Source organism: Sorex araneus, chromosome 7, assembly GCF_027595985.1.
Source record: "Sorex araneus isolate mSorAra2 chromosome 7, mSorAra2.pri, whole genome shotgun sequence".
Lineage (NCBI taxonomy): Eukaryota > Metazoa > Chordata > Mammalia > Eulipotyphla > Soricidae > Sorex > Sorex araneus.
In genome coordinates, this window is record NC_073308.1 from 47,463,190 (window position 1) to 47,607,368 (window position 144,179).

At 38.6% G+C, this 144,179-nt stretch overlaps 1 protein-coding gene across 2 annotated transcripts; it reads right to left on the reverse strand.

The window, feature by feature from the left end:
- Positions 1–3,766: 3,766 nt before the first annotated feature.
- Positions 3,767–112,475, reverse strand: ADRA1A (adrenoceptor alpha 1A). 2 transcript variants are annotated; one of them, XM_055144418.1, is made up of 3 exons: positions 111,577–112,475; positions 18,555–18,940; positions 3,767–14,271 (listed from the first exon to the last, which is right to left on the reverse strand). In XM_055144418.1, the coding sequence occupies exons 1-3, from the start codon at positions 112,457–112,459 to the stop codon at positions 14,263–14,265; spliced, it is 1,278 nt and encodes a 425-aa protein (XP_055000393.1). In that variant the 5' UTR covers positions 112,460–112,475; the 3' UTR covers positions 3,767–14,262. The 2 variants fall into 2 exon arrangements, with proteins under 2 accessions (XP_055000393.1, XP_004619192.1); XM_004619135.2 differs by having other exon boundaries at positions 3,767–18,940.
- Between the last annotated feature and the right edge of the window lie 31,704 nt (positions 112,476–144,179).

Sequence of the window (144,179 nt, forward strand, 5' to 3'; positions counted from 1 at the left end):
GGAGCTCAATTTCTAATTTTTTGAGAATCGTCCATATTGTTTTTTAAAAAAGCTGAACAAGTCGGCATTCCCACCAGCAGTGAAGGAGAGTCCCTTTCTCTCCACATCTGCACCAACACCGGTTGCTTTTGTTTTTTTGGATGTGGGCCAGTCTCTGTGGTGTGAGATGGTATGGTATCTCATTGTTGTTTTGATCTGAATCTCCCTGATGATTAGTGATGTCGAGCATTTTCTCATGTGCCTCTCAGCCATTCGGATTTCTTCTTTGGGGACATTTCTGTTCATTTCCTCACCCCATTTTTTGGTTGGGTTGGCATAAAACTTTTTTTTTCTGGTTCTGTGATCATCAATAATTTCAAAGTCACCAATGTAACTATGCTTCATCATGACAGAAACCATATGATAACTTTGGAGCACAGGCTAATGAGGAGCTGACTTTTTGTTTCTCTTCTTTGCATTGTTAATAGTCTTGAAGGCATTGTCCAGGGTATGCCTGCATGCTATTTTGGCAGCACAGAAGTATGGCAGAAAACTATTCTGGGTATTTTGGATTCAAACACGTCTATGTAGGAAAATTTGAGGACATCAAAGGATAAGAAAAGTTGTATTTTGCTTACATTTGGCTCTTTCACTCTATAAATGTTTCTTTCAGGAGACAGGTACAAGTTGGCAGCTGCAGGAGACACTTTTAGGGGTGATCACAGTCAGCAACCCGTAGATCATCCCAATCTTCTGATGTTGTAGTGCTTTAATGTGAAAAAGAGGGTTTGACTCCAGTTTGAAAAGAGGGTTTGACTTCAAATACATTAAGAAAATGAGGAGATAGTAGTTTTTCTTTCCACCTACACACAGTGTATGTTTTGAAAAACTCTGTTGGAGGAAATTTCTATTATAAAAAAGTAAAGATAATAATGATTGGCCTAATGCTTTGACACTAGAGCTCTCTGAGATAAGTGGTTTATAAAATCATCAATAGTTTGGTTAAACTAAAAATATACAGGAAAAGAATTAACTTAAAAATCTTCAGAGTCTATATCAGAAATGAACAGATTGAATATAGGTGTGAGTGAGGAGTTAGTGATATGTAATATCTGGAAACAGACTGTAATATTACCACACATTTGATTTTTTTGTTTTTGGGTCACACCTAGTGATATTAAGGGGTTTCTTTTTGCTCTGTTCTTGGGGAGCTTGGAGGTGGTTGGGGGATCATATGGGATATAGAGGATCAAATTCAGGTTGGTCGTGTGCAATGCAAGTATCCTACCCCCTGTACTATCTTTCTGTGCCCTCCCACCTTCCTTTTTTTAAAACCACACATATTTGAGAAGAGTCAATTTGTTAGGAATTAAGTCTGAACACTTTCTGAGTTGAAAACCATATGATGGTTTTTGCTTCCTGTCTATGTGAAATTAACAGAAACCACTCACTTCTATTGAGTGCTTATCGTGAGCTAATCACAGAAACCTCTTATGTGTATTAATCCAGCAAGGAAATTACTATTATTAACCAATCTACAGACAGGTAAATAAATGCACAGAGAATCTTAAATGGCACAATTTAGGAGAAGGAATGGAATTTGGGGATACTTAAGGTCTGTACATGTATCAGAGAGACAGTTGTATAAATCTTTCCCCAACAGTATGTTCAATGATGTCATGTTAGCCACTTATGAGCCACTGTCATAAAATTTATACCATGAAAAACAAATGCTTCACATTCTGGTTTAATTTTTTAAAATTCCTCATTATCCGAAGATTTTTAGATACTAAATTCTAAAGACATATAACTGTGTGGGATTCCAAGTAGGCAGTTTGACTTTAAAGAATCTCACCATGATGGATTTTTTTTTTTTATTTTGGGTCACACCCGGACATGCACAGGGATTACTCCTGGCTCTGCACTCAGGAATTACCCCTGGCGGTGCTTGGAGGACCATATAGGATGCGGGGAATCAAACCTGAGTCAGCCATGTGCAAGGAAAATGTCTTACCCACTGTGCTATAGCTTCAGCCCCAAGATGAATTTTTTTCATGTAAATAATAATATAACAAATGTCCTAAATATGTGAGTCATTTTTATTTGGGCATTGTACTCAATGAACTTACTTGCATTCAAACATACCCTAATTGATTCCTAACATTTACTTATAGGATTGTTATGAGAATTAAATGGTACTATGCATTTGAATTAGAACAGAACCAGGGCTTCCCATAGTAAACGTTAGCATTTATTATTGCTATGAAAGAGTACACAGCAGAGATGTAGTTCTAATGTCATTATAGCCATCTGTTTCAAATTATTCCTCTACCTTCATAGAAACTAGTGAATGGTAGTATTTAACGCATTTCCATTTTCTTTTCTCCCATAGTCTATATCCTGGAGCACAAAAATGAATGAATACAAGAAAACTAATCAAAATAATTTAGTTAGTCCATCAACCAGCTATACTGCTTCTGATTCTATAAAAATGAAAAACTGAATAACTGCAAATACTTGGAATTGTTCTTTTGGGTGTCTTCTCACCCTCCACTCTTTACCCCATGTGGAACTCAAGGATATGAGGCTACAGATATATCAGCTGAGCCAAGGTCACAACCAGAAAAAAAATCTGTAGAACATGACATCTTTGGGAAAAATCCAAATCATAGGAGATGTGGCAATAATACTTGACTTAGACACTAAAGATTTTAGCGAGAAAGAACGGCTCTTAATCACTAGGAAACCAATACTTTGCTGATAGCCAAAATGATAGTCAAGATCAATGAAACCAGCAAACCCAGCAAGATCAATGAAAAAAGAACAATGTATAAATTCTGAGTGCAAATTAGATGTAATGCATTTTCCTCAACACTTTATTGCATTCTTTTGTTTTATTATCTCAGTCTTCTGCTTCTGATGCACAGTAGTGGTTACCAAGTTTTGAGAAGAAAAAAGTAAATTTAGTGAGTTAAAAAAATAAACTTGAAATCATATAAATAGATGTCAAATTGTTGAGAATTTGGAGCTGGTTGACAATATGACTCAAGAATTCTTGTGCTTATTCCTATTGAGGAGCTCTACTGAGAAAAGGACCTGAAAGGGTAACTTGGGACTTTGGTATTCAGACATCAATAACAGACAATAATATCAATTGAATCCAAGGTATATAGGGCATTGGTAGAGCTTTACAAGAAAAAAAAAGTACAACCTTCAAAAAATGGGGAGAAAAAATGAACTGAAACTTCCTCAACGAAGAAATTCAAATGGCCAAAAGACACATGAAAAATGGTCTACATCGCTAATCATGAGGGAGATACAAATCAAAACAACAATGAGATATCATCTTATACCACAGAGACTGGCACACATTAAAAAGAACAAGAACAACCTGTGCTGGTATAGATGTGGGGAGAAAGGAACTCCCTTTCATTCTTGTGGGAATATCCAGACTTTTTTTGGGAAAATAATATGGGCATTCTTCAGATAGAAATTGAGTTTCCTTGTGACCCACCTTTAACATTTTGTATGTGTGACTCTACTATCACCTTCTCCTGATTCTAAGTCTTTGAACCAGTTCCTTGATCTAACCTCTTCCAGCCCTTACCATGCCTCCACTGCTGCCAAACATCATATCTTATGTGCACTTGTCCCTATTTACCTGGTGAAAGACACCAACTCGCCTTTTATTTACACACTCAATTTCCACGTCCTTCTTTCTACTTAGGCATATTAATTACCTATGTGAACAAGGTAGTTGAAGAATGAGGGCATTAGTCAAGAGGAAGAAGCTTAAAATATTTTATTAGAGAACATACGTCAATATTGAACAACACTTAAATATCATGGCATCCATTTTTTGAGGAATAATATAAATTCTTATAGTTTGAACAGTCACTTTAAATAAAACAAATTCTGTTTTATTTTTTACAGTAGGTTGCATGATCCATAGTATATATTTTCAATAATTTATTCATCTGTTTAGTAATATGTACATTTATTTTCTTCCAAAAAATCATCAATGTAAGTTTTCACCATATCACATCATAAACAAATAAACCAGTAAAAATGTTATATAGAAATCCAGAAACACTTACACAGCACATTCCAAGTATACTGAGTCCATTTAAAAGGAATTAAACTTTAGAAGCCACTGCAATTAGCTTGGGTGCCATATATATATGTATATATATATATATATATATAAAACACATACATATATGTGTACTCACACAAAATGCTGTAGCAAATTCAAGTATAACAATTCACACACATAAACATATATATCTTGCTTAGGAGAAGATTCTCTTAGCACATAGAGTATACACCAAACTCTCAGCACAATTCATATTACATTTACATATTTGTTTATTTCTTGCAACACATAGGAAAGGTGGTAAGAGCAATTCAAATGAACAAATATCAAAACCTTCACAAACACCACATAGAAATGCAGGGATCTTGCTTGCCATAACAACACCAAAAAGGTTATAGAAAAACTACAGCAGCTGAAATCAGTTGATCAGCCAACATAAGGTTCTCTGGCAATGTGGCAATACCTTGTTTGTATTTTGAACAGTTTTAACAAGGAGACAAGAGAAAAGCTGCAACAACTTGAAACTGTCACAGGATTCATGTTTAAATGGCATCAGCTTTATTTTCTAAAATACAGTTATAATTTCACAGACAAAAATGAACTTCTAAACGAAGTCCAGTCTTTCTTATTGATTATAAAATAGCCACTCCGAGGATTTCACTTTTGTTTCAATTTCCCCCCTTTCCATCCCTCCCCACCCTCCCTGAACTTCACCTCTGCTGCATTTGATTTGTACGAAACTACTCTGCTGGCTCCTACTCATGCTAGCTCCTATGCTAACCTGTAATGTGTGCCCTGATCCTGACCCTTGAATGTTGGATGGGTGAAAGCCATTCTCTGGGGCTCTGTACTGATCCAATTATTTTCTGCAGTTTTATATGAAAAATTCTTTTAAAACTTTTTTTTTGCACAGTATTCTTGACCTAAATAAATTTATTGATTTAAAAAAGCATGCTGAATTGCAATATGTCAAATTTTCTTGATGAGACTTCCAAAGCATGTGGTGATTCTTAAGAATTAGCTGCTTTATATTTGACTGAATGTTTCCTTGCGCAATGAGAAAGGAAAGAGAGAGTCACCCTCCCCTGACCCCCAATTTTGCTTTGGAAATTCCACTTTAATGCGATAATACTTGAGAACCCAGAGAACCACATAACTGAGAAACCAAACCCAAGACAGGAACTATGTCAGTAAAGTCCCTGAATCCCTGAACTCAACATGTCAGCTCTTTCTTGATTCTTGCTCGATTTCAGAAAAGGGTGAGTGTTTTTGTCTGTAGAAAACTTGAGGATGAGGATGTGACAAACCAACATGTCACCAAGAGAAACAAGGCTGACTTTCATGCCCCCTGAGTGGAAGAGAAGGGTTCCTCCGTAGGCTGAGTCACAAGGTCCCTGGGCCGTTCACAGGTTCATTCCTTACTTGTTTGAAACAACGCACTCCATTCCCTAGTCCTTTTATTCTTCAGGATATAATTTAGAGGGGAATAGTTTGAGAGGTCTAATGGTGAAGCTGGTCTGAGTGCTTCCACAAAATGCCCATTTGTACAAGTATTGATTAGTCCTACTCTGCAGAGACCACAGCCACTAGGAGGGCAAGAACCATTGCTTGGCACTCTGGACCATGCCTGGAGGTCCTCACTAAGAGAATGGATGACCAAAAAATGGGTAAATGATCCAAGAGACCCCTAGGTGCAATGGCAGATTCCCTAGAAGGAAATATATATATATATATACATATATATTATATATAGTTGTTGTTGTTTGTTAGGTTTTTGCTTTTGGCCATGTCAGGTGGTGCTCCTGTCTGTGTGTTCAGGGTTCACTCCTGGTGGTGTTCTGGGAACCAAAGGTTGTGTTGTGTGAGTCTTTGTTTTCTTAAATTGTGGTTTCTTTCTATTTCTATGGATGGTTAGAATTTGACAGACATGAAGGGAATTTTAGTTTTTAACTTTGAAGAATGCAACAGAGGAGAGTGTATATTCAAATTGAAATATTTGTCCTCCCCAATGTTTTTTCTTTCTTTTTATACTCACAATCCCTCTTTAAATCACAGTTATCTCAATGTTTATGGTAGAAATATGGAACATACATGCTTAAGTCAGACAAATGCTTAGTAAAGAAGAAAAATCCATGCAGCAAGTAAGAATAATAGACTTCTGAAGTGGATTCAAAAGACAGCGGGTGGCAAGAAGGGAGAATGAGCTGTAGACAGATGGGAGGGGTGGGCAGATTCTTCCATGTAAAGTTAGCTTTATGTAGTAGGTATGTGTCCTCTCACAAGTCAAGGGATACTGAACTTTAACGAACTTTACTCTATTTTCGATATATTAGAAGTCATGTGTCAACATGATCAAAACATTTTTTTTGTAGATGTGCCCATTTTCCTATGTTCAGACATCAGTAGAGATGGCTCTTTGTAAATTGAGGTCCACACTCATTTCCCTGCTAGCCTGCTCAAGTCATGCTCACCTCCCCATGAGGTAATGCTCTCAGTTTTATTTCTCTCGGCATTGAATAAAAAAAAAAACCTCTTCTTAATTTGCTCCAACACCAGTTTGCTCACTCTCACCACAACTCAGCAGCTGCTTCTCAAAACCCAGAGGACTGAAATAGTCAGAGACTATGTTTACACAAAACAGAGTTGGGCCAAGAACCTCATCCCCGAAAATGATTTTTCCCCTCTACTTAAAACAAGTTTGGAGATTCAAAATCATAAGAGACCATTTGGGAGAAAGATGGTGACAGGTCCCTGGCAAACAAAGACACATAGCTTTTGAGAATGGCCGACTGCCCTAAGCAGACAGTCATGGTGACTTGAGCTTGGAGTAGGTCAGCCTGTCAAGCCACTTGCCCAGAAAGGTCCTTGAAGATCATTGAAGGGGAGCCACAGAAATGACAAGACTCTCAGTGACATCTAGAAAATAGAGCTGAGACTGTGAACTGGTGCTCACAGATGTGTGTCTCAATTCTGGCGGAAAGAAAAATTACCCAGGGCTTAGAAATTGTACTTTGCTGTTTTGTCTTGTAAATAGTTACTTCTGACTGTTTCCAGGCCAACCAATGTCCAGTACTGTTTCCTTTGATTATTTTAGTTTATTAATTAAAAAAAATTAATTAGTGCTAGGGACTGGGTACCACTCCAGAAGGTGCTTGGCCATGGTAGATCTCATGGCTCAGTACTCAAGACCCAGAATGTGGTTTGGTATCGTGCTGTTGGAGGCCACCCGACTTTCTGGTGGCACGTGGGGGTGGGTGTCATACAGTATATCAGGGTCTCATACAATAGGGCATTTTTCTACTCCTTCAAACCATTTCACCGTAACCTTAGCATTGTAGCACTGTTCTGTCCGTTGTTCATCCATTTGCTCGAGTGGGCACCAGTAACGTCTCCATTGTGAGACTTGTTACTGTTGTCGGCATATCGAATATGCCACGGGTAGTTTGCCAGGCTCTGCCTTGTGGGCAAGATATTCTTGGTAGCTTGCCGGGCTCTATGTGAGGGATGGAGGAATTGAACCTGGGTCGGTTGCGTGCAAGGCAAACACCCTACCTGCTGTGCTATCGCTCTAGTCCTTAGATGATTTTAAATCCAGGCTTAGCTCTAAATGCTTTCCTGTCTTTCACTACTTACATGAAATTTTTATAACAACTTTTATATAAACACATCTTTAGTATAATGACTATATTCTACATAATGCCTCTATAAAACATTTCTGAGAAGTTACACGTCCTATTGTCAAGGAAGTGGCCAATGAGAGATATATTTTGAATATCAGCCTTGGGCACTCTGTTGTGGGCTGTCTATATTTCCAAGAACTAACTGAAAAGCTTCAAAGCAGTACTGGGAGAGTGATTTTTCAGAATTAGAACAAAATTTCCTGGCAGGGATATTTTCAACCACAATAAAAGATTGTAGTGGATTCAGGGGGGAGGAAACAAAGAGCTGCAGCTTAGAATTTGTTACCTAGCACTCTAAATTTAGGAATCATCGCACACTGAAGCAATGGTGTGGCAACCATCATGTGAATCTAATGAGTAACTCATTATAATTGAGTGATATGATAACCAACTCCTGGAAACTATTAACCTGAACCAGGAAAGCTAGAGACTCATGCTTTCCTAGATGTGGAGTTTGAAATTCTTTGACAGATTTAAAAGTGATCAGATTTACAGCAATGTCTTACCCGTATGCTAATTGGAAGGGGAAGAGAAGATGGGAAAAGAGCAGTAGCATTTTTAGGAGAAAACTATGATTTCATACATCTTACCCACTCTGGTGGGGGCATTTTCACGTACACCATTTTATTTGTTTACCCCATTTTACAGACAAGGGAAAATGAGGCTAAGACAGGTCAAAGACTTGTGCAGCATCATTTCGGAACAGAGATGGGTATGATGGCAAACACAGCTGTGTGAGTCCCAGGCTCTCCCCAACCCCACTTCCAAGCTCCCCTTTCCTGTCCTTATCCTTCTCACACCCACATCACTGTACTGATCCTGTAGGAACTATTTCCTTTCCTTTTTTTTTTTTACCATGACTACAAACTCATGCTCTTTGCCATCCTAAAATTGGACAAAAGATAGGGAAATTGTAGATGCTCCACATATACAACATTAATTGTTTAAACTTTATCTTTGTGTGCATGTGCATTACACGGAGCAAGTATTCCTTGCTGGCAATATTGGGTTAAGTATGTGTGATGATCTGGGAGGTGGATCGCTTGTGACTTGTTATACCTAGAAATAAAAGTAGCTGCATCCGTATGCTTCATATCTGATGAAGAAAACATGCTGTGATTCACCTTTAAAGGGGATGCACAAGTCTACGGCAGAATGTCAGTGTGTATGTGCTGAAGTTTAGGTAACACAGTTGCGTATGTGCAACGTCCAGAATAGGGAGGCAGACGGTTGCGTATGTGTGATGCCTGGGAGAGGCACATGGTCTCCATACTGGAAAAGGAGCAGAAGAAGCAAACAGGGCACCCATTCAAAAAGTCCAGTTCTCCCTACTAAATGTTTGACTCTCTTAAGAAGTAATGTAAAAAGCTAGCACTAACTTGTCACTGCAATATTTTCAAAGCCTTAAAAATATCCCAGTTAGGTCTAACTTTTGAATAGCCTTCCTTCTCATCAGATTGAATTGTGGAATCCTTCATCTTTATTAAAGCTGCTCATGGGCCCGTTCCTTCATTAGTACTCTCTTTCTCTGTTTCTTGAAAGGCTAACCAGTTTTAATTATGAGAAGGGTTTTGGCAAGACAAATGGAACCAAGTAGAGAAGAAAAGTTTGTTAGGAAATAAATCAGTAAGCCATTATTACACTCACTCCAACTGTATGGCTTAAACATATACTACTTTTGTGGTCCCAGATTTGTCTTCTGATCTTTTTTCTCTACCAATTTCTAGATTTTTATTTATTAATTTGAATTTAATTTAATTAACTTATTTTGGGGGCAACATCTGGCAGTGCTCAGGAATTTGTCCAGGCTCTGCACTCAGAAACCATTCCTGGAGACCATATGGGATGCCTGGGATTGAACCCGGGTCAGTTGCCTGCAAGACAAGCACCTTACCTGCTGTGCTATTGCTCTAGCACCAATTTTTAGATTTTACTGAAGCTGGACAAACCACATTCCTCTACAACAAGGACATTTCATTGTGATTGATAGTGTGGAATCAGAAATATGTCTAATCCTCAGGGACAGAATAGGAAACCAAAGCAGCGGCACCCCTCTTCCAGGAAGCAAGAAAAACAGCAGCTGCTGTACAAATATTCTGCACTCCTACTTCTTCCAAATGAGGATAAATGCTCTTCACCTCACTGCGGGAAGCAGACAAAAGAAAAGGCTTCCCTCGATGGCTATCAGGAAAATGCCATGTGGATAATAACTTTGCCTAGAGAAAGGGATTTGGGTTGCTTGATGAAAGAGAAGAGGGACAGTTTCTTTAGGGAAGAAGATCAGATGACCAGATCAGAATGGTTTGAAGCAGGGGTCAGGGACCTTTCTTTTTCCTGCCAACGGCCATTTGGGTACTTATAATGCAGTTCATGGGTCATGCAACGTAGGCAGGCGACTGTGCAGAGCTGATAGGAAGCATATGTGACTGTCCTGTCATGTACCAGGGTACACAGCTAAAGTTCTCCACTCCTGTGACATGTAGAAGGGACAGCAACACCCATGAGGTAAAGCTACAGCTCAGACTATGGTAACTCAGTCTGTGAGGGAAGAGTGGAAGGTAGTTTACAGAAATAGGACTGGGGTGCCTTTAACCAGGTCTTTACCTAGGCACATATTCAACCAAGTTAGGGCAGCCTCCTTTATTTCATATTTTGTATAGTGTGGGAGAGAGTGTAGGAAAATCTATCAGAAGTTTCTTAGGTACCCATTTTCCACTAATCCTATAGGGCCCCTATGATTAGTGTTAATTCCCATGTGGTTCTCAGTGATCATCTTCCAGGACCGTGTCCTGCAGTTGGTTCTTGATCCCCTCTTGCTCTCTCTTACCTAGCTCTGCGGGTGTAGGTCTGATCCTGATTTGTGATGGAGCTGGTGCTCTGTTTTCCCTCCTGAGATGTCTCTGGGGGATCCTCTCCCTTTACCACTCAAGATGGCGGCTAGTCTGGGATTCCCACTGCTATGCTGTATACCCCTAGTGAAATGTATTGGCGTTGTTTAGAAGCCCAATATTGTCCACCATTTTCTGAGATTTTTATGGTGAACTATAAGTCCTTGTCTAGTGGTTGGACCTTGTACTTTTCCTCTCTTTGTTCCCTCTCACTTGCCTGCTCAGGAGGGACATCAGTCTTTTAAATTGACTACCCAAGGGCTGAGAACTGGTATGGCCATTTAAAATAATAAGATAGTCTCTACCCTCCGGAAGTTTCAGTGTAGATGAGAAGATGAGACCTTTATAGATAAAGCACATTTTAAAGTTAAAAAAAAAGTAGCTTTCACAAAGCAACAGAGAAAGTACAAGAAAGAACAGCTGCTGTAAGAACTTGGAGAATTAAGGTGATCAAAAATTTGAAATTCTGGGAAAAGAATGGAGGGGAAAATATGTGTATATATTTGCCTACATATGCAAAAAAGGTAGAGCGGATTGAATTTTGTCCGTCCCACACTTCATAGGTTAAAATCCTCCTAGTATGTTAGAATATGACTGTTTTGGAGACTGAACCTTTATAGAGGTGATAAATGTTGCTAAATTCTTAGACTCATTATGATTCATAGGAAGAGGAACGTAAGAGAACAGACATAGAGAAAAGGTTATGTTCAAAAGGTTAGAGTCAAGATTTGAAGTCCTTTGCATGATAGACCAAGGAAACAAGTACAAGAAAATTCCAAATATATGGAACTGTGTAAGCAGGAGCTCTTGAGTAGGGGGCAACTTCTGCAGGAAGTTGAAACATTCCCGGTGCGAGAATACTGTGAAGCAAAAAGGGAGTCCCAGACCAAGTTGCAGTAGCCAATGGGGTAGTGAGGAGAAGTGTATGCAGCGATACCAGAAAAGAAAGCATAACTTTTATCTTGTTGGATTTTGTTTAGGGTATTTCTTCTGAGGGATTAGTCATTGCTTAATTCAAATTTAAAACCACATTTCCTTTACAGGATTTATTAAAGTCTTCATACCCAAAGGCTATCTCCGAGGCAGAGGGAGAGAATTAAAGTAAGAGAGGAAAAAGATGATAAAGAAAAGGTGGTTCTGTAGGGCTCAGTAAATAATTTGGCACTGTGAGAATCAAAAGGGAGGTGAAATCTGGTCAGAGAAGAGACGCACATCTCAGGGACGAAGAGAAGCACCTTGGAAAACCACCTCTGACTACACACTCAGTTGTAGATTGTGCCTGCAGCCTTCATTTGGAGAAAATGGTATAAGAACAGAAGACAGCTATACAAACAGGGTAAAGGTCCTGATTGGTGGCAATGCCTTGAGTGTGCCCTTACCCTACTTCTGTCCTGGGCTTGGTGGAAATTTTCAGGAACTCAGGATTGTTGAGGGTGTTGCAGAGGAACTGAAGGAAGTTCTCTCTTGTCTGTCAGTTTGGACTGTTCACAAAGCACCTGATCCTATGGGAACTGGTACCATCTGCAGCCAGGGCACCGATACTATTCATTGAACATCATTTAGCATGTTCAACCCTGAACAGTTACTTGTCACTTTACCTGATAGCTCATGCTGCCGCAGAACAATAATATAGTCAAGTGAGGATTTGTCAATGACATAAGGAAAAGTGTTTGCATGTTGAACAACAAAATCCACTGCTTAGTTATATTTGTGTTACATTCTAAGCTACTGATGGCATAGACTAAGGAGAGCAAATATAGCCATGGGTGCACACTCACCCATAACCTATCTTTGTGGTAGAGTCTGTGAGCTGAAATAGATTCCTACATGCTTAAAGGGCTGTTCAAAGAAAAAATCCAGCAAAGACTATGCTACAGACTTACGGCCCAAAAGTTTACCAGAAAAGTTTGCAAATCCTTGATGTCTGTTAGATTTTTTTAAGCCACTTGGGAACATACTTCCTGATCTCTATAATTTCTTAGAAACATATGATTTTGTCTTGTAGCAGATGAATCTACTCAGCACATAAAGTTGGGGCCATCCATGCCTCTCTGCAGTGTGTGTGTGTGTGTGTGTGTGTGTGTGTGTGTGTGTGTATGTGTGTGAAGTGCAATGCCTGGTACAGGAGAAAATGTGAATATGGTGGTGAGGGCAGGGTATCAAAAGGACCCTCAGGCTCACTGGAAAATGAGCGTTTCCCAAACTATTTCTGGGACCTTTGTGCTCCTGAGGTCTTTAAGGTGTCAATCACCACTAGCTTGACCTTACATGTCCCCACGTTGAGCAAGCCAAGAGCCCTCTGCCCTGCTTATTTCCTTAGTGTAGCTATTGCCTATCTAGGGAAAAAGAGCAGATTTACATCTGCTTGTCTTTTAGCCAACGAAAGAAGCATAGACAAATATGCACTCAGACCCTAGAACAATCTGGCACTGCTCGACTGCTGGCAGAGATACAGGTGCTACAGAGCTGAGGATACAAATCAGAGGTAAATGTTGAAATATGAAAGCTGTGGTCTCAAGGAAAGAAGTGGACCTGGGAGATCCAGAGGGTATCTGACAAGGTAAATGAAGGCTGGCTTTGGGCATATTCAAAGAAATCCTCAAACGTCTCATCCCTTCTCACGTCTCCACATGCTAAGTATAATAATGATCCCTGACTTCTCTTTCTACCTTACGGGAGTGACTTAAAATAAGAAAATTAAGTTGATACTCTGTAAGCAGAGTATTACAAAATGGAAGGAAATATTAAACTCATGTTGGGTTTTATCCATAAGTTCTGAATGTATCAACACTATTCAGGCTTTGTAATTTTGGTCAGCAACTTTGCTACTTTAAAAATTAAATTCAAGAGTGCATCAACTTGCTCTTGATTCATTTCACCCAATTGAGCCTGCATTTCTCAGAACTTAGCAACGACAATTTCCAGCTGATAATGTGCCTATGCCATAGAGGGAAATAACATGATATAACTCCTGAGTCACCTGAGAAGTGTGTGATTTTGTCTTTGAAAATGAATAAGTAGGATTTAGGGAAGTTCCCTGTTAACCGGAAAAAAAAAAGAAATACTACCCTCTTTCGAACAATATTCATTGTAAATCTACCATTTCCTTCTAACACTTCCCCGACCCCCTTGCCCCTAACCTTCCAATTAGATGAGAGACTTAGCAATGTGCATTGCAGTAGCAAAGAAGCCATATTTTCCTGCGCAAAGCAGGTAAGATTCACCCTCAGTCCCCAGGGCATTTGGGCTCGGGGGTGGGTGGCAAGAAAGAGGTAATGCTGATGAGAATATTGGCAAAGGGCTGGTGTGTGTGTGTGTGTGTGTGTGTGTGTGTGTGTGTGTGTGTGTGTGTGTGCGCGCGCATGTGTGTGGAGGGTATCCTCTGCTGATATCCTAACTTGCTTTTGCCAGCCCAGCCCACGGCATCTTCACTCACTCGCTCACTCATCTTGTGGCCACTGCTTTTGAAGAAGGCCACTGCTGCCATGCTTTATGAAGATGGTGGAGCCCCACAGCAGCTGGGCTCAGCCCTGCTCCAACAGCAGTTTGTAGACAAAGAGCAGCTGCCAACTGTGTTCCAATCGGACTTGACAGGAGCTGTGTGCAGCTGGTTTCATGGTTAAAAGTCCTAGTAGTGTAGAAAGAAATCAGAGTAACAAGTGAGCACATCTCCGAGGCCTCCGTAGTTGCACCGCTGCCTTCTGTTTAGTGCCCCTGGATTTAGCTGATTTTGCTGAGTTTACCTTCCATGCTCTTGGGCATCCTCTTTTGCTGAGGACCAGTACTCAGCCTTTAATTAGATATTCATGTGAAGAGGTGGCTTCTCTTTTGCCCAAAAGATCTAAGTAGAACTGACACAAAAACAAGTGAGAATATTTGTCCTGCTTGGATTAAAGAGTGGAAAAAATTACCTGCCAAGTAAATAGTTCCTTTATAAAATATTTCTACTCCCAGGCCATAACCATGAAACCCACTGAACCTGAAGGTTTGGGTGATGCTTAATTTGAAGAGGGATGAGGATGGGGAGGAAGTTTAGAGGCTCAGCTTTTATTCTTGAAAGGAAATTCAGGAGCAAATGAATGCCACATAATGAATAGCCACTGCCACCAACCAATTCACCCTTTTCAAATAACTTCAAGATATTAATAAAAATGGTGTAGTCAGATAGAATTGAAAGCACCAACCCTTCAATTATGACTTTTTATGGGATGTTCTGCTGGTATTGAGATTTAGTAGCATATTTTATATTTATTAAGGTTATTTGAAGGGTAAAAATCCCAGGAAACAGAACACTAAGGAATTGGGTATAATTTAATATTCTTAGTATTCTCAATTCCAATTGGAGGACTTTCACTCCACTATTTATGAAGCAGGGGTACTTTTAAAAATATGCTGACTTTAGATATAAGGAAGCCAAGATTTGACCTGTGGTTCTACCTTGACTTTGGGTGCATCTTTAATTAGTCAAGTTCAAATTTTTATTTCTAAAATAGAAATAGTTCAATTGCTATGCCATTTAAGAACAATGTACTGATGCCAGACACACAGTAGATCTAAGTAGAAAAGAACCCAAAGAGAATATCTATTTCCTCACATATCACGGTAAATCACAGAGCAATCCAAGCAGATGGTGAGAGAGTTAGAGGACTTAATATTCTAGAGCTTGGTTAGCATATACTAAATGATGGCAGGAAAACCATTCTAAGATCACATATGAGAAAGATAGAAGGAAGAAAACTGTAAGAAGTATGAAATACTTGTCACGGTTTGAGGCAAGTTACCCAAGGCGTATTTGATATGCCAAAAACAGTAACAACAAGTCTCACATTGGAGATGTTACTGGTGCCCGCCTGAGCAAATTGATGAATAATGGGATTACAGTGCTATAATGCTGTGGTTTGAGGAAATTTTTGAATAAAGATATTTCAGCTTAATAAATGCAACTTAAACTGCAGAAAAGGTCCAAATTTTACCTGTCCCATAATGTCAAGTTGATTTTTTGGTGATGGTTAGACAATCCCAAAGCAATTGCTTTTTATAGGACATCAGAAAAGACATTTGTCCACCCACGATTACTCTGAATAAATCCTTCAAAACCTCAAATAGAAGCAGTAATGATGTGAGTACAAATATGACAACGTTTTAACTGACAATTTTAGATAGGTTTGGATTTCTCAAGATTATAAAAATCTTAGTAGATGAGTAAAAATATAACTCATATATTTATTCTACTTGACCAACTCTCAACAACATTATTGATTTCTTATAAAATTAACATATTATACTTAAAATAATGCTATGGGAAAGGATAAACATGTTGAAACTCTGCCTTCCCAAAGGGAGTAAGACTGAAAAAAGAACATAATACATAGTTACTTGTGGATGATAGTTTTACATGAGCCTAGTTGTAACAGCTTTTATCTAATAATCCCAATTTTCTAGTTGTTGATTTTAAATAAAAGTAACAGAACTGCTATCTTTTTGGTAACCCTAAGCAGTCTAATATTCAAATTTAATGAACAAATGAATGGATGAATGAATGAATTTTTGGTTTGGGGGCCACACTCAGCAGTGTTCAAGACTTCTAGTTCTGCACTAGAAGAACAAAGTGTGGGGAGGAAAAATGTGTTGCTAAAGCTTAGTCATATGCAAGGCAAGCACCAAATCCACTGTAGTGTTGCTCCAGCCCCTAAGATTTAAATTCATTTATAAAGATACATAAAGCCAATCCTTGAATGCAGCCACATTTTGCTGAAGAATGACCATTGGTCTCCACTGGAGAGCTCTTTCTGTAAGGGGGAAACTGGAAGAGTGAAAGTTTTCATTAATGAAACTGATTTTTCCTATTAGGGCAGCAAAAAAAGAGGTCTGAATATTTCAGTCCTTTCAGAAATAATCGGATACCATATTCAGTAGAGCTGTAGAACAGGCAGACAGAATCGAAAACTCTGAAAATTCAGCTAACATCTAAGTGCCAGAATCCAAGAATGAGCACAGACTGTCTGGCTCACTAAAAAAAGACACTGTCCAGAAAGGACTAAGCATGCAGGAAGTTTCTAGATCCAAGCACAAACAAAAACAGAACTGAAATCCACACACAAACACACTCTCCATAGGAAAATGAAAAGATATTACTCTTTTAGTAGGACGTTGGGGAAATTATTATTTGTCCCTAAGGGAGAAGGAAAAGATGATATGCACTTACTCTCTTTGCCATGAAAGTTACATATCAATGATCATCTGCTTTGAAATTCCTAGAGGAAAAGGCTCCAATACAGAGATGAGTCCATGTGTATGGTTAGCAATTTTAGACCAACATTTCTAATCAAGAATTATCTCCCAAAACATAAGTGCTATTTTAAATCTAATCGTGGAAAGTGAATATTTTAATTTTTACATATAGTTATAGTCTACACTTTCAGTAACCTACTGAGTCACCAAGATTCACCAACATTTAATATACATAAAGCAAAAAAATCAGCATTTTCCCCAAATTTCTGCAGAGTGTAAGAGAAGAAAAGTCAAATGGGTTATAGGATCTTTTCCCAGAATAACTGAGTTTCTGTGAAAACTGTAAACTCTTGCTTTAAATGGCTCTTTGGTGATTAGTCAATATCCTCTTTAGCTACGCATGTGTTTTTAAAATTCATGAAGGTTATACCTGGTGCATAAGGCTCATTCCAACATGCTACACATGCACTGGGGAACGTCTGCCTCATTCATTAGGCAATGAAGAAGCAGATGAGGAAAAATGGAAGTCCATATATATCATTCAAAATATCATAAACTCTGGATTTTTATAATGGAGATCTGGAAAAGGTAAGTGATTTACCAAGAAAACGATTAGCCATGACCAAAAGACTTTGGGATATTTTTGGGTGCCTCTCTCTTAGAATCTAACCCCAAACCAATTTCTTGATATTTAATTACACAAGAAGTAGTTATCCACCTGACATTTATAACTGCTTAGTGGAATTTTGTCCCTAGCAGTTAAGCTGAAACAGTGACCCTAATCGCTACTGTCTTCCACTGGGAAAAGTCATACATTCCCATTCAACACTTTCTAACCCCACACTTAGAGGATTTGTCTCCACTCGTTCAGAGACAGATGAGGGTCCATCACCCTTATCCTTATGGAATAAGAAGGAAAGAGTATCTGGATGGACAAATAGCAGAAGGTGAATCTCTTTCTTGTTTTACCCATGCCGAAAAACGGGATGCATCTGGCAAGTGGAAATCTAAAACTTGCTCTAAAAATAATATGACTGGATACAGGCCACCATGTTAAAGCTTTTCTTTCCAGCCCCTCTCCCTGCTAATACCCGATGTGGCTGTCAGTAAGTTTAGCCTGAAAATAAAATACCCTTACTCCATCAAGAAATAGCTCCAAACTTAGAGTGTGTGCTCAAAATATTCATGATGAAATCATAACCTTATATTTATAGTCTTTTGGGTTGTGTATGAGATTCTGTTTCCCATGGAGTTTTTCGTTGAAAAGGCCAGACATAGAAAGTGGGCTCAGCGGATGACCAGGAGTACATAGACTTCAAATGAACGCTGTTTACAGTCATTTTTAACTGGACAGTTGTGTATCCTTTTTCCTCCCTGTGTCCTACCCACTGCTAAGAGTTGGGCTTCCTCTCCCCCTCCCATTTCCAGATGGTCCCTTTGTTTGTTCATCCTATCTTGTCATCCTGGAAGAAAAAACTGGCCTTGTATGAAGGAAGCAGAATGGGTCCATAAGACTAACCCTCAACCCCTCTTTTCTGACCCTGGTCTCTAGACTTCTTCCCCATTTTCACTGAGGGAGATGGTGTGGATCTTAATGGTTGGAACTTGATGGTTCTCTCCAAGGTTGGGGCTTGAGGGCCCCATGCAGCAGCAGACCTGCAAAAAGCTTTTACTTCTCACCCGGGCTGTGGTGCAGGTTGATTGGTCTTTGGGCACTGAAATCCGGGCTGATCCACGGGACACAGAAGAGAAAAGTTTCCATTCACAGACTCCTTCCGTCCTGGAGATCTTATAGAAAGTTTCTCCTGATCCCACTGGGATGCGCACTAGGTCCTTTTGCTGTGCCTCTATTACGTGGCTGGGGGGGTGCAGGGTATAACCCAGGGCGTATTTGGAAGACTGCTTTCTACGGAGACACTGGAATTTCAGGACATTCTGAAAGGCCTTCTTAAACTCTTGACTGGAACATGGGTATATAATGGGGTTGATGCAGCTGTTTAGGTATCCAAGCCAAAATGCTATTTTAAAAACCGTTTCTGAGGGTTTGAAATCAGGAAAGAATGACCCTGAAAGAAAACACACAGATTCATATATGTTATTTGTAAGCCAACAGCTCAATTGGTTAGAGATACATGCAAAAAAATCAATGAACATTTTTTTATATATTTAAAAAGTTTCAAATGATTTCAAATGTATTTGATTTTCTCACATTCAACTGAATAGCCTGTGTTAATATAACCCCTGGGGATATCCTCAAAGGCCATTATCACTTGGTTCACATGTGCTATGTTGTTTTTGGGAACAGACCCAGTGGGTGGGCTTGCACTGGTTCTCTGGGATAAAGCAACATACTTTACCTGTAATAAAGCTTTACATAATAAAAACAAGAAATTTAGGCTGAGTTTACATATAGAAATCGTGTAATCCCACCAATGGCCAACACCCAGAGACTATAAAACCAAGCTCCTAGAAGCTCCCGGAAAAAAGACATCTTATAGCCTAGTTCTCCCTCTGGGAGAACCTGGCAAGCTACTGAGAATTTTTTACCCACATTAGGGAGCCTCCCAAACTCCCCATGGCGTATTCATATACCAAATCCAGGACAAAATTGGTCTCATTTCCCTGACCCTGAAAGAGCCTCCAATGTGGTACCATTGGGAAGGACGAGTAAAGAGAGGCTAGCAGGAATGGAGACATTACTGAGACTGCTCGAGAAATTTGACTATCAACAAGATGATGATGATGATGATGATGACTTTGCCTTTATTTTTTCCACCAGTTTTCAATCACAGTTTTATTTATTTATTCATTCATTTTTCCCCCCACACTTTTAGATTTAATTAGCTTGTTAGGATACAATCATAGAAGGCAACAGCTTAAAACACGTTTGGGGGGCAATTTGCACAATCATCTCACTACAACTCAGACCTTGCTCGGCTTGATTTACTGACATCACATTACTTTGATAATTAGCCAACCATTTATGCAAGAGCTATGAATACAGGAAGCTCTACCAACATCCAAAAACTGGCACTTGAGATTCTAGGCTTTATATCCTTTGCTATTCTGCTCCTCATCTAACTGCTTTCCTTTGAGTGGTTTTAGAAAAGACATCTAAGGTTTCTTGATTCCCTCCTGTCACTGGACTATATTCAACTCAATAACTGAAACACAAGCTAACCTTAAAAAGAAAGAGTACTTTGATGATGATACCTTATAATATTTCTCTCATGGAAGACTGTATCAAATATAATCATTTGTAATAATTTATTTTAATCCCTTTAAATGCATTTGAGAAAGGAACTGCTCATATCTATATTTCACAGATGAAAACACAGAAATACAGAGATAGTGACCATTTTTTAGGTAACTTGTAGTGAAATCTCTCCTGCATTAAATGTAGGAGTACTGCTATCTATCCGGCCATTGATTAAACTGATTGAACTGGGCATGAACTCCATACAGTCACAATTTTAAAGATAGCCTCTCCTGAAACTTTGTTTCACTTTCTCTGGTTTCAATTATTCAAGGTAAAAATCAAACAGAAAGTATTATATGTATTAAGACTGCTGAGACTGTGAGAGACCACACTCACATATCTTTTATAATAATATATTGCTATAATTGTTGTGGTCATTATTATTAATATTGCAACATAATTTATGAATAAAACCTTATCACATGTATATATACATGTGATAAGGTTTTATTCATAAATATATATAATATATATGTATACACATATATATATTAAGTGGGTTTTAGTACTATCTATAGCTTCGGCATTTATTGATGAGTCTTTAGACAAGATGAATTTGTACTTGGCTGAGTAGCTTTAAAGCAGTAATATTATTATCCTTTTAGACTTCATATTTATTTATTTTTTTATTGAATTACGATGAGGTACAGTTTCAAGATTTCATGTTTGAGTTATAATAATACAATGATCAAACACCCATCTCTCCACCAGTGCACATTCCCCACCACCAATCTCCCCAGTATACCTCTCCATTCCCACCCTCCCCCTGCCTCCATGGCAATTTACCCCATACTCTCTACTTCTGGGTAGTATGGTTTGCAATATAGATGCTAAGAAATTATCATGTTTGGTCCTTTATCTACTTTCGGCACACATCTCCCATCCCAACCAATCCCTCCAACTATCATTTTCTTAGTGGTCCCTTCTCTATTCCAGCTGCCTTCTCCCCCAGCTCATGAGGTAGGTTTCCAACTATGGAACGATCTTCCTGGCCCTTGTGTCTACTGTTCTTGGGTTAAACTTTGTATTTCTTATATGAAAAAGAAACAAAATTTATTAATAATTTTGAACAGCTCTGCACAACACTTTTTGTTCAGTCTAAAGTTTTTGTTATGTATTATAATTATAAAGTCCTTACAATTATAAATTTTGTATATAGTTCATAATTATAAGAATAATCATATAATATACATTTTATATAATTATAAAATCTGTATTGCATTATAAAGATTTTATTATGTTTTTATTTTTCTCTGTTTTATAAACCCATAAGAATCACAACATTAAAATTTACTCTGGCAAATAATTCCCTGAAATTAGTAGGGGATATCATAAAACTAAGCAAATAAACTTAAATATTGCAGAAACAAAGATGGAAAAATGGTGTGGTGCATGAGGCTGACACTCAGGGATAGTAGATACAAGGGCCAGGGGTATTTCCCCATAGCTGGAAGACTCCTTCAGGAGCGGAGGGGAGAAGTCAGATGGAACAGAGAAGGGATCACTAAAAAAATGATGGCTGGGGGAATCAGTCGGGATGGGAGATGCATGCCAAAAGTAGATAATGGACCAAACATGTTGACCTCTCAGTGTCTGTGTTGCAAGCCATAATGCCTAAAAGTAGAGAGAAAGAGTATGGGGAATATTGTCTGCCATGGAGGCAGGGGGAGGGTGGGAAAGGGGGGTATACCCGGGATATAGGTGGTGGGGAATGTGCACTGGTGGAGGGATGGGTGTTTGATCATTGTGTGATTGTAATCCGAACATGAAAGCTTGTAACTATCTCACGGTGATTCAATAAAATTTTTAAAAAGGTGTGGTGGTTATTGATAGTACCACTATCTCTGAGGTGCACACACTGTTAATATTTCTCTAGTAGTAATAGATTCAGACTAACAATACATAGGACATAGGTAGAGGTGATGCTTATAAGTTTGAGAAATTGTTATTCTTTAGGTTTAAAGCTTTCAGTATTGTCCTATAGTTATCAAATATCTGATTATTTACCTGAAAAATACAGAAACACTCAAAGAGATCTATCCAATCACATTTGTTGCAGTATTATTTATAATAATACTGCAACAGTCAAGAGCTGGAAGCAGCTTGAGTTTATATAGAAATAAGCCTGTTTATATACGCTGATGATTTATGTGTATATGCTTGTGTTCTATCATTCTCTATATAATATTACTTTGCTATAAAAAGATGAAATTCTGTTAGTTGCAATAGTATAAATGTATCTGTAGGGAATTATGCTTAGTGAAATGTCAAATGGATAACAACAAACCATATGGTAGACAGAGAAAATAAGTAGACAAACTAAATAAAACTGAAGTAAACTAGAGTCTAAATTGTTCGTGATTATAGGACAAGGGGGGAGGGTAAATTAAGTAAAAGAAGTGAATTGTGACCTTTTTTCTGCATAAAACTGTAACCTTATATATCACTTCTTAACTTTGCCCTCATAGTTGTCTTTTTATTTTTATTTTACTTATTTATTGTTCAAACCTATGGTCTTCTCTGTGACAGTATTTCATTCCTTATTTCATTGCTATTTGTAACATTCTATTTTTCTCATAATGCTTCATTAATACTACACAGGAGCCGAGGAACTACTATACCTCTTGTTCCTATAGGTATGTTAAGCTCTTCAACAATCTCTGCCCAGATTGTTATCGGTTTATTCCATTAACTCTCTTCCCTTGGGTCAGCTCTTTCCATCTGTGTGATTTTATTGGTTTCATTCTGAGTCTTTGGAAAAACCCCCCTCACCCCAAGTATTAATTAAGTTTTCTTCAGCTATTTTAAATCTACTGCCAAATTTCTGACACCTTTGAAAGACTCTAAAAGACTGACAAATAAAAAAAAACTTGGCCAGACTTAAAAGCACACAATTGTTAATTTCTGAACACATCAACATCCTCAGCCTTGCATGTTGAGCAATGCTTCATTCAGAATTTTCAAACTCCACTATTGAACCTTTGGATTCCAAGAGGAAATTGAAAGTGGCCATTTATTTTTTCCTTTGGGAACTCTAAGTTTTTGTTTTTGATGTGGTATTCACCTGTAGGCTTATGTGGGATGAGACTAGAAGACTTCTTAGTAAAGATGTGGCCACCATGATCATGTTTTAGGGGAAAAGTTACCTCAAAGTTTTCTCTTGTGCCCCCTTTTTTTCTACTGGTTTCCTTTGAGAGTTTTCTCTGCCAGTTCATACTAAAGCTAAGAGAATAGAAATGAGTTCTCAAATTTCAACCCAGTACTGGTAATTAGAGAGTTCCTCTTCAGCTCAACTCTTTCTTTCCAAAAATTTGGGTGACTCAGAATGGAAATGGCAAGATATGAGTCAGTTTTCTTGTTTATAACCTCCGAGTTTCTATGCTTCAAATGGCCTACCTGCAAACCTGACATCTTAATGACAACTTTGAGAGACATTGAGTTGCACTGACTCTTAATTAACTGGCGTCATACATCTCTAGAATGTGAAGACTGTCATAAACTGAGACTAGCAGGGGTTATCAAAACCCCCTCTACGGAAGATAGGGAGGCTGAGGAGGGGAGGTGGTTTTCATTAAATTACTCGCTTATTTGTCACCTAGTCAAGATTAGACCCATGCTCTATTCTTTTCATCCACTTCCATGTACCACGAAGTTACACCTAATGGCATGAGAAATTTCAGTGGGATATGTCTAGTTGGAGTCATTGGGTGATAAAAGTTTTCGCAGAGATAATAAAAATGTGGCAGGACATATCATCATCTCCTGCCATATTTTGTGATGATGTGGCATCATCAAGAGCTACATCATTTAAAGAGTCATAATATAATATTTAGACATTGAAAAAAAGTGGTGTATAAGGATCTTGGAAGGATTCATCTTGAGGGTTTCTCATTTTGAAAATTGAAGTTGAAATGATTTCATTAAAAAATGCAGACTCCAAAAGAGAAGCTAATGTTCTGACAGTGAAAAAAAAGCTTTAATTGTTTTTCACTGTCCCGCTAGTGGTCTCTGTGTGGGCTGGTATGAGTCTACTGTGATTAGTCCCTGAACAATGAACAGAGTTGAGATACAAGCTAGCACAGAAATACACAGCCAGCTCCCCAGGTTAGACGGTTTTCCTGTGTCAAACAATTTCCAGGTCAGATTTGTTGATGATTTACCAGAAAGAAATCTCTGCCCCCCATTGAACTAAACTACAAGTAACACTGCAGAGGTTAGAATGTGAAAAGAGCCAAATATATTTTTTTTTTTTTTGCTTTTTGGGTCACACCTGGCAATGTACAGGGGTTACTCCTGGCTCTGCACTCAGGAATTACCCCTGGCCGTGCTCAGGAGACCATATGGGATGCTGGGATTTGAACCCGGGTCGGCCACGTGCAAGGCAAGCGCCCTACCCACTGTGCTATCTCTCCAGCCCCAAGAGCCAAATATCTTGACATCCTCAGTCTATGTGGAGGGATGGTGGTTTGGTTGTATGACAGTGACTTTTCTGAGATATCCAGATGGTCACCCTTGGTTGTCAAGTTTTCAGTCACACAGGACCCATTAGGTTCTCTATCTAAAAATGATTGTCAGGAATCTGTAAGAATGATTGTCAGATTAACAGTGAAGCAGCTGTTTAGACTCTATACCTAAGATCTATGCATAAAATTACCATAAACTTAAAGCCTATATTTGTATTTGTGTAGAAATTCACTTTCTTTGGAAGAGGTATCTGGCTTCTATTGCCTTTTCACAGGGGTCTTGCTGACATAAGAAGCGACAGTCTAGTTCCAAACTATAAAAAATAAACTATATCTCTGGCTGAAGCCTCCAATTTATCCCAGAGTTCTAAAGGTGTTAGTTTGATGTCTCTGTAAGTGGATATTACCAGCCTTTCTTCTATGAATCTTGGGTTTTAGATTTTTATTGTTCTTATCTTAGATCTCTGAAATAAGTAATATGGCTTATCCTGAGAGACAGTAAATACATTGATTCTTTTCTCACATTTCTGGAAGGAAATCTGAATAGTAGACAAGGTGAGTGGAATGAAGGAGTTGGCAAAAAGGTGTTGGTACGGGCTGGAGCATGGCACTCAGAGTACACAATGATACAATCTGTGGGTACCATAGAGATGCCCTGTGTGGGAGCACTGCTCTTCTTTAGGACCTGAAGTGAATAGGCTTGTGGTGACTATAGTCAGGACTCCCTGATTTTTCCAATGTAGGTAAAAACGGGGTCACTTAGTGAGACATTTTGTCTTGGCTCATACTTCTGCCAGAGAGAGACAGAGTCATCTTCATTCGTCTCATCATTGTTTCACAGTTTCTCATTAGAAACATCATCTATTTTTAGACCATCCCTGGAGGTGTTCGGGGCTACTCCCAGCTCAGTGCTGAGGGGGCTGTTCCTGGGAGTGCTCAGGGGAACATGTGGTGCTGGGGATCGAAGCTGAGCTCCCTGCATGCAAAGAACGCATTCCGATTTGCTGAGCCCTGCCATGGAAATGTCACGAAGTCCCTGGCCTTGGAAACATCACAAAAGCCTTCTCCAGCACAAAATTCTGAAGAAGAATTGTCCTGGAACTCACACGGGCTAGTGTGGTTGATTTCTTCCATGGCACATATCATGTTCAAGTTTTATTTACTTGTACATTGACTGTTCTGCCCCTCAGAGGGTGTGGGAAGACACGATGGCAGGGAAACGGGTTTTCTTGCTAGAGCACAAACAGGGGGCTCTACCTGGAAGCAGAATGCGGACTGACTCTTCTTTCCTTTGTTCCTTACATTCCAACCGGTCATCAAGCCCCACAGATGTTTCCCTTTGCAATAGCTTTTTGAATCACCTTTTCCCTCAATGTCCAACCTCAGCACCCCTGTACTGAGGCAGCGTGGCTTAGCACGGACCTCTTCCTCTTCAGCCTCTATTGCTGCTGAGGGGATAGTGTCTGACTCACCACTCCAAAGCCTGGTGTGGTTTTTCTTGCTCTGAGACCAGGGGAATATTTATTACCAGAAATCAGGAAGGCTTATGTTGGCTGTGTAAGGCTGGGCAAATCCTTTTCTCTTCTGGACTCAGTTTCCTCGTCTGTAAACGAAAGGCTGGGACTAGGCCATTGTTTCTGCTCCTTCCCCTATGTCAAAGCAAATGCTTCTACAAAGATAGCGCTGTGGCAGGTGGGATGATTGAAAAATACTTTTGGGAGATGGCCTGAAAATAAGAGAGCACACAGGCAGGCGGGGAAACCAAGCCGAGTGGCGGGGGGGAGGGTGTGGATGCTGACTGCCACCTTAGGTGCCTGAGTCTGAAGTAGAGGAAATAAATGGCCGGGAAGAGAAAGCCAAGGGCTGTTGTCATGAGAGGTGTTTGCACAGTCCATAGACAGTGCTCTGAGGCCCATGGCCGTGACGTAGCCAAGAAAGCCATCTACCTCTCTGAGTGGAGCACTGCATGATCGGGGCTGCTGGTATCTCCAAAGGCCCTTTCTCCTTTGTAATTGCAGCTGCGCAGACACACACACATCTGGGGCTTGAGTGATGATGGCAGTGGTTATCTGGCCATTGTCAAGGTACAGAGAGGGAAGAAAGTGATGGATGCCATGAGGGAGAAATTTCAGAAATAAGCAGAAGGAAGGGATATTTTTCAAGGAGTTCTGTAATATACATAAGGGGACTTCCAAATGGGAAATCAGCCAAAATATGTCCATTATTTCTTTTTTTTGTTCATAAAAATATCTTCAAGTTTATCACCCAGTCATTCAAGGCCCTTCATCATTTAGTTTCTTTAGTTTTCTGCTGCTACCTCTCCCATTACTCATTCACATAGAAAATAATTCCTTTAACACCTGCTATACCAGAGTTGGAGAAACACACCAGGTTTTTTCAGTGCCTTAGGAATTTATTTGTTAAGGGTATTCCAACACATTCTTGTTAAACTGTGGCTTTCCAGTGATATCACAGCACTTTTTCTTTTTGTGGTAGCCTTCACTGTAATTTGGATAATCCCGTGTGTCTATGAACTGAACTCTGCTTCTCTACTCCCCTCTTCAGTTTTTTCTAGTGATTTTGACACATTTCCTATGGTTATTCAAGCTTGTACTTATTAAAATTCTATCCTCTGAGGCCAGACATACAATACAGTGGATAAGGCACTTGCTTTGCATGTGACTGGGTTCAATCCCCAGCACTCTATATGATCACCTGTCTGCCAGGAGTGATCCTTGAGCCACAGAGCTAAGAGTAAACATTGAGAGAGAGATGTGACCCAATACCAACAAACACTTTCTATCTTCAAGACAGTGCATAATTCTGCTCACCCAAAAGCCCTTTCTCCATAGTAGTCTTATGTTTTCTCCATTTTTCTAAGCAATTCACACTAGTTACCTTGCTCTGCAGTACTCATGATCATTTTTAATGCATTGCTCACTGTTTGGTTCCCTTCTTCTTGAAAATGTCTGTAAGGACAGAACTTTTGTCTTTTCATCTTATTGTTGTTATCTTTAATACCAGTAATAGCTCATTAGTCTAAAGTAGATTTATAACAAGTACTATTGGATGAAAGACTCATTTACCCCTTTGAGTAGTCTTCTTATGGACACATTTACTTCTTACCTTTCATTTATGTCTTCCCAGTGATGAACACACTTTTTTTTTATAGAATCAGAGCATAATATTTGTTGATGTAGGAAACCACATTTTGAATAAAACTCTTGTTTCAACTAGTAACAGCAGGGCACGCACTCAAAAGGAGAAAGAGAACTGTTCTTAACTCTCATTCCAACACTCTATCTTCTTGATCTTTATGACACTTATATTTACAAAAACCAGAACAATTTTAGGTAAAATTTTATAAAGCTGTCTCAAGCACTTTATAAAATTATAACTTTCAGTACTTTTAATACATTTTATAGAGTACTGTAGGTGTGGTTGAGACTTATAACAGCCATTATATTAGTGGGATGTAAATCCAAGGCCAAACAACATAAATCTGAAGCAGTAACACTAACAAAAAATAACTTTAGCTGGTTTCTACAGGAGAGAAGCTTGGGAGCCTTTTAGAATGATGTCCCTTAACACAGATTAAAGGCTAATGCAGGTTCCACTCCAAAGTTCTGCAAGGAAGGACATGGGTGAGTTGTCTGGCATTTCTGGTGTAAGAAGTTAATAGGGAACGAGCAGATAGACTTTTGGTTCCTCACTGCCTATATTAATATCTAATCTGAATACTCTGGACAATTACTTGCTTGGAAGTGACACACCAGGTTCTTTTACTGGTTATTGAGTCTTCTAGAGGCATATGCCCCTTTTTGCAGAAACAATCCTCTGGGAGTATCCATTTTAGTCATTCTGTCTAAGGTAGAATACGTATAATGGTTTGTTCTCTACTACACGCTCCCACATTCCCACCTTCATGGCTTGTGTGAAACCAAGTATAAAGATTACACCTGAGCTTTTCCTACCTTCTCCCAACCCAGTGGAGAGCTCGACTTCCAAAAAAGTTGGTGGTATTCAAACTATGATAACCTGTGTATAGGCATTTTATGGCTTATTTTGAAAATGCATATTTCCTTTGAAGCTATAATATACTCTGCAGATTGAATAGACTGATTCTAAAATTCCTGGAGGAATTGGGGGAGTTCACTGTATAATTTTAATTATTTATAGTGTGGTAACATTCGTAAAATCACTGTATTTATTTTGAGTGTAGTTAACACCTCTTCAAGTGTACATTATAAACCACAACCACCAGTAAAGAACAAATAACCCTGCACCACTTTTACTGGACTTGCTATTACCCTTCGCTCCTGGCTATCTTCCACTGAACTTTGTTCAGTAGTCATAATCTAAGGAGTTTTGTTTAGGTTTGAGTTTATCGGTTCCCTTTATTTCTTCTTTCTTTCTTTCTTTCTTTCTTTCTTTCTTTCTTTCTTTCTTTCTTTCTTTCTTTCTTTCTTTCTTTCTTTCTTTCTTTCTTTCTTTCTTTCTTTCTTTCTTTCTTTCTTTCTTTCTTTCTTTCTTCCAAGGAAGGAAGACCAAGGCACAACATCCATTTTCTTTCTTTTGTCTTTTCTTTCTTTCTTCCTATTCTACTCATGTCTACAATTTAATTTTAAAAGGCAGAAGAGTATGGCACTGTTTTGATTATAGGCATCTTTTAAAAAACTGTCCATGTATATCTTCTTTCATGAGTGCACAATAATTTGGGTATTCTGAATTTCTTGCTTCCTCTTTAATACTTCAATAAAGAAAATGCATTTGAAGCACTGCAAGAGACACATATGAACATGATTGTATCAAACGGAAATGGCTTACTTAATATGAGCTACTTTTTTTTTTTTGAAGTAACAGATTTTATTTAGAGGTTTCTGAGGGAAGGAGGAAGGGATAAGTGGGAGAGAGAATAGTAAGAATAACACTCTCAAGAGAGAACGAGGGCTTCTCCAAGGGTGCAGGAAACTCTACACACATTCTAGCACTGGACACGAAAGTATGAGAGTACACATCTAAAGGGGGAATTGCGGGTGACACATGTGCTCGGGCACCACATGTGCTCGGCCACGAGGGCACAAGCAGCACATGGGCTCAGGCAGCATATGCGTGCCAAATATGAGCTACTTTTTTCTGAGAGATCTATAGTGTATATATGTTTAAATAATTTTATTTCTATTCTATTTATAATTCATATATAAATTTTATTCATACTGTATCACTGTCACTGTCACCCTGTTGTTCATCGATTTAATTGAGTGGGAGCCAGTAACATCTCCATTCATCCCAGCCCTGAGATATTAGCAGCCTCTCCTTACTCATTGTTCCCAATGATTGGAGGCTCTTTTCAGGGTCAGGGGAATGAGACCTGTTATTGTTACTGTATTTGGCATATCGAATACGCCACAGGGAGCTTGCCAGGCTCTTCCATGAGGGCAGGATGTTCTTGGTAGCTTGCCGGGCTCTCAGAGAGGCAGGTCATACTAGATGTTTGAAATAATTTATAATAACTCTCTATAAATCTCTGAGGCAAGAAATTTAATTTTCAATGAGAGTGGATGAGCTCAGATTCTAAACCAGGACTGACTAATGCCAAAGCTCATGCTACCGTTCTCCAGATAATGCTACCTAAGAGTTGACTCATACTCTGTCAGCTTTATGTTGAAAACAGCACACAGTGCCACAACAGTCAAAGGTCGAAATGAAAATAAAATGAAATATCATCTAAGACCAGTGAGAGTAAACTATATATATAAAAATCTGCCTTGCATGTGGCTGACCCAGGTTTGATTTCCGGTACCTCATATGGTACCCCAAGCACTGCCAGGAGTGATTCCTGAGCATAGAGCTGGGAGAGAGCCCTGAGCACTGCTGGGTGTGGCTCCTCAAATTAAAAGTATCCAGGAAAAAAATCAATCCTAGAGAAAATGATGTGAAAAAGTAACTCTAGTTCACTGTTGGTGGGATTATAGATTGGTTAAACTTCCATGGAAAACAGAAAGAAAATTTCTTTTTTTTTCTTTTTGGGTCATACCTGGCATTGCACAGGGGTTACTCCTGGCTCTGCACTCAGGAATTACTCCTGGCAGTGCTCAGGGAACCATATGGGATGCTGGGAATTGAACCTGGGTTATCCGCGTGCAAGGCAAACGCCCTACCCACTGTGCTATCGCTCCAGCCCCAAGAAAATTTCTTAAAACATTAAAAATTTAACTCCCACACGATTGAGAATTTCCTCATCAAGAACACAAAAGCATTAATTTGAAATGATAGATGCACACATATATGTTCATTGTTGCTACAAATGGGGCTATATTTTACAATAGTCAAGAGCTGTAAAAGAACTCAGGTTCCCAACAATAAGTGAGTGGATAAAGAAGTTGTGGTATTTATACACAGTGGAATACAACTCAGCTAGAAGAAAATGTGAAATGCTATGTTTTGCTAAAAGATAGATGAGAAGGAGGAAACCACTAGGAAATGTCAGAAGTTGGAAAATAGTCTGAAAAGAAATAAACAGCATATCCAGAGAATTATGGGATGAGTTCCAGAGAAACTACATAAGAATCATCAGAGTCCCTAAAGAATAGGCAGGCAAAAGTGATGAAGAAATAGTTAAAGAAATCTGGAAAAGAATTTTCAGAGTTGAGGATTACAGGCACTGAGGGTCAAAGGGTCCCAGCAAAAATAGACTTAACTAGGAAAACTTCAAGACACATTGCACTTAAAAAAGTGACAAAATCCAAGAGAGAGAAGAATATTCAAAGCAGTAAGATCAATAAAGAGAACTTACAAACAAAAGGAAAACCCACAAAATGTACAGTAGATCTATCAAATGAAACTCAGCAAGCCAGAAGTGTATGGAGGGATATAATACAAAAGCTCAACAAAATGAACACCTCTTCAAGAATACTCAATCCACTTGATTATATACCAATCAGATTAGAAAGAATGACACTTAGCTTCAAGGACAGGCAACAGCTTAGGGAATTCACAACCTTGGAAACCAGTTTTGCAAGAATTGTTAAAAAAGCTCTCTACAGGATAAGACAAACTTCCTAGCACGTGATATTGAATATGGCACTAATGATGCATATGGCTGCCCTCCACTAGAAAGGCATATTTACTCCAGCTTGCTAAAGGATTTTATGCATTTTTCAATAATGAATCAATATCTTATTTATACTGGTTAAAACCTCCTAATAATCAATCAGCATGAACTGACTTCTGATTTATATTCTGATAATTCTACTTGCCATTGCTTTAAGTTTTGTTGAAGCAAGTAAAATGAAATTAATTTGTTATATGCCTGCTAAGCAGGCGGGCTCAGGATTGGGATGGAACCAGGGGACACCGGTGAAAGGAGGTAGACACTAGTGGTGGGATTGGTGTCGGAACACTGTATGCCTGAAACAGCTATTTTGTGAATAACTTCGGAAATCACAGTATCTTAAAAATTAAGTTAAAACGTGTGAAAAGAAGAGAATATCAGTTCTCAAAGTTACCTTTCCAAGGGACTGCTTGGTGAAAAATATATTTAAAATATTACTGATACTATTTGTCTCTTTATATCATTTTGTGAGAGCACTGCAGAATGCCCTAGCAAAGGCATGGGATGTGTTGTATTGAGAAATTGAATGCAGAAGCAGAATATGAGGATCTAGCTATCTTATGGGGTCAGATATTAGGTTTAAAATATTGCAGAACAATATTTACTTTCTCACTAGTTTAATTTGGAAATTAAACTAATCTGAAAAGTCAGTTTCCTGGACAAAAATATATAGCGTGTATATGTAGGTTGTTGCTTTAAAGATAGATACATTTATTTCTGTTTTAATTCTAATGTGATAGAAATAGCCAAGTGTCTTTGAAGGTCTCAGTCATTTTTTTTTTAATTCATTAAAAGACTTTATTTAGGGAAAGGAAGAAATGCAAAGAGGATTCCAGATTATGGAAGAGCTTTTCATTTCTTTTCTTTTTTATTTTTGAATCACCATGTGGAAAGTTACAAAGTTCTCAGGCTTATGTCTCAGTTATACAATGCTCAAACACCCGTCCCTTCACCAGTGCCCATATTCCACCACCAATTAAAAAAAATAAAAATAAAAAAAAACCCAGTATACATCCCACCCCTCACCCCCAAACCGCCCCCCTGCATAACTGATAAATTTCACTTCCTTTTCTCTTTACCTTGATTACATTCCATATTTCAACACAAAATTCACTATGGTTGTTGGAGTTTCAACATAGACTCACTATTTTTGTTGGAATTTATCCCCCAAGAATACAGCCCTATTGACAAGGAAATATTTGATAATTAGTTTTCCACTGATGAGAATGAAGAGATAATAAGTCACGCGGCTGCAGTAGCGGCCGCACGGTTTACAATTTCTGTATTTTAGTAATTAAGTCCAGGGAGATTTAAGTTGGAAATTGAATCATTTCCCTTCCTGGAACAGCATGGAGCAAAAGCTTAGTTCACAGTCTGGATACATGGTTGCAAGCACTCGCTGGAACCCCAAGTCATATAGCTGGCTCTGGCTCCTGCTCGTTCCGCAGCCACGTGGCTGTGCAAAGGCATGGCCACCCAGGTCGAATTTCGGCCGGAGCCCGAGCTCCAGCCCCGTCCCGGGTCTCAGTCATTTTTAAGAATGCAAAAGAGGCCTGAGATAAAAAAGTATGAAAACTGTTCCTTTCAAATGTTTATTAAGGATATGGAAGACATAAAGGAGATTCAAGAAGAATTTCAAGAGAAAAGTGCTCAAGACATGATAACTGCTTTAATAAAATAATCATTAAACACTCAGAATTCCCAAAGTACTGAAATGAAGCAGGAGGAAAAAAAGAAATCTCATTGTCAGGCTGGCTGCCTGCTTGAGTCAGTCAGACACAAATTGTTATCTGCATTGACAAGTAAGTTCGTTTTGAATGATTTAGAATGAGGCTCCAAATTATTTGCTCCCTTAGCTGATAATAGGCAAAGTGCTTGGGCAGATTTGAACCTCTCTAGCCAGAAAAACACAGTTTTATTAGACAATGCAGAAGGAACATGTTCTAAAACGTTCCTCAATATTTAAAATATATTCAAATAAACTTATTCTTTTTCTTAGAAAAACCATAGATGCTGTCAGCTCTTTCCTATCTTCTATCTCTTGCTTATTCTCATTAATTTCTATTTCAAGACATTTTTCATTTCCAAGTTATTTCCCTAGATAGAAATAATAATCCAGTTATCTTGACATGCCATTAATGTCTGTGCAGAAAAGACAACTTATTCGACTATCTGGAATCTAATGAAAAATAGAACCAAGGACAGTATCTGCCTATACAAAATCACAAATTTTATGAAATATTTGATTGCTTACAAAGAGAGGGTATTTTGTGTATTTGAGCAGATTGCCATTCAGTACCAAATGAAAAGTTACAAAATTTTTCACAAACACCATCCAACCACCACAATCCACATGCCAAAATTAAATACCTCTGAGAGTGCATTTCTATGAACACTTAGCTTTCCTTCCTGTAGGACCTGTTAATCACTGGTATATGACACTGTCTACCACACTGCCATCCGTTGTTCATCAATTTGCTCGAGTGGCACCAATAATGTCTCCATTATGAGACTTGTTACTATTTTTGGCATATCGAATACCCCACGGGTATCTTGCCAGGGTCTGCTGTGCGAGCAGGTTACTCCCAGTAAGCTTACTGGGCTCTCAGAGATTAAACTGATTACACAAGTAAACCCTACTAAATGCAATATTATAATGTAATTATAATGTATTAAACATTTTATATAGATTTATAATATATTTCAAAAGGTTACATTTTTTCATTTATTTATTTATTTTTATTAGTGAATCACTGTGAGGTACAGTTACAAACTTATGAACTTTCATGTTTGCAAAGAAAGACTTAAAACTTAAAAACCTGAATTTTTCTTTTTCTTTTTTGCATCTTATGTCACACCTAGAGATGCACAGGGGTTACTCCTGGCTCTGCTCTCAGGAATTACTCCTGGCAGTGCTCAGGGGACCATATGGGCATGCAAGGCAAATGCCCTATCCGCTGTGCTATAGCTCCAGCCCCTAAAAACCTGAATATTAAGATGCTAACTGAAAAGTATGAGTTTATAAAACATAAAATTTTTTGATTATGTATATTTAAAAGACAATAACAAATTCAGTCAGAAATTTATTCAATTCAAGATCCCCAAATTAAACAGATTTTAAAAAATATATAAAAATTGTCATATCCCATATACCTAAGTTACTAGGTATATGACAAGTTTTCATACATTTTTTTCTGTCTTCACAACCCCTAGGACCCCACTGCTAGAGAGATTTTCTAGAAAAGGTGATAGCTTACTCTCCATATTGCCTTAGATAGTGCCAAGATTTTAAAATGGAGATTGAATTTAATTAACACTAAAATACACTCAGAATTGTCCACACTGAATTTGGTTACTTAATGTATGTAATACTCTTTTGCTCTTTTTCTGTAATACTCTCTTATTGCGCGCGCGCGAGTGCGTTCACACACACACACGCACACACACACACACACACACACACACACACACACGGCAGAATTAGACAATAGTTTTCTAGCATCTGTTTTTAGGTATTTAGGTTTTGTGAGGGCTGGAGTGATGATAGCACAGCAGTAGGGCATTCGCCTTTCATGTTGCAGACCGGTGTTCGATTCCTCCGCCCCTCTGGGAGAGCCCAGCAAGCTATCGCGCCTGCACTGCAGAGCCTGGCAAGAGCTACCCGTGGGGTATGGGATATGCCAAAACAGTAACAATAAGTCTCACAATGAGAGACGGTACTGGTGCCCGCTCGAGCAAACCAATGAGTAACAGGATGACAGTTACAGGGTTTGTGATTCATGAGAGGAGAGCATATTTATCCATGCTTTCTCTTGAAGACATTTTTAAACCATGGCACACAAAAATGAAGCTCAGAGATCACATTATTAGGTGGAAGAAATAGGTTATTGCTCAGCAATACCAAGAGGATAATGTTATAATTATACAGAAATTAAAGGTATAATAAAAGAATATGAGAAAAATATCAAACAATTTGGCGGACTACACAATCAAAAGAGTTATTATTAATTTTGAAAGTGAAATAGGCTATGAGCATTAGAGATTTTTCTCTTACTTGTATTGGTTTCACCTTCGAAAAATAAAATGATTAGAATTCATTGTAGTCACAGAATAAAGAAAAAAGTTTCAATAGAAAGAAGAAAAAACATTTAAACAGATACATAAAATTGTTGACAAAATTAAATAGTCATAATAAAAACTGTGGAGTAGCGTGGTGGGAGAAATTCATCAAGTTAATTAATGGCAACTCTAAATAATTGTTTCTCCTTAATATCTGCCTAGGACATTAGGAATATAATGGAGTAGAAGTAGAAAAGAGAAAAGAAAAGCAATCCTTAATAGAGATAAGGGTTGTAGCTATATAAAATCCTAGAGACTTGGGCAATTTGAAGAATAATTATATTCAGCAAAGTTACAGTTACAAGCTTAATTTGTAAAAACCTATTGTACTCTTACACACTAGAAGAAAACACATAAAAAGCTTACAAAATCCAACTTAAATTAGCACCTGAAAACATAAAAAACTTAGAAATACATCTAAAAATTTGTGAAGGAAAAAATGGTTAGACACATCTTGTGTCATGAATTGACTAATATTAGTATGAAAAGTTCCCCAAATTGATCTCAATGTAATCCAACTGAAAATTTCAGTAGCTTTTTAAATTAATTTTTTTTAAAAAATGATGCTTTTAAAGGTATACAACATGATTTTATTACAGTAGTTACTGTATTAGCTAGCACATTTTTGTGTGTAATTTATACTTAAAGTATACTCTTTTAAAATACTTCTAGTAATAATTTATTAAGTATAGTAATTATTTCTTCAGTAGATTTTGAAATTTATTTATTCCACATAATTGCAACTTTGAATCTGTTGGCCAATATCTCATTTTTTCACCCCCGCCAAGCCTCTAGTTCTTATCAGTTTGACTATTTTTCTTTAAGATTTCACTTGTAAGAACATACAGTATTGCCTTTCTCCTTCATGCTTACTTCACTTAGCATAATGTCTTCCATTTTCATCTAAAATTGTTTAAAATGCAGAAATTTGTTAATAGACTGAAAAATAATCCAGTTTATGTATGCATATTTATGCATATCTATAACATATGTCATATTTTCTTTATCTATTTAACATTAATGGACTTGTGTTGTTTCCATATACTATTACTAACAACAGTAAATGAATATGGGAGTGAATTTGCTTCTTCAAAATAGGATCTTATTTCCTTTGGGTAAATTCCAGAGATTTCTAGATCATGTGATAACTTAAAAAAAAGAATTTGGGGCTGGAGAGACAGAACAATAGGTAGGGGATTTGCCTTGCGTGTAGGTTTATAAATTTATATTTTCAACAATAGTATGAAGAGGCTCTTTTTACTTTCCTTGCTAAGAGTGTTACCTATTTTATTTTTGTTGAGAACCATTTAAAAATTTTTGAAGCTTTCTCATTTAATGTTTGTATTGAGGTCATTCATTATTCCTTGAAGAGCTAGTATAGATGAAACATGTCTTCAACTGTTGTTCAAGAATCATATATTATAATTTTCATATGTCGCTGAATTCACCATAAGAGTATTTTGCTGAGAATTTTCGCATTTTATATTCTCTAGGGGCATTGAGCCATTACTTTTCCCCCTGTGTTTCTGCCTGCCTTTGATTAAGGAAAATATAGCTTTGAAAATAAATGGATAAGTTTCCAGGGACATAAAACTTACCAATCCTAGAAAATCTGAACAAACTAATAATGAAAAAAGAATTCCCCCCCCCCCCCCCCAAAGACAGGAGTAACCCTTGTGCATCGCCAGGTGTGACCCAAAAAAGCAAAAAAAAAAAAAAAAAAGGAAAAGAAAGTTTGAAGATTCATTTCACTTGATGTCAGGGCTATTGATAAGAACTAGAGAACAGTTGGCATTGGTAAAATATTTGGTATGTTAATCAATTATATATAAAAATGACTCCAGAAAAAGATGTACATATATTTTTATGTAATTTTTTATAAAGATGCCAAGACAATATGTGACAATAATAGCAGCCCAAGACGCCTATATTCTGAGATTGTAATCTCAGAATTCTCTGGAATAGGTTCTTTTACACAGAAAAAAACCCCTTTATATAATAGACACTATTAAATACAAAGATTTGCCTGCATTATTTATGTAAGTCCAATAAGGATCATTATAACTAAAAGAGGACTGGGATGGCTAGAGACAGAAGGTAATATGACAATTAAAGTAAAAGCAAGAGTGATGTGAGAGCATATCTATGGATGCAAGGAAGATCATGAGAAAAAGCATGAAAATAGTTTGTAGAATTGCTTAAAAGAAAGTGAACAAATCCTGGACCCTTCAAAAGGAATAAATGACTGATGATACCTTGATTTTAGCCTTGGACGAAACATTGCAAACTTCTGACCTCTGGAACTATAGGGCTATAAATTTGTGTTGTTTCAAGATGTTATTTATGATAATTTGTTTCAGAAAAAAACTAATTCATATTAAGCGGTAAAGAAAAAAACTATTCAACAGTGTTCCTGATCATTTGATGAACAAATCTCTCTTCCCAAGTACAAAAATAAATTCAAAATGGGTTATAGGTCTTGAAATTGACCTATAAAATCTGAAATTGAACCTATAAAATTTACAGAGGGAAACATAAGAGATCTTGGGGTAGGTAAATATTAGTTACATAAAAATACTAAAGTACAAAAATAAAATAAAAAATTTACAAATAGTCCTTCAGCAAAATTAAAACCTTTTAGTTTGGGAAACTATTGAAAAGAAAAAGGAAAAACTACAGACTGGAGGAAAGAACATCAGTAATGCATATGTCAAATATAGAGAGAATAAATAGCTATCGAAATTCAATAAGAGAACATATGCAATCAAAATGCACAAAATATTTGAGGATATACTTTACCAAAATGGAAAATAAAACTATAAAAAGCAAGTAGATGTATACACATAATCATTGCAAAAATGCAAAATAAAATCAAAACCAGATATTATTTTACAGCCATTACAATGGATAATCATAAGAAAAACAACCAAATAAACTGCAGCACATATTGGTGAAGAGAGACAAGAAATTTCATACACTCTTGGTAAGAATGCAAAAAGAGTTCAGTTACTTTGAAAAACATTTTGGGACTTACAAAGTTAAAAAACACATATCACAGGAAGCAATCCTTTCTTTCTGTTTACCTATGAGAAATGAAAACAGGTCTGCACAAAAGAGTCTGTATGAATGTTCAGAGTAGCTTCATTTATAACAGCGCCAAACTGGGATTAGTATCAATTTCCATCACCATTAATATATAAACAAACAAAAAGATACAAATACTCAGCAACGAAAAGAGATAAAAATATTGTTTGTGCAATACAGATACTTCAATATCATGTGGGGAAAAAATGGAAAGAGATAAAATTGAGTATATTTTGTGGTTCTAATCATAGCAAGATTCCAGAAGTTAGTGTTACCTTGGTGACAGGAGTTTGTGAATCTAAGGGAGCCAAAATTACTCTAATACAAATAACAATGAGGTAAACAAATGATCATATCATGTGTGAAATCTTTCAGCTAAAACTTGAGGTCTTTCTTATTCCAGGATGATAAATGACAAAGCAGATAACCTCTCTGTGTCCCACTGTAATATCTGATGCCTTCAAGGTTTGGTTGTACTAGAGATTAAACAAGACGATGTGTGTAAATAATAGCAATTATGTGGTTTGATAGAAATTTAATTCATTTTTACTGTTTGTTATTAACAGCCAGAAAGAAGCCATGAAATTTGGATTTCAGAGTTCATCAGTGAGCATTTTATGCATAGATATGCATACAAATTAGTTTTGGAGTCACACATGCATCTTTGAATGTACAAACACACACACACACACACACACACACACACACACACACCATCACCACCACCACCACTTATGTTCCATATATACTAATTCCAGAGATCTAGGACAAACTCTGAAGGTTTTTTTAAATGCCATTGGTGATTTTGATATTCATTTTAGCTTAGAAATAAAATCCTAATAGATGACTTAGATAGCACTTCATTGGGACAATTGAAAATGGGGGTCACATATGCCTCTCTCTCTCTCTCTCTCTCTCTCTCTCTCTCTCTCTCTCTCTCTCTCTCTCTCTCTTTCTCTCTCTCTCTCCCTGTCTCAGGGTTTTGGGATCCCCCTGTGGAGCTCAAGACTTTCTCCGGTTCTTATCAGGAATTAAGGAGTTACTCCAGGCAGGGCAGTGCTCTGTGTCATAAGCAGTTCTGGGGATTAGACCTGGGTCATTGGCAAGCAAAGCAAGCATGTACCCCTATACTATCATTCCAATGTACCTACTCATCTCTTAAAGTCACTTTCCTAGTTTGCCCAGGTCAATCACCTTCATGCTTCTTTTCTCCGCATAATGACTCAGAGTACTTCTTTTCTCATTCTCAAAAGAGTTATGAACTGGGCAACAAATTGATTAAATCAATATTTAATGGCAAAGATGACAAGTGGGTATACATTTCACCTTAAAGATGATGCAAATTGTTTGCTTTAAATAAAGAACTTTGGTCATCCAAGACCCAACATACATAACAGAGTCCCTGAGTGTCCTGAACTTTCTTCTTTATTTAATTTGACCCATATCCTGTTAGGTAAATATTGCAGTTTAGGAAACAGGCTGAGTAACTTTCCCAAAGGCTTTGGGAAAGTTAGGAAGTAAATGGAAGAAATGAATTTGAATTTTAGCAACTTAACTCCTGTATGCTCTTTGCTTCGATACTCTTGGCCCTATCACAGGTAGGCACCTACTTTGAGTGATGAGAAATTTTGGTTTTCTTCCTTTGAGGGAAGAGACGTTTTATGATGCTTTCACTACCACACCATATCACCAATCTCTTCCCACAAACATGGCCTCGTGTAGAAAATCATTGCTTTGCTAGCTCGTCCCCAATACATTCAGTTTCTTAACTGTGAATCAAAATAATTTCTTCTATAGCTTTTCTCCAAACCTATAAAATTGGCCTTAGAAGCTGAAGATTTATGTTAAGGGTTTTATAAAATTAAAGGGTCTCTTCTGTTTTGTTCTTTAGTTGCAGTATAAAAGATAACAGGCATCACAAAATACCATTATCTGTTATGATAGTATTATGATAGTATTATAAAATAACAGCATTCTAAAACATCTCTTCAATTAATATAGTGGCTACAGGTGAGAAAAAACATAATTTGAATGCTCTAGACTTTTAGCTCAGTTTTCGTGACATTTCATGTCAATGAACTTGTTAAGAATACAAGGTCTCTGGCGTTGAGGCTCTTCTTTAAAGAGTACATGGGAATCAAGAGAGTGTCTGGGCTCTGACAAAGGTCAGTGTCAATTAGTAGAAAGATGTGACACCTCTCCTAAGGCAGTAAATGAGCATGGCATAGGATTTAGAGTAGAATTACTGATAACGGCCAGATAATCCTGGGTTGTTCCTGTCTCTTTGTTCTGGAATAAGAGTTCAGTCATTATGTAATGATGTCATGTGCATAGAGTATGAACACCAGATAGAGTTGGCCGTTCTTAGAAGCCTGTTGTACTGAAATTAAAAAGCCCAGGGGAAATTTCTGGAAAAGGAGGAATCAGTCATGTATCTACAGATGGTATAAAAGACCTCTAAACTCTAGATCAGAAAGAATTAAATAATGCAAAATTATTTTTTGGAATAAAATGCAAAGGAATAAAATGCAAAATTCCATATACTTTAGTAAAATATATGAAATATACAGTAAACAAATGAATACATAATTCAACTCCAACTTCTATGATACAATAGACAGTGGTGTACATGGACTGCAGAAATGATCTTTCTCCAAGACACAGGCCTGGTCACTGATTTAACCTCAAAAATGTAAAATAACATGATCTACTCACACAAAAATGAAAGCCTGAAATTCCTGGATGTTCTTTATCTTTTGAAATGGTTTACTTTAATATTTTTAATGTCTTTGAAGTAATCTTGTTCTCAGATTTCTAGATAGATAATAAATTTTTTTCTTAGATTACAATAGTTAGCTCTGTGTCGTCTGAGTCTATAACTTTTCCCACTGCCGGGGAATTCTGATTCTTTATAAAACACTGAAGATGTGTAAAAATATTGTAGATTTTTTTGTGGGGGAGCTTGGGCCACACTCAGCACTGATTAAGATTTGTTCATGGCTTTATACTCAGGGATTATTTTTAGCAGAGTTTGGGGACTATATGCAGTACCAAAGGTTGAATGAAAATCTCTTTATGCAAGTTAGTGTCTTAACTCCTGTACTACCTCTCTGGTATCATTAGAGATTTTATTAAATTTAAAAAAATTTAGACATTGACATTTACAACTGTCAACAGCAGAATTCCAGGCATATACTGACCTCACCACGAGCGTGTGTCTTTCACCAATGACCTAGTTTCTTTCCCAACAATCACCCGTCACCCTGTCAAACTCATTTCTCAAACTTCACTGTATCACTGTCATCCCGTTGCTCATTTGTTTCCTTGAGCGGGCACCAGTAATGTCTCCATTGTGAGACTTGTTGTTACTGTTTCTGGCACATCAAATACACCACAGGTAGCTTCCCAGGCTCTGCCGTGCGGGTGGGATATTTTCAGTAGCCTGCTGAGCGCTCTGAGAGGGATGGAGGAATTGAACCCGGGTCGGCTGTGTGCAAGGGAAACGCCCTACCAGCTCTGCTATTGCTCCAGCCCTTCCAAACTTAATTCTTAAAAATTCTCTACAGCTTTTTTTTTTTACCCATCCCCTTCTACAGTTTTGATGTAAACTGTTACCTTACTTCTATAACTCCAAAAGTGTCTAAGGCTCCTGATTAATTCCCTATGTTTTCACTAATATACTCTTTCCCACATTTTCTTCTTCCTTAATATTCTCATTTCTATAATTCAGGGTCAAAGTTTTTCTCACATTGATACCCTCTATGTCCTTGTCAGGTTACTCTATATTCCATAGACTGAGTATTGATTCTTCTCACTTTGCCTTACTTCACTAAATATGACACATCACAGTTCTATCAAAGTTAGAACAAACTGCACCGATTTCACCCTTTCTTGTGGCTATTGTTTATTCCATTGTGTATATATACTTCAACTTCCTTATCTACTAATTTATCATTGGGCACTTAGATTGATTCAATATCCTGGCTATTGTATGAAGTGTTGTGATGGAAAAAAGGTAATCATGATTTTTCAGATTAGTCATTGTGAATTTTAGGGGTAAAAGCCAAAAAAAATGTAATATCTCTGTCTAATGAGAAGAATATTTTTACTTTTTATTTACTTGTTTATGGCCATGATCTCTTTTAAAAATTACTTGTTTTCCCTCAGTCACCATGAGATTAGAAAGTTATTCATAATTGAGCTTCAGGCATACATTGCTCATCTATACTGTTTTTCATAGAAAATATTCTCACCAGAAAATATTCTCACCAGCAGTGAATGCAAGTTTCATATTTACTACAATCTTTGACAACATTGACTTTTCTAGTCTTTTAATTTACATCATTCTAACTGGTGTGAGGTAATACCTCATAGTCATCCCATTTTCGATGGGGTTTATTTATTACTTTGTTGTTTAGTGTATTAATGAATAAAATGATAGAAAATCTTTTAAGAAGAGAAATACTGTGCAAGGCAAGCACTTTGCCCTCTGTACTGTCTCTCTGAGTCCTGGAATTAGTTTTCACTAACCTACTTGACTCACCCCAAGTTGTTTGAAAGTAAAATAAAAAGAGTTATCTTGATTTAAAGTATGATTCATTCAACCCAGGTGTCCAAAAACAGATAAGTGGTATATCTATACAGTGGAATACTATGCAGCTGCAAGTAAAAATAAAATGATAAAATTCACTTAAACTTGGATGGAAATGGAGGAGATAACATTAAGTGAAGACACTGCACTGTAGCACTGTTGTCCCATTTATCGATTTGCTTGATGGGCACCAGTAACATCTCCACTGTGAGACTTGTTGTTACTGTTTTTGGCATATCAAATGTGCCACTAGTAGCTTGCCAGGCTCTGCTGTGTGGGCGGGATACTCTCGGTAGCTGGCTGGGCTCTCCGAAAGGGACGGAGGAATCAAGTCCAGGTCATCCATGTGCAAGGCAAATGCCCTACCCATTGTGCTATCGCTCTAGTCCAAGTGAAGACAAAAAAAGGACAAATATCAGATGCTCTCACATATCTATGCTATATAGAATAACATACAAAGAGAAAGTAAAGTACTGAAAAAGAAATGCCCAGATTATCCTGAACCCTATATAACAAAAATGTGAAGGACATGGAAAGGAAGAAATTGAGGGGAAGGGGGAGTAAAAAGAGGCTGATGAGGTAACAGGGTGAGGGGTCAAGAAACATGGGCATATCAGTGGGGTAGAGGTTAAGTATAAGAATATATCGAAAACACAGAGACAACAACACCGCAAATGGAGACTCAAACTATAATTACTAAAGTTAAAATGAGGCTTCCAGGCTGGGTGGTGGGACAGAACCGAGGACATTGGTGGAAGAAAATTAAAACTAGTTGTGGGATGGGTAGAGTAATGTTGCTTACCTGAAACTCTATTTATGAACTACTTTGTAAATCATGGTGCCTTAATAAAAAAAAGATTAGCTAATTATTCGAAAAGGCATCTAAAATCAATATTCATCTAAATGGTATTTTATTCTTTCATCATTTCCTCCACATGTACTTCTGAGCTAAACCATTTCAGAGTTAATTGGTGTAAAATTATAAGCTTAAAAGAAATGATTTAAATCAGGACAGGACATTCTGTACCAAATACCAAATTTAATACAAACATAGATTCACTCTATTATTTGTTCATGCTTAATTTGTGTGAGGCCCTTAGGGAGAAATACAGAGAAAAAGACTGGATCCTATCTTAATGTGCTCATTCTAGCTGTTAAAAGACAAATTGGTTCTAATACCACTCTTTAGTAATTACCATTTACTACAGCTACTCATGAGTTTTGTACTCATGTATAAAACTGTTCCCCAATCCATGAGAGCTTGGGAGTGATAGCCAACCCTCAATTTAAAAATTTTTAAATTTAGATATAACAAGCTTTTCAAAATGTCCAAATCTTCAGTAATCAGCACAGTGGTAGTATAAATATGGCATACACAGGGAATTTCTACTCAAGTTGATAGACTGAGTACTTCATATATCTCAGAATGTTCTGGATGGTTTTAACTTGCCCTCTCCTTATCTATACTCCCCATGTAGACAAAAGCTATTCCGACGCTAATATTCTAGCTTAGTTTCACCTGTTCTTAAAATTCATATAATTGGATAAATGCAGTAAATAATCTTTGTGTCTAAATTTGGCCACTCAACATTAGGTCTTTGTGATCATCTACATTGTTTAATGTGTCAGCAGTAGCACTGTAACACTGTGCTGTCATCCTGTTGTTCATCAATTTGCTTACGCGGGCACCAGTAGCGTCTCCATTGTGAGACTTGTTGTTACTGTTTTTGGCATATCAAATATTCCACGGGGAGCTTGCCAGGATCTGCCAAGCAGGCAGGATACTCTCGGTAGCTTGCCGGGCTCTCCGAAAGGGGCGGAGGAATCGAGCCTGGGTCAGCCTCGAGCAAGGCAAACACCCTCCCCGCTGTGCTATCGCTCCAGTCCAGTGCCAGCAGTATATTTTTTCCCTGCTACTGTGCAGTATTCTACCCCAAGAATATAACACAATGCATTTACTTATTTAACTGGAATTGGACATTTGGCTGTTTCCTGTTACTGAAGTAAAGGAGTTATGAATTTTTTAGTGAAATGTAACAAATATATATTAAAGGCTCAAGTCTTTTCTAAAACATAAAATAAAATGACTGAGATGGCAAATTAGACTTATGTATTTTCTTTTTTTTTCTTTTTGAAAGAAAATAGATGGTCTACTGAAGAAAGAGCCTAAGAAACTGGACTGTTTTCAGATCAACATAGAAGTAATATCTGAGAAATTGTGTAGTTCGTCTTTGAGCCTTCACCATCCCTCTTCCTTCTCTCCTGTTTCCCTCAGAGAATTGGCAATTTTTAACCACCTATTTGCTCTGGGCCAATTAAAAGACAGACTTTGTCAGATTCGCTTTTAAAAACAAAAATTAACTGGGTGCTATTTCTAAGAACAATGTTTTAAAATAGATATATTATAAGTACGGCAAATACAAACCAGGTAAATACTAATCAAAACAATGCTGGCAAAGTTATGCTAGTATTAAAAAAGTAGCTTTCAGTTAGTATTAAAGTGGAGCTATATCGTCTATTTTCCAAGAAGACACAAGGATCTTAAAGGTATATACACTTAATAACTGAGCTTCAAGATACAGAAGGGAAAACTGAGAAACAAAATATGACAAATCCATAGTTATGTGAGAGATTTCAAGTCTTTTCTCAAAGAAAAAGTGAACAAAAATTTTAAAAAAGGCCACTTTCAAACAACTTACTTAATTTATGGGACTCTCCACTCAACATGAATATAGAATATTTCCAAAGATAGGCCTTAGGGCTGGAGTGATAGCACAGCAGTAGGGCATTTGCCTTTCACACGGCCGACCCATGTTCGATTCCTCCGCCCCTCTCGGAGAGCCTGGCAAGCTACCGAGAGTATCCTGCCCATATGGCAGAGCCTAGCAAGCTACCCGTGGCGTATTGGATATGCCCAAAACAGTAACAATAAATCTCACAAGGAGAGATGTTATTGGTGCCCACTCAAACAAATCAATGAGCAACGGGATGACAGTGACAGGCTTTATTATGACCATTTTATAAACCTTAGTATTTTATAATAATAAGCATTATACTACATTTTTTTTTTGCTTTTTGGGTCACACTCAGCGATGCTCAGGGGTTACTCCTGGCTCTGCACTCAGGAATTACTCCTGGCGGTGCTTGGGGGACCATATGGGATGCCGGGGATCGAACCCGGGTCGGCCGCGTGCAAGGCGAACACCCTACCCGCTGTGCTATCGCTCCGGCCCCACATTATACTACATTTATTTTTATACCATAACATAATTAAAATATAAACCTGTTATATAAAGATCTATAGAAAAACATACAAATACTAATGACAACTTATAATAATTTATGAATCAAAGAGGAAATACAGATAATATATAAATTCTTATCTGATTGGAAATGAAGCCCCAATTTAACAAAAATGGTAGTTTTCTGCTAAAACAGTTTTAGCAGAAAACTGTTGTTTTCTTTTTTCTTTTTCTTTCTTTTTTTTTTGCTTTTTGGGTCACACCTGGCGATGCACAGGGGTTACTCCTGGCTCTGCACTCAGGAATTACTCCTGGCAGTGCTCAGGGGACCATATGGGATGCTGGGAATCGAACCCGGTCGGGCTCGTGCAAGGCAAACACCCTACCTGCTGTGCTATCGCTCCAGCCCCCGAAAACTGTTGTTTTCTATAGGTATGAAAGTGATGAAGAAACTTTACAAACTCTGTCATCATAAACTCGGCAACTTAGATGATATGACAAATCCTTAACAGGAACATTTCACAGAGTTATTCAAGAAGAAACAGTATAAATAATCTTGTATCTCGAAATAAATTCAGGTAAAATATTAAAACATAGAAAAATTGGACTCACAAGGTCTCATTGAGAAAAATCTATGATACTTTAAAGTAGTAAATAGGATTAATAGTTACCAATGCTTCAAAATATTGGAGAGGGAGTGTTTTCTAACTCATGGCAAGGGGCTATGATTATTTCCCCTACCAGATAAAGACATTGTAAATAAGATACTACAAAGCAAAAATGAAAAATCATTAACAAAATATTAAAAATTAAACCAAATAATGTATAAAATGATAATATAGAATGATCAAGTGGGATTTATTTCACAAAAATGAGATTGCCTCAATATTTGAAAACCAATCTATTTGATTAAGTGTATCACAGATTAGTGGCACTCTCAGTACATGCAAGAAAATAATTTGAAAATATATTATATTTACTGTGACAAAAATCTCTCAAGATGATAGTAGTTGATTGGGAATTTCCTCAGTTTGGTAAAGGCAGTTGCAAAACCATCTAATCAATATTGTAAAAGATTCAACACATTATAATGAAAGGAATAGGACAGGATGTATCCTTTCAGTACTCATTATTTATCATTATACTGGAGGTTATAGTTATAGAATAGAAAAAAGTACAAGCTGCACAAATTAAAAAAAAAGTATTTAAACTGCCTCTATTCATGAAAAATTTTGAAGAATAGGTATAAAAATAACTCGCACTAGTATAGGTGAATTCTGTCAGCTGCTGGGACACAACTCAATTAACAAAGTTTAACTGTATTTGTATATTCTAGTAATACACATTTTTAATTAAAAAACATTTAAAGTGCCATTTTCAATGCTGTCAAAACATAAAAGTTTAAGCCTTATAAAATGTGTGCAAGACTTTAAAAATGTGAAATTACAAAAATACCAACTTAGAAAATTAGAAGAAATCTAAATAGAGAAAAATCATGATCATAGATCAGATGACTCAACATTATTAAAATGTCAATTTCCCCAAATAAATCTATAAATTCAACACAATTTCACTGAGAGCACTGGATGTATATTTGATAGATGTTGTTTACAAAATTCAATTGGGAAGACAATAGAGTTAGAAGAGTCAAACAATCATGAAAGATACGTTAGGAAAAAGGTTGTAATAATCAAAATAATATGAAATAGCACAAAGGAAAAACATATTTTGATGCAACAGAATTGATATTTATTTCTGGTCAGTAGATTTTTTTTTTACAAAAGTGTAAGGCAATTTAATAGAGAAAGCACAGTCATTTCAACAAATGGTGTTTGAAAATAAAATGTAATTTATAAACAAAATGAACCTCAATCCCTGCATCTTTCCCTTCGGAAAAATGAAAAGCATAATGGAAAAATAATTTAGCAGAGAATATTTCTAATGTATAGTCAAAGATAGAAATTGTACCAAAGGTTTTTTTCAGACCATGTCGCACTGAAAATAAAAGCAAATCACAGACAGAAATGGAGAATCAAATCAATCACCTGGAAATGGAACTACTAATAAACAATCAGTGGGATAGAGAGGAAATCAAAGTGGAAGTCTAAAGATTTCTGGAGACAAATGAAAGTGAGAACACGAGCTACCAACACTTGTGCAACACAGCAAAAGCAGTATTAAGACGAAAGTTTATAGCTCTACAAGCATACATCAGGAAGGAAGACAAGGCTAACATAAATAATTTAGTCCCATGACTTAAGATCTTAGAAAATGATCAACAAAACTAGTTCAAACCAGGCAGGAGGAAGAAAACAATAACATTTAGAGCAGAAATCAAGGAGTTGGAATCCCAAAAAGAATCCAAAAGATCAATGAAAACAAGAACTGTTTCTTTGAAAAAATAAAGATCAATAAATCAGTAACAAGACTCACAGAGAGAGAACCCTAATATATTTGGCTTTTGGGGGATGAAAAGGCCTGTATATTTCTACTAGTCCCTTCTCTTCTATTTTTTCCCTTAAAACCAGTGTTTCTGTGAGGAGTTTTCATCTAGTTGATCTACTGAGAGATAGGGAAGCAACAGCAGTGCCCTGACAGGCTCATAAAGAAGCCAGAAGAAGCTAGGCCTAGGTTTCAGTACCAGAATTCCCAGAATTGAGCAGAGATATCTGGATTTGAGTCATGATTTCTCCAAAGTGAGAAAAGCCATGGTGAGGTCAACGAAGGGTTGCCAATCAGATGCAGATAGGGAAGCGTCGCCCCCCCCCCCCCCCCCGCTTCATATAACCCTTATGTTACTCTTATGTAAACCTTATGTAACTCCAACTTATAACCAATTAGCTAAGTACAAATCAATAGAAAGCCCCTCAGACTTCGGCCAAAAGGGTGGTCCACGGAAAGTCCCTGTTGTATAATGCTGTGGTATAAAAGTCCTTCACTTTTGAGTCATGGGGCCCCTCATTCCGAGAAGGCTGCCACCATGTCAGTGAGCTCGACTAGGGCCATCGCTGGAGCTTGATGAGCTAGTCAATAAAGACCCTTTGCTTATTGCACTGCAACTTGTCTTCTCGTGATTTCTCTGGGGAGATCTCGGCCTGGTTTAACATTTTCAGGGCTAGCCCAGGATCTCTCTCATTCTGGAGGAAATGCCCCAGCACAGTGCACAAGGGTCTTATTCTGAGGTGCACCAGTTTCTGTTTAGTGGAAAGGTCTAACATGTTTCTGGTTATCTGGGTGGTCAACAGAAGGCCTAAGCACACGCAGGAGGGCTGTCGACTGGGGGTCGAGGAAGACGTTCCCGGCTTGCACTGAATTAGTGGGGACTGTGGGCCAGGGCTTCAGGAGGCTGACGTGGAATTCGGTCTCCCTTCGATACCCACACAGAATCTGGTATCTGGGTGTTGCCAAGGTGGAATCCGGTAGCTATTTGCTTGCCAGTGGCTTTTTAGTATTCACAGAAGAGAATTCTCTGCCAGGCTTTTTTTTTTTCTCTCTTGATTACTCTATTACTCTCTTGCCTTTGCTTTCTCTTGATGAACATGGGACAGTTTCAGACAATCCCTCTCTCCATCCTGACTGACCATTTTAATGATGTTAAGATGAGAGCTCTCAATAATCTCAGTGTAGATGTTGAAAAGGCCGAGTCCCCTGCCCCCAAGCCTGGCTGTCTTCACTGGGGCCCTTCAGAGGGGGGTGGGTTGAATTTCCCTCCCCGCCCTGAGTAGAACCCCGACTGCTGAAGACCTCCAGAACCCAGCCACAGCCATGCTCAAGACCACTCTCCACATGCTCAGATGAGCCTCACGCATGAAGAAACCGGCAGAGGAACCCATGTGTGCGAGACCTGGGGCTGAGATCTCCAAACCTGTTTGGAACAGGACTAGGCCTCCTCGACCCAGATCCCCCATTTTTCAGTAGCTAGCCAGTCACACCCACAAACTGTCCCCAGCACCATGTAATCCCATCAATGGTCAAGATCCAGAGTAGCTAGCCAGTCACACCCACAAACTGTCCCCAGCACCATGTAATCCCATCAACGGTCAAGATCCAGAGACTATAAAACAAAGCTCCCAGAACAAAGTGACCTCTTATACTCTAGCTCTCCCTCTCAGAGAACCCCTCAAGCTACTGAGAGTATCCTGCCTGCATGGCAGAGCCTAGCAATCTCCCTGTGGTGTATTTGATATGCCAAAAACAGTAATAATAATGGGTCTCATTCCCCTGACCCTGAAAGAGCCTCCAATGCAGCACTGTTGGGAAGGACAAGTAAAGAGAGGCTGCTAAAATCTCAGGGCTGAGTGTAATAGAGACATTATTGGTGTCCGCTCGAGTAAATCGATGAACAACGGAATGACAGTGATACAGTGATATCTGATAAAAATCTTGAATCCAGAATACTTAACCCCCCCATAGACTTAATAGCAAATCTAATAAAATCACAGGAAAGAAATTTGAAAATGTGCTTTACCAAGAAAGATGTTTAAATGATAAATAAGCAAATTTTAAAAAAGTTTGACATCATTAGTTGTTATGGGAATATAAATTAAAATAATGTGATTTATTTGAGTGGATTAAAGCAGAGATGAAAACTCCCAAACAAAAACACTTGAAATTTGTCATAACTCAGACAACTATACAGAAGACAGGGTGAATTTTATTCTATGAGAGTTAAATCTGTATAAAGGAAAAACACCAAGTAAAAAATCAATTCCCTGGTATTTTACTATCAAAAACATTGTCATTAGTATTATTTTAAAAACTTTTCTTGGCCCTCGGCCCAGATGAGATCCGGAGCAGCCGTGCATGACATGGCCCCTCTGCACCTTAAAGACTGTAATCTGGGAGTTCTACTAACCCATTTTGGCCACCCAGAGGTTTATAGAAATGCATCTAGACTGTGAGCTGAGCTACTGACCACATGCCACCCGGGGAGGGGGAAGGATTCTCTCTCCCAATGCTTTCTTTCTACGGGGAAGGGAGCAGTGATATCAGCAGTGCCCACGTGGCATCCGCCATTTTCTAGGACTCACAACCCAGAGGCACTTGCTTGTAGTGACGTGGCGCACAAGAGATCATGGGATGGGGGTGTAACCGGCATGCCATCAGCCCAGATGAGACCTGGAGCAGCCGCACATGACACAGCCCCTCTGCTCCTTAAAGACTATGATCCGGGAAGTCTACTAACCCATTTTGGCACCCAGAGACTTATAGAAATGCATCTAGACTGTGAGCTGAGCTAAAACAACAGAAATCCAAAACCATGCGGCCTCTGCCTTGGCCGCTTGAGCGCCTGTAATCTTCATTCTCAGCAATAGAAAACAAACTATCAAATGATGCTTTTCAGCAGGTTTGATTGTTGGGGGAAAATTCCAAATAATAATAGTCAGTTCTCTGTTGAAACATTGAATGTATCCAAAATATAGAGAGAATAAAGTGAAGATCATTGGCCACTCAGGGTGCGGTGGGTGGGGTGGGAGGGGAGTATATTGGGGTTCTTGGTGGGGGAACAGGTGCATTGGTGAAGGGATGGGGGTTTGATCATTATATGACTGAGACTTAAACCTGAAAGCTTTGTAACTTTTGTCACGGTGATTCAATAAAATAAAATTAAAAATCACTGTCATCCCCGTTGCTCATTGATTTGTTCGAGCGGGTACCAGTAACGTCTCTCATCGAGAGACTTATTGTTACTGTTTTTGGCAAAATTAAAAAAAAAATAAATCACTCAAGGTCAATTAAAAAAAATCTTTTCTTAGAGGGACCAGAGTGGGTTAGGTGTTTGACTTGCAACCAGCTGATCCAGTTTGATCCCCAGAACCATATATAGCTCCTGAGCACCACCATGAGAGATTTCTGAGTCAGGAGTAAGCTCCAGTGTCACTAGGTGTGGCATGAAAACCAAAATAATCATAAAGAATAAAAGCAATACTTCCCAACTCTTGCACAAAAATAATAGGTCTAGAAATTTTACAGATGAGTTCACCAAATATTAAAAACATATATTATTTAAGTATCTTGTATAATAATATAAAGGGGAAAAAATAGAAAGGTCAAAATTTCCCTAGCTTATTTCATGCAATTATAATTTTGATATAAAGTGTAGGATAAAATAAGAAAGGGAAATTGTGGTGTGATTATCATGGTAAAGATAAAGAAAAAAGTACTAGTAAAAATATTAGCAAGTTTTAACTGAAACTTTATTTAAAAACATATATCATTAATTATATTTACTTATAGAACATAAGTAGATATTACAAAATATTATTAGATGAGAATCTATTTACTAATCTAGATACATAATTTGCACATTGAGAAGTGTTAGAAAATCTACTATTAGATGATTAATCACATTAATATGGTAAAAGGAAAAACCACATACCTATTTCAAAAGACTCAGGAAACAATAATAAAATCCAACATTTATTGGTAATGAGGCTTCTTAATAAATAAGGAGCAAGAATAGTCTTACCTTTTCAGTGAAGAATATCTACAAAAGACAGGTTACACCCAACATAATGGTGAAATGGGAAAAGCGTCCTTCGAGGTAAACTCGATAATTTCTCACCAGTAGGGAATAAGGTTTCCTTTTCACTGCATCCCCACCAGCATTGTTTTCACCCATTGTTTGGGATATATGCCATTCTCACTGCTATAAGATGCTATCTCATTGCTGTTTTAATTTACATTTTTTTTTTTTTTGGTTCACACCTGGAGATGCACAGGGGTTATTCCTGGCTTTACACTCAGGAATCATCCCTGGCAGTGCTCAGGGGACCATGTAAGATGCTGGGAATCGAACCCGGGTCGGCCGCGTGCAAGGCAAACGCCCTACCTGCTGTGCTATCGCTCCAGCCCCTTGATTTACATTTTTTTGATGATAAGTAATAATAAACTCTTTTTCATGTCTACTGCCATCTATATATCTTCTTTAGGGAAGTGTCTACTTTCTCTTCTACCCAGTTTTTGATGGTATTTTTGTTTTTTTATTATTGAACTCTGTGAATGTTTCTTATAAATATATCTTGGATATTAGGTTATTATTTGATGTATCCTGTGAAATTATTTTCTCACAATCAAACTGGCAAAGCAGAGATTGAATTTATCTCCCTTTCCCATAACTTTGTTCTATTTTGACCTTCAACAAATTGGATGATGTCCCTTGATATTTGTTACTCATTTTACAGACTCAAATGAAATCTTTTCTGCAGACTCCTAAACCTGTTGTCTGAGCACCTCTCAGTCCAGTAAAATTGCCATACAAAATTAAGCATCACTGATCTATTATGCTTTTTTGCGTGAAATGACTCATTTCAACTACTGGGCTATAAAAAAATGAAAACATGCAATATGCTGCTACGTGGATGGAACTTATGCAGGTTATTATGCTAAGTGAAGTCAGTCACAAGGAAATAGACAGAAACAAGATGACCTCTTTCATGAGTGGGATATAAAGAAGCACATTACAGAATACCAAAGGGCTAAATGCAAAAGAATCTGAGCACTGGTCTACAGAAATGAGCTTACCAAGGCAGTGAGAAGTGGAGAGGACTGTTGAAGCAGGTGGTGGTGGTGGTGGTAAGGAGCAGGGGTGGGATGAGAGGGACACTGAGACAATGGTGAAGAGAAACAAACTCTGAATGGGAGTGTAGTGTTGGAATGCTGTAGTCTTGAAAACCTACTATTCACAGTATTGTACAACTGCAAATCATGGTGACTAAAATTTAAAAATTAAAGAAAGATAAGACCCAGTGAAAGATGTCAATTATTTCCAAATAGATCAGTAATAATAAACAGACTATTTTATTACTAAGGGTTAAAAATTGACAGAAAAATTTGAAAAAGAAAGTGCAAGGATGGTTGAATATATGTAAGTAAATCAATATAAAACATATTAGCACAAGAAAAGTTAAAAATCCCATTACCATAGCAATAGATGCAGAGAAAGAATATTAGATCCAACACCCATTTGTGATGAAAACTTAATGGTGCAAATAGAAGGAACTTTGCTCAATATATTTAAAAACACTACCAAAAACCCAGAGCTAACATCATAGTCAATGGTGAAAAAATAAAAATATTCCTTCTAAGAAGATATGAAATGATCACGATTTGCAGATGACAAGATACTATACTTAAAAAACTCTGAAGATTCTACAAAATCTTCTAGAAACAATAAATTTGTACAGTATTGTGACAGCTTAAAAAACTGACATGCAGAAAGCCATGGCATACTCAACGTAGAAGAGAGAGGAATTTTTTTTAAAAAGGTCCTATTTGCAATTGTGCATCAAAAAACAAATACATAGAAATAACCTTAATAAAAAATCTTAGGACCTATGCAGAGATAACTCTCACTCTTAAAAGAAGTAATAAAAGACATAAGGAACTGAAACACATCCCTGATCATGGACTTGGAAAGATCAATATTGTCAAAATGACAATCCTGCTTAAAGAAAGTAGCACTGTAGCACTGTCATCCTGTTGTTCATTGATTTGCTTGAGTGGGCACCAGTAACATTTCTCTTGTGAGACTTGTTGTTACTGTTTTTGGCATATTGAATACACCATGGGTAGCTCCCTTAAAAAATTCTCATGACATTTTTAGAGGCATAGACCAAGTGCTGTTAAAATTTATATGGCATAATGAAACCCCTGAATAGCCAAAGCAATCCTAGGTAGAATCAAACCAATCCTAGGGAGAATGATGGAAGACATTTTAATACTTTCCCACCTTTAAATATTAGGCTGTATTATAAAGTTACAGAAAAATAGACAATGTAATACTGGAATGAAGACAGACTCTCATAGCAATGGAATAGAACTGAGAGCCCAGAAACATATCCTTAGTTATATATTTAGTTAACCTTTGACAAAAGAGCTAGGAGAAACCTAGCATAAAGAAATGGCATAAAGAAACCCTTTTTGACAAACGGTTTTGGGAAAACTGGTCAGCCACATGCAAAAGTAAATGAGTTCAGATCCCTATCTCATATTTTTATACAGAAGACAATTGAAAATGGATTAAAGTCCTTGCTATTACATCTAAATCCATAAATATAGTCAAGAAAACATGTAGGACCTTTCATAAAATTAAATCTTTGACGACTCAATGCTATTGTCTAATCAAATAATATCCAACTTAAATAAATGAGACTATATCAAATTAGGACATTTTGTACTGACTAGAGCAAAAAGTCACTCCATAGACACTGGGAGAAAATATTTTTTTACCAGTCATTTCACAGTTAATATTCAAGATGTATAAACACTTATGAAACAACAACGGCAAAACTGCATCAAAAATGGGGTGAAGAGATGAATGGACACTTCCTCAAAGAAGATATATAGATGGCCAATAGGTATATGGAAACACGCTATTCATTACTTACCATGGAAATGCAAATTAGTGAGATTGGCACACATAATACAGAAGCAAAATGAGTACTAATGCAGACGTGGGAGGAAAAGGAATCCTCATCTGTTTTGGTGGGGATGGCTACTGGTTCAGCCTCTTAGAAAAATAGTATGGACAGTTCTCAAAAAACTAAAAATTCACCCAACAATTCTCCTTCTTGGTATGTACCCCAAGGGCCCAAAACCAATATTTAAAAAAGACATTTGTGCCCCTTTATTCATTGCAGCACTATTTATAATAGCCAAGATTTGGAAGCAACCCCAGTGCCCAAGAACAGAGGACTGGATAAAAATTTTGTATTTATAAACAATAAATAGTTCCTACATGGTTGGAACTAGGGGTTATATCGAATGAAGTAATAAGGAGACAAACAAATACATGATGATCTCTCTCAGATGTGGAATATAAAGAAACTAAGGGAATAATAAACAGCCAAGGGCAAAAAATCTGAGAGTTGGTCTACAGAACTGAGGTTACCAAGGGAAGTGGTGTATGGGAAGGACTCAGGGCAGTGAACACTGATGGTGTCGTGGTGTCAGAACATGGTATGCATGAAACTCCTGTTCAATAATGTTGATGACTCAACAGTATTATACATCATTGTGCCTCAATAATACATATTAAATATTTTTTATTGGGAAAGAGCATAGCTGTAAAGTTTGAAATGCATGCCTTGAATTTTCGAGGTCCAAAGTTTAGTCACCACTGGCACCCCGTGTCCTTGCTCTCCCAGCAAGCTGGGAATGGCTCTGAGTCTTCCAACATTGCTCATCCCAGGCTTTGTACTTTCAGCCCCATATAAAAGGGTCAAGTATCACTGGGAGTAACCTATAGCCCCCTGAATACTACTGAAATTTCAGGGTAGACCCTGAAATTTAATTTCACAATATTATGGTTTCACATAAAATTGTAAGAAATAGCAGTAAAAGGTACGACTCAAGTGGTAAGAACACATGCTTTGCTCATGTCTGGGCCTGAGTTTGATCCCTCACACTCCTGGAACGCCAGCAAAAAACCCAAAAGTGACAATTTGTGAGAAGTAATAGAGATAGATTCTCTTCTTTTTAAATTTCTCTCAGTAGTAATGCCTTGAAAAACCAAAGTACAGTACTATAATGAGGATATGACATTGATATAGTTAAGATGAAAACAGAACACTTGAAGTATCCCATTCCTACTCCCTTTTTTCTTAGCCTCTGACTACTACTGATCTGTTCTACATTTCTCTAATTGTGTCATTTTAAGGTTATTATGCAAACGAACTCATACATTACATAATAACTTTTAGTTTTGTTTTTAACTCAGCATAATACTCTGAAGATTCATGCAGAGACTGTTTCTTGTATCAGTAGTTTCTTTTTATTGCTAAATGGAAATATATCAAGCTTTGTTTAACCACACACTTGCTGAAGAACATCTGGGTTGTTTCTGGATTGGAACTATTACAAATAAAGCTGCTATAAATATTCCTGTGCAGACTTTTGTGCAAGCATAAATTTTTCTTCTTTGGGATTACTGCCCAAGAATGCAATTACTGAGATGTATGGTAGTTGCATATTTAGATTCCAGAAAATGTTAAATGTTTCACTGTGTCTGTATCATTTTACATTGACACCCGCAATTTATGTGAGATTCAGGTTCTCTGTATCATTGTACACATCTACTGTTGTCACTATTTTTTTCATATTAACCAATCTTATCGCTATGAATGATATTAAATTGTTTTTTTTTTGATCATCACTATCATCCTGTTGATTGTCAAATTTCTCGAGTGGTCTCAGTAACATCTCCATTCGTCCAAGCCCTAAGATTTTAGAAGCCTCTCTCTACTCATCCTTTCCAACAATGCTGTACTGGAGGCTCTTTCAGGGTCAGAGGAATGAGACCCAGCTTGTTACTGGTTTTGGCATATTAATACACCATGGGGACCTTGCCAGGCTCTCCCATGTGGGCAGGAAACTCCCAGTAGTTTGCCAGTTTCTCCCAGAGGGAGAAGTAGGGTATAAGATACTATAAGATATCGCTTGGAGGGGATGGGCTCCAGCTTCCCTGCCCACCCCGAGCAGAGCTCCCGGCGGTCGAAGACCTCCGGAGCCTAGCTACAGACATGCTCAAGGCCCCTCTCCACACATTCGGGCAAGCCTCACGCATGAAGGAACTGGCAGAGGAACCCAGGTGTGTGGGACCCGGGGCTGAGACCTCCAAGGCTTCTCGTATCGGGACTGGGCCTCCTCTGCCCAGATTTCCCATCTCCCAGTAGCTAGGTGGTCACACCCAGGGACTGCCCCCGGTTCCGTGTAATCCTGTCAACGGCCAGCATCCAGAGACTTAAAAGCAAGCTCCCGGAAGAGAGCGATGCAGAGAGTGTTTTATTTTGTTATAACTAACAATACCCAACATATTCTCTGTTTCTTCTTTTAATTGAATCACTGTGAATTACTAGCTTACAAAGATATTTGTGATTGAGTTTGAGGCATACATTTTCCGACATCTATCCCTTTTACCAGTGCCCACTACCTTCCATCAGTTTCCCCAGTTTCCCTCCTACCCCCAGTCTGCTTCTATGGCAGGCACTTTCACCCTCCCCCATTGTCCTAATTTATACCCCCATTATCCCTGCCCCAGTGGCAAGTTTCATACTCCAAATATTTTTCAAATACTTTTTTCTATGTGTCTATCTTCAGTGAAATATCATTCATGTATTTTGCCAATCAATATTCTTGTTGGACTGATTTTTTACTCTTGTTTTCTGTGTTCCTTATCTGTCTTCAATATCAGTCATTTTGGGGGTATGTAGATTTAAAAATATTTTTCCAACTTTGCAACTTTCCTTTTAGTCATCACACCCAGCCATTTGCAAAGCAAATATTATTTAGTTATTTACTTATTAGTTTTGGAAACTTCTTTCTAAATGGTTTTTAGAGTGCTTTCCCTTTACATATCAATTGTAGAAGCTTCAAGGGCCGGAAGATAGGTCAGGGCTAATGTGCATATTTTGCATGGCAGAGGCGTGGGTTTGAATATAGGAGTAGCTTCCCCACACTGTCAGTCATGGCCTCAAATCAAAAAAATTTTAGAAGAGCTTGTAAAGAAATACAGAAACATCTTGCTAAGATTTTGATTGATAGTCACTGTGTTGCACTTCAATATTTCTTTGAGGAGAACTCAAAACATTAACACAGTGTGTTTGTGAGCACAGCGTCTCTCCATTTATTTATGTCAGTGTTTCCCAAAGGGGATGATACTCCTCCTGAAAGAGCTAAGACAATGGTGGGGGTCAGTCGTAGCCTCCAGTGAAAATGGGTGGTTTTCCCCACATCCACACCAGCACTGGTTGCTTTTGTTCTTTTGAATGTGTGCCAGTCTCAGTGTTATGAGATGGTATCCCATTATTGTTTTTATTTGCATCTTCCTGATGACTAGCCGTGTAGAGCAATTTTTCATGTGCCTTTTGGCCATTTGTATTTCTTTTTTGAGGAAATGGCGGAGAGATGGGTGTTTGATCACTGTAACCCAAACATGAAAGCTTGTAACTATCTCACCGTGTTTCCAAAAAATAAAATAAAAAAAGAAAAGAGAATGGGTAGTGTTTTCTCTTTGTTTAAGAAGCAAATTTCTAATCATGCTGAATGATTCTTCTGAAAAGAGAGCAGTTATGACAGAGAAGTTAGGGAACCTCTAATTTATATCTTCGATTTTTTTTAATCAGCATTTAGTTATTTTCAGTGAACAAATACTGTATATACATTGTTGACTAATTTTAATGAGTAATTGTAAATGGTATATTTTCATATTGCTATCCATATACTCAATACTCTACAAATAGATATCTTAATCCTGAGATTTTATTGAACTTGCTTATTCTAGATTTTCTTTCTCTCTCTGATTTCTTTCTCTTTCACTATAACCTTCCCCTTCCCTCCCTTTCTTTATTTTCCATTTCCTTCCCTTCTCTTCTCTCCTCCCTTCCTTCCCCCTTCCCCCCTTCATTCCCCTTCCTTTTTCCTTCTTTCCTTCCTTCCTTCTTCCCTCCTTCCCTTGACTCGTTTTGGTTCTGGTAATTTTTTCTGAAAGAAAGTGTGCAGGATTTGAGTTATTTTTCTTTGACAGAGTTCGCCACTGAAGCCATCTGGGTCTGGGAATTTTTTGGTCGGGTAGTTTTAAAATTATAAATTATATTTTTATAAATAACTATAAAGTGATTTAAATGATATACTTAATAATGAGTGAGATACGTTAGTCTATTTTATCTAACTGTTAAATTACATGTACAGAATTGTTCATAGAATTCTCTCAACATTTCAATGTCTCAGAGTTTGTGATAGGATTCTGCTTCATTCCTGACATGGAAATTAATAACCTCTCTTGGTCAGTTTTATTACATAGGCATGAAATATTTTAATTAATTAATTAAATAATTAATTAGTTTTTCTTTTTTTGGGTCACACCTGGCGATGCACAAGGGTTACTCCTGGCTCTGCACTCAGGAGTTACTCTTGGCGTTGCCCATGGGATCATATGGGATACTGGGAATCAAACTTGGGTCGGCCACGTGCAAGGCAAATGTGCTACCCGCTGTGCTATCACTCAAGCCCCATCAATTTTTCTTTTGTTGTGGTCTAGAATAGATTATATTGTGATATCTAACCTCTAGATACTCAATAAATGTATATTTTGCTGCTGTTTGGTGGAGTATTCTGAAAGTTAGTGCCTCTTTATAGGTTAGATTTCTAACTTCTTGCTAATTTATTCTCTTAGCTGATCATCAAGTTTTGAATGAGGGATGCTGAAATCTCCAAATGTAACCACAGATGTTTCCTTTCAGTAAAGATGAATATCTAGGACTGAAAAGTCTTCTGGTTAATTGATCCTTTGTGTTAAGAGTAATTTCTAAGCTCCAAATCTAGTTTATTTGAAATTTATATAGTCACTCTTGTTTTTTCTTCCTTCAGTCTTTCATGGTCTATGGTTACTTATCATTTTATTCTCAACTAACATCACCATACCTACCCGGAAGAGTCTGGCAAGCTCCATGTGGCATATTTGATATGCCAAATATAATAACAAATAACAGGTCTCATTCCTCTGACTCTGAAAGAGCCTTCAATCATTGGGAAAAACGAGTAAGGAGAGGCTGCTAAAATCTCAGGGCTGGGATGAGTGGAGACATTATTGCTGCCCGCTCGAGTAAATTGATGAACAACAGGATAACATTGATACAGTGACATCACCATAAAGTCATGCATTGCTTATAAATAGGCTGTGGTCTGTGAAATGCATTATGAGGTGATTTTTTTTCAATATATGAACTTCATAGAATGTAATATTGCAAGCCTAGAACATTAAGCCTACTATGTCTTTGTACTATATGCTCCAGTCTATTGGGACAACCATTGTATATGCAATGTTTTGTTGACCAAAATATCTCAAAGCAATGAATAACTATATATTTGAAGTAAGTTTCTTGTAGAAAACACCTAGTGACTCTTTTTGTAAAAATTTGCTCTAATATGCGATCACTTGTATCACTTGTAGCCCCATTGATATTCAATTTGCTCGAGCAGGCGCCAGTAACGTCTCCATTTGTCCCTGCCGCGAGCTAGTGCAGCCCAATGCTATCTGCTCACTCCAGGAACAGGAAGAGCCTCAAATCGTTCATTCAGAGATTTGACAAAGAAATCTGACCATCTAGTTGATGGGCAGCCACGAGGTCTTCTGACATCCCGTGGAATCCAGTTGCTAACAGCTCTAGTCTAGCGGTTGTCTCTGAATCGCATTACATGACCGGCCCATCTGATTTTCGATGCCTTGGCAAACGAGACAGCATCCCTGATTTTTAACCGTCGATGGAGGTCAGAACTCCGGATTCCTTCTCTCACTTGAGTGAGACATGATATTCCCAGCATAGCTCTTTCAATTCCTCTTTGGGATACCCTAATAGCTTTCTCATCCTATTTGCGTAGGGCCCAGGTCTCTGAGGCATATGTTAGTGCAGGAAGAACGGTGGAATCGAAAAGATGTGCCTGGAGTCGGAGGTTCTTCGTTCTCTTAACCACCTCTTCGATGCTCTTGAAGGCATTCCACACTACTATCTTCCTCCTGCACAGTTCTGGCACCAAGTCGTTCCTCATGTTGATTTCTCGACCCAGGTACACATAGCTGCTGCATTGGGAGATATTTGTTCCATTGAGAACAAATGGAGCTTGAGGGACCAGTTCGTTTTTCATGAACATCATCTTGTTGAGATTCAGCTGCAACCTGATCTTTCCACACTCATGGTCGAAGTCGGCCAGCATTTGTGCCGCTTGGCCAATGTTTGGTGTTATGAGAACGATGTCATCAGCGAAGCAGAGGTGGTGTAATTGCCGACCCTCTATCTTCACTCCCATTCCTTCCCATTCTAGTCATCGCATGATGTTCTCGAGGGTGGCACTGAAGAGTTTCAGTGAAATGGTATCACCCCTCTCTTTACATCAATGATCACCTCCTTGTAGAATGGTGAGATCCTGGTGGTGAATCCACAATACAGCTTGTGGAGGATTTTGATATACTGAGTTTGAACGCCCTGTTTGGTCAGGGCTTTTATGACTGCCTCAGTCTCAACAGAATCAAAGGCCTTCTTTAAGTCAATGAACATTAGACAGATTGGCATCTTGAACTCTTGCAAAACTTCAATGAGTCTGGTCACTGTGTGGATATGGTCTATCGTGCTGAATCCCCTTCGGAACCCGGCTTGCTTGCATGGTTGTCCTTCTCTAGTGTTCTGCCTATTCTATTCAGGATGACATGAGTGAACAACTTGTAGACAACAGACAGCAGGCAGATTGGGCGATAGTTGCTGATGTCGTGGATGTCTCCCTTCATGTACAACAGAACGGTCCTGCTGGTTTTCCACTGGGACGGAACCTTGCATTCAGACAGGTAGTGTGTGAAGAGTCAGGCCAGTGTATTGATAAGTACTGGCGGCAGATTCTTCAGGTGTTCGGGTCTGACCTTGTCCAGACCAGGTGCTGTTTGCGTCTTTACCAGCGAAATGGAGTGTTGGATTTCAGAAGGGAGAACGTTGGGAACGACGTTTAATATGTGATAAGTGGAGCAATATAAGAAACTCAGAAACCTGAGGGTCCAAGATATGTACTTCAATCAGGCCATCTGCCTTGCACATGACTGATTTGGGTTCAATGCCCCAAACCTCATCTGGTTCTGAGCCTTGTCAAGAATGATCCATTATCATAGTGCCAGGAGTAGGCCCGGAGCACTGAGAGGCGTGGCCCAACAATCTGTTGTTTCCTGGGTCTGAAGATTTTTAACTCACCTGTATTTTCTCCATCCTTGAGAATCTTCCTTTCTGATAGGAAGGGGTTCCCAAGCACTATTCAGTAGGCCTGGAAACTCCTCACAGCAAGGCTTAGCTGATCAGGCCTGCATTTCAATGCAAGGTCCCAAGTTTGTGGCTCTGGTTAAGTCCTGTGGTGCCAGGGATTACTCTACCAAGCCCACACTGGCCATTTTAGGACTTCCAGGGCCACACTTAGCAGTACTGCTTGGGGATTCCAACACTGCATCTAGCAATGCTCAGGGAAGCAGGTGTTGTCACGGATATATCTGGGGTAGAGGCATGAAAGGCATTTGTTTTAACCTATAACTATTTCTCCAACTCCCAGATATTTTTATGTTCAGTTACAATAGTACCCAGGACTTTCATCGAGGATTAATGGGAGAAACAGGAATTAGTCCATCTTCCTAGAAATAAAAAATACTCGCCATTTTCTAAAACTTTGTCCCTATTTATCTATCAAATGTACCATACACTGATTTATAGAGGCATTGGAGTCAGATTGGTCATGTCCACTGCTCTTCAAATATATGATCTTAATAAGTGAATTAATTAATGTTTTCAAAACTGACATCCTTCACCGTACAGCTATATGGACTTCATATATTGTTTTCAGGGATTAAAGAAATTACACATACAAGTATCTTAGACAAGAATTTTCCAAACTTATTTGATCTATGACTTACTTTTCAGAAAAAAATAAACCTCTCAGTGACTATCCCCATTGCACCTGAGACTACAGTTGCCTTCTTCCCCCTCTCCACCCCTGAATCATTCTAGAATGCCCCAGGAAGGTAGTATTGCTCACTCTAGGAAACACCTGACCAGATCATGGTTATTCACTTGAAACATAGCTAGTCTGAGCCATGGTGGAGGAACTCCAGTATTAATTGACCCACTTTAAAATCAGTTAAATTTACATAACCATATGTGGCTGGTGGCTACTGTATTAGATAACAAAGATTAACACTATGATAAGCAATGATAAGAATAATCTTCATGAGATTAATGTAGAGTATGAAAAATATGGCAAAATTTCTTTGAAGACTTTGTCGTAAACAGCCTGAGGTGCTATCTGTAGTTAATATATTCACTCAAGCAGATTTAAGATACAAGAATATTTTCCTTCTTGACTGATTTTTAAAAATAAATGTGAGCAGAATAAAGACCAGTAAGAAAGGAATAAAATTAGGGAGGACACAGCAGCAGACAAAGAGCCTGGCTGTGCTCTGCCTTGTGCACTTCTTTTGGTGCCACACTGGCACTGCCACACCGTGTTGCACTTGTCTTCACACTTGCCTACGTGCTAGATTTGTGTTGGTTGCTAACCATTTTCCTTGCTTTCCTATGGACTAACTCCTCATAGAATTCATAATGAAGATGGATTACGAAGTGTAGTGTGCCATGCAAAACTGGTCATTAGTGACCCCATTTTATTATTCTTCTAAAATACTAACTTAAGGTAAGTAGATGAGGCTCATTAATATACACTTCACTATTCCCCTAAGTCACGTATGAATTCCATGAAGAAAACGTTTCTTCCATCCTATGAAAAAGGCAAAGGGATGGAATCTTGGAGCACCAGGATAAATATAAGCTTGCTTGGGTTCTTGGCTTATTTTACTACCAAGTCTTTATGTGTTATTAGGAAATTCAGAATCAGCAGTGTATGGGTCAATACCCCTACCAGCATTGTAATTCCATTAGTTAAATCTGATGTTTGTAAGTCTTTTGGAATTTAAAAATAACAACTATCCCTGATGTATAGCATACTTAACAGTGGTAGAGATGGTAATTCAGAGGCATAATTAAATGGTAATTTGTTTAAAGCCTCACAGTGACATATTGATGGTACGGGGAATAAAATCCTCAAACTCCAAATTCTTGGATCTTTGTTCCATATCTAGGCACTGTGAGTTTATTTGGAAGAAATAGCTCAGGACTGAAAGTTAGAACACACAATGAATGTAGCTGCTTTTCTCTTCCTTACCTCTCCTCACACAATCCCCCAGACCCCAAAATGTTAATGCCAGTCCTAGTATGGACATACAGGAAATAAAGGAAAATCAGGAGAAAGGATATTTGGAACACACATACACAAAGAATGGTGACAGATGCTCGACAGTTTCCATCAGTTTAAAATGAAAGGCATCGTGAGTTTCCAGAATAGACATTTTCTCATAACGATGAAGAGTTGAAGAAAAGTAAAGACAGTGAGGTGAAGTGACTAGTTCCAGAAAACACCGATCTATTTATTTACTCAGTAGACACTAATAGTGAAAGTTGAGTGTGGGAATTAAGGCCAGTTAAAATTCCAGCTCCATTTCTGGGACTTTCTATCTGGGAAACGTCAGTCAGGGCAGCCTCTTTAAAACTTAATTCTCATCTCTGAGCTCACGATACCATCTTCACAGGGTTATTGTGAGGACCAAATGAGACAATTTACATAACACAGCTGTCCAAATATGAGAAAATAATGGAGGAGAAAATTTATTAGTTTCAATCATATGATCTTCCTGTTACAATATGCTGCTCATCCCCCCCTCTTCTCTCCCTTCTCCCCAATGCCAACTCATTCCTTTAAGCCCTCTAATTAGCTAAATAAAGAGTGCAGACAGGGCCTATGTAGAAATGTGTTCTTTGAGCCAAGTGAAATCTCCAGAGAAGTGATGAAACCCACACGGCCAATTACCATAGCATCCGTTCCTTTGCTCAGAGTGACTAATGCCCAAGACAAGCACTTAACCACTAATTGCCAGAGAACAGGTAGAAATCATGTCAAATGAGTGCTTTATTTCTGGGCGAAGGAGACAGCAAGACTCTTCTGATATATTGATGTTGCATTTTCATTTACAGAATGAGAAGGTGTCTTCCATTTTCAACTGGACACCTAATTCGGGTTGCTTCAGGAGTTGTTCTTCAGCTACTTGGTAGATTTGCAACCTGCGACCATATTACCAGTGTACCTGTGTGCTAAGTGCACTCTCTAAGTATTGGGTTGGATTTTTCCTGAATTTAAGCACTGTACAAACAATTACGCTGCATGCTGCAGAGAAACCGTCCACCTCTAGGCTTTATGCTGAGCTTGCTAGACCTTTCCAGGCCTCGGTGACGCTGCTTTGGAGTGTTTCATGCAATTGTTTTTCTTCACTCAAGCCAACTCTCCACAATCTAACTTGTTTTCTATTTTTTTTCTCCACTCGAGTCTACTATCCACAATCTAACTTATTTTCTATTTTTTTTAACTACACATTTCCCCATTTTTACTGTTTTCTTCCTGCCTTTTCAGCATCTTTCCATCCACCAACTTTCATACCTACAAAGAGGTCATGAGCGTTTTCACTAGCCATGCTGTGTTTCATCTCCCAAAGAGCAGATGTATCCCACTTGCTATCTATCAGCATTGTCAAAAATTCCCAATCCCTACTCTACTAGTGTCTTACTTATTCCTGACTTCCCAGATAAATTACCGTTTTGTCTTCCTTAAGCCTCTCTCAAATCCTGTTGCTTCTTCCAACAAATCAACCTGATGTTCATAATTTTGTATTAATCATATTGTGTATGTAAAATAGACTTCCCATCCAAATTTAACCATTCCTAGGAAAAGGGACAACATGCCCTACTTTTCTTGTATACTCCATGGGAGTCCTGGTATAAAACTAGACACAGAGTTGGTCTACACACAGAGTTGTTTTTTATTTAAGACAGAAAAATTGCTTGAGTTTCTCCAATGTTCTAGGTGACCACTGACCACATCAGAAGTAGACTTCATCCATAACAGTCTTTACCACCTCTTCTTTGAAACTGATAGCCAATACACCTACAGTTTGGTCTCATTCTTATCACAGGGGTAATGAAAACTTATTGCTAGTTATTGCTAAGCAGGTACTTCATGAATGTCAGGGTCTTCTATGAGCAAGTGCTTCATGTAGCTGAGCAAGTAGTCAGGGTCAGGTATGTCATGTATGGGATGATCTTCTGAATATATTTTCAGTTGATACCTAAGTGCTTCTGATTGAGGGCAACTTTCCTGCATGTCATATGTAAGAACCAAGGTTCCTTCCACCCATGGTTCTGTTGTCTCCCAGGAGTGGCCTATATCCAGGAGGTGGCAACAGGGTCAAGTTACGATTTTTAAGGCTCTCACAACTTTAGTCTTCATATGCACTTCCAAAGTATTAAAAATTTTATACTGAAAGTTGTTATATTTAAAGCACTGTGGGTATAAAATTAATATTCTGTATATCAATACATTTCTTTGCCTTAAACTTTTGTTTTACTTCCAATTTTAAAGAAATTAAAACATCTTCATGAGTCCTTTAAAGAATCATAGTCCCTAGGTACAATAAATATTCAGTCTTTCCTTATCTTTTCCTGGTCGGAACCAGCTCTTGGGTTCTAGCAAATTGCTATGAGATTTTTATAGAACAAGGATTCTATATGCATTAATGACATAGCTATACATTATTAGGCACATTCCTTAACTCAATGCTTTCAACTGTTTGTGTCAGTAGCCCAAATGGTGAAAGCAGCAATCGTATCTACCACCTAGGTATTATTTACTTGTGACACATTATAACTCATTTTTGTTTTGCTTTGTTTTGATTGGTCTGAATTTTGGATGGCACCTGGCAAGGCTTACTTCTGGCTCTGCACTCAGGGTTGATTCCTGGTGGCATCAAGGAACCATGAGGGGCGCAGGGGATCAAACACATGATGACCATGAGCAAGGCAAACACCCTACCCGCTGTACTGTATCACTCTGCTTCCTTTTGTGTGTGTTTGAGGATCACACCCTGTGTTGTTCAAGGCTTACTCTCAGCTCTGTGTTCAGGGATCACTCCTGGTGGTCCTTGGAGAAACCATCTGGGGTGCCAGGAATCAAACTCAGTTTGAATGCATGCAAGGCCCTGTGCCCTACCTGGTGCACTTTTGCTCAGGCTCCTGATCATATTATATCACGTGTGAAATATCCTGGGTAAAAGTGCAGATATGATCCTTATCTTTTCTTTGCTATGTATTTGAGCTATGAGTCATATCACTTAATATTGGAATTCTTCCTATAAGGTAGTCCTTATAAAACTAAATGCATCAGGCATTCTTTTTTTTGTCAACACATAATACTTTTGCAAAATTATTTCCTAGAATAGCAGAGTAATACTACACAGGTGATTACGGGGAGCTGGTAAACACACCAGAACTTTTGATGACTTTTCAAAAGTCTTCTTATCATGAGTGTGAGCCTTCACAAATCAACTTAAATATCCTAAGTCACCTTAACCTTGCAGCCATTACTAGAATCTAGAAAATATCCTACTAGACTCAAGACTATATGAAAAGGGGAAAAGAGGCTAAAAAATATCAAAAGCACAGAAAATTCAAATGTAATATCCATAAAAGAGAACTGCCTAGGAAAGAAGCAGCAGAAAGGTAAGACAGTTCCTGAAGAACATTCTTTATAAAAATGAGAAAATAATGCGATACTATAACCCTTAAAGCAAAGAACAGTGTTACACAGATTCCACTCCATCCATATTTTCCATAAATATCATTCTAATGTAATTTTCTTCAGCACTTTAATTACAAATTTCACCTGTGAGGAAAAAAATGGTGTGGACAAGATGTCTAATTCAATAAACTGAGGAAAAAAAACAATAGTGACAAATGAGCCACAGGCAAGATATAACCATAGGTAAAATGGCTAATTACATAACAAAGAAATGCAGCTAGAAGTTACATATTCATGATTCTAGAGTTCATTATAAACAAGGAAAAAGAGGCAGCAATAAAACTCAGAACAATCACTAAACTGATCATTGAAACCTGACATGAGATATATAATCCTCATCATTGCTCTTTAAGAACGTCATCCTACATGCCTCTGGTGAGTATACACAAAGGAAGTGCTGGAATAGTAATGTATAGTACAGGCAAAGTCATCAGAGACTGATTCATTAGGGAAATGGTAGCTTGCCATTCCTAAGTACTGTAGGTTTGTAGGAAAGGGTTGTTGGTCTATTGCAGGAGATGAAATACCAAATGCTTCAAAGGAAATCAGGTGTGTGTGAGTAAGCCTCTTAGATTCAATATAATAGTGTCAGAACCATAAGGATCCACCCCTCAGGCCAAAAATAGTGTGAATTCTATCACTATGTCAATTACTCCCTTTATACGCTGTATTAACTCCTTTGGAATATTAAAATAAGGTTACACGGCATCTCAGAACAGACTTAGGTCATTGTAGTAGCATCTGAGATGGGGTGGTCAGAATCTATCTTTTCGCCACTTCCCTTTCACTCCTACTCCCATCTTTACTTCATTATCTACTTATTATTAATTTTTTTCACTGTAGTTCAGAGAACATATCTGTGACAGTGTATATTTCATGGTCTTGATGAATGAAGCTACTGCTCTACTTCCACCATAAAAGGGCCTAAAACTCTCCATTACCATTCCCTTACATATTCCCCCCTTGGCCCTGGCCCTCTTTGTTTAATTTGTTTTGCAACCAAAGGCCAATGTTTAACCTCATTTGATTTTCTCTTTCCTGAGTTTGGTTTTCTATATACCACAAGTGAAGTGAGAGCATCTGGTATTTGTTCTCCCTCTAACTTATTTCACTTAGCATGATGTCCTTCATTTACATCCAAATCACAGCAACCTGCAAGATTTCATCTTTTAATTCAACTGCCTAGCATTCCATTGTGTTTCTCTATCACAATTTCTTAATCTATTCATCTATTGTGGACCTCTGTGTTATTTCCATATCCTGGTTATGGCACTTAGAACCACATTGATCAGAGGCATGTTCACATCTTTCTGAATTAATGATTCTGTGTTTTAGGGATAGAAACCAAGAACTGGGACCCCCAAGGTCATATGAAAGCTTTAATTTTTTTTTCAAGAAGTCTATTTCCACAAAGACAGAGTCAGACCTTAGCCACCTGCAAAAGAATGAAACTGCAAATTTCACACCAAACACAAAAGTTAATTCAAAATGGGTTCAAGACCTCAAGATTAAACAAGACTCTAACAAATATACTGATGATAACACTGGCAGAACAATCCAAGAAAAGGATCTCAGAGATGTTTCCAGTGATTTGATTTTATTGGCAAAAATAACAACAACAACAAAAATTAGCTACATTAAACTCTAAAAGTTTTGACATGGCAAAAGAAACTTGGGCTAAATTTAAACATATTCTACTGAAATGTTTGTGTACCAGAAATATCAGAAATAAGGTCAATATCTTAGATTTATAAAGCACTCATACAGCGTAATAACAGAACAAACCAATAGCCCCATCAATAAAGGGACAGAGAGGCTGATCAGACACTTTCCTGAAGAGGACATATAAACAGCCAGTGGGCAGCACTCATTGTCTAGTTAAACTAGTTAAACACAAATCAAAACAAAGGGATTTAATCTCACACCAGTGAGAATGGCAGATATCAAAAATATAGGGAACAGCCAGTACTGGTGGGAATGTAGTGAAAAAGGAGCCCTATACATTATTTATGGGGGTCACACTTGACTGTGCATTCAGAGATCACTCCTGGAGGGTTCAAGGACCATATGTGGTGCCGGGAACTGCACACAGGTCTGCTGCATGCAAGGCAAGTGCCTTGTCTGATATACTATCACTCCACCCCAGTTAACAAAATGAACTGAGATGAGAAAGCCCAAGATATTGGTCTACCTAGGTGTCTCTGCTCTTTCAGATGTAGTGGAGATGAATCTGGGCTTGAGAAAATGCCCTGGGGATTGGGTCTCTGGAGCTGAAACTTAATCATGTATCCTTGGCAGTTATGGCAAGATCCCCTGCTGACTTGTCAAACTCTCACATGAGTGTAAGAGGATTAAGATAATAGCATGCCTAACATAGCTAATAAGAGAGATTTGAAGAAATTGGGCAAAAATAGATTGAGTTATGAAATGCTTATTAGGGAAAATGATTGCAAGTCACATAATAGCACAAAGGGTCAGTTTAATTCCACACACCAAAAAAGACTAGGGAAGATATAAAAGATTCGGAGACAGGGAGAGAGAATCTGCAATGCTCTGGCTTCAGTGTCCCACAGATAGATATAGACACATCCGGTTGGCAAAGAGCCTCCATCAGGCTAGGTCAGACATTGAAGGAGATAGATCCCTTATCCTAAAATTTTTGTCATAAATTTAAGAACAGGCACCTTAGTGATTCCTTCTCCCAGTCAGGCACATCACCCACTTGCCAATTCTCTTCCTATTTGTACCCACCATAATAAGAGCACAACACACTCACAGAGAATGAGCTCAGGACTATATGAGATTCCACACTGCAAAAATACCTCCTACTACCCACACCGGTTCCTCTGTTGCCCAGTTGTGCTCCTTTTCCTGTTTCTCGGTGCTGCTGGCAGCAGTAACAACCTCTGTGCTGTGAGTCCCCTGCACCGTGTAGCTATGTGTCCCCACTGGTCAGCTAAAGCGAGCAAGGAGATCTGATTCAGCTCTACTCATTAGTCACTCATTAGAGGGCGGTCTGGATTTCCTTCATCCTATCAGTTTATCGTCCCCTTAACAAGCTCCTTTTTAACAGAGAATGAACAAGTTCAGGTATTCATGTAAAAAGTTGAGGATCTACATAGAGGTGTGATCAAAGATTGGTTCTTTCATTTCCAGAGAGGTTGTCCAAGGTAGCAAACTAAGCAACAGGGAACTATTGCTTGTAAAATATATAACAGGATTTAAAGAAACTTACATGGTAGCATCCTTTGATATTGAAAACACACATATCCTTAAAAACAGCACTCTCCTCTCCCCCCTGCCCTTAGCAGTCTAGCCCATAGAGGCAGTAGCACCTATGTTCAAGGGACCTTTTAAAACAATGTGAGCCATTTGGAGGTAAAAATCTTGAAAACAGCCAAGTATCCATTAACAGGGAATGGACATATGTGACAGATTATTGATGGCTCTAGTAGGAACTAAATGAATAGAATAAAAATGAAGGCAAATACAAAATATAAAGGGAGCATATGTTTTTGTGAGAGAGGTTGATGTCCAAGAGAAGAAAAAAAAAGAAAGAAAGGAAGAGAGAAAGAGGAAGGAAGGGGGGAAGGAAAAGAGGAAAGAAGGAATAAAAAGGAAAGAAGAAAAGAATAAGAATGGATGCCACTGAAAATTTTTAAGAAAATTGTATAGTCCAGAGAAGCAGATTAAATCATAGACTCAGAGAAATATATTCTGAGATTGTTTGCCTGCTGGAAGTTTATGAAATGTACCCATAAGACATTACCGGGGAGAGTGAAATAGTCTGACTCTAACATGGTAGGAAAAGTCTGCGATGATCACCAGTGGAACTGAGAGTGCTCCGGACAGTCGTGTTGAATTAGGATGAGGAAACTGCTATTACACTCATACTGATTGCTAGGCAATATTAGGCTGCTCTCCTGGGCAGATGATAATCACCAAGCACTTGGACCACCTCTCCCGGAACTGCTGGTTGGATGAGTGGGTTCTCGATGCATGCACTGGGTTTGAGGCAAAGTCCAGCACCCATCACTTGAAAACATGATCACATACATGAATATGTATGACATCATCACCAGAGTGTTCTGTTTAGATATATAAAAATAGAAAAATTAATAAGGGAGAAGGATCACTTTGATTCTTGGACATTCAATGTATTTCTAACAAGGAAAATTCTGAAGTCCAACTGTCCTTCATAGCAAAGAGTAAATGATAAGGCTCTGGGCAAAATGGAAATGATAAGACAGTTCTGGAGGTAAAACTGTCGAATGGTTTTTCCTGATTTGTCACAATGGAAACCAAGCACCCAGTCTCCGGGCCAAACTCATGCCCATTCCCGAGAACTCTGGCTGCCTTCTATTTTTGAACGGGTCGGGAATAGAACCAAGAGATAAATTTTCTCTCTTTTGCTTGTCAGGAGTTAGTACCTTGAGTATGGGTTTAAGTTAAAATCAAGCATAAAAAACAAAGCAAAGACCTCAGACCTGCTGTCTCCACGGGAGGGATAGTTTATAAAGGTTGCTATAAAGTCATAGAGATTGCTCTGACCTATTCCTTATGAGGAGACCCATCAGGCAGCCTCTTGTGACCAGCTTTGATGCTGTAAAATGTATGAACCTTATACTTAGTCTCTAAAGCTCACCATCTTCTTACCATCTTTTGATACCATATTTCTAAGGAAAATTGGGGACACTCTGCCTGTGTAATTTATTCAACCTGTGTAATTCTCTCAAGATTTCCTTTCCAGTTACCTGAGTGGAGACCTCAGCAAGTGTTTGAGAACAATGGAGAATAAAAGAAGGTGGTCACAGAGCTTTGAAGCTCCTGTTTCTACTGATAGTGAAGAAAGATCAACTGTCCACCCTATTCCAATAAGATATTATCATCTGCAGCTAGAGGTAGTACAGTGGGGAAGGTTCTTGCCTTGCATGTAGTTGAGCCTGGTTTGATCACCAGCACCCCAGACGACCTCCCAAGCCCACCAGGAGTGATTCTTGAATGCAGAGCCAGGAGCAAGCCCTGAAAACCTGAGCTTGGCTTAGTATGGGTCAAAACCAGGAACAAAATGATATTTTCAATTATGTAGCACTGTCCAGGAAATAACAGATGTGATTAATCAGAAGCTCATAAAAATGAATAATATTATTTTTCCCTAATTATTTGTGCAAAATACAAATAATATAAATTGCTGCATACATACTATACTAAATTACAATTATTTACGCATTAATGGTATAAAGATCACCTATTTCATACACAATATATGATAAATCCTGTACAAAGTTATTTCTTCTATTATTTAACTTTCTTACAGTTTTATTTTGATTGAATATAAGGTATGTTTATTCTAATTATGATACTGTTCTGCTTTTCTCTTATCTTCCATGATTCTTAGCAGACCTTCTTTTTACTCCCGGGAGCACCTCAGTACTGTATAACATCACAGACACTGCTGTAGTAAACCCTACTCTCGTGTATCTAGATTTAGGTTATTTTCATCATAAAGACTAAAGTTTGAGTACAAAGTATGAAAATATATGAATATTCTGTTGCTGTTTAAAAATTTGATTAAGGAAAAAACATAGAATAAACAATAAATACAGAGACAGAAACTATTTGATTTGAATAAAGTCATGCTTTTGTGGATGGGAAGTCTTTATTTTGTGCAACTATCAATTTTTATAAGAAGATTTTAAGAGTGTGTCTACAACCAGGTAATTCTCACTTTTGTCTCGAGGAATAAGTATAGGTAAAAAGAAAAAGGTGGTGGGGAATGTCCTAGTCTATGTTGAGATAGAGTTTTAAATTATCTTATTTTATCCATAAGAGCAAAACAGAAATCAGGAACCAGACGGCTATTTTCTGATCAGTCAGCAGCCTTTGATGTGTCTGAAGTTGGAAATCAGCATTTGCCCTTTCCTCAGTTGACCACAGACTCCTGTGACTGCTGTTTAACCTCATGGCTGTTATCACCATATCCCACCAGAAAAACTGATATCTGGCCTGTTTGCAGCACCACTCACTCCGAGCAAAGTAACTGTCACCTATACTTTGGACCTTTCTTCCTTTTGACGATACTAAGTCAATGTCTCAGGTCAGGATCCAAGAGCATGTCCTCTGGCTACGTGTACAGGACACCACACATCTGGGAGTGACATGACCCAAACATTTGGATAGACCTCTCATGTTTTCCATTTCCTGTTGGTGTCTTACAGGACAGGTAAAACATGCACTCTTAAATCCGCCCTCCACCCCCCCTCACCCTTTTCACTGCACTTTTTATACCTCATATACCACAATGCTTCAAATAATCTATGTGAAATAAAAATAATGGACTGAAAAAAAATTTACATGCTAGACAAATATAAATCTCACTCATTATTATTACAGTCTACAGATCTTAAATCACCCTGTTATATGGTTTTAAACATCTTTAAGCACACTTCATAGTCCAGTGACAAAATGACAGAAGATTGGCCTGGATCATAATACTAATACTAATACTGCACTATTTCACACCTTACACTGACAGACTGGCTACTGCTTTAAGAGTTTTTATGCCCTATGTTCTAGTTGGGAAGCAATCTTACATTTTTACAACACTGATCTTCTGGTAGCACTCAAATCTTTTCCCTCATAACTCTAACCATCCTCTTCTGAGGTCATTGTGGCAGCTTTTTAACAAACTCTATTTGTCAGGCAAGAAATGCAAGTTTGGAAGAGACATTCAGAGATGTGTCCAAAGTTATTAATCATAAAATACTTATAGAACACTCACCATGAAGTGTTCTAATTTATTACCTTTCAGTCTTTCATGATGTCACTTACATAGAGAGGAACTAGATACCAATTCACTCAATCTTAAGACCAATAAATCACTTAAGCACTAATACTGCATAAGTTTATTTCGATCTTTTTTACTACATATATTCTTGAGGAAAATCCCCACAAAATTGTGTAGAACCCTTCTTCTAATGATATCCTTCTTGTGTTTAAAAAATTTAAATGACCCACTGCTCTCAATATCCATATCAAATATTAAAGAGCCTCAATGTCACTAAGCACTCACTAAACTATATGAGAGGTGTAGACAATCATTTAGGTTGCATGGATATTTATGAGACTTTAAGTGATATAAAGCAAGTAAGTAGTCTTTTTGACTACTTTTTGAGAATGCCACGTTTGAAAATTAAACTAATGCATATCTTATAAGCATCAAACATAATCTTTGCTAACCATTCAGAAGGAGTTGCTTTTCTTTGTTATGCAGGAAGGTACAGTGGTGGAATGTGGGGTGAATGAAAGTAAAGTAACTCAATTTACAACAGGCTCCCTGCAGTGAAATGCAGTTCCCCAAAGCTGGAGTGAATAAAATCATCTGACAAGTGTGGTATAGGAAGACCCTTTGGTTTCAGAATTGGAGGATTCTGATGTGAATACTAGCCCGGCAATTTCCTAATGTATAATTGGCCCTGATTTACTTTTGCATAACAAATCTGTGAGCTGTGATTATTAAACGAAGCTATATCTAATATGGATTGGCCTTTAAGTATTGGAAAATGCTTGTCTTTGTGGATCAAAAATAAGCAGTCCATTTTCCTCTACCAGGCACTTTGCCTATGCTTTTTCAGCTCTTTCTAAAAATATTCTTGATTTATTTTTGTACCACAATCATTTTACATGGCTGCTGAATCTATATGAAATTAAAAAGACCCACAATTTATAGAGAAGTAGGTCTGACTGGAGAAATAGTACTATAGGTAAGACGCTTGCTTGCATGTTGCTGACCCAGGTTTGATCCCGGGCAATCGTATGGTCCCCAGAGCCAGTTGGGAATGATCCCTAGCATAGAGCCAGGAGTAAGCCATAAGCACAGCCACGTGTGGCCCCAAAACCATAAAAGAGAGAGATAGAAGTAGGAAGAGTCATATCAGGTGTAATAGTCATTGGTTACTCAACTAGAGTAACTTCAAGTGGACTAACATCTACAATGGGAATGTTGTATAGTAAAGGGGAAGCTTAGCTTGATAAAATAATCTTGCAATAGCTTTTCCAACGTTCACCCTTAGTAGTTAATGTCTTTATAAAAAAAAAAGATGCAGGTATGGCTCAAAGTGTGCTCACTGTGGCTTACTCTATTCCTATCTTAACATTTTTCTTTTGTAGCTATTATGGTAATGCTCAGTACCTGTGTTCATCTTTAAATTACTGACAGCACTACAGCCTATAATCAGGACAATTCAGAAATTTATTTTCCCTCTTTTTTTTGGCTACAATTGTTGCAGTTGGCTGTCTATACTGATCACAAGACTCCTGTTTCTCAGGGTTGTGCAAAATTAAGCCAAGTAACTAAGTACAAATCAGGACAAGAAACAAATCATAGAGATGTTTTACACCATGCTTTTTTTTACTTGTTGTTGTTGGGTTTTTTATTTTTCTTGGCACCAGAGAATAAAGTTGGAAACTCTCTGTGAGTTTGTAAAAGTGCATTTAAATTAGGATAATTTTCTGTTTTACTTCTATAATTAAAATTTAACAGGCAAGTTTTTTCTTCATTAGTAAAGTAGGACTGGTTTAAAAATCCAAGTCATCAATACTAGCTTCTTAGACTCTGTAACAGTAGAAAACTCAACCTTTAATTATGTTATTTCTACAAAACAACTGACCAGCATCTCACACTTCATTAGGACCACTTTTATTATCTCATACAAAGAACTGGGCTTTGGGTCTCTTTAATCTAATTCAACAAATATTTATTTAGTACTTAATACTCTGCTTCAGTCCTGAGAATTCAAATCTGATTAAGACCGACTCTGATGGGACTGTGGAATATAATTTAGAATCTAAGTGATGACTGTGTAAGCTAACCCCATCATTTTGTTGATAAAGAACCAAGACCCAATGAGAAGGAACCTTCATAAAACCACATCATACAAGTGCTCTTTTAAAACATTATGCTTCTGAAGCAAGAGAATTCAAACACTTGAAATAGTTCAAGTCTAGGTGCCATTATGATCAGAGAATGGTGAAAAGTAAGAGTAATTGTAGAAAACTGAATTACTATATACAATTTTCTACTTAGTATATGCAAATATATTTGTATATTCAGTTGTCAATGCACTTTTCCCTCTTAGGTAATATAGTCTCAGATCTCTGCACAGGTTCATCCCCTAAAATAAAATACTTACATATCCTCTAATTTGTTTCCATGGTTCTGAAGTCACACTCAAGGCATGAGAATTCTCAATGTGTTCTCTGTTAGATAAGTTAAATACTTAGTACAAAAACTTGTTTTCGCACTCAAGAATTTTGCGATTTAAAGAGATTCAATGGACCTGTATACAGATAGTGTTTTTAAAATTGTTACAGGGCTGGAGTGATAGAACAGTGGGTAGGATGCTTGCCTGGCATGCAGCCAACCTGGGTTTGATTCCTGGCACCACTTATGATTCCCTGAGCACAAAGCAAGGAGAAAGCTTTGAGTGTGTGGCCAAACTCACTGCCCTTCAAATAAACCCCTGTTATAGTTATTAAATGTCAATGTTAGTTAAATTAGGTGGATATATGAGTCACATGGTATGGATGGATCACATGGTATGGTATATATTACACTGCTTAAGTTCTTTTATAAAATCTTTTAGACCTTCTAATTCATGATTTCCCCCAAGACATAAATCCAATTATACTTGTGCAATGATCATGAACTTATATTTGACTCAGTTATATTATGGTCTCCACCTTGAAACTAGGATCTGTTTTTATCTGGCAACCAATAGACTTTTAATGTTTATTGTATAAAGTAGATGATGGATACTATGAGATGCTCATTAATTCTAGGGTGGCTTCCCAGAAGGGGAGATCTAGGATTAGGTTTTTTTGTTTTTTTGTTTTTTTGTTTTTTGTTTTTGCTTTTTGGGTCACACCCGGCAGTGCACAGAGGTTACTCCTGGCTCTGCACTCAGGAATCACCCCTGGCGGTGCTCAGGGGACCATATGGGATGCTGGGAATTGAACCTGGGTCGGCTGCGTTCAAGGCAAATGCCCTACCAGCTGTGCTATTGCTCCAGCCCCTAGGATTAGTTTTAAGAAACTAAAATGATCCAGTACAAGGAGGCACATTTCTTCCTTAGTTACAATACTAAAAAAGAGAGGGGAAATGAGGATTAGTACTTACGGAAGAAAAGCAAAATCCTCCTCACAGGCAGGCTAATTCTGCCAAAGTCAAAGGTGAGAACAAGAAGGGAAGTCCTGGCCCTTAATACATCAAGACATATGTTGTCCATATGAGACACCTCTGTACTGAGCAGTAACCTTGGGAAATTACTTCTATCTGGCAGCCGGGGTGAATCATCGCAAGGCAATATGCAATTTCTCCAGTTTGCATTTGGCTTGGCCTGTCAGATCTACATGCTGAACCTTATGAAACACTGTTAGCCAACAACACGCTGATGAATGCAACATTAGTAAATCGAAAGCTTGTGGCTCTAATTCCTTTCCAAGGCACAGAGTTGGACGGAGAGAGAAGTGACAGTTGGCTAAAGCTGCTGGTTTGACTTTGAAGAGGACAGTGAGTCTGAGAAGTGCCGGGATTTGGTCAGCACAGTAGCTAGGGAAGGTAGCGGTTAGGTGAGAGAACATATTTGATGCAATATTTCTGTTTCTGGTATTTATTCCAGGAGATACATTTGATACTGACACCTGAATTTTGAGACATAGCTGGGTCCTGCTCCACTGGCTTCTATGAAAAAATAAAAAAACCCACACATAATATAAACCAGCTGGGGTAAAGACAGTAACCATGGAAACACCAGACTTCATGGTGGAAAATAAAAGGGATATTTATGATGAATACTACAACAGTTTGCACCAATACACTTTCTGAGAAGTTTCTTTTTATCTTGAATGTTAATATTCTTTATTTTTCTTGCCCTGCAGAATTGGCCAATTAAAAACATCAGATAGAAAGTATTACTTTCCCAGTTAAATTGCTAAAACAGGAGGCCTTGGTTTATTCAAGCCATATTTGTTGAAGACAAATTTAACTCTAAATACTTAAAGGTCAAGTTTTGTCTTGTATACTTTGAAAGAGTTGCTAAGCATTTTGTCCACCATGGAGGCTGACTTGACACCAGGAGGTGTTATTTGTGTTATTTTCCCATTACCACTTTTCCACCTCTTAGTGGTGAGAGAATTGTGGTTATAGAGACCAAGTACTTCCTTATGTGGGCATGGTCCCAGTCATGATAGCAGGAAATGCAGTTCACTTTAGCACAGCGGCTTGGGAATTCAGAGGACAATAAGGGCATGAGATTGGGCGAAAAGAAAACTAGGTTCCAGTTCCTTACTTTGCCATTTGTGCTTGCTGCTTACTTAATCGGCCTCTGCCACAATTTCCTCATCTCTGAAATAAGAATTAGAACACTTATCGCTTCACATATTTTTGAGAATTCATGGCACAAAAGGCATATAATATCAATCCTTAATAAACTAACATCTAAAATGAAATTTATCTCTAATAATTTATCACCATAACGGCAATCTGAATAAATTATTTTTTGATTAATGGTGTTGCCAAAACAAATATGCTTGCATGTGCACACAACCAAATGCATGTAACAATTTTTAAAAGGAGTTCTATATTAAATGTAGGTGTTCTTACTGATATTTATAATTGAACAGCCTCGGATCAACAGCCATTATGTTCTATTATGAGCCCAGCCAAAGAAAAGTGAGACAGACTCTGTCTTTGTCATTACAATGGAGATAACACCAGCAAGGACCAATAAGTGCCCATGTATAATTACAATAGTTTTAGAGAAAAACTGAAAGCTCAGTAATAACCTTATGCATAAATGTTAAGGGACAATGTATTAGAAAATAATATACTTACATTAATCAAAAAAGAAAAATCCAGTGGGAAAGTGGGGAGGAAATATGAGAGAGCAAAAGCAACAATGGTCATCTTTGGCTTCAGGTAACTGCTTTAAACTCACACAAAAGTCCACCCCTACTTAGCCTTATTACCCCATAACCTGGTCCCCCAAAAGCCCGAGTTCTTTTCTAGCTCATCATTGTCATTCCATTCCATCCATAAGGATCTGATTTACATGAGCATCCTCCTCCTCTAATCTCCACCAAACCTTGAATTAGCGTCCCTCTTCTGAAGTCAGTCAAATTCCTGTTTTTAGGGAAAAAAGAATTTTGAGCCTTTGAGGCCACAGCACAACTTCCCTAATTAATTTCCTTTCTCATGGACACCGAATCTGCTTTGTACCGCTTCATACTGTTTCATAGGTTCCCATTTACTTCCCCCTCCCCCATTTCAATAACAAGCTTCCAGGTATTACACTTCACCAAGACAGTTCCTAGACCTCTCTCCGAGAAAGCTAGCAACATTCCTACTAAACCACACCTCTCCTTCATTCCTCCATGGAATTTCATAGGTCATGATGATCTCAGATTATGAAATTCTTTTTTTTTTCTGTTCCTTCTCGTAGACTTTCCTATTAGCATTTGACATTGGCACTTTGCCCTCCTCACTGAAATTTTCTCCTGTTTTTGTTGCCAAGATTTTGAGCTATGCCAAATTTTCTACTTCAAAATGTTGGACAAATTTTGTTTGTTCTTCTTTTGCCCATTTTCCCAAATGTCATGTGTCCTAAAATTCAATCCTAGGCTCTCTTCCTTGAAAGCTGACCCATTAGCACAACATCATAATTTTCTCATCTCTCTTCCAAGAGCTCTTCCCTCACCAAAATGCCATTATTTACCACTGTCTTTCAGCTCAGTTCTGTGTACATACAATATTATGACATGACAGAAATTTTTCTACAATTGCATTATCCAACATGGTAGTCATATGTAGCTATTGATTACTTAAATATGGTTCAACTGAATGAGATGTTGAATTTTTTTGTTGGGGGAGGTACTCTGTCTTATTTCTGAATCTGTGCTCAGGGTTCACTTCTGAAAATGCATACTTGGTGCCAGGGATGTAACCTGGGCTGACCACATGAAAAGCAAATGACTTAACCACTTTGCTATCTGAATTTTTTAAAGTTAATCAATTCCAGTGAATTAAAATTAAAATTCAATTTGCCAAAAGTGTCTAATGTCTATATATTAAATGATACAATTCTAGTTGAGTTTCATTTATACACTATGTTTCCTGAATATATGAAAACTCAAAGCCTTTTGAAATGTATTTCTTCTCAAAGTTTCTATTGTTGGCACCAAAATGTCAGCCCACAATCAGTTTGAACCTAATCTAGATTAGCTGATCTAATCTCACTTTTGTTTAGCCCACTGATTCTTCATGAGCAAATTTCCTTTGATTCTGCCACATGTGCAAATTAAATTTTAATCTGTATTGAGAATGTTTCATGACTATACCCCTGTTTAGGTCATCATTCTATCTAACATTTATCTTGAATGTCCAATGTTACACATTTTGCCAACATTGCTGATCTAATTTCACTTTAACACTGCTCCCTCATGCCACTATTATACACCAGAAACAGGGGTTGCTTCCTCTGTTATATAATTTAGTAGCCTACATATTTATTTAGGCTTTAATAGATATCCAGAAGAACATTCTTATACCAAGCCTGGTTAGTTCTGTCTTCTATGATTTTCCTCCCATGAATGTACGTTCTCAAAAGCATCCACACCCTGGGGCTGGAGCGATAGCACAGCGGGTAGGGCGTTTGCCTTGCACGCGGCCGACCTGGGTTCGAATCCCAGCATCCCATATGGTCCCCTGAGCACGGCCAGGGGTGATTCCTGAGTGCAGAGCCAGGAGTAACCTCTGTGCATTGCCAGGTGTGACCCAAAAAGCAAAAAAATAAAAATAAAATAAAAAAAAAATTATCCACAGCCAACCACCCTCTCCAGGTCATCATCTCATGCATCCATGCACAACCCTTCTGTGAAGCCTCTATTGACATTACAATTCCTACTTTACAAAGCCCAATTAAAGTTTCTCTCTCCAAGGAAATTTCCATGATTATCTAGGCTTAGCATATGTCACCACTTGATAACCTACACAATTTACTTTTTTTCTGATGACTATTTTTCTAATGGGTAACATAATTTTCTCCTCATAGAGGTTTGCTTGCTTGAAATATGGTTAAGTTGAATGACATTGAATTTTTTTGTTGCAGGGGAAGCACACCTGGGTGTGCTAAGGGCGTTTTTTCTGGTTCTGTGCTCAGGGCTCCCTCCTGAAAGTGCTGAAAGAACCATATTTGAGGGCCCTGGGTCATCTTCAGTATCCTCTTTAAGAGTGAACTCCAGAACTGAGCACAAAAAAGATGCCAAATACTTCACTAAGACTCTTGTTAATCAGCAAGTTCAGCGCTAGAACTGGATGTTAAAACATCTGGGGACTCCGTCAACATTAATTAACCTCATATTGTTAATAATTTATACCCTGCCCAATTTTCTGGTCATTCATCTATTTATCTTGGCTTTTTTTTCCAGCTTAAATTTCTGTCATTTGCCTATTTCTTCCCTTCTTTGAGGAAATTACACAAATTAATCATAATAAGGTCACATTTTCTCCTAGAGATGTAGCTGTGGTTAACACCTTATTTACAATATGATTAACACGATTCTGTTGAGGAAATAGGCAAGCATCAGGGATGCTTCTATTATGCAGGTCATGTAAAATCATGACAGACTTTCTGTTTTTTAATACTTTGGTAACAGTACAATATTTACCTCTATAAACCATATTTCCTGGGTAGGTAAAACAAGTATAGAAATACCTTTTTATTAATTTATAAGGGGATTAAATGAGGATTGCAGTCCTAGAGACAGAATACAAGCATTTCATGTTCATGAATCCTGGGCATTTTCATATTAAAGAATAATCTCAAGGGATAATGTTTAAACCAAAGGGAACTGGTAAAAGTGCAAAATTGCAGGCCTTATGAACTAATCTGGTGGAGGCGAATCCTCTGAAAAATCAAAGACAGTCGCTGATGATTGCAAAAAGTTTCACAGTGGTACAAAGAATCTGATTGGACTGGTTTCCTCTCAGCAGTGAAGAGACAGGCCGGAAGTGTATAAAGGAAAGATCAGCCTTAGGAGGGGGCAGCCCAGATATCAGTTCCCCAACACCAGTAGCAAAACTTTCTTTGACATTTCACCAGGGAATTGTCATCATCTGAGCAGAATCATAGGAGCTAAACAGACTCTTGAAGTCAGGCACAGTTTCCTTTGTATTTTTCCTGAATTATTAAAAAAATAAGAGGCTCAGAAAAATGACTCCCAATTTTTTGCTGCCAAAGATCACTTCCTTGGCCTTTTCTACAAATGCAGTGTTTCAAAAGATTTGAACTGAAATAAAAAAGGCACATGAGAAAATGTGAAGCTAGATCACTGTTTAACAACAAATACAAAAAATTAACTCAACATGTGTTAAAAATGAGTAAGACATCTGAAATCATAAAACACATAGAAGAAAGTGCAGACAATATACTCATGGCCTCTGAACACAGATATGACCTCTTTTTGGGACATGACTTTAATTGAAAAGAAAACAAAAAAAATGCAATTGGAATTACATCCAATAAAAAACATTTGCACAGCAAAAGAATCCTCCATAGGAAAAAAGGCAAAAAGGCAAAAAAGCAGCCATGCATATCAGACAGGACCTAATATCCCAAACAAATGAAGAATGTATACACTTCAACACTAATAACAAAAAAGCATAACACAAAAATAAAATTGGGCAGAGATTTGAAATCATTTATCCAAATAATGTGCTCAGGTAGTAGTTAATGGGGAACATGAATAAAGCTTTCAAACATAAGTACAATTATATGACATATGTGCCCCTGTCTTTACTGAAGCACTATTTATAATACCTGAAAAATGAAGTCATCTAAGTATCAATTCATGGGTAACTGGTTTTAGCAGTTTGGTACATATACTTAGTGTAATATTACTCAACTATTAATAAATAAATTAAAATCTTGCCTTTTGTGACCGTGTGGATAGAACTTAAGGTGCATATAATATACTGAGCCAAATGAGTTGGAAAGTGAAACACAAGTACTGAAAAGCTTCTGTTATAAATGGAATATAAGTAGCATGGAATAGAACTGAAAATCAGACAGAGACCTTCATGTGTATGATCAGTTGATCTTCAATGCTTCAAATAATCTATGTGAAATGAAAATAATGGACTGAAAAAAAATTTACATGCTAGACAAATATAAACCCCAATCATTATTATTACAGTCTACAGATCTTAAATCACCCTGTTATATGGTTTTAAACATCTTTAAGCACACTTCATAGTCCAGTGACAAAATGACAGAAGATTGGCCTGGATCATAATACTAATACTAATACTGCACTATTTCACACCTTACACTGACAGACTGGCTACTGCTTTAAGAGTTTTTATGCCCTATGTTCTAGTTAGGAAGCAATCTTACATTTTTACAACACTTATCTTCTGGTAGCACTCAAATCTTTTCCCTCATAACTCTAACCATACTCTTCTGAGGTCATTGTGGCAGCTTTTTAACAAACTCAATAAAGGAGCAAAAAATATGAAATGGAGCAGGAAAAGCCTTTTCAACAAGCAGTGTTGGGAAAACTAGTGGGCCATAGGTAAAAAGTTAAACTCAGACCTCTTCCTAATGCCATGCAAGTCAAATCAAAATGGATTAAATACTTTGATACCAAACCTGAACCTATAGGAATATAGAGAAAAACAGAGGTAGGGCTCTCTGTGATATTGAACCTAGATGCCTAACCAAGCAAGTAGAAGAAAAGTTGAACAAATGAGACTACATTAAATCAAAGAGCTTCTGAATTTGAAAGGAAATGAGAGACCATAACACAAAGATAGCCCACAGACTAAAAGAAATTAATTTCTTACCACTCATTTGATAAAGGGCTAATGTCCAAGATACATCAAGCACTGGTAGAATTTTTCAGGAAAATGAAAAACCTAATCACATCAAAAAATGGGAAAAATAGATAATCAGAAAGTTCCTCAAAGGAGAAATCTAAAATGACTTAAAGGCACATAAAAAAAAAAAGCCCTCTATATCACTAATGATCAGATAAACGAAAATCAAGAGTCTGGCATTCATCACAAAGAACAAAACAACCAATGTTGGCATGGATGCAGGATAATTCTGGTGGGAATATTGACTGGTGAAGCCTTTTGGGAAAACACTATAGACATTCTTCAAAAAAAAAAAAAACTAGAAATTGAGCTTCCATAAGAACCAGCAATTCCACTCGTGGGAATATACCGTAGGGTCCCAAAACAAAATGCAAACAAACAAAAAGCATCTTCACTCCTTTGTTTATTGAAGCACTAGACACAATAGCCATAATCTGGAAGCAACCCGAGTCCCTGAAAACAGATGAGTGGATAAAGAAACTGTGATACATCCACATAATGGAGTACTACGCAGCCATTAGGAAAAACGAAGTCATGAAACTTACTACTACATGGATGGACAAGGAGAGAATCAAGGTGAATGGAATGAGCCTGGGAGAGGGGCAGGAACAGAATGATTATAGTTGTTGGTGATCATAAAGAAACACAGGAGAAGACTGATACCCAAAGATAATAGAAATGAAGGCCAGGAGGACTGGTCCTTAGCAGAAAGCTTGTCATCATGGGGGGAGGGCAGTGAGGTCAGAGAAGGGACCACTGTGACAATAATACTGAGAAGTGATCACTCTGGACAAGAACAGAGTGTTGAAAGGAGGTAATGTGATATGCATGATACCCTTTCATGCATATGTAACAGTATTGCAAACCACAGTGCTTAAAAGGAAAAAAAATGAAGAAAAAAAAAGTGTCTGCTAGCAACAGTATTGCAAACCACAGTGCCTAAAAGGAAAAAGAGAAGAAGGAAAAAAAGGTCTGCCATATAGGCAGGTTGAGGTGGAGGTGGGGGTGGGGGCAGGAAGGAAACAATAAAGGGATGGGTGCTCCTATTGTACGCATTGTATCACTGAAACTCAATCATGAACAATCCTAACTCTGTTCCGTATCTCACGGTGATTAAGTAATGCAAAGAAATCAGAATGGCTAAGAGGTACATGAGAAAATGCTCTACATCACTAATCATCAGGGAGATGCAGATCAAAACAACAATGAGATATGATCTCAGACCACAGAGACTGGCCCACATTCAAAATAACAAAAGCAACCGGTGTTGGCATGGATGTAGGGAGAAAGGGACTCTTCTTCACTGCTGGTGGGAATGCTGACTGGTTCAGCCCTTTTGGAAAACAATATAGACTGTTCTCAAAAAAATTAGAAATTGAGCTCCCATTTGACCCAGCAATACCATTCCTGGGAATATATCCCGGAGAGGCAAAAAGGTACAGTAGAAATGACATCTGCATTTGTATGTTCATTACAGTACTGTTTACAATAGCCAAAATCTGGAAAAAACCAGAGTGCCCAAAAACAGATGACTGGTTAAAGAAACTTTGGTACATCTACACAATGGAATACTATGCAACTGTTAGAAAAGACAAAGTCATGAAATTTGCATATAAGTGGATCAACATGGAAAGTATCATGTTGAGTGAAATGAGTCAGAAAGAAAGAAACAGACATAGAAAGATTGCACTCATATGTGGAATATAAAGTAGAAGAATGGGACAGTTAACACCCAGGAGTAGTAGAGATAAAAACCAGGAGGTCTGCCCCACAGCTTGGAAATTGGCCTCACATGCTGGGGAAAAAGGCAGTAGAGATAGAGAAGGGAACACCTAAGAGAAAATTTTGGGAGGACCCACTGAGGTTGAAAGCTGCGTACCAAAAGTAGTCTATAGACCAAACATGATGGCCACTCAATACCTCTGTTGCAAACTACAACACCCAGCAGGAGAGAGAACAAAAGGGAATGAATGCCCTGTGGCAGAGGCAGGGTCGGGTGGTGGGGGTCAACGTGGGGATTGTGGGAGGGATACTGGAAACATTGGTGAGGGAGAATGGGCACTGGTGGAGGGACATAAACCAAATGTAAACATGAAAGTTCATAAGTTTGTAATTGTACCTCACGATGATTCATTAATAAAAAAAAAGAGAAAAGCAAAAATATACAAAGCAAGCAAATGTACAGAGCGAGAGCACAGGGGTTAAGGTGCAGGCCTTACATGCAATTGACTCCAGTTACAGACTTGGCATCAGGAGGTGCTGCCCTGTAAGGTCCCTCAGCACTGCCAGAGTTGCCAGGAATCACGGAGGGAAAACAGCACCATCCCCTCGGGTCACCCCCTTAGGCTCTTGCGTTGAACATTCAACTTAGTTGGCTGAGAACTGCTAGGAGGGGCCCCAGGTCCATGAGCAATCAAATCTTGGGACTCCTCCCCTCAAATCAGATTAACAAATCACCCCACGAATAATATAGACTGTGAAAAAGATGAAGGGAAGGGGCTAGAAGGAAAAAAATCAACAGGTTCTATCTGATCAGAATGGTGATAGAACTTTGGCTGTGGGTGTAGTCAGCCTTATACGCACAGAAAGGCATAGCGCTGCATTTCTGAAAGTTTTTAGTGCGATGAACCAATGACAAGTGAATGAAATTTTAATTAAAATAAAATTATTTAGTTGGCAAAATGCCTAACACATGGACTAATACACCATTTGTGGTATAACCATTCACTGTCACTGTTGCCGTCATCCGTTTGAGCGAGCCCCAGTAATGTCTCCCTTTGTCCCTGTCACGATCAGGGTCAGGAGAATGAGGCCCATTATTGTTACTGTTTTTGGCATATCAAATACGCTATGGGTAGCGTGTGAGATTCTGCAGGCATAAGCATTAGTCACATAAAATATGTTGTGCTTATTTATTTTTCTCCATGTTTTTTATTTAAGGATATAAAATCACCAGTTTTTTGATGGAGAGGGGCACACACCTAGTGGTGCTAGGACTTATTCCTTGCTCTCGACACAGGGATCATGTCTGGTGGGGCCCAGGGGAACATATGTGAAATCAGGGATTGAACTCAGGACAGCTGTGTTCAAAGCAGGCACCCTAACTAAAGTTCTCTCTAGACCCTGAAAGCATTAGACTTCCAAACATCATGAGATAACCAGTATAGCTGTTATTTAAAAAATTAAAAAATATATATTTCCACATTTCTTTTACAAAATTTCTAAAACCAGGTTTTCTCTGGAACTCAGGATTTTTCAGATTTTATAAAGGTAGTGGTGGTAATTATATATACTATCTATACTGTATATAACATATACACTTCATAACACAACCACTAATGTTGGGGTAGAATTCCACAATCAAACACATGAATCTCTCTTCAACTTGATGTGTGAATATAAAAACTAGCACTGTAGCACTATCGTCCCGTTGTTCATTGATTTGCTTGAGCAGGCACCAGTAATGTCTCCATTGTGAGACTTGTTGTTACTGTTTTTTGGCATATTGAATATGCCATGGGGAGCTTGCTAGGCTCTGCCGTACTGGTGGGATACTCTTGGTAGCTTCCCAGGCTCTCCGAGAGGGACGGAGGAATCGAACTTGGGTCGACTGCGTGCAAGGCAAACACCCTACCCTCTGTGCTATTGCTCAAAAAGAAAACTTTCTTACAGATAACACAGAAAAATGCAAACAAAGAAAAAATAAATCAATAGGACTTCATAAGAATGAAAATATTTAGGTGCCAGAGTGTTGGTACAGGTACAGTGGTTAGAATGCTTGCCTGCATATGGCTGACCCAGGTTTGATCCCTGACATCCCACATAGATCCCACTGGGTCCACCAAGAGAGACCCTTAAGCATAGAGCAAGAAGCACTGATCACTGCCAGGTGTGGCTCAAAAACCAAACTAAAACAAACAAAAGAATGAAACTATCTGTTGCCTCAAAAGTCAACACCAAAAATGTGAAAAGGGCCATAGAGATAGTTCAACATCCTGAGTGAATTCTTTACTTGCAGGAAACCTGAGTTCCATCCCCGGCACCACGCAGTCCTCTAAGTACTTCCAGGAGCAATTCCCAAACACCAAACAAACCCCAAGCATCTTGAGCATTACCGAGTATGTCTCCAAAATAAATAATCCAAAACAAACCCCCAAACTCCACCCCCCACAAAACTAGAAAGTGAAAAAACAGTCCACAGAACAGGAGAAAATATTTGCAAATAAATATCTAATAAGGATCTTATATCTCAAATATATAAAGCTTTTCTATAAGTCGACAACCAAAGACAAGTAATCTAGTTTAAAGCATTGGAAATAGCCTAGTAAACGGTCAGATAACTTAAAGAACTGCTGCTCTACTTGAAAAGAGTTATTCAGTACCCAAAATGTACATTTCAGGAAGATGATGAGTATCATTAGTCTTTAGAGAACGTGCAGCAAAAAACACTAATATGATTCTAATATAGAGAAGGGTGTAAAGGAAAATTATTATCATCAGAGATGTGAAAATATTGGAACCCTTATACATTGTTTGTAGGTATATACACAGACACAACTGCTGTGGAAATAATTGGTTCCTAAGTAATTTAAATACAGAGTTTAGGGGCTGGAGCGATAGCAGAGCGGGTATGGCATTTGCCTTGCATGTGGCTGACCCGGGTTCGATTCCCAGCATCCCATATAGCCCCCCGAGCACTGCCAGGAGTAATTCCAGAGTGCATGAGCCAGGAGTAACCCCTGTGCATTGCCGGGTGTGACCCAAAAATTAAAAAAAAATAAATCCAGAGTTTATCATATTACCCAGCACTTCTCCTAAGTAAATACCAAAAAGAACTTAAAACTGGAATTCAAAAAATTTTATGTAAAATGTTTATAGTAGCACTATTCATAGTAGCAAAGAGGTAGAAACATCCTACCAACTTACAAGTGGATATTATAACATGGTATGTGTTTTATAAACAAAAATATGAGAAATATATGTAAAATTATTCAACCATAAAAAGGAATTAAGTACCAATATAGGCCCCTCCATGGTTAAAGTTTGAAAAAAATTATTCTTAGTGAAAGACACCAGACACAAAATGCCACATATTATATGATTCCATTTATATGCACTGTCCAGAGCACGCTAATCTGTACAGAAGAAAGCAGATTGATGGATGTTTGTGGTTTGGAAGAAGGGAATTTTTGAATGAATGCTAGATATTAGGCTTCATCTTGGGTTTCAAAATATTTTATAAGTAAATCAAAAAGATTATTTTACAACTTTGCCAACTTCTAAATGCTATGGAATCATACAACTTGAAATCTCCCCAACAGCGCTGCCCCTGTCCTGCAGGTAATCAGCCCAACCTGAGCACTGCCTACTGGGCTTCCATGGACTCTCACTCGGCCCACCCTTCCTGGCTCTCCCAAGATCCCCCAGACCCTGCCTCCAGTAACCATGCCTCTCTGCTCGCTCCCCAACCGCTACGCCCCAGTCCTGCAGGTAACCAGTCCACCCTGAGCACTGCCGGTGTCCCAAGTGGTTACTGAGGGCGTGGCCTGTAACGCAGGGGGCGTGGTCTCAAAAGGGGCGTGGACTCCTGCCCAAGTGACGCCTCACTGCTGTTATTATTATTTTTTTAGCATAATCTGTATAACCTGTTTCTTTGAAAAATACTCTGGCCATCTCAATCACTCTATGTCAAATAGTCCATTAGCTTATTCTAACTTCACAAAAACTATCAGTGAATAATTGAAGCTGTACAAAACCTTTGCAAGGAGAGCATAGCCTTAAACCTTCACTAGAGGCCCCACATAAATCAGGATAAATGCCTGAATGTAAAGAATTCTAGAATAGGAATAAGGCTACCATAATCAATTTAGCACAACCAGAGCCCCTCCTCCTGCAGCAAGAGGGAAAAGGGATAGACTACTAGAAGGTTCCAATTCTATACTTCCATACCAATATGAAGAAACAGTGAAAATCCCCTCCATGAAGAGAGGATGAAGAAAAGATTCCAGAAACCTCAACAGGGGCTACCCACATATATGACCTTTCAGAAAAAGAATTCAGAGAGGAAATCTTGAAGAGAGTTCATGTACTCCAATCAACCATGGAACAGACATCCAATAAATTAAGGGAGGATGTAAATGAAGCATTGGATCGGTCCACCAAGAAAATGCAGGAAGAAAGGAGAGCAGAAATTTCAAAGTTACAAATGGAAGTCACGGAAATAAAGGAATAGGTAGATGAATTAAAAATCTCAGTAGGAGCCCTCAACAGTAGAATGGCTACAGCCGAAGACAGAATCAGTGAGCTTGAAGACGAGCTGCACAAAGCTTACAGACAAGAACAAATAATGGCAAAATATTGGAGTACCAGAAGCACAGGGAAATAACTCCAATGAAAAAAACACAGTAAAAGACATCATTGCTAAGAAATTCCCAGAGCTGGAGAAGGCAGGAATCCAGATCCAAGGAGCCCAAAGAGTACCAGCAAAAAGAGACCCGAATAAAAGACTCCAAGGCACATCATAGTCAGAATGATGGATGCTGTGGATAGAGACACAATACTGCAAGCAGCAAGGCCAAAGAAGTAAATCACATACAAAGGAGCACCCCTTAGATTCACAGCAGACTTATCAGAAGAAACCCTCCAAGCCCGAAGACAATAGTGGGATATAGTGAAAAAACTCAACGAAATGAACGCATCACAAATAATACTTTTTCCGGCTAAACTCTCACTCAAATTGGAAGGAACCATACACTATTTCTTGGATAAACAACAGCTCAGGAACTTCATAGACTCAAAACAAAACTTAAAAGAAGGATTAAAGGGGCTATTGTAAGACAAGGAAGAACCCCACAAGAATAACAAACCCCAAAGAAAGATGACACAAAACCCCATGACAATAATCTCTCTCAATGTCAATGGCCTAAATGCACCAATTAAGAGACACTGAGTGGCAAAATGGATCTGGAAACTAAACTCAACATTCCGCTGCCTGCAAGAAATACACCTGAATAGTCAGAACAAACACAGACTCAAAGTCAAAGGATGGAAAACAATCCTGCAGGCAAACAACTTCCCCCCAAAAGCTGGGGTGGCCATACTAGTATCAGACAACATAGATTTCAGGTTGAAAAAGATTCAAAGGGACAACTAAGGTCATTTTCTTTTTATCAAGGGATATGTACAACAGGAAGAAATCACACTTTTAAACGCATACACACCTAGTAAACAACCGGCTAAATACTTAAAACAACTCTTAACAGACTTTAAAGAGGACATCACTACCAGCACAATAATAGTTGGAGACTTCAACATACAAACTTGAAATGGTTAAACTGGTGAACTTTGTTATGTAAATTTTAATAAAATTAAAAAAATGAGAGAGTAGAAACAAGGAATTTGAATTTCCTTGTAATTGAAAGTCATATTTTGATTTGCTTTTTGTTTGTCTTTTTTTTGTTTGTCTTCTTTTTTTTATAATCACTAGCCAAGATGCTTGAAACACAGTAAGACCATGTCAATAACAATCAAAACAGATTTTCTACTTTAAAGAACATACTTCTACAGATTTTGATGAATTTTAGAAATTCTCTTGATATGTCAGAATTTTTCAATCTTGGCATTATTTTAAGAATGGATAATTCTTCATGTGGGGATGTATAGAGCCTTGTGCTTTGTTTCTTTGTCAGTGGCTAACAGCATTCCTGAACTCTTTCTCATCAGACACCATACCACCTCTTACCTTTAATTGTGAGTAACAATGTGATAACCATAAACATTTTATCAAATATCCACCCAAGGGAGAAATCACCTTTGCTTAAAGACTTCTGTTGTGGTTCCTTAATAATGGTTTATTACATTCATTTCATTTCACTTCATTTCATTTCATTCATTACATTTCAACAAAAAACTCACTATTATTGTTTGAAATGAAATGAATGTAATTAAAGTAAAGTGAAAGTAAAGTGAAATTTATCAGCTACACAGGCGGGGTGGGGGGTGGGAGGGAGATATACTATGATTCTTGGTGGTGGAATATGTGCACTGGTGAAGGGATGGGTGTTCGAGCATTGTATAACTGAGACTTAAACCTGAAAGCTTTGTAATTGTCCACATGGTGATTCAATAAAAAAATAAATTAAATAAATTTATTTTTGATTTTCAAAAAGATAAAAAATCTATTAATTCAAATTTTATATTTGTATTAAATATAAAACCACTGAATAAATGTTTCCATTATAATAAAACTTTCTCATTAAAAAAGGAAAAAAATAATGCTTTATTATTCTGGTGTTTTGTCCTATTTTTACAGTTTTCTTTTAAAAAATAATTTCTGAGATTGTTTTTGAATTGTTTCCTAAAAGTAGCAAACATTTATATTAATTTCTGAGATTGTTTTTGAATTGTTTCCTAAAAGTAGCAAATATTTATCTTAATTATTATTATTTTCTACTATCTGTAGTTAAGACATATGATTGAAGATTTGTGGTAAACTTCAGAAACCTTTCTTATTGCAGGAGATCAAATTGAATGATCGACTTGTAAACAAAAGTTTTCTTATGGGCAAATAAATGTGTTTGAAATAAGCTAAATGTGGACAGCACATAAAAAGAAATAAAGAGCCTTAGAGTGAATGTTCCCTTTTCAAACCCTTTATGGGCAAAGACTACTGCTGTGCCAGCATTCCAGAATAATGACAGCTGATGTGCCCTTTGTCAACTTTGCCTCTTTCTCCGAGACTGCAAACCAAATTCCCTCTAGAATGTCTGATATCACTTACAGAATCTGGAATCAGATACTATTAGCAAAAAGCAACCTGTGCTCCAGACAGCCCTCAACGACAATTGCCAGTAAAAAAATCTGGGCCAAGTGACCAGAACTCAGGGTCCTCTGGCTGATTCAGCCTTAGTAATGTCACCATGCCCCTTTCATATGTAGTGAGTCTGAGTAGGATTTCATTTGAAGGCTTTCAATGGAATAAGACTTTAGTCATGAAGCTGAAAAATTGATAGCCAGTGGTCCATTGCTGGCCTGGAGACAGAGACCCAGGCTTTGAACTTTGGGATAGGTTTTTCTTTGGAAGAAGATAGTCAACAGCTCCAATGTGATGTCATAAGGAAAGATACAGTAAAAGGGAAAGATATTCCATGCTTATGGATCCAAAGAATTCACATGACTTAAACAAGCACTCTACTAAAAGGATTATAAAGATTCAATGCAACATCTGTGAAAATTTTAATTATATTCTTCAAGAAAATAGGAAGAAACATTGCTAACATGTGTATGGAGGCCTATACATATACATATATCTTTCAAAGTATATGTAAAATTTCCCTGAAGAGTCAAAGCAGTCCTGAAGAAAATAAGAATTAGGAAGACTGACCTTGCCAACTTTAAACTGAATTTTAAGACTATTGTAATTAAAGAAGTGTGGTATCAGAATAAAAACAGACACTCAAACCAATAGAATATAAAAAAATTGAGAGTCTTATGATATGAGTCATTAATTTAAAACAAAAAAGTCAAACACAGGAAAAAGAAAAGTCTCTTCAAAAAATGCTATCGGGAAAAATGGATAATCACATGTCAAGGAATAAAACTAAATCACTTCTTCATACCATACACAAAAGTTTGTTTAAAATAGATTTAGGACATCCATGTCATAACTGAATGAAAATATTTATGAATGAAACACTGGTAAAACACTTTATGGTATGCCTTCAGAGATGTATATGTGCTGCCGAAGCGAGCACAGTGCCTTCAGAGATGTCTTCAATGATTGCCCTCCCTTGACAAGCAAAACAAAAATAACTGAGATTATATCAAACAAGAAACATGGTTTATGCACCATGAAATGAAACTACCATGAAACAAAAATACATCTTAACAATTGGGATAAAATATTTTAACAGCATGTATATATCTGACATGCTAACAGCATGTATATATGCAGAGAGTCTCTTGCCCGCACACTGGCTGTCTTCCTCTGGGCCCCTCGGAGGGGATGGGCTCCAACTTCCCTCCCCACGCTGGGCGGAGCTCCTGGCTGCCGAAGACCACCGGAGCCTAGCTGCAGCCGTGCTGGAGGCCCCACTCCACATGTTCGGACAGGCCTCATGCATGAGGGTGCTGGCGGGGGAGCCTGGGTGTGTGTAGTCTCATCAACGGCCAACATCCTGAGAGAGACTTAAAAGCAAGCTCCCAGAAGTGCGCAGCCACTTTGAGGCCACGCGATATCTTTAGCCTACTTCTCCCTCTGGGAGAAACTGGCAATCTTCTGAGAGTTTCCTGCCCACATGGGACAGCCTTGCAAGCTTCCCATGGTGTATTCATATGCAAAATCCAGTAACAAGCTGGATCTCATTCCCCTGACCCTGAAGAGCCCCCAGTGCAACATCGTTAGGAGAGCCGAGTGGAGATAGACTTCTAAGATCTCAGGGAAAAGACGAAATGAGATGTTACTGAGTCCGCCCGAGAAATCGGTGATTAACGGGATTTCATGATCATGATCGTATACATCTGACAAAGGGTTAATATTTAAGATATATATTTAAGATATATAAAATAATCACAAAGTATAACAGCATAAAATAAAAAAACAACATAAATGAGAAGAGCTTAATAGTCACTCTCTAAAGAAGGCAGACAAATGGCACACGGGCCCATTAAAAAATTCTCACCATGACTGATGACAAAGGAAATGCAAATCAAAATGAAAATATGTCACTTCTTACCAAGGAGAATGGTTTATATCTAAAAGACCAGAAACTACAAGTGCTCAAGGGGATAGAGAGAAAAAGAAACCCTCACTCACTTTCAGTAGAAAGATAAACTGATTTAGCCTTTATGAAAAACAATAAGACGATTTCTTAAAAAATTAAAAATAGAATCACCACATGATCCAGCAATTTCATTCTTGAATATCTATCCCAATAACACAAAAATACTGATTTAAAAAGATATATGAACATTAATGTTCAGTGCATTGCTATTAATAATAGCCACGATCTGAAAACAACCCATGTTCTCAACACCAGATGAATGGATACTAAGGTTATACATAACAAAATGGAATATTGTCCAGCTATAACAAAGGAAAATATTTTCTTTTGCTACAACAGGAGCTACAGGGTATCATGTCTGGTCCTGGTCAAATAATAAGTATAGCTTCGTCTAATGACTGTGTATTGAATTCAAAACTTCCAAAGTAGCAAATGAAAGGATCACACATTAGTTTAATCTTATTTTGACTTCACATTAAGACACTGAGTAAACACTTGCTGGAGATTAAGCATGGCTTCTAGATCAAGCTGAACTTCTTTATCTCATTTCTAACGTCTTTCGGTTTTGTTTACATATTTACTTTTTGGGTCACACTCAGTAGTCTAGAAGGCTATTGTGGCTGTGGAGTTCAGGGATTATTCTCTGGCATTCAGGGGACCATGCATACTGCATACAAAGCATGGACATCAGTCCTTTGGGCTATCTTCCTGGCTGTTGTTTCTAAATTGCTAGTGAATCTAATGAAAAAAATTATATATCGGTGAAATTTTGCATCCTTGCTCAAAATTCTGGAAATGGACTCATCCCATAGCCAGAACTTTTGAGAAATTTCTAGGTCATGGTGAGTCTATGAAAAGGGCTGATTGGTCTTTGTTGCACTTCCACAAAAGGGGGAGAAGTTCAAGGGGCTCTGGATGCTTCTCACTGACACCCCCAGGAACTGAAACAACAGATCTTGTAGACACAAGGAGATTTAGAAGAGACTTTCCAGAGACAAATTTCAGCTGTACTCAAATATCTGAGAAGAGAAATATGCTGAGACCCAAGCAGAGTGGGAAGTCCTTGGTTTTCTCCGGCAAGGTCAGCAGACAAGTAAAGGGAGACTCTTTGGGACATGCATCCCGAGGGAGCTGATCATGCCATCCAGAGAAAAGGGCACTGCATTCACTGTGCCAACAAAACTGGATAAAGAATTTTTGAAGTGCAAAGGCAATCCTTTCCTACAATCTGCTTCTGTAGCAGAGAAGGCTATTATTTGGCAAACTTTGACAAATTATAGTCCTCTGGTAAATTTAAACTAGTTTTCCTTCTCTTATTAATCTGCCTCTGAAGATTTGAACAGGGACTCACTGGATTCCAAAAAAGAACCTATTTCAAATGATTTCACTAGATCATCCTTTATGAACTAGAGCCTCAAAAGATTACTATACATGTGGAAAGAGTCAATTGTTTAATGAAAGACTAATTAAAGCAAAAACTTAAATACTGAGAATACTTGCTCATAAGTAAATTGTTTAATAAGGCCAATTGTTTTATCTAGGACTCAGACTAAAAGTCCACCTTAAAAGAAGGGGACAAGAAGAAGCTTGCTCTTTAAATAAGCTCTTTAAGCAGTATTGAAATGGGACAGGATATGAAAAATAACTAGTCAAAATACAAAGATAGAACAATGTGCCAATAAAACAAAGCAGAGTGGAGGGAATATGGAGGTAACTGTACATTAGTAATGCCAAACTGGTAAGACAGAAAACAAATGAGGAGTGTAAGAAAATCAGAGGAAACTTCAAAAAGCTTACAAACATGAGAAGAAAGGACCAAAAGGGGAATAAACATAAAAGAGACAAAATATAAATTAGGATCCTAAGAAAAGAAAGTGAAGCAGAAGAATAGTCCCTGAAGAAGGTTATGTTGGGTTTCCTTGGATTGCAGGCAAAAGCAATGGAAGTTTAACACTCCCCCACCCTCCCAACCCAATCAGAAATATTGAAGAGATAATTTTAAGTTTGATGGGGAAAATTTCTATAGAAATTTTGTCTAGAAAGTAAAAGCTTAAATACTGAGAATACTTGCTAAAAAAATCAAGTTGGTTTAGTAGGTCTCAAGTCATTTATAAAGCATTAAACACCACGAAACAAAAGGTTAATAATGATACTTTGTAATTAAGGAAATATAAAACTTGAATTCTATAAACATGTGGCCTTTCAAGTGTTTAGCTTTCAGACATTGAGGACCTTGAAATTTTCTTTTCTTATGATTTTATTAATTTTATGTTAAAATTTTATTTGCCATTATACTTTTTAACATAGTAAATATTTAATAGAGTAACTATTTAAGCCTTATGGACCTTGCAGTCTCTGCAGTGATTACACAGTTCTATTTGTAGCATAGAAGGAGCCAATGGATGATGTGTATACAAACGAGAATAGCTGTGTTTCTATAAAACTTTATTTGCAAAAGCAGCCCATCATTGTTTTTATCTAAGGTAAGCCTTATTTAAAGCAAAAACTCAAATTAGTGAGCACATAAACCACATAATGCAATGGGGATAATTAGTACTACTAAAAAGAATTAAAGAAAAATACAAAAGACAGAAGAGCTAGCAAATTTATACTAATAAGTTGAATCCAAAATGCAAAATTTTATTAAACAAAATTGCACAAAATTTTTGTGCAATTCTTGTAGATTGCCACAAGAAAACTGAAGTATGCTAAGATGCTTCCCGACATTGACTACTTTTGAAAAAGAAATGAAGGATGAAAATTTTTTTGAAAAGATCAATGATAACTGCATATAGAATTAAAACAAGAACACTATTCAAAACATTTCAAAATTAAAACTAAGGCAAAAAACTTAGATTCTAAGTTACAGAAAAAAACAAAAAAATTTAGTTGTTTAATTTCCAGGTCTCTGATTTGATTCTTTCTGTCTATGTGTGAAATCAGTCACAGCCAATTGTGATAAAATATCCAAATTAGACACAGAGATGATGAAAAATCTTTAGCGGGCCAGAAAGATAGCCCAATGGGCTAGATGCATGCTGTGCATGCTGAAGACCAGGTCTGATACCTGGTAGAGCCTGGTTCTCTGAGTACTGCCAGGAACAGCCCTTGAGCACTGACCTGGAAGTAACTCCTGATAACTGCCATATGTGGTCAAACAAAAGAAAACATGAAAAATCCAATGGGTTACATATACACTTATAACACTGTCACTGTCATCCCATTGCTCATCGATTTGCTTGAGTGGGCACCAGTAACGTCTCCATTGTGAGACTTGTTACTGTTTTTGGAATATCCGATACGCCACAGGTAGCTTGCCAGGCTCTGCTGTGCAGGCGAGATACTCTCGATAGCTTCCTGGGCTCTCTGAGAGGGGCGGAGGAATCGACGCAAGTTGGCCGCCTAAAAGGCGAATGCCCTACCGCTGTGCTATTGGTCCAGTGCGCGCGCACGCGCGCACACACACACGCGCACACACACACACACACACACACACACACACACACATACACATATAAAAGATGGGAGGAAGTACTTTGCAAATGCTAAGGCAATTCAGCAAAAGTGATTACAATTTTTTTTAATACTGTATGTATCGAGGAAAGAAAAACATGAAAAAAGTATTTATTTTTATTTCTATATTTATTTTTGTAGAGGTTAAAGCTGACTAAGAGGGTTGGCAGTTCTCAAGTCATTCATTAGTGCTCAGGGGCAACCCGGTCCACACCTAGTGATACTGAGGATAAAACTTGGTGTCTTGCACACTCATGTGCTCTCCCACTAATATCCTCTCTCAACCACTCTGAACTATTTTTAAATGAAGACAATATTGTCTCAATCTTTGGAGTATCAATTAACACCTGCATATATAAAGAACACAAGAAATAATTGGAAGAATTATTCTTATAAGTGGTGGAAATGTTTACCACAATTTTCTCAATATTTAACAAAAAAGTAGATGATAGACAAGGGTAAAGCTAAATAATAGTAGATAAAGAATATTTTAAAAACACCATTAATAAGGTTTGATTAATAAATATATCTTAAACATTAGATCCATCAAAATGCATATTATTGATATGCTAATCTTCCCCCAAGCAACAATAAATTTCACAAATAGAAATTTTACTTAACTTACATTTTATGACCATAGTTCAGAAAATTAGAAAGTATGTTTTTAGATAGAGGATAAGAAATTATTATCAATAGCACAGTTCATTCTGGAGTTCCCCACGTTTCAGCTCAGGATGCATACTTTCTCTTACTTTGCTTTATGGAACCAACTTTCTCGCTCTGCTCTTGTATTTCCAAATAAAACTATTTTCTTCACAAAAGTGCTAATTATCTTCAAATTCAACAGCAAAAGTATAACAGGTTTTCTTCTTTCTTCACCGGACAAAGGAAAGTTAAAAGTGAAAACACAGGCTGGAGAGCTAGCAGAGGGTAGGACACTTGCCTTGCACAGACCAGCCTTGGTTCCATTCCCAGTACAGTCTATGGTCACCAGAGCCCTGCCAGGAGTGACCCTTGAGTGCAGAGACAGGAATAAGTCTTGAGGATAGCTGGGTTTGACCCAAAAGTAAAACAAAAAAACATTAAAAAAATTAAAATATAGATGGGCTGGAGCAATAGAACAGTGGGTAGGGCGCTTGCCTTGCACAGGGTCGACCCAGGTTTGATTCCTCTGTTCCTCTTGGAGAGCCCAGCAAGCTACCGAGAGTATGGCCCACACGGCAGAGCTTGGCAAGCTACCCGTGGTGTATTTGATATGCCAAAAACAGTAGCAACAAGTCTCACAATGGAGAAGTTACTGGTGCCCACTCGAGCAAATCGATAAGCAATGGGATGACAGTGAGCCAGTGAAAATATAGATCAAATGAATTTCCTAGAAAAATATAAGTAAAAAATTCAAGTTTGCTTTGATGAAATGTGCAGCTTTTGTGATTTTTAATCTTAGACAAAATAAAGCTAAAATATATTTGCCAGTCTACTCAAGTCAATATAAAGTAACAAAATATAACTAGAATAGTTAAAGAAAAAAATTGCTAGAGATTAAAATAGTAGACTAAGGCACATATTAAAATGATTACTCATTCCAAGATATAGGATCTATGAAAAACAAAATATATAACCTTCCAGGAAATCTCAGTAAAGAGAAAAAGAAATAAAACCTGAGTATATGACATAGGAAATAAGAAGATAGAAAAAGAATCTGAAAAATAGGAAAATTTCTTTAGAGATTTATATTAAATATTGAGCCTCTAACAGAAGAATGAAAAATAAGAAAACAAAGATTATCAAAAGTTATAATAAGAATAGACTACCATCCTTGGAAGAAACAGAAATCAGTCTTAAAGAATTGCATCCACAAAAGGAGCTATTCCTCAATGTTTTACAGGCCTTCAACACCTTCAACACACATGATTTCTATGCTATTAAAATTGCTATAAAGCATAGAAACAAAGTTTTACCATTTTCTTTGTGAATTTAACATAAACTACATTATAAAATATGGCAAAACAGCACAGAAAAGCAATATATAATATTCACATTGAAATAGAAATGCAAAAGAGAAGTAAAATATTTACTAGACTGCACTAATATTAAAAAGTAGCATCGGGGCTAGAGCAATAGTACAGAGGATAGGGCGTTTGCCTTGTACGCAGCCAACCCAGGTTCGATTCGCAGCATCCCATATGGTCCTCTGAGCACTGCCAGAAGTGACTCCTGAGTGCAGAGCCATGAGTAACCTCTGTACATTGCCAGGTGTGACCCAAAAAGAAAAAAAAAGTAATACCACCAGACTAGTAGAATTTAACCGAGAATACATAAATAGGTTGTAGTCTGCAATACACAAACCATAAAGTAGAAGAAAAATATCCTCCTGGATAAGGAAAATGCCTTAGAAAAAAATCCAAAGAACTAAAGCTGAACATATGAAGCAAGTAAACACACCATAGTTTACTAAGTGTGTCACCTTTGAAGTGTGTAGTCTGATTTGGAAGAGTTACTGTTGTTCAAAACATTCTTTGAAGTGATTGAAGACACTTTTTGAGCCTGCAGCACATTCTTATGAACATGATGGCAAATTTTCATTGGCAGATTTGTCTTGCGGAAAGAAGCAAAATTAACTTAAAGTCAAGTTTGATTATACTGTTTGTGATCAGAGAAAGGTTTCCTTATAAAGCTGCCCCAGAGACAATGGCAAAAGAGATATTCCAGAACTGTGTGGCAGCTTATGAAAATTAAAGTAACGAACTGCATTTTACAAAGATTATATTTGGCAGGAGATCTCTTACCCATCCTGTGTAAAGGTGTCCCAACAGGTCTAACTACTGTCTGAGATATTTACAGATATGCTCTTCCTGGTCATTTTCAGATAAAAGCAAGAACTTACACTAAGGCTATTTATAATAGCCAAGATATGGATACAACCTAAGATATGGATACAACTTAAGTGCCCCATAACAGATAAATGGATAAAGAAAATGTGGTATTTATACAAAATGGTATACTACTTAGTCTTAAGCAAAAAGAAAATCTTGCTTTTTGCTGAAATATGGGTGGCAATGAAAGGGATTCTGTAAGAGAAATAAGTCTGAAGGGGAAAGACAAATACCAGTTGAGCTCATTCATGCATGGTGCACAGAGAAAGAAAGCAAAGCAATATACAAAATTCAAAAAAAATAAGCTAAACCCTTGGACTCAGATCACAGATGAGTTCACCAGCATAGTGGGGGTGGGGGTGTGAAATGGGGAGAGGTGTGCAGAAGACTTTGGCCAAGGGAAATTGCTACTTCAGTGACAACACATTTTAAAAAGGTATGAGAATCCACACTACTGAAACATGTGCAATCTGATAAGTGACATTACCTTAATAAACAAATAGAAATAGAAGAAGTCAAAAAGGAAGTGCAATTATAGGTCTTGTGGGCAATATAGGCAGAGAGTCTCTTGCCCCCATGCCTGACTGTCTTCTCCGGGGCCCCTCAAAGGGGATGGGCTTCAGCTTCCCTCCCTGCCCGAGCAGAGCTCCTAGCAGCCAAAGACCACCTGAACCTAGCTACAGCATGCTCAAGGCCCCTCTCTACACGTTCGGACAAGCCTCACGCATGAAGGTACCAGCAGAGGAACCCAAGTGTGTGTAATCCCATCAATGGCCAACATCCAGAGACTTAAAAGCAAGCTCCCAGAAGCGATATCTTATAACCTACTTCTCCCTCTGGGAGAAACTAGCAAGCTACTGAGAGTTTCCTGCCCACATGAGAGAGCCTCTCCAGCTTCCCATGGAGTATCTATATGCCAAAGCCAGTAACAATGCTGGATCTCATTCCCCTGACCCTGAAAGAGCCTCCAATGCAGCATCGTTGGGAATGCCGAGTAGAGAGAGGCTTTTAAAATCTCAGGGATAGGACGAATGGAGACGTTACTGAGACCGATCGAGCAATTCGACGATCAACGGGATTTCGTGATAGTGATTCATGATTCGTGGGCAATAAAAATATAATAAGATGGTATAAATAACTCTAAGCCAATACAATTGGTAATTATAAAACAAGGTTCTAATGGTGATTTGCCTGCTCTCGATCTTGCCAGCTTCATTTAATACAGTATATGGCAATCTTTCTGGTATGGCCACTCTGAACATGTGGAAAATCCTCAGAATAACTACGGTAGCCCTTCCTATTTTCAGTTCTATATTTTCACACGTCATGTTAGTCAGCAAACATTTCTTCTTCGACGTTCAACAGCTCCCATCTCAGAGATCAAGCTCTCCAGCACACCTTTTCTCCCCTTGCTGCCCAGGACCACCATTGTCCATAGTAATCTTTTCAAGGTACTAATCGTGACTCTTCATTATACATAATTTTGGATTTGTTTGTTTGTTTCTGATAAAGACCTTCCATGCTATGAGTGAGGGGTCTGTGCCACATCCCGGTAAGTCTTGGCCAATTGGATCATTTGGTTGAGGCTGTGCTGTTGGGGCCCTGTGGTGCCCTAACACCAGGAAAGCAGTGCCCAGGAAACCTCTAAGGACGCACTCAGTGCCCTAACCCCTGTCCTAGAACCCTGGTCCCAGTTTTGGATTTGTTAATGTGTTTTTCTGGTGAATAACCATGTCCCTGTGGAGATGAAGTCTGTAGGAGGGGAAGGACCCAACTGCTTTTACTCACCACATTGCAAAAAGCCTAGCATGTGAGATTATTTTAAGATTATCTTGACTGGTCAATGAGAAGTAATGTTACTTGATATGCTTGTTGAGACATAAAGATGCTCCAATTTCAAAAGATGCTACAATCTCTCCATCTCTGAAGTGCACAGAAACTCAATTTCCAGGCAACAAGTCTGTGTCCCTTTCTGTTGAACTTACACTGAGCTCCGCTAACTTGCTTTAACTGGAGAAGGAGGCAGTCCTGACTCTGGGCCGGCTCTGGGCCTAGGCATCCAAAGGCCGGGCAGTTTCTGCTCTGGATCTTTGGGAAGGAATTGTCATACACTGTTAAGAATACTGTCCCAGAGACTGGAAGAAGAAAGCTGCCGATTCTGGAAGGCGGCCCAACCAGCAGAGAGCTGGCCTCAATTGCATCCCTGACCCGTAGAATCATAATCCATGAAACGGTTATTGTTTAAGCTATTTCATTTTAGGATGCTTTGTGGTGCAACAAGAATAACTTAGAAATGGATTTCTTATTTTAAAAATAATCATAATGGCTCTTAGATTCTCTTCACACCATTATCTAAATGAAACAATCTTTTCATGAGAATCAAGTGCTGGGTTTCTTTGTACTTATGGGGAAACAACAGTAAAACCTCTGGTAATTTTGGCATCTTCAAGAGCATTTTTTTATGTATATATATATATATATCTTTTTCTTTGGACAACAAAACATCCTTTATGTTACTATTAAAAAGGAAGGGGCTGGAGTGATAGCACAGCAGGTAGGGTGTTTGCCTTGCACATGGCTGACCTGGATTCAATTCCCAGCATCCCATATGGTCCCCCGAGCACCACCAGGAATAATTTCTGAGTGCATCATGAGCCAGGAGTAACCCCTGTGCATCACCAGGGGTGACCCATAAAGCAAAAAAAAAAAGTAAAAAGGAAGGCCAGGCTGAAATTCCCTATCAATACTTTTACACCCAACCAACTGAGCTGAGGGGTCTCAGGGGCCATATGGGGTGCCATCTCATGCTTGCAGGTTTGTTTGTTCTGTGGTTCAAATATATAGTTATCCAACACCCCTACTGTCTCTGAGTAGTGGAGTCTAGAATGGTGAAGGTGATGCAATGGGGCTTTAGGTTAACATTAACATTCCCTATTCTCTCTATGATCAAAATTAGCTTTCTAAAAGCATTCAGTCCAAAGTCTAAATGGCTGATAACTCAAATATAACCACCCACTGCCCCAAGGGTTCTCAATTTCAACCAAACATTCAGGATATAAAAAGAAAACAAGATTAAGTAAGACTTAGACTTGAGAAGCAAGTAGGCAAGTACAACGGCTCTGTAGTTCAGCAGTCAACCCGTCTTTGTAGGGAGAAGCTGGCAAGTGTGGGCCTATGTAGTCAGAACAGAGACGAGTCTTCTAGAGTAAAAGGAAAAGCACTCACTCATCAACTGATTATCCTTCAATTGTTCCTTATATGGGTATGTGTTTTGGGTCTCAGCTCCACACACCAAAAAAATGTTTTTGAGGCACCGTGATTTGCAAAGTTATTCATAGTTGAGTTTTTTAGGCATACAATGTTCCAGCACCAATCCCAGCACTACTGTCAATTTTCCTCCACCAATGTCCCTAGTTGCCCTCCTACCTCCGAGTCTGTCTTTTTTGAAAAGCTCACTTTAAAATCTGGTAGTTGTTTTTCGTTTGTTTCTTTGTTTTGCTTGGGGACTATATCAGGCAGCTCTAGGGCTTACTCCTTGTTCTGTGCTCAGAAATCATTACTGAGGGGACCCAGGAGGTCATATGGGGTACCATTTCATGCTTGCAGGTTTGTTTGTTCTGTGGTTCAAATTTATAGTTATATAACACCTCTACACTGCCAAAGTGCCCCAGGTTCCTGTTCCTCAACATCTTCCATCCACCTCTTACTCCCCGACCTCCCTCCACTTCAGTTTCTTCCCTTCACTGTATAATCTAGAGACCAGGTTAATCTCGGTATTCCCCCTTTGGTACTTTGCATTCTCTTGTCCTGTTATACTGTAACCCCCAGATAAGTGAGATCATCTAGTATTTGTCTTTTTTTTTCTTTTCTGCTTTAAGTTTCCTACAAATCCCTCTGTTGTCTGGCAGCCTAGTGTAGACTGATCATTACTCCTCAAGAGACTACTTATCATACTTAGGAGTTCATGTCCCTTGTGTATGATAATAAAATGGTGTATTTATTCTTCCAATACACTTTACTTGAAATGTACTAAAGATAGTTTTAAAAGAAGCCAGCATCTTACTGATAGTCCAGAAGCAGTGCTATGTTCTTTATATGTCTGCTCATTCAATACAATATTTCTAGAAATTTTTTCAGTAACTTAATTATTATCTTCCTCATCAGCTGTAATATTATTTTAAGAGCAAATAACATAGATTTGTGATGATTTCTTCTGTTTTTGGTGGGTGTCACCCTGAGTCCAGTGATGCTAGGGCTTAATTGGCTCTGTGTCCAGGGATCACCCCTCTCCAGCTCAATTACTTCTAACTCACCTTCTTAAATTGATTGTGAGACAGGAGATAATACAATTTGTTACTATTTTTATTACATAGGGCCTGATATTCTTATATAGTCAATAAATCCTAGAAGATATAATCTATTATTTGTTTGATATCAAGAGGAAACACTATACCAGAAGTTTATGGGTTTCAGGAATCTTATTTTCTACTGGGCAGCATGGCTGGATGCTGTTAACTAAGTTTTTAACTTTAACCTACCACAGTTACTAGAATTTAAGGAGTGCCCACTGATTATGAATGCTTTCTTCTTACAAGACTCCTCCAGTACAATACCTTCACCTTAATGTAACTTCTTTCCCAAGACAGCCAATGCAAGAAGGAGGCTATAGTTTGATGAAATTTTTTCTTCCATAAAAGATCTCAGCCCATCAAGTTCATGTCCTTGTTTAGCTGAGTCACCACTAGAAGTTCTAAACTCCCAGATCACCAATCATCACCTGAGCTTCTAGGTGATGTAAGATCCAGCTCTGTGAGATTCTTCAAGTACCCTCTACTGTGATCTCTAGAAAAGAGTAACTGTCAATATTCCTCAAAACTGGCTTGTTTTTCAAGCCCATGTTCTCCCATGAACACGTATCTCCCTTGCTTGTTGCTGTGTCTTTTTGCTTTTTCTTTAAACCCATGTTCTCTCTTGAATACATAAGCCTTTCCTTCTTCCCCTCAAATCTCTACAAGTTTTGTTAAATAAAAACTCTCTTGTTCACTATAAAATATTCTTTAAAACTATGAGCCTTTTAGCTATCAATGAACAACACCTTTAAATAAATATATTAAATAAATCAATCTTTAAATAAGCATATGATCATCGGTCTCAAGTAGAGTGTCTGAACTTCTATCATCTATTTACTTTATTACCTCAAAGGGAATAAAGATCTCCTTTTTTTCTCCTAAAACCATCAACAGTAAACCTTTTCTCCTCTTAACTTATTATCTTGGTTCTTAGTTCATTGAGGACATACATTTTGAAGAGATATTTATTTCCCTATGTACTTGCATTTGCACCCATAGCCCCTGGATTCCATGTGATTTCTCCACCTTCCACTTGGGGCCTGAATCATATTTCTTCCTTGTCTATCCCATCAGTGTCTTTCTCCAATCCATAATTCCCATTAGAATATAGACAGGTGATAGCATTTCTTTCCTTTGAAAATCTTCTCTAGATACCCCATTTCCCTATTTCATGGTCTAGTAAAACATTTCCAGAGTTGTGTATTTTCCTTAGTCTTCTTCTGCTGCTTTCTTCAAAAAGCAAACAATCAGGCTTTTGTCTCTACACTCTTATGGAATTGTTATTGCCAAGCACAATGTTGATTCTTTTCTGACTTTCCAGACCAGCAGTATGTGACACTACTGATTACTCTTATCTTATTGGAAGATTTTCATTTGACTTCAGGGATACCATACACTCCTAGTTTTTGTCCTACTTCCCTGCTAAGTCTCCATTTCTTTAGTTCCATCTAACTTCTTTTTTTCACAACCATTATCAGAAAGCTCTAATGTGAAGCCTTTGCCTTTTGTTTTTTTCCATATGCTCTGTTTTGGAGAGCTCTCCATTTCTGTGGCTAAAAATATATTGGAGAGTCTCAAGTTTGTATCTGTGGCCCAGCTTCCCCTCTTAGCCCAAAATTCATGATTATATTTATCTCATCTGTCCTTAAATGCCTAATTGATGCTTCTTGTCAGAGATTATACACTCCAGTAGATGTTCCTTTTAAGTCATTTATAATACTTTGTTCTCTAGGCTTCCTGATTTCAGTATCTATTTTTTTTAAAAAAAAAGAAATGTAAGATAAATTATGAAAGGTGATGGAGCTCAGTATTTGTTTTGCAGCAGCAGTTGTAAAGGAGCGAGTACCATGAGGAGTATGTGAGTCCCCACCAACTCCTTCCCCAGGAGCCACTTGACATAGATAATATCAATGTCATTCCATTTTCATTACATATTCATTTTTTTAGCTTATTGCTTGGTATTACTTGATAGGTTATTTTGGGGGTATGGGAATGCTTAAAAAATTGCATATAAATTAATGGTAATTGCATCTTGATTTTATACCATTTTGCTTACCAAAAGTTTTAAAGGAACACTACTTTTGCATATTTGGAAACCTATAACATGTTAATTCTATTTTGATCCAAAAGACCCACATGACTTGTCTAGATCTCCAACCTTTTCTTCAACATGTATTTCCCCTCACTTGCTGGTTCAACCACACTGGCTTCCTTGCCTTGCCTTGAACAGGTTGCTTGTTCACTCCCACCTCTATACTGTCTGTCCCTCTTGTCAGAAAGTTCTTCTTCCCTGACTGCAAGGTTCACCCCCGCATTTTCAGTCAGGACTTGGTTAAAAGAAAACTTTTTCAAAAGGTATTTTCTTGGCCTACCCTCTTCCCAATGCCCTGTCACACTATTTACATATTCTGTTTACTTTTTAAATAGTGCTTATTAAATCTTGACTTCTTAGGATATAGTCATTTGCTCATGTCTATCTTCTCCCAAGGAATGCAAACATCACATTGGCAAGGATTCTTTTTGCCTTGTTTATACTCTGTGTTTAGAAGTGCTCCACAATCCTCAATGAGTAAATGGATGAACGGATGACTGAATGTTCAGAGGAAGTAGAATATGAGATATAAAAAGACAGGCAAGGAGTATTATTTCAGTAAATTCCAATCTGTGATTGGCCTTTGGAAGCTGGATAAGCAATAATGATGGACAGGCATAATGGAAGGCCGAGCAGTGTGCACTCAGACTGGTCCCCCAAGCAGAGCTGTCAGAAATGTCTAAATAATGAAAATGCTTTATATTCCTGCTGTCCAAAATAGTAGTCATCGGCCATGCATAGCTATGGAGCATTTGAGATGTGGTTAGTAGAAGTGAAGAACAGAATACTGATGTGATTTAATTCACATTTAAATGGCACAAGATTGTGGGTGGCTATGGGATTAGATAGGAAAGTACTAGAACCTGAAGAATTCCTTTTCCCGACTTGCAATTTCAGAATGAAACTGCATACCTCACTATGTTCTTGAGAGGACTGAGATTTTAAAAACCTTACCAGATGTCTGGAACACTGGTAGTCCTCGATAAATAATAGCTGTCATAATTATAAAAATTTACAAATTAAAGTACTTGGCATAACATTTAAATTTGGCTGTACAGCACCAGTTATGAACTTCCATTGATTTTTATCATGGCTGTGTTTTGCTAGAGTTAGTGGATAACCAATGTCTGTCTATATTTGAGTCTACAAACTAAAAATAGCAAACCATTTTGGGACCTCATGGAGGCCTTTCGGAGATGGATATGCTTCCAAACAGATCAGCTTGCGGATACTTATAATGAGCTAATTAGTTTTGACAACAGCTAATTTAGCATCTGCAAAAATTGGATTTGTAACATTACCGTATTATTTTTAAACCGTGTCATTTGCAACTTATCAAATGCCTGTGGATCAGACTAATGTTTGTTTAATACTATGAAAATAAAGGAAGAAGGATTTACCTGCAGGTAATGTTATGATTAATTCTTTAAAGCTTGGTTTGAACATAAATATCACGATTTTCCCCCTTGTCAGTGACTCACCATGCTGGATCCAGAAAATAAAAATAACTCATACATTGAGCATAACAGACCACTTTAACTAACCTTAGGAATAATCTAATCCAATAACAAAAGCAACGTTTGTTCAGAATAAGTGTGGTGCTTATTTTCAGACCAAGAGCATTTGCAGTTCACAGTAGAGAGGACAATAGCATTTCACACACAGGCCCTGCTTAAGTGCTTGGTAGGCACGCTGAGGTTGAAAAGAAGTCAGATGTATTTAAAACACACCCTGAATGGCATTAAGAAAGTGATCAGAGTCCTATTAAGGAGACCGATTAACCTGCAACAGTTGGGAGCCACTTTACAGTACTTGAAAAAGTGCCTTGGGGCATTACATAAAGGAGGCTGGAGTACAAAGGCATTAACCATCACTTTCCTACACTGAAGCTTCCTTCACTACCTGCACTGGGCTCCTTTGAACTGCAGAGCCTTTTTCTCCCACCCCCGACTGTGGACTGGACTGGAAGTAGAAGGCAAAGAGGGTGCAGACCCCAAGGAGCAAAAGGGGAGGTGGTGGAAGGACTTACCAATGGGCATCACCAAGAAAAAAGGCAACCAGCAAAGGACGAAGCAGCCCACCACGATGCCCAGGGTCTTGGCTGCCTTCTTCTCTCGAGAAAACTTGAGGAGCCTCACGGAGAAGTGCGTCTTGTTCTTGGAGCTGGACCCCCCGCTTCCGACCGCGGGGACACTTTTCTTGTGGATGCGGAGCGTCACCTGCTCTGAGTCCGACTTGTCGGTCTTGAGGCCGGACTTGAGGCCTCGGCTCTCCCTCTTGGCCACCACGTAGACGCGGCAGTACATCACCAGGATGATGGTCAGCGGCAGGTAGAAGGAGCCCAGCGCCGAGAAGAGCACGTAACCCGGCTCCTCGTTGATCTGGCAGATGGTCTCGTCGTCGGGGGCCGGTTGCCTCCAGCCGAACAGGGGCCCGATGGAGATGACGAGGGACAGCGCCCAGACGCACAGCAGCGCCATGAGTCCCCTCCGCTGGGTGACGATGGTGGGGTAGCGCAGTGGGTAGCTCACGCCGATGTACCGGTCAATGGAGATGATGCAGAGCCCCATGATGGACGCCGAGCAACACAGCACGTCCACCGCCGCCCAGATGTTGCAGAAGACCCTGCCGAAGGCCCAGTAGCCCAGGATCTCGAAGATGGCCGAGAAGGGCAGCACGGTGGAGGTGAGCATGAGGTCGGCCACGGCCAGGTTCACAATGTAGTAGTGGGTGACGGAGTGCAGGTGCCGGTGGCAGGCCACAGAGAGGATCACGAGGATGTTCCCCAGCACCCCAAAAATGATGAGGCCCCCCAAGATCACCCCGAGCAGAATGGCCTTGGAAATGTTCACCGGTGCGGGCGGGTGGGTGCAGTTGGAGCTGTCTGAGGCATTGCCCGAGAGAAACACCATGGTCCCAGCCGGGGCCAGGCGAAGTCCGGCTCTCGCAAGGGCCACCCCCGGGCGGGGACGGAGGCGGGAGCGAGGGAGCTGGGAGTCAAAAGGTCTCAGTTCTGGAGAGCCTGGCCCGCCGGGGCTGGACAGGGGTGAGAGAAGGGTGCGCGGGCGGAAAGCAAGCCCAGACAGCTCGGGTTCCCCTCAGAAGGCCATGCACAGGGGCCGGGCACGAAATGCGACATGGCCAGAGGCGCGCGTGGCTGCCCCAAGGACCCTCTTCGCCAGCCGCGAGCGTGGGGACATCAGTTCCCTCCCGATGCTTGGCGCGGGTGCGAAACTGGAGACCCGTTGCAAAAGGCCACCTCAGAGCACCCCCGAGTCTTCGGTTCCGCTCTGTCTGATGGGTCGCGGCTCAAAGATTCGAATTTACGCCCGCGCCGAATTGGAAACCCCCAACCCTAGAGCCATTCTGCCCCCTCAAACCCCAAGCTGGTGCGGGTCTGCAGGGGCGGACGATCAAAGGCGCGAACCGCTGGCATCTGGGCACTCTCCGGGCCCCCGGTTACCCACAGCGTGGCGCGCTCTTGGTGGGCTGGGATTGGCTTCAGTCTCTAGGCGCGCAGGCCGAGGAACGCGGGTGAGAATGTCTGCCCCAGTCCAGGGGCATGGTGTGCCCGCGTCCTCCTGCAGGAGCGCAAAAAGAGAGAGAGAGAGAAAAAAAAGGAGACGTGAGCCAGGCTTCCTGGGGGAGCGCTCGAGGCGCTGCAGGCTCGACGGGCGCTTGGCTCAGGACGAAGCCCCGCCAGCAATGCGGTCCCGGAGCGACTCTGCCTTTGCCGCAGCAAAGGCGACATGGGAGGGGACCGTGCACCCGCGCCCCCGCAGCTGGGAGCCGGTCCCTGGCGCGTTCTGCCACGCGGCGTCAGGTCGCGGTCAAGATCCGAGGTCAACACATCCCCCCCGCCCCAATTGCAGTTCCCCGTGGCCTTTCTGCTGGCGGGTGGACCAAGCAATTAAAATTCCCGAAGCGGCAGAGCCGCGACTGCGGTGGGCGCGTGTGCCACACCGAGCGGAGCCCGCAGAAACCCGCGGGTCTTTCCCGTGGTCCTGTGAACAGGTTGCTCTGCAGGCTGCCGCCTGGGAGAAGGGAACCGCCGCGACCTGGGGTCCGCAGGGCCAGCGCCAGGCGGACGCTCACGCCCCAGTAACTCACACTTGACTGTGCGGGGCGAACCCGTCTGTCCAGCAGCCAAGCTGGCGCGAAAACCAGACCCCGGAGCAAAGCCCCCAGGGCTGCAAGCCACCTAGGTGCGTTCAGGAACCCAGCCCAGACCACGGAGTCAGCAGCCCAGGAGATCTCCGGCCTCGATTTGCGTCCCGGCAGCTGGGGGGAGAAGGGACGAGTGGGGCAAGGCGGGGCATCACTCTGCAGAAGGGGCTTTGCAAGTGGCAGGCACTGCGGATTCGCTAGGCATAACAATCAAGCCCGCGCGCCAACCGGGGACGCTTCGTTGCTCTCTGGGCTGGAGGCCGCGGGCTGCGTGCGAAATGCTGGTTTCCACAGCAGCACATTGACCACAGAGCACTCGTGGCTCTCTAAGGAATCTGGGGTGGGGCCTGGCACGTGAACACCCCCAGGTCAAAGGCGATCATCGGGGGGTGGGGGAATAAACCACAAGTTCAAGAGCTCACAGGTGGTACCCGAAGCAAACTCACAGCACGTTCCCCCGCTCCGCCGCCAAAAGTAGGGTTTTCCAACACACACTTGTTAACTCGGCGGTGACTTCCCAGCACAGCTGCTGGAAACCGGTGGGGACGGTTTTTCAGAGGTGGCAAAAGGCAACCAACCCCCCCCCCCCCCCACACACACACACACCACCACCACCCCTCAAAGCACCTAAGAGGCTCGGGGAAAGTGCGAGGTCCGACTCACCTCCAGGCAGAGAGAGATTCGGCCCCGCGCACCGGCGCCGGACGGGAGCCCGTGGGAGCGCCGAGCCCGGGCCGCCGCGCGCTCACCTGCAGCGCAGATGCGGAGCCGCCCGCTCCCGCGCAGGGCGTTCGAGGGGCCGGGAGGATCCGATTCCGGAGCAACCTCGTCGCGTCCCCGCTGGGAGGCTCCAAGACTGTCCCTCCGACCAACCTTCTTCGCACCCGCTGACTCACCCCTCCACCACCGATGCCTTCAAGCTTTGGACTCGCTAGGGCTTTACCTGGAGATCTTAAGATAAAGTGACAAGCAGGAAAGGAAAGAAAGCCAGCCAGCCGTTAACCCCATAGTCATCTTTTTAATGATCAGCTCCCCGACCTCAGCAAAGGAACTTTGAGCTGACGTAACTCAGGCGGTAGCCCTTAGCTTGTACCGTAATCTCCCCTGTTGTTACCGTATTACTCTGCGGCAACAGGAACAGTGCGTGCGTACTACAGCGGCGTTTCTTTCTCGCCTTCCTGCCGCCACCCCCCCCCCCGCCCCACCCCGAAGGTGGTAGGCGTTGCGGGCGGGGGTGGGGGGGCGTGTCTCTAGTGATAAACATTTGGTTGGTTTTCAAGTGAAAGAAAAATTGGCACTCGCCAGAGAAATGTTGCTGTGCCGAAAGAAAGGCGCAATTAAGTTATTTTCAGAACAGCATGATGGGATTAACCATTGGGCACGGATCTGTTAAAAATCAAGAAACAATGCATTGCGATGTCCAAGGTGCAGGTGAATAATTTTACTTGCTCTTGCTTTAAGAAAGTATTAAAATCAGGGGCCAAAGCAACAGTTCAGCGGATTGAGCACTTGCCTTGCACGCAGAGACCAGGGGTTCAATTCCTGGCATTCCATATGGTCCCCTCAGCACTGGCAGGGGTAATTCATGAGCGCAGAGAAAGGAGCACCGCCCGGTGTGATCCAAGAACAAACAAAAAATAGAATTAAAATAATATACCAAATTCAGTACTCTCATAGTAACATTATAATTCTGTGATCAAGTGAGAATATTTAAACATAATTATGATTCACCTTCTATTTCTTGAGATAAATGGATTTAAGAATATTGTAGTTCCACTGTATTTTTTAGAGTATGAATATTTAAAATGCTGCATTATGTTCTAATTTTTATAAGAAAAATCTTTAAAAATCCTTAAAAATCTTGCTTATTCATCAAATTTTGCTTAACAGAGAATAAATATTGTTTAGCTTCATATGTGAACATCATACCAAACTATACGTTTTTTTAAAGATCTTGTCCATAATAGATAAGACCAGTAGCGTTATAAGAAAAAAAAAACCCAAGTGAAAATTGAGTTTATCAATTCTGCATGTCAACTTTACGAAGGTCTTTGAAACTCCTGGTCCCTGATCTTCTCAATAAGTAAGAATTCATCATCCCCTTACTACCTAACTAGCTATGATAAGATTAGGAAAATTGGTTTTTTATCTTTAATTAGGTTATTTTGTGCTACCAGGTAGGTTTTAAAAATCTGTGTTTCAGCCTGTGACATCAATTTTTGCAAAATTAACCCACACAAAGAATAAGTTCTTTGTTAGCTACTCTTGAAAGAATTGTGGTATAGTTTCTAAGGGTCAAACTCTACAAGAGTCTATTATCTTTTGTCATTTGTGCTAGCTAGGCCACTGCTAAGTAGAATGAGGCAGGCTTCGGAGTCATAAAGATGTTAGCCATGACCTCCTTTGAGATGAGGAGAAAATCCAGCTTTTTGGAGTCTTAGTTTTCTAGTTTTTTTTTTTTTTTTTGCTACTTTTGGGGTCATACCTGGTAAAGGAATCACTCCTGGCGGTGCTCAGGGGACCAGATAGGATCCTCCCTCACACCAGACCTAAGACCAAAGGCAAAGGGTAGAATCTTTAAAGCCTGAAACCAATGACAGGGTTGGTTTAGGATGTCAGATGCTTCTGCCTGGGTCAATGTGTAGGTTTTAGATGTGGGGGGAATTGAGAAATACATGCAAAAATATTTATAGGATAATATAGGTTGATTCAGGCTTGTGGGATAGGCAACATACAGACTGGTAGACAAAAGTGAAGAAGCCAAATCAACAGCGGTGTTACAGGCGATTGGGATCTCTCTCTCTGCCTCTCCTCCCTCCCCCCTCTATCTCTCCATCTCTCTCTCTCTCTCTCCCTCCCCCCCCTCTCTCTCCCTCCCCCCTCTCTCCCTCTCTCCCCCTCTCTCTCTCCCTCCCCCCCCTCTCTCTCCTCTCTCTCTCTCTCTCTCTCTCTCTCTCTCTCTCTCTCTCTCTCTCTGTGTGTGTGTGTGTGTGTGTGTGTGTGTGTGTGTGTGTTCAGAGCCAATCTAATTGGAGGAGAGGTGAATCCACATTCACCTAATGCCTTCGATTGACAGAACTGTTAATGACTAGGAAGCATGGGTAGCTTTAGGGTGGAAAAAGAATCTGTCAATCATTACCTGAAAAAAATAGTACAAAACAGAATTAAGAACTGCTTTCTGAGATTTATCATTCCAAGTGACGGAGTAGAGAGGGCTTAATGTCAGGATCCACCTTAAAGTCCGGGCTTTTCAATTAATTCTAATAAGGCTTATAATGAGTAAGTGGGAGGAGAATAAAAAGTGCTGCTCAAAATGGTATTGATGCAGTATCAAGACTCATATCTCCAAATATGCATTGTGTTCTAATCCTTTTCTGAACTGATAAAATGCACAGTGCCTGAACCCTGCTGAGGGAAGCCTTTGATGAGATATTAATTGTGTCTTGGGCATCTTTCATTCATCTTGAGCCCTCTCTCATCACCCTATGAAATAATATATTCCAAGTATTGTGAGTCATGGAATTCCATCCCTACATTACATACCATGGTGGAAATGTGGAGTCTAGTCAGTTTATAACAATATTTTATAAGTTATTCCTTTAAAAAACTATGTTAATTTATTTTTTATCATTTCTTGAAAAATAAGCTTTTGTTTTTTTCTTACATAACATTTGTAAGAATGTGAGTTCAGGCTAATGAATAAAAAGTTCTGTCAATACTATTGTCAATAATCTTATAATTGTATAAATACTATTATTTTCATTAATATTTTATAGTTTATACTTTAATAAGTGCTTTAAAATAAGTGCTTTGCCTTTTGAATCAGATCTATGGACTGTTTTGTGTATTTCTTTTTTATGGGAGATCACAAGTCAGTGATTTTTTTTCCCCTTCTAATTGTCAGGACAGTTGACTCTCACTGCATCACTGTTAACTCCTTACTTATCGATTTGCTTGAGCGGGCACTAGTAACATCTCCATTGTGAGACTTGTTACTGTTTTTGGCATATTGAATACGCCATGGGTAGCTTGCCAGGCTCTGCCCTTTGGGCCAGATACTCTCAGTAGCTTGCCAGGGTCTCCAGGAGGGGCGGAGGAATCGAACTCGGGTTGGCCACATGCAAAGCGAATGCCCTGCCCGCTGTGCTATTGCTTCAGTCTGTCCTGTACTGTCCTTCTCCTCATTGTTACAGGACAGTTGACATCATGAAAAAACCTGCAAGAGTTTTCTTATTTCTGTCCAATCAGGGAATTTTCCTTCTATACTTAAGGTATCTGAAAGGAATATCTTAAGTATGCACTCAATCCATATAAAACACATAATAAACTTATTGATTTAGAAATTCTTCTAAAATAAAAACCTTGTCAAGTAAGTACTGAGGAGATAGTTCTAACTTCTTGTGGCTATGACTCAGCAGAAAAATACCTGATTTTTAAAAAAAGTCTTAAAGGAGGCTGTTTCCCCTTTTTTGCTGAATGATAGCTTAAAAGTTTCACCTATATTCAGAATTTTTATCAAGTCCTGTTAATTTGATTGATGGAAATGTTAGTTATTTCTTTCCTTCTTTCTTTCTTCTTCCTTTCATTCCATCTCTTATTCTTGCTTTCCTCTTTTAGCCTTCCATTAAACATGGGACTTGAATTGTTAAAATGGTCTATTTTACTTTGTCCAGAATTAGAAAAAGCCGGATAAAATAATTTTAAATCTTTTTTTCCCTCTTTATAGTAATCAAATAAACTAAGAAAGTTAGAAGAAGCCCTTAAGGGGGAAATTACACTACATCAGAAGTGAAACTAATCTTATTTTATCAAAAACACCATTTGTTACTAGGAGATATTTGGAAAGAAGGATTAAGTTATTATCAGAGAAATGAAAATTAAGCCTGACAAGTTTAGAACTTTGAGCAGCTGTTTGATGCTTCCAGTGATAAGTGAATTTCCAAATATAAAAAAGTAAATTTGTTATGTATTGGTCTACTATATATTTAGTTTAGAAAGAAATTCTATGGGCAGAGAGATCAGGGTATTTTTAAGTGGGTATAGCGTAGCCCCCTGAGCCCCACCAGGTATGATTTTGGCTGCTCCCGAGAACTCCCTGTTCCTGGGCCACGCATTGAGCCACTCATTCCAGTTGGCAAAGTATCACCCAGAACATCCCCTAAGCCCCCTGAACACTGCTTGACAAAACGCACCCCCCACACCAAAAAACTAAAATACAAAAGTAAATTTTTAATAAAGCATACTAACTACCAATTTTGATTTGTATCAAGAGTTTTCTTTCCATCAATTTTCTTTCCATGACAGTTCCAAAAAGCCGCAGTATCTAAATAACATAAATGATTGTGATATGAGCTCAACATCAAGGCAAGAACGCCAACTTTCCTCCTGCCGTCAGGTTTGCACTGGTAGGTTTTTATATATCAGAATTATGTAGCCACCCACAGTTTATGACCAAGATGTATGATCAGGGAAATGATACTAATGGGAACATTTAGGGAACTAAAGTGTCCAAAAATGGCTGTTCATCTTAATTAAATTTTTTGATAAAATGCTCAATGTCCTACTTTCAGCACGAATAGGGGGCTATATGAGAAAACATGACAAAATGAGTTTAAAGTTTAAAGGCTGCCCTCAGTGATTGCTCCTGGTTCTGTACTCAAGGATTACTCCTGGAAGTCTTAGGGCACCATAGGGGTTGTCAGGGACCAAACCGAGTTAGCTGCATGCAAGGCAAAAGCCTTACCTACCGTATTATCTCTATGGTCCTGAAAATGTTTTTATACATAGATTCAGGAAATAATTGAATAAGCACAAAATATAATTTGTTGAAAAATTTATAAATTTATGACTGTATCATTGTCATCCCGTTGCTCATTGATTTGCTCGACTGGGCATGTCTCCATTGTGAGACTTGTTGTTACTGTTTTTGGCATATCGAATATGCCACGGGTAACTTGCCAGGCTCTGCCGTGTGGGTGAGATAATCTCAGTAGCTTTCCGAGAGGGATGGAGGAATCAAACTTGGGTCAGCTGCATGCAAGGCAAATGTCCTACCTGCTGTGCTACCGCTCTAGCCCTTATGAACTTAACAGTATCAATATTCAATGCTTTTATTGTATGATTAAAAAAAAGCGGTATTCTAAAATTATATCTTGAATTAGAAATAAATATTTAAAAGTTATTTTCTGAGTATCTTCTTTTGTGTTTAGGTCTCTATTATTTCTGAGAAGTGGAGCAAATCTTTATCATTATTTCACTATAGATAAAAATGTAATCTTTTGTTAGCTGATTTTAAAAGTTTCTTATTCATGGGTATAGTGGTATAACTGTCTAGTCATAGCTTTGTTGTATTTATCATGTTGACTTTCTTTCATCTACAGGTTAGGTTTTTACTATCATTGGGAAAACTTCTTCAAAAACGTTCTGTCAATCTTTCCCATTCCCTTTCTTTCTCTCACTCTTTCTCTCTCTTGACGTCAAGACTTTTTTCTCTTGATCTCAAGACTGTATTTTCTTCTTTTTCTCTGTTTCTTAGATTGTAAAATTTTCATTTTTTAAATTGATATATCAAATTAATTGATTCTTTGGCCACCTCCATGTGCTATTAGACATTTTGTTAATTTTAAATTTGACTCAGAAATGCCCACTGGCGGTGGCCAGGGAAGCATCCATGATGCCAATGATCAAATCAGGATTGACCAAATGCAAAACAAATTATTTAAATCCTGAACCATTTTTTTGGGGGGTCACACCCATCATTGCACAAGGGTTACTCCTGGCTCATGCATTCAGGAATTACTCCTGGCGGTGCTCAGGGGACTATGTGGGATGCTGGGAATCGAACCCGGGTCGGCCACGTGCAAGGCAAACTCCCTACCCACTGTGCTATTGCTCCAGCCTCTCCTGAATTATCTTTCAGCTCCATCAGCATACGTTCTTATTTACAGAAATCACATTTGTATATTTTCATAGCCTAATTTGTTTAAGAATTCTCACCGGTTTATTCACTATGACTCTATTTTCCTTTTCTAATGTATTTAAGTACATTTAAAATAACTATTTAAATCTCTTTTCCTAATTTCAATATTTAATTAATCCTGAATTTTTTTTGCACTTTTTGCTGCCTAATACAGATCATGTTCTTTTTAACATGAGAAATTGATTTTCTTAGAGTCAAAAAGACTGAAAGAAGTGATCAGGTGTTGGTGATCATGTTATTTCCAAGGTCTATCTGCCTGGCTTGCAGACCACCTTGTTAATTGTGTTTATGTTTGTCAATATAGATCAAAGTTTCATATTTATTAATATGTTTTAAACTTTATATTCAATGGAATATTATGTTGGGACACGGTAAATTTTGTTCTAGCTGCCATTCAGTTCCTAGGACTTGAACTCTTAAGTTCTCCCTCCCTTGTGGTCAGAGACTCTCAGTAATTTCAGGTTCTATCTTGTTTTTGCAGAGTTTCTGGAATCTTTCCTGCATCACCAATAATTCCACATTTAGCCAAGAATTTGAGCAGATTTCATATGCAAATATTGGTGTTCATGCTGTTTGTGACATTTTCCTTTTTGGATAAGTTCCCTCTTGATTTTTCAATTACTCTGCCAGCTTTGGATTCTGTCCTCTGGCAACTCAAGTAAATAAAACTGGAGATTTCTCATGTTCAAGGACTTGATGTGTTCCTGGAAAATTTTCACAAACAGATAATACCACCTGGTACAATTTCATCTTTCAAAGATGATTTTTCTTCCAGTTTTTGTCTTTTTCCAACTCCAGTGTACTTTCAAATAATGTCTATACTCATTGTCTATATATTTCATTACTGCAAATTCAACTTACAAAAATTCACTTGTAACCCTCAAATAAATATTTATTGTAATTTTTTGTCTTTCATACACTTATTAATTTGGATCAGTAAAAGTGTTTAGGTTTCAGTGGTGAATGATTTTAGTGTATACATTTTAAAATGCATATGCGAGTACAAATTCTTATCTTAGTCATTTAGATACTTAGCAATACTATGATTTGTCATTCCTTTTTAATATATACTTGCTTCATCAGGATTTTCTTTCGTCATTTTTTATTAAGTTTTTAACATTTAGATGCAGATCACATGCCATTATAAAAGTAATACAGAAAGACTCCACTAACTCTTTAATCGATTTCTAACATTTTGCACTTTTTGCTGCATCGTTTTGTAATATATTGGTCAAAAATTACACCCAGTTGACACTGAAACACAAAAAGTATAGAATAGTCCTATTACCAAAGGGCTGCTATTATATAATCTTGCATAGTCCCTTCTTGCCTATACTTGTTTTATTTCTTGGTAACAATCATTGTCTTTTCCTTCTCCTCCTCCTCCTCCTCCTCCTCCTCCCACCTCCTACCACCTCCTCCTCCTCCTCCTCCTCCTCCTCCTCCTCCTCCTTCTTTTTCTTCTTCTCCTTCTTCTTCTTCTTCTTCTTCTTCTTCTTCTTCTTCTTCTTCTTCTTCTTCTTCTTCTTCTTCTTCTTCTTCTTCTTCTTCTTCTTCTTCTTCTTCTTCTTCTTCTTCTTCTTCTTCTTCTTCTTCTTCTTCTTCTTCTTCTTCTCCTCCTCCTCCTCCTCCTCCTCCTCCCTTCCTCTTTCTCCTGCTCCTCCTTCTTTCCTCTTCCTCCTCCTCATTCTCCTAGTTTTCCTCCTCCTTCCTTCCTCTTCCTCCTTCCTTCGTCTTCATCCTCTTCCTCCTCGTCCTTGTCCTCTTCCCCATTATTCTTTGTCCTCCTCTTCCTCTTCCTTCCTTCTCCTTGTCCTCCTCCTCCCCTTCCTTCCTTGTCCTCCTTCTCCTCTTCCTCCTCCTCCTCCTTCTCCTCCTCCTATTCCTCCTCTTTCTCCTCCTCCATCTCTTTTTCTCCTCCTCCTTCTTTTATGTGTGACAGAGCTCCTAAATCAGAAGCCCTCTTTGGCAACTCTGGGCCAACACGAATGTTGGTCAATGTAAGGGCCCTAGGATATGGGGTTGCTCCTTTCTTGCTTAAGGTTACCTGGATGACCTTGACAGTATTCAAGAGATACCAACATGGCATCCAGAGATGTTGAGGAGACCATGTGGTTCCTGGAATCATACTAGTGTGGCTTCAGCCACATGCACGGTATGCATCTAACCCTTGTAGTACTTGTCTGGCCCCAATAATTCATTTAATTTTAATTGGTGAATAGTATTCAAAGGTGCAACTGTGTCAAAATCAATTTAATCATTTACCTTTTGAAGAATATAGACTTATTTCAGTTTGGGACTATTACATTGGAAAAATCGAAGACAATGGTGGAGGGAAGGTGTCAGTGGTAATGGGATTGGTGTTGGAACATTGAATGCCTATAAAAAAATCATCATGAAGAACTTTTCAAACCATAGTGTTTTTATAAAACATGTTGGGGGGGAGTTACTATAAGTAGGACTTGCTATTTCATTTAGACTCCAAAATATATCAGCAGAGAATTTCTTTCTTTAAAAGTTTTATTAAGGATGGATAAGGCATGATTATTTTCATAATGAGATCCAAATATAAAATAAAATGTAATGCAGTTTAGATTCCAGAGAACTTACTTATTTAAACAAGAGTAATCATTTCATTATGTTGTATTAAAAGGGCTTCCTTTTTTTGGTTTACATAGGTTAAAATCATATAGCCTTATGAATTGACTCTTACTGATTTATTTTCTGATCTTTAAAGTTTTTTTTTGGAACAAGTAATATAAAGTCAATTTGTTATGTGCCTAAGGGGGCAGGTTGCTGATGGGAGGGAAAATGGGGACATTGATGGAGGGAAGGTCACACTGATAGTTTTGGAACACTGAATGCCTGAAATGACTGTATAGTAAACAACTTTGTAGATCTCGGTGTTTTTCATAAGAATAAAAGTTTTAAAAATGTGTACTGATTTTTATGTGACCATGAACATAAATCCTGGAGTGAAGTGAATGGATTGTAAGATTAATTATACATTTAATTTCATATAAAATAAAAAATTATTTTTCAGAGTGACAGAATCATTTTACATTGCCACTCTCATGAGATAAGTGATCTGCTTTCCCCACAAACTTGTATTTGGTATAATCTCTTCCTCTCTCTTTTACATTTTAGCAATACTTGTGTTAATAATATTTTATTCTGTTTTTCTCATCTTTATTTATTTAGTAGCTAGTGATGTTGGACACTTTGTATCAATGTGTTTACTTGATTCCTTTATATTTAAATACAATCATTGGTTGCCTGTTCATATCTGCTGCCCACTTTTAATTTGCAGTATTTTATCTTAATGTTGAGTTTTGAGAGTCATTTGTTATATGTATATGTTAATATTAAACATATTAATTGTAGCATTGTCATCCCGTTGTTCATCGATTTGCTCAAGTGGGCACCAGTAATGTCTCCATTGTGAGGCTTGTTTTTACTGTTTTTGGCATATCAAATATGCCACGGGTAGCTTGTCAGGCTCTGCCATGCAGGCAGGATACTCTCCATTTATTTGATACATATGTGATTTGCAAATGAATCCTTTGATCTTCTGCTTGCCTTTTCATACCTTTAACAAGAGCAAAAGCTATAAACATTAAGATCTATAGTTTATCAATTTATTTACTGGGTTGTGCTTTTGGCCTCAACACTAAAAACTTTGTCTATTCTTTTCAGAGATGCTTATCTATGACTTTTGTTCCCAAAAGTCCCATGAGTTTAGGGGTTTTATTTTGTTTTGCTTTAAGGTCTCACCCAAGTGTGCTTGGGCCGTCCTGCCAGCTGAGTGCTCAGGGCTCACTTCTTAGAAGTGTCCAGAATTCCAGCTTGGTGTTCTTGCATGCAAGCGTGTGCTAAAGTCCTTTGTACTATTTCCTGGACGAATTTATTTATTTTTTTATTTTTTATTTTTTTTGCTTTTTGGGTCACACCCAGCGATGCTCAGGGGTTACTCCTGGCTTTGCACTCAGGAATTGCTCCTGGCAGTGCTTGGGGGACCATATGGGATGCCGGGGATCGAACCCAGGTCGGCCGCGTGCAAGGCAAGTGCCCTACCTGCTGTGCTATCGCTCCGGCCCCCAGGACGAATTTATTTTTAAATAAGTTATTTTTTTGGAAGGGAGAGGGCTCCCAATCTGTCCTGGTCAGGGGACCTGGGGCTTACTCCTAACAATTCTCTTCCAGCCAGGTCAGATGGGTGAATGCTTGGATTTGAGGACATTATGCTGCTTTGACCTTGAAGCACTAGGACCTCTGGGACCACCCTGTCTGGGCTCAGGGCTCACAGGGCCATACCTAGTGGTCCTACGGGGTATTCAGGGTTGTACTTTGCAATACTAGAGGGTCATATAATAGAAGGAACTGAACCCTAGTTTATACCTGGCACCCTAACACCTATACATTCTCCCTGAACTACAATAAGTTTTAAAGTTATTAGCTCTATAACTCTGGGAATTTGTCTTCATTTGTACTGGTTTTGTCTATTTAAATGGGGTCATCTGTTTTATTGCTTATTGCTTAATTTCTTGGGTTTATAACATATTTTTATGTTTCCACTTCCATTAATTTAACTTTTTCTTAAATTCTTTCTTTTTCCCTTCTTGCTTTAGTTTTACTCACTCTTTCTATGTTGGCACCTAGATATGTGCATACTGGACTTTTGATTAATTTATTTTCAAGTGAAATGAGATTTCAGTAGCATAGTTATCTTGATTTCCACCCAACACCCTCAAGATTTAATTTTGTTTGTAGTGTTTTTGTAGTCAACAGATGCTAAACATTTTAGACATTTTAATATGGTTTTCTTCTTTATCTATAAGTTGATAAGGAATATCAGTTTTTACGTATCAGTTTTATGCTATTGTTTTAATGTAGATATGCACAGATGTATGGGAAAATTATCTTATAATACTGGCTCTTTGAAAGCTTATTCTATAACCTAGGAAATATTCAATGTTTGAAATATTTCATATATTTGAAACATATACATAGTCTATTTGTTGTCCATAGTGATTTCTATACACCTATTATGCAAAGTACATTAATTTTGCTGTGAAAAATTGACCAAACCTGAACAATACATCTGCTCGACATCTTGGTTTCTAAAATAACTGACATTTTCCCTTGTAATTATGAATTTAGCATTTTCCTTATATTCTGCATTGTTATTATATTGTAGTTGATGGGTAGCCGGTTTTATTTCAATTCATGATCTTCATGATCATTAATTTTTTGTGATTAATCATTTATAATGTTAAGAGATAGACCAAGAGAAAGTTGTCAGATCATAACGAAGCGTTCCTTTATTTTTTCTACCAAGTATTGCATGAAATCTCGTTAGTTCAGCATAATTTTATTTTACGCAGAATACTTCTAGTATTCTAAATAAAATTTTATAGCTTGTTTTTAAATAGATACACTGTTAAATATATTATTATAGATTGTAGGATTGCATAGCCTCAGGTAGTTTAGGTTTTTTGGGTTACTCCCATTACAGTGCTCCCATTCCTCTTTGTTTATTTGTAACTTCTTTCTTAGTGTTCTGTTGACTTGTAAATATTGTTTTTCTCTTCTCCTTGAGTCCTTTGCATCCTTTATTCAGAGCCATGTCCTTTTTGTATGGACACAGGAAGACTTAGCAAATGCCATGCTTTTGTAACCTGGGAGTCATTTGACTCTACGTGATATTTTCCTCCTGGGCATCTGTTCTCTCGACCTAAGCCTCAGCTGCCCTTACTTCCTAGCACCCCCAAAAGCAGGGTCCCGCCGAGGGACGAGACGGACCCAGGGCAAGCGGTGAGTTGTGTGCTACCCTGACATCGAGATGGGCCTGGCCAAAGTGCCCAATGCTTAACTATAAGTTAAGAGCTTGGTCATGGACAAATGCTGTCATGATCCAAGAAGTGATAACTAGATTTGGACCCTGCTAGGGTGAGGAATGATTAATCTGGCCTGAGTGCTGTGGTCTGAGTCTGTGGCAAGATGTTGCCAGGAGAGCTGCCTTGCAAGCCTCAATGTATCTCTTGCTTTGTCCATACAAAAATAACTAGTATTAAGATGTTAATGAGTGCTTGGACTAAGGAAAGGAGAAGAACACCCTAAGAGTCAGGAAGGGCTTTGGAATGCCCTGCCCTCAGGAAGGGCTTTCTTATGATGATTTTGCTACCTGGCTGTATGTAGCCTAGGGGCAAAGGGGAGGAGAGAGACGTGAGAGAGGCTGCAGTAGATCCAGAGAGAGGAGGGAGCTGGGAGTGCGGGAGAGGAGAAAGATGGAAGATTGAATAAACGGTAACTAATCAGCAACCAGCTTGGTCTTCGTTCTTCCTTGGCCTGTCCTTGGTCAACGACCGTCCTGATCCAGCCCATACACAGCGGTTCCAGAGCACCGAACGCGGGTGGTGAGACAGAGCCGCCCGGAGAGCCCGCGAGTGCACATGCCCCTCGGCGAGCTTTAGTTTTTTTACAATAAATGTTTAATTTTATCTATTTCTCTGTTTTTATAATTGCTGTTCATCATTATTTTACTCTCTTATTTTCACTGTCTCTCATCTCTGTTTTTCTTCTCTGGCTCTACTGGGTGGTATTTTGACTCTGTGAAGAGATCGCTCTTGGCACTGCTCAGGCACCATATGAGTTTGGCTACATGCAAAGCAAGGCCTTACCCACTGTGCTGTCTCTTTGGCTGCATATTTTTTCTGTATTCTTCCTTTCACCCAATTTTAGTTAGAAAGACAGCTTATGCGTTTCCCCCTACTCTGTTAGTAGTGCCTATGACTATCAAATTTTTGTTATTCATAGTTATATGCTTTTGAGCAAAGGCTAGAGTTTTGCAGTATTTCTGTTACCCTCCTAAAAAATCACTGTAGCATGGTTGAATTAGCCAATAAGGGACACTTCCAATTCCTTATAACTGTTAGTCTAATTTAATTGTACCTTTGAAGTCTAAAATCTAATGGTTAATAGATAAAGTTACCAGCCTTTCGACCCCTCTCCCCCATTCTACTTTTTGGAGTTTGTTCTTTGCTCTGAGGTCACACTCTTTCATTCAGTTAATATTTATTGAGAAAGACTCTGCATCAGACTCTGTTTCAGGCGTTTGAAACATATCAAATAACAAAAATACCTTTTATAGATATTTTCATTCTCTTTTGGTTTATGGGCCACATCTGACTCTGCCCAGGGTTTAAAACTGGCTCTGCACTCAGGAATCAGTCCTTGGGCTTGGGGTATCATGTGGTGGTGTGGATTCAACCCTAGCAGACTATGTGCGAAGTAAGTACCCTATTAGCCCTACCATCTCTCAGGCCCTAGATTTCTTTCTTGTTGTTAAAATATTACGTAGTGATTTAACTGAAATTTTCTAAATGGTTCAGATATTTCTTAATCTGCCTATATCTGAAAAAATATATGTGGTTCCGGGATCAGAGAGATAGCACAGCGGGTAGGGCATTTGCCTTGCATGCAGCAGACATAGGTTCGATTCCTCCATCCCTCTTGGAGAGCCCAGCAAGCTACCGAGAGTATCCTGCCTTCACAGCAGAGCCGGGCAAGCTACCCATGGCATATTTTGATATGGCAAAAACAGTAACCACAAGTCTCACAGTGGAGATGTTACTGGTACCCACTCGAGCAAATGAGTGAACAAAGGGACGACAGTACTACAGTGGTGCTGAGAATCGGAAACATGCAAGCAAGTGACTTACCCTCTAGTCCTCCTGAAATATCCTTATTTCGTGTTATGATTTGTTGCTGTTAAAATTCTAACGTAGTACTTGTTTTCTCTTTGCCTTTTGAGATTAATTTTGAATTATGCATCTTCAAAATCAATTAGCATTTATTTATAAGAATATTTTATCTTTTTACTAGCTATTATCACTTTATTTTTACCTTTTATTTTTGAAGTTTCATAGAACATGAACTTGTCTCTGTTCTTTGAATACTACAATGTACTTTCAAAGCAAGACTTTTGTAATTATTCTTGAAAAGTTCTCATCTATTATTCCTTGTCTAAAAAAATTAATGCAGGATCAGAGAAATGGTATATGGCTTAAGGCACTTGTTTTGGATGCGTTTAACTCTCATTTGATCTGCAGCCTTACATATAGTCCTCTGAGCATTGGGTGTGGCCCCAAATACACAGCTCGCCCTGTTTTTTAATTAAATTAATACACATATGCACACAATAGTACCACAACTGGTAGACTTAGAATAAGAGCATTGACTTGTTGATTTCTCACAACTGGCAGACTTAGAATGAGAACATTGACAGTATCTGGAGCATTTTCTTCATTCTCAATTATTTTCATTCCTAAAGATATCTGCCATCTTGTGGATTAATTTTGTATTTTGTGCCCATTTTAAATATAATTTGAATTTCACAGAATGCCAATATTATGTCCTCGATCATGTCTACTTTCTTCAGCATTAAATTATATTTATGAGATGTATTTATTGGCATTGATTATAGCATTTCAGTGCATGAGTAAATGACTGTTTATCCTTATTTTTCCAATGTTTATATATCATGTGAATAATATAAACATTTGTGTGAAAGTCTCTTGGAGCACATGTGACAGAATGTCTATTGGGAATATTTCCTAGAACTGGAATTCCTGTATCATATGTCAAAGTGTAAATTTCAGGGGTTGGGAACGTCTGGCCCACAGACCATATAAGGTCTGTGAAATCACAGACATGTATGTTTCTCATCAGCTGCCTGGGGTCTGTCTGTCTGTATATATGGCTCACAAATAATGTTACAAATTGTTCTTGGCAGAAAAAAAAAGTCCCCGACTCCTATACATTTTTCATTAGTAGATTATTAATACATACTTCTCCAAAGTTGTTATTTTGATTACACCAGTATCAAAGATACATGACTGTGGTCAGTCTTTCTAATTATAGCCATTTTGAAGTGAGCATAGGAACCACCCATTTTCCTGATTACTAATGAAGTTAATTTTTTTCTCACAAGTTCATTAGTTAATTGATGATCTTTTTTTGTTAAGTGGTTGTTCAGGAATTTTTTTACCCTGAACTTTTTTACTGAGCTGTCATTAAAATATTAGTTTTAATAAGTTATTTAGCTTTGTTTAGAAAATGAAATTATTATTGAAGTAACAATAACTATGGAAGAATCCTATAGAATCCTAAGTGTACAGGTAGATGGATTTTCACAATGTAAACTCCCTATGATATATAAACTTACCAGAAACCTTGTAGGACTATTCATGCCCACTCCCAATTAGTTATATCTCCTTCATCTCCAAAGGTATCAACTATCAACTAATCAAGTTCATTAGTTAATTGATGATCCTTTTTTGTTAAGTGGTTGTTCAGGAATTTTTTTACCCTGAACTTTTTTACTGAGCTGTCATTAAAATATTAGTTTTAATAAATTAGTTAGCTTTGTTTAGAAAATGAAATTATTATTGAAGTAACAATAACTATAGAAGAATCCTATAGAATCCTAAGTGTACAGGTAGATGGATTTTCACAATGTAAACTCACTATGATATATAAACTTACCAGAAACCTTGTAGGACTATTCATGCCCTAAGTTAGATATAACTAAGTTAGATATAACTCCCAATTAGTTATATCTCCTTCATCTCCAAAGGTATCAACTATACCAATTTCTAATTCCTTATGTCATTTTACTCACTTCTTATATTTTACATGACCAGAATTCTAAGTATATGTTTTGTTGTATCTAGTTTATGCCACTCAACCTTGTATGTAAAATTGACTCTCTATTGCATGTAGCATTAGTTAATTTCATTTTATGTTCTAGGACAGTACTGTCCTGTATCACAATTTCTCCATCTCTTTTACAACTATGGCCATCTTTCAACCTTCTTTCCCTCCGGAAAGGGAGTTACCCATCCCTTCCCCCACCTCTCCTCTCAACCCTCCCCCCCCCTACACAGACACACGCCAAAACTACTGGCCCTTGAGCACTTGGTCCAATGCTCCAATTTGGTGATGTGGTGTTGAGAGTTCTCCAGGCCTACACAAGGAGGTACTCAGGAGGCTGTCCAGAATCTGAATCCAAACTCGGGTACCTGATCATGCCGGGCACATTGTGTCCCTGACTGCTAAGCTATCTCTTCAGCTTCATGCTTCATTTATTTTGTTTCAAGATCATATGTTGTCCCATGTTATCTTTTGAAGCTTTATTATTTTAACTTTAAAATTTAGGTCTTCTGTTTTCCTGAAATTGGTGTGTGTTGTGTGTGTTGTTAAGTGGCATCAAAAAGAAATATTTTCATGTGATAAAAATTATTTTTGTTCCTCTGCAGAACTCAGAATTTTATTTAGCTTTCTGTTCAAAATTATTTTTAATTTTTAAAGTTCTAAAATCATTTATTGAAAATAAACTCACTCCACTACTTCACAGTGTCACTTTGGTCTTAACTAACTTGTTTGTGTGTGATTGGCTTCTGGTCTTATTCTGTTCGACTGATCCATTTGTGTGTAATCCTTGAGTCACAGAATATAGGCCTCATTACAGGAGATAAGCACAAAATGTCTCTGAAATTGTGCACTAAATGTTAATTACCAGCAAATGTTATAAATACAATATTGAAAATTTTAGAGAACTCTTTCATTGGGTATGTTAGGGGAAGTAGCCAATACCAAGCTGCTCAACTTATGTATCTTTTTAATAATTAATATAGTGAAGTACTTATAATTTTATCCTTCAATATGATATTGCATACATTTAGTCCTTCAAGTACTAATATAATTTCAGGATCTTTCACTAATTTCTGGAAAATATTTCAGGATGTACACTTGATATTAGTGCTTTACCAGGTATGAGACGTTTTATTCTTTCTTTAGAATTGTAAAACTTTGCCTTTATCTATTTCTATAATTTGGATCATAAAATCCATTTAAATTCACTCACTGCTTTGACTGTATCTATATTTTTTGATTATAGAGATATTGATCTTATTTTAGAGTAAGATTTTCTATTTTTAAACCTTTAAAATAGTTTAAAGGTTTTTATATTGTCATTTATAGCAATGGAAGGGAAGGTTTTAAAAAAGTAAAAAATCATAGTGTCATACAAAATACTTCAATGTATTTTCCCAGACCTGTGTCTTCCAAATGGCCTTTCCTCACCAGTTATGAACTATTTGACATTCACAAAGCTTTTTTCTTGCTATTCATTCAGCCTATTCTCCCATATCTTCAAGTACAGAGCAATATTAAATTTAAAAACTCAAATATTACTTTTCTGTGTTGCTTTCCCTAATATACTTAAATGAAAGAACTCTCAAAAGTTTTAATATTGTATTATTTATAGTATTTGCTGGTAATTATCACTTTACATGTAATTTTACAGTATTTGTGTTTATCTCCTCTAATGAGGCCTACCTCTTTTTTGACTCAAAGACTGTATTTGAATTGTACATACATCTAAATTATGTCTAATATCTGAGGTGATCATGTATATTTCAGTTTCTAAGGACAATCGGGTTTGTGCTGTTGTTCTGACAGCTCAGTCAGCATTCTTTTTATATTCAACATTGTCTTCTTTGAAATGTGTCCTTATTCACTGATATGTTACCTTATTTGATTATGTTGGAGCCCCAAAATGCCAGGCTTGACAAAACTTAGCGATTACATTTGTGTTTGAAAAAAGGAAAAAGAGATATTCATAAGAAATAAGAGGGCTGGAGCAATAGCACAGCGGGTAGGGTGTTTGCCTTGCACGCAACCAACCCAAGTTCGATTCCCAGCATCCCATATCCCATATAGTCCTCTGAGCACCGCCAGGGGTGATTCCTGAGTGCAGAGCCAGGAGTAACCCCTGTGCATCGCCGGATGTGACCCAAAAAGCAAAAACAAACAAACAAAAGAAGAAACCCTTTGTTTATATTAACAGAAAGAAATAAAAGGGAAGAGAATGTTTGTGAAGAGGTTAATTGGTAAGTAAGAAACATGTGACTTAGATATGTCATTTATATGATATGCATGGAATTCACAGACTATAGACTATAGGAGATAGTCGTAATTGAAAATTGAGTATTAGTACTGTGCACCAGTTTTTGTATTTCTCACATGAAATATGACAAGGGAACAAGGAAAAGTTCTGCTGATTTTTTTTTAATTATTTTGCTTTTTGGGTCAAACCTGGCGATGCACAGGGGCTATTCCTGACTCTCTACTCAGGAATTACCCCTGGTGATGCTCAGGGGCTCTCCCAGCCCCTATTTGTATTTTTCTAGTTAGTTATCTGTGCACAGCTTCCCAAAAGGGCAGGACTTCACCAGTGGACTTTAATTTTGGCATGTCATGTTGTAGCCTTTGAGGATTGGTTTTGTCAAATATATATACATAGCCTAGTTCTCCCTCTTGGAAAACCTGACAAGCTACCAAGAGTTTCCTGCCTGCACGGGAGAGTCTGGCAAGCTTCCTGTGGCATATTCATATGCCAAAACCAGTACCAATGCTGGGTCTCATTCCCCTGACCCTGAAAGAGCCTCCAATGTGGCATCATTGGGAAGAACAACTAATGAGAGGCTTCTAAAATCTCAGGGCTAGGATGAATGGAGACGTTACTGAGACCACTCAAGAAAATTGACAATCAATAGGATGATGATGATGGTGATGATGATGATCAAATGCTGAGAATTAAAGAATGACTGATATTCAGATGGCCAACAGAAACATGAGCAAATGATCTTCACCCCTAATTATCAGGAAGATGCAACTTCCTGATAATAACTTCCTGATAATTATTCCTGATAATAACTTCCTGATAATAAAAAATCAGACACTAGTGAGACTGGCACATGTCACAAATAAAAGCAACCAATGTTGGTGAGGATATGGGGGTAAAAATAACCCTGATGTACTACTGGTGGGAATGTCAACTGGTTAAACATTTTTTGGAAAACAATATGAACACTTGTCAATAATCTAAGAATTGAAGTTCTATATAACTGAGAAATCTCATTTCTGTTACTCTACAAACTCAAAAAAGTCTTCAGACAAGGCATTTTCCTACTGTGTTCACTGTAACATTATTCAGGAACAGATGGCAGGATAAAGAAACTATGGTGTATCACTTGGCTCTACAAAAGATAAAATAATGCAGTTTGCCACCTATGTGATTAGAATCCAAGTATCTCAGGCTGAATGAAATCAGCCATAAGAAGGGGAGCAGGTACAGATATGGAATGATTGCTTATATATGTGTGTAGGATGACATTACTTTGTCCTCTCCCCCACTTGCCACGAGGAGCTTGTCCCGGTTTTTTCCGGAGTTTAGGTTTACCCCAGTCTCACCCATCAAGGTGTTCCTGAGTCACTCCCAACCCTTTGTTTAGCTTGTAAACAAGGGTTTATCACTTCTCTATGCTCTCTTCCCCAAAACAGTTAATCTGCTTTCCCTTAATCTGACTCTGCTAATTTGTAAGGTCAGACCTTCCTAGGACACTGAATATTATAACATTGCCTTTCTCCCCTCTTTATGCCTTTTGAATAATTTACTTTAAAGCTATGTCTTTTTGTATAGACACAAGGAGACAATATTATGTTTTTGTAACTTGGGACTTAATTGGCTTTGAATATTATTCCCTCCCGGGCATCTGCTTTCTCCACTTAAGCCTCAGTTGCCCTCAGTTCCTAGCACCCCAAAAGCTGAGTCCCGACAAGGGACGGGATGGATCCAGGGCAAGCGGTGAGTTATGTGCTACCCTGGCATCGAGATGGGCCTGGCCAAAGTGCCTAATTCTTAACTGTAAGTTAAGAGCTTGATCATAGACAAATGCTGTCATGATCCAATAGTAACGATGAGACTAGGACCCTGCTAGGGATAGGAAAGACGGATCTGGCCTGAGCACTGTAGTCTATTATATGTTTGCTGGCTGAGGAGAGGAGAAACACACTCATGGGACTCCACCCTTGGGTGGATCCTCCTGCTGAAAGGGAGTCAGTCCTAGGAGAAGCATCCACTGAGGGAAAGGAACCTCAACCCTATTGATGGTGACCACACCTATGTGTACACCCCAACCCCCTCACGCTGGGGAGATTTAACTAGGCTGTAAGAGTGGGTTGGGGGGCCAGATCCACAGATCCAGAGGGAGATCCAGAGCCGGGAGAGAAGCAGAGAGAGAGAATGAAATAAACTGACCAAGCAACCAGTTTGGCCTTCTTCCTTCCGTCACCTGCCCTTGACCGACGGCACACGCAGCGGTTCCAGAGCACCGAACTCAGGCGGAGAGATAAAGCCCCCTGGAGAGCCCTCCAGTGCGCGCCCCTTGGCGAGCTTTAGTTTTTTTTACATATGTGGGGTATAGAGAAGTATACAAGAGATAACAAATAGCCAAAGGCAACAGAACCTGAGAACTGGTCTACAGAAATGAGCTCATTGTAGGGTGGGGGGGACAGGAGTGTGTGTGTGTGTGTGTGTGTGTGTGTGTGTGTGTTTGTGTGTGTGTGTGTTGGAGGGAGGAACACCGAGACAAATGTGGAGGGAAGAATACAATCTGGTGGAGGGTATTGGAATGTTGCATGCAGATATCCTACCACTAACACATTGTAAATCACAGTGCCTAAAACATAAAAGTAAAATCTTGAAAAGAATGAAGTATGAAAAGTTGGTTACGTTTTAATTTACAGTTTCACAATAAATATAGCATTAGCTCATTAGCTGCCACTGTCACCAGTTTGTTGTAATTCTTAAATAACTGGTTTTAAGAAATAGTTTTCAAAAACTTAGTTGCATGAGAATAATAAAATTTGCTTTGTGTCTAGTTTATTGCCAAAATTTGAAGGCATTTAATAGCTGTTCAATTTCCAAATGTTTTGACAAGGTAGCAGCCAACTATATCTAATTAAATATGCCTTTCTCTTAAAGTACGTAATTATCAGAAAAACCTCAACTATTTTTGTTTTTAAGAAATGAGTACTTGTTTTAATTTTAGGATAAAAATTTTTTTGCAGTTGAAAATGGATCTCTAAAAATATTTTTATGAAAAATATTTTGTGGTTTTTCCTATTTGAACATGGGAATGTAGGAAACCACAATTTATTTTCCTTACCAGTAGCTTCCTATGCAAACAAAATACTAGCTTCTGAGAATTTTGAAGTCACTGTCACTGTCATGCCATTGCTCATCAGTTTTGCTTGAGTGGTCACAGTAATGTCTCCATCGTGAGGCTTGTTGTTACTGTTCTTGGCATATCGAATACACCACGGGTAGTTTGCCAGGCTCTGCCATGCGGGAGAATTTTGAAGTTTTATAATAATTTATGATTCAAATTTAATATTTCATAGGATTTTTTTACATAACTATTGATGGGATTGCATGTATGCAAATTAAACCATGATGTCTTCAGAGTAATTATAATTCATAAATTCAATAAGATTATGAATTATTAGAGCTATCACTTAAACTTTACAGTTACAAAGAGCTTTCATATGTTATTTAATTGAAATCTCTGAAAGACTCTGTAAGATACTCTTATTATCCACAGATTTAAGGTGTACAACTGAATCCCAGAGAAGTCACATGAGCTGATGTAAATCAGAGATTTAAAGTCAGAACCCCAGGTTTTCGATAGCTAAATCCTTAACCATTTTTAATAACAAGGTGTCTAAAACATATGCTGAATTTACTGTTCAAAATAAAATAAATTTATTGTTGAGCTCTGGCTATCCTTAAGGTAAAACACTGCTAAAGCTTGGCAAATAAAAACGGCTGTTTGCAAGGACTGTTGCAGTGACCTATGGATTAGGATTGGTACCCCATTCTGATTTTTGGTATGTGTCCTCTAATAAAGAATTTTTATTTATTTATTTATTTTTAATTTTTTAAAAAATTTTTATTGAATCACCATGTGGAAAGTTACAAAGTTCTCAGGTTTATGTCTCAGTTATACAATATTCAAACACCCATCCCTTCACCAGTGCTCATATTCCACCACCAAAAACCCCAGTATACCCCCCATCCCCGCCCCCACCCCCAACTGTATAACTGATGAATTTCACTTCATTTTCTCTTTACCTTGATTATGTTCCATATTTCAACACAAAACTCACTATTGTCGTTGGAGTTTCCCCCCAAAAAAGACAGCCCTAATAAAGAATTTTTAAAGCAGGAGAATTGCAAGAGATAACACAGCAAATTAGGTCCATGCCTACATGCTGCCAAGACCTGGTGCCACACATGATCCCATCAGCGCTGTCAGGAGTGATCCCTGAGCACAGAGGCAGTAGTAAGCCCTGAGCACCCCAAAACAAAGCACTGTAGCACTGTCGTTCCATTGTTCATCGATTTGCTTGAGCAGGCACCCCTAACGTCTCCACTGTGAGACTTGTTATACTGTTTTTGGCATATTGAATACACCCCGGGTTGCTTGCCAGGCTCTGCCATGCGGGCGAGATACTCTCGGTAGCTTGCCGGGCTCTCCGAGAGGGATGGAGGAATCGAACCTGGGTGGGCCGCATGCAAGGCCAACACCCTACCCGCTGTGCTATCGCTCCAGTCCAAAAACAAAAATTATTTTTAAAAAAGCATTTTAAGGTTTGTAGAAACAAACAACAAAAAGAAAGAGTTTGCAATTTATATGTATATGACCTAGAACATAAAAAAAATGTTCATCTTTAGCTGACAAATTTTTCTGATCTCTGTTTATGGTACAATTGGCATTAGGCAAACCCAGAGTGTTTGCTTTGCTAGAAAATACTCACACAGGCTGAAGAATATTAGCAGAGAGAAATTTACATTGTTTTTAGTGCCCCTCTGGCCCATACCTTCCAGAGACTCTCTGTGAACTGATCTACTTTCCCAGACTACCAGGCTTCTCTCTCCAGAGACAGGTTGGCCATGCGTTGTTGGTAACTTGAGAATGGCAGTGACTTTGCAGTTATTTTTTATTTCAAACATTCCCAGTACTGTTCTGGGATACCTGGTTTAAAATTTTGCATCAGAGGCTTGAGTGGGTAGGGTGCTTACCTCGCACATGGTGAACCCAGAGTTCCAATCCCCAGCACCACATATGATGCCCCAACCCCCACCATGAATAATCCCTTAGTGCAGAGTCAGGAGTAAGCCCTGAGCACTATCAGATGTTTCCCCCAAACCTAAAATAAAGTCAGACTATCCATCAAGATGGTAGCCGAGAGGATATTTTAAAATACTGAGAACAAAGCATGGTGGTTTCCCTAATTTGGCATTTGGTGCAGGTCACCGATGTACAAATTTAATACAAGATTAATTATGGAATGGTATATTTGCTAAAGATGGCCCTTTCACAGACTTTAACTGAATATCTGTTATGTGAAAGTTATTGTTGCAAAAGGTAGTACTGTGAAGATGACTAACAATGAATATATGCCATGAAATAGAGAGATGGAGGGAGAGAGAAGAAAGAGGGAAAGAGAGGGGGGAGGGGAAGGGGGAGAGAGAGACACACAGAGAGAGAGGAAAATAATTGCACTAAAACAGTATATGACACAGTGTAATATGAATTAAACAGAAACCTTACCTGCAGGGCATTGGGTGGTGGAGAGGGATCACATCCTTAAGTGCTCAGGATTGTCTGATTCTGTGTCCAGGACTAACTCCTGGCTGTGCTCAGGCATCATTGTCTGTGCTTGGAATAAAAATCAGGGTTGACCATAAACAAGGAAAACACCTTTATTTCATGGACTATGTTTCCTGCTCTATCACTGTATCACTGTATCACTGTCATCCCGTTGTTGCTCATCGATATGCTCGAGCGGGCACCAGTAACATCTACATTGTGAGACTTGTTGTTACTGTTCTTGGCATATTGAATATGCAACGGGGAGCTTGCCAGGCTCTGCCATGCACTCAAGATACTCTCGGTAACTTGCCAGGCTCTCCAAGAGGGGTGGAGGAATCAAACCTGGGTCGGCCACGTGCAAGGCAAACACCCTACCCGCTGTGCTATCGCTCCAGCCCTTCCTGCTCTATAAAGAAACTTAATAGATGGATGAAGATGCTGTTTTGTCCTTGAGTTATCTTGAGATACTGGCAAAACCTATAGTTCTTTACTAGTAACTGAACTTTAGAGGTAGTCATTTATCAATCACTAGGCAGTGGAATCCAGAAAATTCTTCAAACATTTACTGGGAACATACTACGTACCAGGAAGGCCTTTTCTTTCTCAGCAAAGAAAGTTCTATAAATAAGATGACAAATGGCACCAACACCCAATACTACTTAAGCTTCCAATTAATTATTGAACCAGGAAATCCACTGGCAACAATCAGCCTGAGAAAGTTATAGGACACCTAGTGAGAATTCACACTTGCCAGTCAGAGCAAGTTTGGGGAGTGGAAAGGTAGTTAATGGAAGCTGTTGGGGCACATGAATTGCTACTTGACAGAGTACTTGACTCGGGCAACTCTGTCCTCAGTGTCTTGAACTCAAATTACAACTGTGAGTGGTCTTCATCTGTTGCTTTTAGCTCTGTTTTTAGCTTTCCGGTTTTGTCTGCTTGCTTTCAGATGTCAACAGCATCTATTTTATACGGAGCTAAGTAATCATTGAGACCAAGCCCCAAACTATCAATTGCAATTTATTTTCCTCTTATAGTTAGAGATCCCCAAAGGACCATTTCCTTTCATCTAAACTTTGCTCCAGTCCCTGGATGTTGCATACTGGTGCTTACAGAACCACTCTCTCACGCTCCAGAATTACTTTGGCTATCATGGCATTTTGAGTTGTCCCAGACTTCTAGATGAATTATGAGAAATTGGCAGAGGTAGCAGCGATATCAAAACCAGAGGAGTAACACGTGTTGATGCCTGGCCAAGTTCAAATAGAAATAGTCATTCTCCTTTTAGACCAATGGAAATAGTCTTATGCAAAGTATTGCAAGGAATTTTTCTTTCACTGTAATCCCCAACAAGTGTGGACTAGATCCATAAGCTAGCTGCAGCAAGTACCTCCTAAGAATCTTCCCCACTACATAAAAGACTGCCAGTTACTAAGTTAAACAAATAGGTAGATGATGATGATGATGATGATGATGATGATGATGATGATGATGATGATGATGATGATTGGACTGGAGTGATAGCACAGCCAGTAGGGTGTTTGCCCCTTGCATGCAACCAACCTGGGTTCAATTCCTCTGTCCTTCTCGGAGAGCCTGGCAAGCTACCGAGAGTATCCTGCCCGCACGGCAGAGCCTGGCAAGCAACCCGTGGCATATTCAATATGCCAAAAACAATAACAAGTCTCACAGTGGAGACGTTACTGGTGCCTGCTTGAGAAAATCAATAAACAACAGGACGACAGTGCTACAGACATTATTATTATTATTATTATTATTATTATTATTATTATTATTCCACACCTAGAGTTGTTCAGGGATTCCTTCTGGCTCTGCACTCAAAAATTATTCCTCGCAGTGTTCAGAGGACTATATGTAATGCCAGGGATTAAACCTGGGTCGGCAGCATGCAAGGCACTGCCTTACCCACTGTACTATTGTTCCAACCCCAGTAGACTATTTAAAAGTAAAAGCAACATAAATGCAATTTGAAAACTTCATGTTTGATTGGAAGAAATGCACATTGGTTTCAGTGCCAGTTTGTGAAAAGCTTACCCCTTTTCTGTCCTTTGAACAGTTTGTATTTGGAGAAATACAATGTTGACCACTGAAGATGGACAATGGTTTCAGGTATAGGAGTGTGGAAGATAATCCTCTGTGGAGAGAAAGAATTTTGGGAGCACTGAGTTAAAAATCTCCTTCGCTTTAAGATTGTATCTGTCTGGAGTTAATTTGTTCAATCCATTTTTTTTATGGCAGGTTGTAAATGTAAGGAGAGCCAGTCTCTTACACACTTTCAGGACAACTACTCAACAACAGAGAAGGGACTTCTCTGGGCTAATCTATATTATGGGGTTCTGTCAGAGCTCCAGATGCTGTTTCTGGTATTTTTAACCTCCCTGCTTCCTGAGACATACTTCAATTACCCAATAGCAGACAGACCTGAAGTGTTTGTCAATCCAGTCAGATAAACACTCCTAGAGTTAGCTTGTGACTGTGAGCATATCACTCTGTCAGTCTTGTCAGGGTGAACACTTGCTCAACACCCAGATGACAAATTAGAAAAACAAATCATATACTTTTATCTTCTTCACTTAAAAAAAATCTCAAAATTCCAAGAGCTTGAAAGACCAAAATTTTATGATCTTAAGGAAGGACACTGATTTTTATTTAATGTGCTTACCTGGATGTGGACATAGAAGTATAGATTTTATAGCTATTTTGTAGCATTTACTAGCTGGAGCTTGTACTAGGAGCATTAATTTTAATACACAAAATATTTCATCTCTCTGAGTATAATTTTCCTAAATGGTGAAATTATATACAGCAGTACATCTTCATTGGGTCAATTTGAAGATTAAATGATACATATGGCTTAGTCTCTTAATGGAGCTATAATAAGTAACCACAGACTGAATGACTTAATCAACAGACACTGGACAGAGAAGAGAACACTATGACAATGATAGTTGGTGAAACAATAACTCTGGACAAGATCTGAGTGCTGAATGGAGGTAATGGGATATACATGATAACCTTTCAGTACTTATATCTCAAAATATAATGCCCCAAAGAAAAGAGCGACTGAGCAAGTGAGAGAGAGAGAGAAAGAGAGAAGTGCCTTCCATAGAGGCAGACTAAGAACATGGGGGTGGGAGGGAAACTAGGGGCATTGGTGGTGGAACATGTTCACTGCTGAAGGGACAGGTGTTGGAACATTATATGATTGAAACCCAATCATAAACAAGTTTGTAACTGTATCTCAGGGTGATTCAATTAAAAAAATGTAGTCAGGCCCCCCCCCAAAAAAAAATCCAAAGCAAGCAAAGAAACCAAAAAATCCCCAGACATTTTTTTTTTTTTACAGTTCTGAGGCTGGGAGCTCCAAATCATGATGCTGGCAGATCTGGAATCAGGTGAGAGCAATTTTTTGGGCTTGCAGACAACTTCCTACTTGCTGTGTCTTCATGTGGGGTAGTGAGTGAGAAAACAGTGGCCTCTTCATCTTTCTTAAAGGACCCTAGTTCCATTAAAGGGATTCTAGGGATTCTATTCTTATGATCTCATCAAAAGTTAATTGCCTTCTAATTCCCCACATTCTAATATTTTCACACTGGAGAGTAAAGCTTAAACATATGATTTTGCAGGGAACCGGGACACCATACAAGCATTTGTTCTATAATAATTGCTTAGTGTTTGCATAGAAAAATACTCCTATAAATAATCATTTATAGTACTCTTCCACACCATGTCACGGTATCTCAATGTCATTGTGACATTCTTTTCTCCATTGTCAGAGAGGACATCCTCTTTGTTATGCAATCTTGCTGATATACCCCTGGGATGTGCAGCATTTAAGAAGGCACAGGATGACTTCTTTCTGCTGGTCTCTACTTCCTGTACAATCCTCTCCTCTTGAATATAGATTAGCTTTAGTGACTCACTTCTAAGGGTTGGAATGTAAAGTGATGGCATGACACTTTTGAGGTTAAATTAAAAATTGACTGACCTTTCTCTTCATCTGCCCTGTTGTAGAGAGACCCATAAAGCAAGGGAGTGTGTGAAGCCTTCAGACAGCAGCCAACGAAGAACTGAGACCTACCCATAGCCCTGTGAATCAGCTGTGAAGCGGTTCCCTCTGCCTTTGGGTTGAGTCTTCAGATGAGACCACAGGACTGTTGACATTTAGATTGTCGTCTCCGAAGAGACCTTGAGCCAAAGGTACCTTGTCATTTAATTATTGGCATTTTGGCCTCTTATTTTTGGAGGCATTTTGTTAAGTAGAAATAAATGATTGCTAGATCATAGGGCAGACAAATGCCAAGGAGAAGCATCCAAAATAAACCTGGAATTCATCTACTTCCCAGGTTTAATTTATTTCTACTTTATCAAATGCCTCCAAATATTATGGACTAAAATCATTGAACTTATTTTCTCTTAGCTCTCAGGTTTATCTCTTTCTCTAATGAATAAGCATTGTGACAAAGGACACAAGATATGTTTAGAATATCTTATATCACCAGCTCATTGAGGAAATCAATATTTTATGGAATTTAGCTCCTTACCTTGGTCCTTCTGTTCAGCTATAAATCTGTGTTTTCTCAACAAAAGAGGTTTAACGATCTTAACTGCCACCCAGACTTGAGATTTTTTTTATATAATACATTAATACTACATAAATATATTTTATTGTATTTGCTAGTTTTAAAGGGCTATGGGCTACATGTGACTGTGATCAGGGCTTACTCCGGGGTCTATTCATGGGTCACTCCTGGCAGTGCTCAGAGGAAATGCATGAGGTCCCGAGGATCAGACTGGAGTCAAGTGTGTTTAAGGCAAGCCCCTTACCTACTGTACAATCTCTTTAAGAACTACCTAAAACCGGGGGCTGGTGCAATAGCACAGAGGATAGGGCATTTACCTTGCACTTGGCCAACCCGGGTTCAATTCCCAGCATCCCATATGGTCCCCTGAGCACTGCTATAAATAATTCCTGAGTGCAGAGTGAGGAGTAACCTCTGAGCATCGCCAGATGTGATGCAAAAAACAAAACAAAAATAAAGAAAAAGAACTACCTAAAATCTTGAGACATTTGGATATTTCTCTCTCTTTTTCTACTGAGATCTAGTAAGATAAAAAAAATGGTAACAAAATAATAAATTACATTTTTTTACATTGAAATTCCAGGTCATTAAAAAGCTACTTAGAGTGGTAATATTGTTTTCTGTTCGCCCCATTGGTTCTATTCCCTTTTCTTTGATTTTTGCTTTCTTTTGGATTTATTTTTTATTTAATCATTTCCACTGAATTTATTTACTGCTTTACAATTATTTTAGTGTTACTTCTAAACTTTAGCACGTATGATGATCTATCAATCTAATATATATATATATATATATATATATATATATATATATATTTGCTTTTTGGGTCACACCCAGTGATACACAGATTACTCCTGGCTCTGCACTCAGGAATTATCCCTGGCGGTGCTTAGGAGACCATATGGGATGCTGGGATTCAAACCCCGGGCTGGCCGAGTGCAAGGCAAATGTCCTACCCACTGTGCTATCGCTCCAGCCCCCCTATCAATCTAATATTAATCCATCATTTTCATTTCCTCTAATACAAAGCAGAAACTTTAGAATCTATTGTCTTTTTTAAGACCCTTTCTTATTTTCCATGCGGTTTCATTTGTTCCAATTATATGATTAACATCCAAAAAGGAATTATTATTTTTAGGGACCCTCTGCGCCTAAAGACTTTGATTCCAAAGATGTAACACATTTGGGCATCCAGTGCAGCATCCAATAGCAATGCACTGGGACACTAAGCTGGGCTACAACTCTGCTGCCGGGGGTGGATTTTTTTCCTCCCCACCCTGTCTTCCTGCACGGAAAGCGGCGGGCTGGCGGCACCCATGTG

Excerpts from the sequence above, each read along its gene's own strand:
- ADRA1A (XM_004619135.2), bottom strand. The coding sequence starts at position 112,459 with ATGGTGTTTCTCTCGGGCAATGCCTCAGACAGCTCCAACTGCACCCAC. Across the intron at positions 18,941-111,576 it reads TTTCTTGGTGATGCCCATTG|GGTCATTCTTTCCTGATTTC; the intron begins GTAAGTCCTTCC and ends GTTTTCTTTCAG.